The 141916-nt window shown below is 47.9% G+C and overlaps 4 protein-coding genes across 8 annotated transcripts; 2 read left to right on the top strand and 2 right to left on the bottom strand.

Annotated features, from left to right (window-relative positions):
* Window positions 1-28405: 28405 nt before the first annotated feature.
* MAP7D3 (MAP7 domain containing 3) lies at window positions 28406-74697 on the top strand. Of its 5 annotated transcripts, XM_031048242.2 has the most exons (21): window positions 28406-28522; window positions 40588-40689; window positions 41485-41565; window positions 42964-43127; window positions 48342-48456; window positions 49367-49399; window positions 53633-53734; window positions 55714-55812; window positions 56564-56662; window positions 57706-57831; window positions 59866-60011; window positions 61285-61412; window positions 61933-62177; window positions 66490-66625; window positions 67690-67870; window positions 69123-69227; window positions 69473-69526; window positions 70119-70212; window positions 70629-70827; window positions 71692-71987; window positions 73281-74697. In XM_031048242.2, the coding sequence occupies exons 1-21, from the start codon at window positions 28438-28440 to the stop codon at window positions 73286-73288; spliced, it is 2598 nt and encodes an 865-aa protein (XP_030904102.2). In that variant the 5' UTR covers window positions 28406-28437; the 3' UTR covers window positions 73289-74697. The 5 variants fall into 5 exon arrangements, with proteins under 5 accessions (XP_030904102.2, XP_030904103.2, XP_030904104.2 ...); XM_031048243.2 differs by having other exon boundaries at window positions 49367-49387; window positions 71692-74697; XM_031048244.2 differs by having other exon boundaries at window positions 59890-60011; window positions 71692-74697.
* A 1486-nt stretch (window positions 74698-76183) lies between these two features.
* FHL1 (four and a half LIM domains 1) lies at window positions 76184-101063 on the bottom strand. The gene is made up of 6 exons (XM_031048267.2): window positions 100980-101063; window positions 79146-79327; window positions 78405-78582; window positions 77790-77959; window positions 77120-77306; window positions 76184-76391 (listed from the first exon to the last, which is right to left on the bottom strand). The coding sequence occupies exons 2-6, from the start codon at window positions 79299-79301 to the stop codon at window positions 76237-76239; spliced, it is 846 nt and encodes a 281-aa protein (XP_030904127.1). The 5' UTR covers window positions 79302-79327; window positions 100980-101063; the 3' UTR covers window positions 76184-76236.
* A 13123-nt stretch (window positions 101064-114186) lies between these two features.
* SLC9A6 (solute carrier family 9 member A6) lies at window positions 114187-135669 on the bottom strand. Its single transcript, XM_034064197.1, has 16 exons — window positions 135381-135669; window positions 130064-130263; window positions 129641-129718; window positions 128950-129026; window positions 127951-128063; window positions 126411-126516; window positions 123303-123444; window positions 122987-123092; window positions 122688-122776; window positions 122376-122489; window positions 120766-120877; window positions 119898-120051; window positions 119696-119726; window positions 118463-118542; window positions 117751-117856; window positions 114187-117220 (listed from the first exon to the last, which is right to left on the bottom strand). The coding sequence occupies exons 1-16, from the start codon at window positions 135652-135654 to the stop codon at window positions 116945-116947; spliced, it is 2058 nt and encodes a 685-aa protein (XP_033920088.1). The 5' UTR covers window positions 135655-135669; the 3' UTR covers window positions 114187-116944.
* A 1189-nt stretch (window positions 135670-136858) lies between these two features.
* MMGT1 (membrane magnesium transporter 1) lies at window positions 136859-141525 on the top strand. The gene is made up of 4 exons (XM_034064334.1): window positions 136859-136976; window positions 137393-137445; window positions 138407-138510; window positions 139385-141525. Exons 1-4 carry the CDS (start codon window positions 136895-136897, stop codon window positions 139545-139547), a joined length of 402 nt encoding a protein of 133 aa, XP_033920225.1. The 5' UTR covers window positions 136859-136894; the 3' UTR covers window positions 139548-141525.
* The last annotated feature ends 391 nt before the right edge of the window (window positions 141526-141916 follow it).

Here is a 141916-nt window from a genome sequence, read left to right as displayed (position 1 = left end):
GATCATATCCTGCTTGAATTCAGGGACACAAGTGGGGAAAAAGCTCCTACAATAGGCAGTGCACGAAGAAGATTGCCTGGGTAAAGGCAATGGGGCAGGAAGCTAAGAAACACATGGGCAGGTTGTTGTTTAGAGCAATTGTCACAAGTGCCCATGTACTTTGGTGCAGAGCAAGCGAGTGTGCAATGAGGGAGTGGGGGAAAATCCCTCCCAGCACAGGATTCAGCAGCAGTCAGGGATTTCCTGATGCTTTTCTCATTGCCTTGGGTCCTGGTTCCATGAATCCTGGAGCAGGAGATGGGAAAGCATAGTGGGAACTGTGGTGAAGTCAGGGGGTGCTGCCCTCAATGGAGACATGCTGCTTGATGCGACAGGCCTTGAATTCTCACACTGCACACCAGAAACGAGCAACTATCTCATACTGTGCCTCCAATCGCCCTGAGAAGCCATCAGCTTACAGACAATTAATAAACATGCATTTCATTTCATTGTGAAACACTGAATATCATGGCATGTCAATAGTTTTACATAAATTAGTTAGTCAATTTGTCAATCTCAGGCCTGTTTTCATCCTTTGTAGTTTAAATACCATGTAGTACATACAGACATCAGGATTGAATGATGAGATAACCCAAACCAGTGTTCCCTCATCCACAATTTCTGTATCTGCTGTTTGGGGTGAGCAGGCAATGCTGTAAGCATGGCTACAACTGCCCACTCCTGGTCTCAATGACAGCAGCAGTGACTCAGAGGCTATTGTCCTTAGCAGTGGAGGATTCCCTACTCTCTGCATGTGATCCCCAGCAACATACAAGCCCCAGGAAGACAAAGCACTGCAGACACTCACCACAACGCAGGTGATGGTCCACGATGGGCAGGATGCTGCTGAAGTCCCAATACTCTTCCTTCCAGCTGACCGTGGTGCCCATGGAGCAGTCCAGCAGCTCTTCCTGACCCAGCACACGGTCCCACATTTGGAAGTAGTACAAGCTGCCAATGAAGCTGTTGCTCACCCGCACAATGAAGCCATCCTTTCTCTTGTGCAGATGACCCAGCACCAGGCTCCCATGGGGTTTCAAGCACCCAGCACTGCCAATGGTTTCAGTATGCACGAGCTCACCATTGCAGTAGACCTCCAGCAGTTGGGTCCTGGTGTCCCACGAGCAGCACACACTGTACCACACAGAAAGGGCCAGGTCAATCTCAATGTCCCGTCTGGTGCCAAAAAGATAGAGCCTCAGTTGCTTGTTTTCTCCAGAGAGTCCAAGCTCTAAATCATTGATGTCCAAGGAGGAGTTGTTGGCGTCATAGGAAAAGGCTGCCCAAGAGCTGACGTTGGCAGTCCGCTTTAGGTCAATGCATGCTGTGAATTGGCACAGCTGAGGGATGCTGAAGTTAACCAAAGACACAAACTTATCATTCCTTCCCAATAAGTCCAGTCTTTCTCCATGCAGGTAATGTGCTTCTGTAAGCAAACGGCATTAAGAAAGAGAGTAAAGAAGGGAAATGTCACGTCCAAAGGAAAAGCTGCAGTAGGACTTAATGCGGGTACTTCCTTGAGTTATGGGTAAAAAAAGTTAAAGTTTCTTCTATTTCTAGTTTCTGCTGCCTTTGAGACTGAATTCTGAGCCCACCCACACTACCAGGAAAGAGGAGTTTAATTCTGCAAAGGAACAGCTGAAGTGCTCAAGATAGGCCAAATAGGAGTCAATACAGAATCCATGTCCAGACTCCATATGGTCCAGTATGAGTGTCAAGTGCAAAGATCTGGGTTCAGCACACTCCTGATAAAGAGCTTTGCTCCCAGGTGAGGTGTGAAGCCAAGGTTTCTGCTAAAAGCCAGCCATAAGGACTGTTCTTTTCTCAAGCATTATTTTAAATAACCTCATTATAGTTTTACATCCTACTCAAAAGGCTTTGCTGACTCTGAGTAATACTAACCACAGACCTACACAGGCAGGGGAGTAACTTGCCCACAGGTAGCCCCCGCTCTGGCTGCAAAGTAGTAGCTGCAATGGCTCTAATTCAGTCACCCTCAGTCCCTGAGCAGCTTGGCAGAGGCACCAGCGAGCTGTGGAGTGTTTTCCACTCTATTTAGCTGGCTTGGCACTCCGTGTTCAGTGTCTGTTGTATATCTGGACAGGAGGCAGCACAGTGCAAAGATACGTGTATTTCTAGTCTGACTCCTGGATTTGCCATAGTCTCCTACTCAGTGAAACATAGGATAGTTCATGTTGGAAAGGACCTCAAGATCACCCAGTTCCAACTCCCTACGATGGGCAGGGACACCTCACACTAAACCATGTCACCCAAGGCTCTGTCCAGCCTGGCCTTAAACACTGCCAGGGATGGAGCATTCACAGCTTCCCTGGGCAACCCATTCCAGTGCCTCACCACCCTAACAGTAAAGAATTTCTTCCTTAGATCTTACCTGAACATCCCCTCTTTCAGTTTGAACCCATCACCCTTTGTCCTATTCCTACAATCCTTGATGAAGAGTCCCACTGAGGCCACCACCAGCCACAGCAAAGTCCCTTCCTCAGCCAGGAATCTCTGCACATGCACAGAGCAGCACCAGTCCATAGGTAACACACTGAGACAGGCACCAAAGGCAGGATCCAGCCTTTCCTCCACAGGGGGATGAAGCAGCTCCACATTCAACATCACAGCAGTCATTGATCAGACTTATATTGTAAGCCAGGCCCCTCCTATTCAGGTGATCTGCATCTTGTATCATTACACTCACATGTGCTTCACTAAGTCAGGGTATATTTCTCCTAGATAAGAATTGCCATTAGGTTGAGTCTTTTATAAGCATTTTAGGGGCTTTCTACTGTATGTTCCTCACATGAATGTAAGCTTTTGCAAACCTGCCTGCCAGCCATGCACATCAGGTATTCTAACCCCCCCCCCCCCCCCAATATAACCTAGCAATAAATCTCCACTTCTACTAAGGGTTATGCAGCTCCTGGACTGCAAAAATAGCTGGCACTTCTCCCCATCTGCTTCACACACTTCAAATTGGAGGCAAGAGGAAATGATCTACTCACAGTGCCTAATTCTCTGTAGGTGATCAGAAGTGGTGCTTTGCTGTCCTGATGTAACCTCATGGACTCAGAGTGTGAAGAGGACATTTCTATTGCACATAACACTCTGCTATCGTTCATGTCAGTCTCAGCTCTAAAATCAGCTCCACTGCTGTGGAACACGCATCCCCATCCTGGTCTGGCTTCCACCACTGCGACTCAGTGCTAAGATGATGGTTTGCACCTAAGAGAATGATTTTCCTCTCGAGTGGGAGTACGTAGGACTCAGAACATCCATTCTATGGAGGCCCATGGGTGGGATGGGTGTTTAGCACCTCTGCACTAACACACCAGCCTCTGCCTTAGTGGGAGTGCATGAAATTACAGGGCCAGTGCTGGGTACTGCAGGAGAAGATCCATGGTGGAGCTTTAGGGATGGAGGGAGGTGGGTGTACCTACACCAGTGAGTAATTCATTACAGCACAACAAAACTCAACGGCCGTCTTCATCTGTACTTTCCTGCAGGGCCCGAAAGGGTAAGAAGCCAGTTCCCGTGGGTTTCTCCAAGAGATGGGAATGCCTGTGGGGTTTACAACTGGCAAAACTGGTCCCCAGTTAATTCCATGAATGACCCCAGCAGAGACACACTGAGAGATCCCCATTGCAGGGGTCTGATAGGAGGCAGGTTAGAAGCTTTTGGCCAAAGCTGGAGAAAGTGGGAACATTTGGCAAGACCTGGACATGAAATCAGTCTTTTATTGTGGAGGTTGTGCTTGGAAAGAGCTCATCTTTACTCAGTTTGTGCTGGAAGTGGCTCCAGTGCTGCAGGGTGCATTTTAGAAGCAGGAATTATCTCTGTGCCCTGCATTGTTCTAGAGGAGAAGTCCAAGAATGAAATACAAAACCCAGCATAGAACTCATTAGTGTTTTGCTGGGGTTTATGGAGGAGTGAAAGGGTGGTGAGTGTGTTCATGGAGCCCAGTTTATTGTGCTTGTCCCAGGGCCTGCGTTGTGACTGGGGAACTTGGTTCTGACAGTAGCTCTGTGCTTTTCCCAGAACACCATGCAGTGGGTAAATGCACAGCTCTCATTCTACAGCCATCAAAGCCTAACTAGAAGAAACCAAACAGAAACACAGGAAGACACCCAGGAAGGAAAGAAGGGAATAATGACAAAGCCAAGAGGTTTCCACCTCCAAACATGGGACAACATCTGCAATGCAGCCAAAACCTGACATTTCACTTGTTGCCATGTTTTCTCATCTCTACTGACTCATCTGCAGCCCAGATGGAACCAGCATCTCAGGATGTGTATCGTGGTAGGTCTGCAGGCCAACATATGCCCAGGCATGGACAAGGACCCCAGTAGCAGTTGCAGTGAGAAGGGAGAGGTCCAGAACAAGACTAACTGTGACACTGGGGCAGAACAAGGGGGCAATGGGCTCATATATAGATACACATCCCTGTGATTGATCCTGAGGGGGATCACTGTACCTGCCAGGAGGAAAACGTGAGCAGCAGCCATCAAGATGCAAAGAGCCTTGGCAGAAGACTGTTGTCCGGAGCTACACGTGAACCTCTTCATTCTTCAGGCATGTTCTGAAAGAAGGATGTTGGTGAGCACTCCCTTAGTGCATGCTTGGCTGAGAAGTTCAACCTGCTCCTGCAGTCTGAAATACACAGGCCAGGAGGCAGCAGCCCTCCCTCCCTGTGCCTGAGCTGAGTCACTGAATGAGGAGCCTCTGTAAAGGTCAGACAGGGCTACACAAACCCTCTGCTCTCTGTTGCCTTCTGAAAGAGATGAGGTTCGTGCAGTTACACCATGCATGTACACTCTTCATCTGGCACAGCTTGGAAAAGCTGTTAGCAACTTTCCACCTGCCTTAAGGAAAGGAGTCCGTGTGTAAAGTGGTGAGGTTCCTACAAGTGTGGGGAAAACAAGGAAAGCCCTAGCAGTGAGGTTAAGCTGTGGTTGCCCCATTGCTGGCAGTGTTCAAAGCCAGGTTGGACGCAAGGGCATGGAGCAAGCTGCTGCAGTGGAAGGTGTCCCTGTCCGTGGCAGGGGTTGGAAGTGGATAAGCTTTAAGTTCCCTTCCATCCCAAATCAGTCTGGGATTGTGTGATTCTCCCAGCTGGGCTTTATCTACAAACTTCCATCAGTTTAATTGAGCCCTGGGGAAGGGCTGGTTCTAGGGTAAAGCATCCACTGAACACTTCAAGCAAAATGTAAACATGCCACTCTAAACTGGAATGAGTTTGTCCTGGTTTCTGCTTCAGTTTGACTGAAGGTGCTTTAAAGATGACTACCGTTAAACCAGAGCCACTGAGTGCACAGGCAGCCCCAAACTCACCCTTAGAGCCCTGCACGCTCCCCTGTGTGCTCTGCTTTCTCTACTGCCTTCAGCAGTCATCAAAGGCAAGGTCTTATTCTTGGTTTAGGACCACACTGGATTGACTCTTCAGCCTCTAATGAGGTACATAAAAGGGCTGTAAAGAATGAACCAGATCCTCAGATAGTCTGAGTTGGCCAAGCTCTGTTCAATGGATTCACTTGGCTTCACATCAGATGCAGCCCTCACCTGGGGCTCCCTTAAGTAGTAACAAAGGGTTAACCCACTAAGGATTACTATTCCCTGACCACTGCCAAAATAGACGTTGTCCCTTTGTGTCCAGACTATGAATGAGATAAACATTAGAAAGCTATAAAAGCACCTGAGCTAATAACAGCTTTCCCAAATTCCTTTTAAAACGGCTCCTTACAAAACTTACAACGTTAGGAAGCATCACACGGTTTTCCATTTAGTGCTGTGCCAACAAATCTCTTCTCATGACCTTCACCTTTCTTGCTCCAGCACTGATTTGCTGACTTTGGCACTAACACTTAAGGGATAAATCGTTATGCTCCCAAGCCTCTGGTACCTAAACAGGAATTCTTCCATAGTCCAGGTGATTCATACTTTAAAACCACCATTGGCATTAAAAGGTGCTGCTCAAAAACTCACCTCCCTGTGTAGCAAAATCAAGGTGGATTTCTGCCAAGTGCTTGTCCTGTTTCTTCTGTCAGATGCCAAAAGACCAGCAAAGAGGAATAGGAAGAGAAGATCAGGTGGGATGTTGGGATGTTTCCAGTGGATCAGGCGATGAAGAACAAGGGATTTCTGTTCTGAAATCACATTTCCTAGGTCCTGGAAAAGCTGTTGTGTCAACAAATCTCTTCTCCCAGCCTTCTCCTTTATTACTTCAGCAATGATTTGCTGACTTTGGAGTAACATTTAAGGAGCAAATCATCACGCTCCCAGCCTGCGGTACGTCACAGGGTTGTAATAAGTTTTGTATAGAGCAAAGTCCACAACGTGGGGCATTATAAAACACAAATTAGAAAGAAACAACAGAACTGAACAGTTCTTCTTGTTTCTGATTCAAAAAGTGACTGCACTAATGAATACTAATTGTAGTCTTCCCCCAAATAGCCTCTATTTGTAACACACAGCACTATAGCATCAACCGGGGTCTTTCTTCCCTCCTGCAAGATATTAATCTCATTGCCAAGATCAAAAAGAATGTAAGCTTGCATGTTTTGTCAGGGGCTCCCAGGAGTTCTGCTCCCTCCCTGGATCTGGTTAGGGACATAAGAGGAACTGGAAAGAGACTGGAAAAGCCCCCCCCCATGGCTGCTAAACACTGTGGTTCACCCTGCTCCTCCAGACCCCACTGCACCAGCACAGACCCTCTCCCAGCCAAGCACCCTCCTGCTCTGTACCAGCCTCAGCCAGCAGGTTTTGCTCTCTTATGGGGAGATCCTATTCATGGGATCCCTAGGTATGCACTCTCTCATCAAATCCATGCTGCATAGGTTCTGGTATTCACATAAACTCTTGCACGAAAAGCCTTTCTTCAAGCATGGGACTAATCAGGGCTTTTGTTCAAGGGTGGGTGCTTTAGAAGTCATCTTTTTGTTACCCGTTAAACCATGGCATCATGGTATGGAAAGAGCTTTTACTGAAACCCCAGAGCAGTTGAGAAGGTTTATAGCAATCCCCTTCCTCCATCTTCATCTCTCTGTTTCCCAGGTTTTCAGTTCAGTTTGGTGTTTGCAGATGTTCAGCACAAGTTGGTTGTGCTTCACTAGAGATGACTGCAAAGGGACTGGAACACCCTGTGAGGGCATCTCCTCTTTTAACACTAAGCCACAGGCAGATTGTGATCTAATAACCAGCATCCCACATCCATTTGTGGTCAAATCTTCCCTGAGAAGTTCGGGGGATGGGACGGGACATGGACACTTAGGATGCAGAGCAGAAAACCAGTGGTTAAAGTGTGCAATGAGAAGCAGCAGATGAAGGCAGAACACATTGAGACTCACCAGGGCCACTCACACTGCTTTACTTTGGATATGCAAAGCTTTTTGCCAGGAGGTTGCTATGGTGACTTTTCAGCTCTCCCAAACCTCCTCATGCTGTAATTACATCTCAAAGCCCATGAGCTGGGAATCTTGGATTCCTGGGAGGAAGCACGGGGGTGGCTGACTCTTCGGGATGTTTCTCAACCAGCCATTTCCCTTCTGAAACAAACCCCACAGATTCATCTCCTTGTGCCTTTCACAGCTGCTCACAGGTTCTACACAGCCTTCTTGTCACCCTCCCAAGACCTCCTTGAATGAGTGCCTTTCTCGGAACACCCTGAAGCATATTACATGTATTCTCAGAGACAGGCGGCAGCTAGCCCCTACAAACTCCTAGGTTACAAACAGGTTTTGGTGCAGAATTGAGTCTTTTCATTCCTTTCTCCTTTCAAAGCAAGGAGAAAATCTTTTTCTTGACCATGATTTAGTGAATCCTGCAGTAGGGATTTTAGAAAGCTTGGGGAAACCTTTATGATGTTGAGGGGTGTTCAAGAAATACAACTTAAGGAATACAACCACAGCATCAGATTTACTAGGGCCCTTTGCTGCAGGCTGATACTAGAATGAGACACGTTTCATTCTGTCACATTATCACACAGGAGGAATCCTGGCAGCATTCCCTGGGAACAGGCTTTTATTGTCTATCACTGGGGGAAAGATCATAGAATCATAGAACAGTTTGGGTTGGAAAGAACCTGAAGATCATCCAGTTCCAGCCCCCTGCCATGGGCAGGGACACCTCACACTAAACCATGGCATCCAAGGCTTCATCCAACCTGGCCTTGAACACTGCCAGGGATGGAGCATTCACAGCTTCCCTGGGCAACCCATTCCAGTACCTCACCACCCTAACAGCAAAGAATTTCTTCCTTATATCCAATCTAAACTTCCCCTGTTTAAGTTTCAACCCATTACCCCTTGCCCTGTCACTACAGTCCCTAATGAACAGTCCCTCACCAGCATCCTTATAGGCCCCCTTCAGACACTGGAAGCTGCTATGAGGTCTCCACTCAGCCTTCTCTTCTCCAGGCTGAACAGCCCCAACTTTCTCAGCCTGTCTCCATACAGGAGGTGCTCCAGTCCCTTGATCATCCTCGTGGCCTCCTCCGGACTTGTTCCAGCAGCTCCATGTCCTTTTTATGTTGAGGACATCAGAACTGCCCACAATACTCCAACATTACCCCAGCTGTTCCCTGCTTGCACCCAGCTCATCGCCATGCCCTTGCTGAGATGCTGCTACTGCTCTTTAGCAGCCCTTCAGTTTTCCTCCATGCCCACAAAGGACACAGCTGTAAAAGCTTTATCTGGACATCTGTTCTGCAGTGATCCTGATCCCACAGCCCGGAATTGCTGGGATGGAAAGTGCCACTTCCATGCAACACACCTACAATCCACTCCCTGGTTTAATAGCCCCAGAGTGACTGCAGCAGGGAGACGGCCACAGACTGCAATGTCAATCTCAGAACTGATTTTATTAGTGCTGTCGCCTCCTAATCCTCTGGAATTATGGATTGGGAAAATTGCCTTGAAAGTGATTTGGTGTTAGGAGACTTTGGAACAGGTTCTTTATGGCTTGAGTGGTTAATGTGGTGTTAGACTCACATTGTGGGATATTTAAGTAATGAAAGAGGAAATGGAAGGCAAGCTGGGGTAGGTATGAGCGGCTGTGGTGGGAGTTTAAATGATGGAGAAATAGGTTTGTAGCAAAACCTGTGTGAAATAAAAAGAGAGCTTCTCAAATGACCTGGTTAAACCTGGCTTGTCTCCACAACGTCGTGCTGTTAAAGACACCTGGTCTGCTCCAAAAGAGCTGCTCTGCACAAGCTGATTCACCATACTGGAGCACAGGATGGAGTAGAAGCCCCAAACATATCCAAAATGCTGATGTGAGACTCTGATAGGGATTCTGATCAAATCCCCCCACCTCTGTCACTGCAGTCGTCTCCATGTGAAGTGCTTGGGTGCATTTAGTTGCCCTTGATGAATCTATCTTTGCCTTTAATGCTTCCCCACCTCCCAGGAGAAGGGGATGCTCCTGGATACACACAGATTGGCCTGGGGAGTGGGATGGAGGGACTATGATCTTCTTTCCCTAGCTTCAGCTTTCCCCACTGGAATCTCCATCCCAGGCACGTACTTACTAGGAGATAAGAAGAAGGTGTGGTTCTTTTCTGCCACAAAACTTGGTTAAATACATCCCAAGATACTTTTTACCTGCAGAACTCAGTGACTTTAAGCTTTGGCTGGAGAAGCAGAAAGAGCCGGTCATCAGAGTAAGGGTTCAGTCTCCTACTAGGTGAGCACAGCAAAAACATACAGTAGCAGAAGGGCCTACAGCCACATCCCATACCAGTTGTGCAGATAAGCCACCCACAGAGCTTTTTGAAGGTATTTATGATACATAAGAGGAAATATCTCTCATGGAACTTCATTTATAGCTTATTCTGCACAGTTCTTATCCTTCCTTTGTCAAAGGTGTAACCATGTTCCAGCCAGGACAAAGTATGCAAGGGCTTAATTGCACTAAAGAACCGCATGTAACGACTCTATGAAAGGAGTGAAAAGCATCCTTTGGTATCAGTGGAGACCGTTTGCTCATCACACACAGCGTGAATCAGAGCGATGCTGCAGATGTTTGCAGACCGTGGGGACCACTGGATGTCACTGTTGCCTCACACAAGTTGTGAAGATGGCCCTGCAAGGAAAATGCTGTCATTAAAGCCAGAGTAAGAACAGCATGAAAAAAGGCAGAAAGCTGCTTATTTTGTTCAAAAGCAGCGTTAAAAAGAAAGAGCAGAATCACAAGGAGCAGGGAGGGAGTTTTGCTGAACCGAGGGTGATCCAAGCTCATCGTCTTGGCTTTGCAGCAGTGGGAGCTCTGAGCCCAGCCAGGCACTCACACACTGCCCTGGAGAAGGTACCGTGTGCCAGACTGGAATGAGGGCTGGATTGCATCCCTGTCAGGTACACATTACTGCTTAATGTCTGAGCCCCAGAGACTGGGGCCCGGCTCACAGTGCTCTGTAATCCATCTGCAGAACAGGATAGCTGATCTGCAGCATCACTCAGTCCTCCACCTCTTCAGCTCCTTCTGAAATATGGTCCTGACTAGGTTCTGGCCACATGTACAGTGCAGGAACAAAAACAGACAACCTGTCCAATGGTTGATCGTTTTCACTTGTTCCTCCACAAGGCAGGAACACCTTCTCAAAGAGAAGTAATAACCATAAACCGGGCTCAGGCATCTCTTAAAGTTACCTTTAAAATCATTTGTGCCAGGGAGGCAGAGCCTCTCTTGCACAAGAACACCAAAACCACAAACCAGACCCTGTGCTTTAATCTATACCAGGTTACACTGGAGATGCCCGATTCCTATCTTTGGGATATTCACATAAGTAGGATGGAGTAATGGTTCTCATCTGAGCTGAACACCCACATCCAGGCAGGAGGAGTTCAGAAAGATGGGGATATCCATAATAGGCTGTAGAAGGAGCTCTCTTCGAGTTACTGAGGTCTGAGTCTTCTCTGACTTTGCCCTGCCTGGTGGTTGTGCTTTCAGGGTAAAAGATCCCCTGCCCTGCATTAGACCATTTGCATTGGAAACAGGCCCTGGGGCCGCTTTCTGCCTGCTCCTCCCCACATGCCACAGGACTTGCCCTCCTGCCCTTCCTCTTCAGTCTGCTCCATCCACCCTGCAGAAGGGCATTAATCAGTGGTATTCCCAAACAGGGTTCCTGCTGGGATTCATAAAGTCTCCTGCATTTACAGCTTATCAAAGTATCCCAGAGTGATTTGGATTGGAAGGGACCTTAAAGCTCCTCCAGCTCCAACCCCTGCCACAGGCAGGGACACCTTCCACTGGAGCAGCTTGCTCCAAGCCCTGTCCAACCTGGCCATTGAGCTTCCCTCAATGCATGTGAGTGGAGGAAAACCCTGAACCTCATGTAGAAGTTACTTAAAGGCTGGAAACCTCCATAACTCAAGGATTTCTACAGGGTTTATGATGTGGTTACCCTGAGAGCCACTAAACCTGGGCAGTTCAGCAATCACAGCCCATTTCAGACTGTCAGCCTGAGCCAAAACCAGACAAAAGCAGTAGGAAGAAATCTTGTTCCATCACAACCCATGGCCATATGGCAGCAGATGTGGAAGAGAGCAGCCCATCAGTGTCAGGATTTTCTCCACTGCCACTGCATCCATCCAGCTGCCAGCGCTATGTGAACTATTCTGCTAGGGAAGTCCAGATGACACAGAAACTCCAACAGATAAGTGTCATAGCCAAGATGTTTTCCACAGCCTGAATTCAGTGTCACGTCATCCCTGCTTTTCTCATTCCCTGTGACTGGGGAATGTCTTAAAGAGATAATAACATTTTCACTCACCATGAACCAAAACCTGTAAAAGCTTTGCAGCTCATAATAGGATGTGATTCTTACCTGAGTGGATATAAGTTCCTCTCTCTGCTTACACCAGACCTGGTAGTGCAGTCAGGTACCCAAACCATAGCAGGAGAATGCACTGCCACATCAGCCTGAGCTGCTGAGAGGCAGCAGCCCTTCTCTGTAATATCTTACAGGCTGTGATTTGTTACTAGACTTTATTCTATTACTGAGCAACGTTATGAGTCTTTTTACTTAGTCTCCTCCTTACCAGAGAGAAAGGTATTTTGACCATGAATTGTGGGCAGGAGATGTGAGTGGGAGGAAGAACTTAAGTTTTTTCTCCATTCCAGCTAGTTGAGCCTGTGTACCTGGTGAGAAGGAGGAACAGCCATGCAGAGGTAGAGCCTGGCAGATTGGAACATCCTGCCTTGAAGGTGCTGGTAATGCTGGTGCACCTCTCATGCAGATGGTGTGCACCCCACTGCCAGCAGATCCCTGTCACTCCCCATTTCACAGGCTGGCATGAAGAACCATGCCTGTCACTTTCCAATAGAAGCTCCTCCAGGTTGTGGTTGCAAGTGGCCTACAAGGGGAGAAACGGAAGATTGTACCTTATTGGACTGAGCTTGCTTTATAGCACATCACCAGTGTTTGCTGAGGGTAGAAATGGGTTTGTCCTGTGGCTTCTGACTCCCATCAATGCCTGAAGCTGACTGTCTTATCTCTGCTAGCACAGGGCAAACCTCAGTGGTTTAATCCAGGCACATTTATTCTAAGTGCATCCCCATGCCACCTGCACTCTGCTCAGCATATTCCGACTGGGCATTTCGTAAGGCACCCCTTTAACTCTTGTAATTCCTCTGTAAATAGGCAACCGCCTTAACTTAGCAACCGCCTGACTCATTTCCTCTCTGCTCGGTCCTCTGGGTTCACTCTGCAGGACTTCCTCTTTGCGTTTTCTACATCTTCTGCTGTTCTTTCCTTTTCGAGCTGAGGCAGGCGGTCAAAACTAGCAGCAGGATTGCACGGGGTGGCTCTAAAACCGATGCTGGCACCCCAGAGGTCTCCTTTGGCTCTTCCTCAGAATCGTTCCATTCTCAGTTGTACGATTACTGAGAAGTCTTAAGGCAAGGGGAAGGATTTTAGCATTCGAGCAGTCCTAAAAAGAACCAAAAATCTTTGTGAACCTTCAATATAATTCAGACTTGCTTTGAAATACTCCTGGAAACATGTTGACCTTAACTAGATCAGGAAAAACAGACTGAAGGGATGACAGCTCTGTGCTGTCTTTGCATTTGCCCCAGAAGCCTGGAGGATAGACAAGGTTTTGATGCACTTTTCTACGCTAGTTTACAGTACCTATCACCTAGAACTGTCCTAATACAAAGTTGGGGGGGGGGTGCTGTAAAGAGATACCTAAATTGCACTATGTGAAAGCCCAGACTCTGGAACTACACAGAGGGACAAGATGTGCTGGGGCAATCAATCAAAATCTCTTTGTTGCAGGGGAAATAGCCCTGGAGTTTGGGATTTACCAGGTGACCCTGTTCCATTTCAGGGCAAGGGCCTTGCTCAGAGCATGGCCAAAAGTGTGTCTGAAACTGCTGCAGAGGCTTAAACCTAAGCGTTGAGCCGAGCTCTGCTGAAGGGATGTGCCTCTGCAGCCTCTCAGGGCACTGGATCTGAGCTGCTCAGGGCATTTGGGAGCTGGGGCTTTTAACTGGGCTCTCCCAGCTCACTTCTGTTTGAGTTTTGCCCAACATTGGTGCATGAGACGGAGTAGTGATGGAAAGGGAGCGGGCCCTGCTTGAGTCAGAGTGTGTGTGTTCAGCTGCTTTATAGCAGGCAGTATCCAGGGCCTCACTGGATTGTTCCCATTGCGAACAGAAGTCAGGTATTGACAATATTGAGCTTTGTCTCCTTGAACACAGAAGAAGAAAACTGAGCAGGGCTTCTAGTATTCACCATTTCCAAAGCAGGCTCATCAGCATGGCCTGAGCCCAAGACAGGCTCCTGTTATTTCAGGAGCCCATGAGACAACTCCTTCACTCAGCAACACAAAAACCATCGCCTCAGTTCCTCTTGCCTTTACCTTTGTAAGTACAAGCTTTGACTCGTAGCCCATTGCTTTGGCTGGGAAACCAAAGAGAAGCATCAATCCTTAGCTGCCATTACAGAAATAGGTGCTAATTGGTCTTCTTATTCAGTTTCCAAGAGCACAGTGGTAAGGGAACCACCAGCTGGAACCAAAGCTGCAGTTGATGCACCCTCCACCATATATGAAGTATTCATAAGTCATGATTTACCCTGTTCTCCCACAGCCTGCTGGGGGTAAATTCCAGCTCGGATGCTCCATAGCATCCTTTATCCTGCATTTAGTCTATATCCTACATATAGTCACTCCACAGGCTGGCACCTGATTTCATGTCTACTATTAAACTGAGGAATGTATTCAAGTGAATGGTTTCTCAAGGGCTCTACCGCATCAAAGGCTCTTAAGGAAAGCAGGAGGAACCCTGAATGCAGAAAGATGCTCTCTGTGCCATTCTACCAACCCTTCCCATGGGCTAAAATGGGCTGAAGTGGGCTAAACTGGGCTCAAGAGGGCTAAGGTGTGCTGGACTGGTCTGAATTGGGCTAAATCCTGCTGAACTGTGATAAATTGGTCTGGACAGGTCTGAATTGGGCTAAACTGGGCTGAACTGGGCTAGGCTGGGCTGGACTAAACTGGGCAGAACTGGGCTGGACAGGGCTAAACTGGGCTAAAATGCGCCAGACTAGGCTGGGCTAAACTGGAATGGATTATGCTAAAGTTGGTTGCACTGGGCTAAAGTGGGCTGGAATGGGCTGGACAGGGCAAAACGAGGCTGAACTGGGCTATACTGGGCTAAACTGGGGTGGAGAAGGCTAAATCGTGCTGAACTGGGCCTGAAGTGGGCCAAAGTGGGCTAAACTGGGCTGAAGTGGGCTGGAGTGGCTGAACTGGTCTGAACTGGGCCTCACTGGGTTGGAAAGGTCTGAGCTTGTCTAAATGGGGCTGGACCGAGCTGAATTGGACTAAATTTGGCTGGGCTGAGCTAAACTGGGCTGAGTTGTGCTAAACTAAGCCTAATTGGGCTCAATTTGTCTGCGCTGAGCTGGACTGGGCTGGGCTGTAAATTGGGCTGAACTGGGTTAAATTGGGCTGGGATAAGCTGGACTGGGCTAAAACTGGGCTGGCCTGAGCTGGCCTAAACTGTGCTACTTTGGGCTGGGAAGGGCTAAAGTGGGGTGACCTGTACTGGGCTGGGCTGCGTTGGGCTAAAGTGGGGTGGTCTGGGCTAAATTGGGCTTAACTGTGCTAAACTGGTATGGACAGATGTGAATTGGCTAAAGTAGGCTGAACTGGTCTAAACTGGGCTGAGCTGGGCTAACCTGGGCTGAAGTGGGCAAAACTGCTCTCAAGCGGGCTAAGGTGTGCTGGACTGGTCTGAATTGAGCTAAAACATGCTGAACTGTGCTAAATTGGTCTGGACAGGTTTGAATTGGGCTAAACTGGGCAGAACTGGGCTAGGTTGTGCTGGGCTAAACTGGTGTGGACAGGGATAAACTGGGCTGAATTGGGCTAAAGTGGGCTGGGCTAAACTGGACTGTGCCAAAGTTGGCTGCACTGGGCTAAACTGGGTTGGGGTGAGCTGGAATGGGCTGGACAGGGCTAAAGTGGGCTGGGCTGAACTGGGGTGAAGTGTCTGAAGTGAGGTAAACTGGGCTGGACTGGTGTGCACTGGACTAAACTGGGCTGGCCTGGGCAGGGGTAAAATGGCCTGGACTGTTCTGAGCTGGGCTGGACTGAGTTAAAGTGGGCTGGGCTCCATTGGGCTAAATGAAGCTGGACTGAATTAAAGTGGGCTGGACTGGAGTAAACTGGGCTGGACTGGGCTAAACTGGCCTGGGCTTGGCTCCACTGGGCTGGACCTGTCTGAGCCTGGCTGGACCAGTCTAAAATGAGCTGAACTGGGCTAAACTTGTCTGGACTGGGCTGAATGGAGTGGCCTTAAGTGAACAAAACTGAGCTGGACTGAGCTGGGCTGGACTAGGCTGAGCTGGGCTAATCTGTGATAAAGTGAGCTGGGCTGGACTGGGCCAAACTGGGCTAAACTGGCTAAACTGGGCTGAATTGTGCTTGGCTGGGTTTAGTTGGGCTGGACTGGGCTAAACTGGTCTGGAGAGGTCTGAATTGGGCTAAAATGCGCTGGACTGGGCTAAACTGTTCTTGGCTGGGCTTAATTGCACTGGACTGGGCTAACTGGGCTGGACTGGTCTGAATTGGGCCAAAGTAGGCTTAACTGTGCTGAGCAAGGCTGGGCTGGACTATACTGTACTGGACAAAGCTAAACTGTGCTGAACTGGGCTAAACTGGGCTGAAGTGGGTTGAAGTGGCTGAACTGGTCTGAAGTGGTTGAAGTGGCTGAACTGGGCTGAACTGGGCATCACTGGGCTGGACAGATCTGAGCTTGTCTAAATGGGGCTAATATATTCATCTCAATGTATGTACTAGAATGATGCATAGGCAAGGTAAGAGGGTATGTTGTGACCTTCCTCCCTAGATGCTGGTGACATTAGGTACATCTCACTGAGGTGATGCAACATGTTTTCCACCAGCTCTCTGCTCCATGCTGGTCCCACTCCTATCTGCAGGTTTCTCTTTGTACACCCTCATCAGCCCTGTTTTATTTATCAAAATCTGGATTTCCTCTTAGTTTCAGGCCCTCATTTTCCTGCTTTGCTCCCTGGGAGCTGATCTCCACAGGAAGCACTCCCTGACTGATGAACACCACAGCCAGGCATGGTTGGGATGTGTCAGTCGGATCATGGCAAGGTCTCATGGTGAGACCTGCTTTGTCCCAGCTTCTCCATGCAAAGTGGATGAGATCAAAACTTCCCTTTAGCTGAGGAGAGGAATGAAGGGCACAGAGGGAGGAATGTTGAAACAGTGCAGCCTTCCCTCTTGGATACATATCTGTGTAATGTAAGGCACACAGAGGTAGAGACACCAATATGGTAATTAGAGGCAATAATACTGTTGTGCTGCCCTGCACAGAGCCTCTTGCAGTGAAGTACCCTGTTCATCTTCACACCCCCAGGGGCTGCACAGCTCATGGGCTCTTCTCCAGCCCCAGGATCCCACATACCAGCCCCAGCTGGTCAGTGGTTCCCCATCAACCCCTGTTGTCTCCGGGACTGCGATGGGAACTGAGGTGTGAGGCATAGATAGCCCCTGCCAAGGGGAGGGCTGGATACAAGCCAGTGGCATGAGTGAGTATGGGATTACAGCTGAGGGAAGCCAACAGCTTGCTGCACCCAGGCAGGGGGATCATCACTAGTCCCTCATCCCCATACCTCACACCATCCATCTGTCCTGCTATGGGAAGCTGTGCCCTTCCCATAGGAGCTGTGGCTGCCCCATCCCTGGCAGTGTTCAAGACCAGGTTGGACACAGGGGCTTGAAGCAGCTGCTGCAGTGGAAGGTGTCCCTGCCCGTGGCAGGGGTTGGAGCTGGAGGAGCTTTGAGGTCACTTCCAACCCAAACCAGACTGGGGTTTTATGTACCACAGGGACAGTTTTCTGCTGATTTAATCCCTCAGGGACACTGGAGGGCTGGTACTGCATGGCCAGGGCATCCTTTGGGCAATGAGGTCTGCACAGATGCGTGCTTGGACCACACCAGAGTCCTAGTCCATGACAGCTCTGGCTCACCCCATACACATCTCCTTATCTGGTAAACCAGGGAAAGACTCAGGACTAAAAGTGGACCCCACTAAAAGTGGAAATATAAACTGAATACCCATATTCCCAACCATTTGCCATCACTATAATGCCTCAGTGCCACAGCCACAACTCTCATACTTGCACATCATAAGCTCCCCCCCCAGCTAGACCGGGTGCTTTGAGTTTTCAAGGCTCAGTTAGGGATTATCAGTCTTTGCCAGTTACCTTTTTGGGTGCTCCTTCTCACAGATGGCCTGACCGGCTGCATTGTGTCAGAACCAGATTGCATTTCACTGCAGCCTTTTGGAGCTGCTACCCTATCCCCGGGCTAACATATCTCCCATATTTGCGTGCAAAGCAGAGACAGCTTAGTGGCCCAAGCCCAAAAACCTTATGACTTATTAATTTAGCAATGCATTTTATTCACCATTGGCAGCATTAGCTGAAGAGCAAAATGAGGGAGTCACATTCACCCTTGTCTCCAATACATCAAAGTAAAAGAACAGCTATAGCTCTGCACAGTTACACTCCGAGCAGCCAGGAGCTCCTGGGCTGGACACTGAAGGAAGCAATTGGAAATCCATCATAGAAATCATAGAATCTCAGCCTGGTTTGTGTTGGAAGGGACCTTAAAGCTCATTCAGTTCCAATCCCCTGCCACGGGCAGGGACACCTTCCACTAGAGCAGGTTGATGATGCAGGTTGATGAGCTCTACAAGTACTCTGCTCTCTGACCAGGTTGTACTTAAGTTTTGCACTATACCATCACTGTTCTATTTCACAGTTATTTGTACCATGCATGGTTTTCTGGGATGGGCTTTCCACATTCTAAAGGTAAATTTAGAACTGAGGAAGATTTTCCTTGATTTCCTTGTGTCAAGGGGACACAGTGTCCTGGATTCTATTGCTTGGGAAGCATTTCAGGCTTGCAGCTGAGTGTGCTGCTGTGTACTGTTACAATATGGTATAGAACTGTTATAACACTAAAAGCTAGAGAGTGTAGTGTAGATTTCAAAGCACCATATAACCACTAACTAACTGAGGTTCATGACATCACCTTTAGGCAGATAAGGAACTACTGCTGAAAAGCAAGGAGCAGCCAACACTTATTACCCTGAGGTCTGAAATGCAGCAGTTAAATTCCAGGAGTGAAACACCAAAATAATTGGGTTTGCTCAGATGCAAACAGAACAGTAATAACTGACAAATGTCACTGTCTAAATGGAAACTTCAAATGGAAACCACCCAGCCCCATCCACTCTTCCCCCCACTTGCTAGCAGAGGCTGCACAGCTAAAGTGCTGCCTACTACTGCGGGACTTGTCACTTCCTTTCACACGAGTTATGCAGCTCCAATACCACCTTGTGTCAGTGGGGTGGTGGGAATCATGCCCTCAGGAACCCACTGAGGGCTATCGACCTGGTACAGTGAGCAGGTTCTTGTCCTAACAAGAACCAGCATCGATGGCAGAAAGCAAACACTGAATGCTCAGATCCATCAAGGCACTGGGTGCTTCTTTGCTGGGCACAGATTAGATGGAGCAGCCTTGAGGAGAAGGACTTGGGGGTGTTGGGTGTGGAGAAGCTCCCCATGGCCTGGCTTCATTGTGTGCTTGAGCCCAGAACCCCCCCCCCCCCCCCATGTGCTGGGCTGCACCCCCAGAGCAAACTTCTCTCCCTCTTTCTTCTTCACTGGACAAACTGCAACCTCAACAACATGCTTGCAGACAAGCTTATCCTCATAGGGGTATTATCATGCTGTGTTCACAGTGATTTATCCTAGGCCACTTACCACAGGATTTCAAACCACTTTAAGGCTCACCATTGTTGACTTGAGCCAGAAACCTTCCCACATGAAAGCAGAAGTCATGGCAAATAAACTAGTAGGAACTCCATTAGCACCTTTGCTAACAGCAGTCATACTGAAAGCCATTAACTCCCAGAAAACCAGAGCCACAGCTGGGCTGATGCTCTCAGCTCCAAGTCTAGCCATTTCCCACTCCTCTTGTTGGGCGGGTGTTTACCAAGAGATGCCTAATCTATCCAAAATGGACTTTGGGGCTAAATTCAGGGGGAAAAAATGGTGCAAAAAAGAGTTTTGTTTGTGTAAAATGAGCAGAAGTCTGATGAGAATCTGACCCTGCATCTCTCACTGTGTGTGCATGGATGTGTGGGTGCAGGGAGGCAGAGGAAATATGTGAGAGAAGTCAGAAAAGCTCCTAGATAATGCCTCTAAAGTATTTCTAAGCCATTGCTTAAGTAACAATCTACAGAGGCTCAAATTCAGACACAAGGGATCTATTTTACACAGACAGAAGAATACTCATGTGGAATACGCTTACAAAGAAGCTTCTTTAGGCAAAACAAACAAACAAACACTGGAGTCATTTATCTCCTTGCCCTCTTTCTGTGCTGGAATACAGGAGCTTCACAGTGTTACAGTCTAAAACGGTGGCAGGGGCCTCCCAGTGTCCCTGCTGAATCCCACTCCAGTTTGTTCAGCTGCTCAGGAGTAAGGGCCCATTTCACGGGAGGACAAGGTAGGGTCTATGGTGAAGCAGCCTGTGAGAGCAGGGTCTTTCCAAGCCATGGAAGAAGCCAGTGGGAATTGCCGAAGCAGCAATCTCCAAGCCAAAACAGGAAGGAACATGGCAGATTTCAGTCACAACCATACTCCTAAAGCCTCTTCTCTAAACACTTTTCTTACAGAAAGGAACTACTGTGTTGGCCCAAGTGTTATTTCAGTGTGAAATGGGTCTTTGAAAATGGATTAAGTAATCCAAGAGCTAAAATGCTTTCTTGATACTGCTGATACCCCAGCCTTTACCCCACATTGAACTTGGTAAAGTTGGATCAATTGAATGGGGAGAGGCAAAGTCAGCAGCAGAATTAACAGATTGAAACTCCCAGACAAGAAATAGAAGCACAGCTTCTCGATACCATGAACTCAGCCAGCAACCCATCTGTGCCAGACACACATATGGTCTCTTACTGTGCAGCCCTAACAGCATCCATCTCACACCAAGAGCATCTTTGGCTTCTGACAGAGAGGAAAGCAAACTAGATGTGGTCATCTTAAAACACAACTTGTTGGTGCCCACTCCCATGTTTAGGGGAAGATTCCCCTTACAAGACCCTTGGAACAGCAGCTCAATGGCATTGGGATAAGGGAAAGATTTCCAGGCAGGTAAATCCCCAGATACTGCAGGAAGTTGAAATTTTTATTAAATTAGCTCCAGCTATTAAGTGTGTTTGTAAAATCATTATTGGATTTGGGGATTTTGGAGCGGTTTTGTCATTGCTGCTCAAAAGCAGTTTCTTCCCTCCCTTCTCCTCTGTGAGTGGTGCAGCATAAGCATCACTGCCTGGGTTCTTGCCTTGGTTCTCCTTTGCCAGGCAAAGGCTGTTCCCAAAGGAAAGAGAACATTGCCTATAATGAAACTGCACAAGGGATCAATGTCATGAGGCTATTAAATGTAGCCCTGCCAAGAGATCGAGGAACAGCAGGAGGCAATATCAAGCAAAAGGTCTAAGTGGAGCTTGAGAAATGGGAGCTGCTCTCAGCAAATCTCCTTCTTACTACGGGCACTACTCAAACTCCAAGCAAACACCTTACATCAACTTAGGAAAGCAAAGAGCTCAGACAAGTCCTCCATCCTTGCGCTAAGAACCAACACTACAACCCGCTCTTTCTCTGGGCTGTTTCCAAAGGCAGTGAAGCAGCTCTCAGGGACTCTCCTCTGCTCTGCCAAGGAGTTTTGTACATAATACAGTCAGGCTGAGTGCTCTTCTTGTGTGCCCAAGGAGACTTCTTTGAAAACTGATCTTTCAACAGGAGCCAACTTTGAGCTGTTAGAAAGAGAAATACCTGCCCAGTGGTCAGTTGTGGAGAAGTATTTTCCTGCTCAGATAACTGGAAAACGATTCTGTATCCTCAAATTTCCCTGAAGTACTCACTTCTAGGCAAGGATCAATTAGAAGGAGTTTTAGATCATTACATAGACTTGAGGAGCCATCAAAGATGTCCTCTCAGTCAAATGTGCAGCACTGTTAGCGTGATAACTGCAGCTCTCCACAATGGTGGTGGTTTATCTCAACACCACTTGGAACAGCACAACATCCACAGAAAGGTACTGCTGGAATATATCATCTCATCAGCACGTGATGCTCAGATTAAACTGTTTCCCATTAGAAGTGATAAGGATTGCCATATCAGTGTTGAGCTTGTTGGAATTGTATTACTTAGCGCCATTGACGGTAATCACATCAAAATTTGGGATCATTTCAAGTGATTCAGTAATAATTACCAGATTGTGCTGGAGGCATTTGCGCAATGACTTAGTGTGATAGGATTTGTACCTTAAGAAAGTTGACTGAGCTGATTCACTTTAATCTTTACTTTGAGAAATGTATTGCTCCAAATCAGAGCAGGATAAGACAGAAACAAGCCATAAAACGACTTTAACAATTAGCCAGCTTTGTTATAGATCCCACATTCTGGAGCACATTTAGACCCTTTGGGGCAGGGAGTAGACTACTGCCTTGTTTAGCTGCTGTTATTGTAGGCTCCTAGACACTAAGGCAATACAATAAATAGCTAGTGATGACAGCAATAGGTGTTTACGCACGCAGAGAGCACCTGAGCACAGAGGAACTCAGTTTAGTTGCACAGATACAGCTTTTACACACACTCTCTAGGCAACGACCTTCGCAAAATTGGCCCAAGAGCTTAACTTCTGTTATTTACTGTTGTTTCGCTATCTTCAGGGTGCTCAACCTACCAGATATACACATACACACATAAATACAGTAACTGTCAATCTCAGAGAGAGCTTCTGCTTGGATGAAAAGCCATAGAATAAATAAGGAGATACATAAACACTGAAAAGAGATGAGAAGAGACTTTTATATCCCCATTTTGAGCCCAGTAATAGCTAAAATTTGGATGGGAATACATACGCTAAGGCAACACAGAGGTGTTATTCTATGAACTGAGAACTGGTGGGCATGCTCAGGATTACAGACAGGAAAGGAGTGGACCTGTTTCGACATGTATTACATGTGCATGTTCTTTCTCACTTTATTCCTTCCTGTACAAATTGGTCTCCTGTCCTTCCAATACTATTACACAACAAAGGGTGATCTAAGGTACAGAACTGGTGTCATGCACTGAAGAGTCAAACCTTTTCTGACAGCTATCCAAGGCAGCCCTCTATGATCATAGTGTCTTGCCTAGAGCTCATTTATCTCCTGTCACTGCTTAGGGTGCTCTGTCTAAATGTAGCAGGCAGTTCTGCAATCATTGCACTGAATAATGCTTGTTCTGGCCAATATTCCCTAACCCCACAAGCAGGAATGGTAGGATTGCAGAAACACAGAGCTGGAAGAGACCTCACAAGGTGATGCAGTCCTTTCTCCTGCCCTCTGGTCAGACCTGCCTGTCTGGGCTGATACACATCCAACCACAGGTTGACCATGTTGGACCTTTACCTCTTCCCTGGCAATCTATCCCACTGTGCTTCCCTATCCCTACCTGATAATGTTTTCCTTAAAGTGAAGCATTAATCTCCTCTGATTAAAATCAAGTCCAAAGCCTTTGCTGAGTGGAGGACTGCTGTGTGTCCAAGAGGCTACCCTTCCCACAGGCAGGGTGCTTCCCTTTTCCCAGCACCATGGCACTGTTGACTCATGCTCAGCTTGTGACATCCCAGATCATTTTCTGCTCAATCTGCTATTTCCCAGGCTGTTCTCTGGCTTGGCTTTCTGCAATTAATTATTCCTGTCTAAATGTTTTATCTTGCATCTGTCCCTATTTATCCTCATTTTCTCCTGCACTACATTTCTAACTTTCTAGGTCAGCTTGAATTCTAAGCTTGCCATCTAACACATAAGCAGTGCATGCAAATGTTGTAGGAATACTTTCCATCCATCACCCAGGTAACTAATGAATACACTGGACCAGGGACAAACTAAAGGCTTGATTCTGTATCTTTTATATTAAGCAGTATTCAGTCATAGAATCCCAGCCTGGTCTGGGTTGGAAGGGACCTCAAAGCACATCCAGCTCCAACCCCTGCCCTGGGCAGGGACCCCTTCCACTGCAGCAGCTGCTCCAAGCCCCTGTGTCTAACCTGGACTTGATCACTGTCAGGGATGGGGCAGCCACAGCTTCTCTGGGCACCCTGTGCCAGCGCCTCAGCACCCTCCCAGGGAAGAGCTTCCTCCTTATATCTAACCCAAACTTCCCCTGTTTCAGTTTAAAGCCATTCCCCCTTGTCCTATCACTCTATGCCCTTGTCAAAAGCCGCTTTTCAGGTATCCTGTAGCTCCCTTTAGGGAGTACATAATTTTCCATGTAAGGATTATTCACCCATATAAATACAAGTCAGCTTGAGCCAGGACAGAGAAATGAGGCCCTTTAGAGTATAAATGCATTAGTAACACAGACTGTTGCAGGTACTTGCCTCAGCAGGAGAGTCATAAACAAGAATGTGCGGTGAAATCCCATTTGGAAAGAATACTGGACAGCTACAGTCATTTTCACACCACTCATTTTCTTTCCAGCAGCCATGCCATAGCAGTTCCATTCACCACAGGGAGCCCACTATAATCTGTCACAATAAACACCTTAGCTTTTGGATTTAGCGCATTTTGAGATACTTTCCCACCATTTTTCAACCTCCTACAGGCAGATAGAAATACACAGGTCCATCTAATTTCCCTGCTGTCTTGGTTCAGCTCTTCCTCAGTCATACTCCGGCATCATTGAAGTTGAATACACATGAACATTTTGCTCTTAGACACTTCAGTGATCAAAGCAATCAGGATCTGTAGGCTCAGGCACTGATTTCAGACTAAGTCCAGTCAAGCACAACATCTAATTCTGTGAACACTGGACAGTTGGGAAACAGGATAAGCAATAGATTGCGGGGTGGGTGTTTCTTCCTCTAACACCCTCCCCAGATCTACCAATGGCTTAAGTGGTTTCTAAGCTTGACTTTTGTCATCTGGGTCATCACATGTGCAAGCTTCTGCTTGATTTATTTCAGCTACTGTTAATTCAGCTAATTTCGGTGTTTCTTAAACTGAAATGGCTGGTATAGAACTGCTGGAATCTCAGCGTGTACTCAGGGCCAGGGCTCTATTGATTCTCATCTCATAATGCCGATATGGGGTTGTGATAATGCCAGTCAGGGGTTTGGCCTGAAACATTGCTGAAGGATTTGTCACAAACTATGATATGAAAACTAAAAGGATGGAAGAAATGACTGTGAAATTAAATTCCTTGTTTTTCCACAGGGACAATGGAAAAAAAAAGGCAGTCTTTAAAGGATAAGAATAAATCACTCTTGTCATCAAATCTGCAAATGCTGCAGAACTGAAAGATGAATACAAGCACTGCAAGGTCAAAATTGTAATAAAAGTTCCACTAAAAAGGCATAGCAGTAATTGCATGACCAAAAATCTGCGAAATGAGGTTAAACATGAAAGAAGATGGAAGTTAGAGCTCCAACTGCTAAAACATTAGCTCAAACCTGCCCAAACTGCTCATCGGAGGCAGAGATAACACATGTTCCACACTGGGGCAGATTCTCCCAGCTCAGTTCCTATGTGCCTAAATATAAAAGCTGTGCATATCAAGCAATATGGATATGTATGGAGAGCAGGAAGGGACAGGGCCCCACTTCTACCCCCAGAGTGCTTTTATCTCTCATGAATTTGTATGTGCTTGGCCTTTATATTTTCAGTCTCTAGCCTCCGCTGTCCTACCACAAATATCCCGCGTGTGCAGCACCAGGTTTATTTCCCTTCCTGTAATTTATACCTTCTGCTCTGGAGCTTTCTATGTACAGAACAGCAGACGTGTTACATTGCAAGTGCTGAGGCCACTTGTATGTGTGTCTGCTGAAATAGAAAGAAGAGCAAATACCATTTCATTTGAAGACTGATTGTAGCTGCCCGTTCTATTTGTAAGCCTGCTCTTCAGCAGTGATTGCTCCCATGCCAATTGTCTTCATTCATAATCTGAGGAACCAAAATGGATAAATAGGCACTGGCACCTTTTATTGCACAGTGTGGTAAAGAAATACTGTGAGTTAATGGAAATAGATGGAATCTAATCAAAATTCAAAGGCACCCCAAAACATTCTTGAGCACTTTATTGTTAGAGATATGGAAAGGACAGTGTCATAGCTACGCATTACCTATGGAGCTTGCAAAAACCATCAGAATCACATTCTATTAGGTAGTTTGACCATTTATTTGTACCTCACCGACTGTACTTCATGCTGTACAGAATCGATATAAACCATTTTGGTGGTATTTTCTGATAGCTGAGGATAAAAGGAAGATGGGGAAAGATGTGGATACAGAGCAAGGAGTCAAGGAATCTGGGCTGGGGTGATTTTTTTGCTGTGCTGCTTTGCCCGTGACCTAACTGGAGACTTTGATTTCAGTGACTCAGTCCCCTCATCTGTAAAACGAGGATAACATCTGAATGCCTCTCCGTGGAATGGTGAAATGTGTATAAAGCCTATTGAGACTGCAAAGAGGGAAGGTATTATTCCTGCAGAGTGTAACAACAAACTTGGGAAACCTGGCACCAACTCTTTAGGGTTTTTTACTCTTTAGCTTTTGTTTTATATAATACTGCTAATAATTGGCATTCTATTAACACTGAGAGGAAACAACAGACAAAGGAGTCTCTGTACACACACGTTAAGAGGGGAAAGCCAATACAACAAACAAATCTGTAGTCTGAAGATTCAGGTTAAATGGAGCCCTGCTCTTGAGTTTTCCTAAGGTTCCTTTTTGCTCTCTCAAAGCACAAAGTGGCCTCAGTGCTCCTTTTTCCTGGATTCTTCTCATTTTAGAGGTATTCTTTTGGCTTGCTGACAGATGAAGCCTTGGGTGCCATGGTTTAGTGTGAGGTGTCCCTGCCCATGGCAGGGGGGTTGGAACTGGATGACCTTAAGGTCCTTTCCAACCCAAACCATTCTATGATTTCAAAGGGAGTTTTCCACACAAGGCCCAAAGAATCTACCCTTTACTATGGCCATACCATACTATTTTATCCTGATCCTTTGTGAAGCAGAAAACCAGAGACAAAAGGAGAGACATTCAGAATTCACTGATAACCAACGAGGAAGCACAATAACAATCTAGTAGCAAATTCAAGTTAACATAGAACAGAATCTGAGGATTCCACCAGTGGGGTTTCATTATGTTGTTTCCTGACCGGCTGGACCACTTCAGCTGTTGGGGTTTTTTAACTTCTTATGGAGACATTTACAAACCCAGGGGTATTTGAAACACAGGACACAGCTCCCAGCCAGTGAGCTATGGGGTGGGTACAGCTCACTGGAAGGGGATCCTGCTCCTCTGCTGTGCTCTGGGGGCACCCCCCCCCCCCCCCCTGCAGCTCTGATCCAGCTCTGGGGAAGCAGCACAAGAGGGACATGGAACTGCTGGAGCGAGTGCAGGGGAGGCCATGGAGCTGCTGCAAGGGCTGGAGCAGCTCTGATCTGGAGCCAGGCTGAGAGAGCTGGGCTGGGGCAGCCTGGAGAAGAGAAGGCTCCTGAAGGGGAGACCTGAGAGCAGCTCCAGTGCATAAAGGGGCTGCAGGAAAGCTGGAGAGGGGCTTGGGACAAGGGCCTGTAGGGACAGGCCAAGGGGAATGGCTTTAAGCTGCCAGAACAGGGGAGACTGAGATGAGCTCTTAGGCAGAAGCTCTTCCCTGGGAGGGTGCTGAGGCGCTGGCACAGGGTGCCCAGAGAAGCTGTGGCTGCCCCATCCCTGGCAGTGTTCAAGGCCAGCTTGGACACAGGGGCTTGGAGCAGCTGCTGCAGTGGAAGGTGTCCCTGCCTGTGGCAGGGGTTGGAGCTGGAGGAGCTTTGAGGTCCCTTCCAGCCCAAACCAGGCTGGGATTCTATGAACCCAACTCATAGATTTGCGATGCTTCTTCCTTCCAAATCCAGCAATCCTCAGTTTCCACAGCACCCATAAACACAGGATGCGCTTCACCTTTAGATCATGGGCCACTCAAGCCCAGACTGCAGCACCAATCAGCACTGACAGCTAGAACCAATGTGAGCTCATCCAACTGTGTGTGTTTTCATAGCTTCAGGCCAACACTGCATTAACTACAGCAAGGTAATTTGGCCAAACCATGCCCAACGCATCCAAGCTGGGACTAAACTGGGTTTAGTCTCATCTAGTCTCATCCAAGCTAAGAGCTGATGTAGCCTGCTTCCCCTCTGCTTGAGCCTCTGTTGGACAGGTGACTTGACCGTTTACTGTGTCTCATTGCCCCAGACAGCTGCCGGAGGCGATCAGAAGCCGATTCATCATCTTTAATGGCGGGATAACGTTTGCGGTTGTTGTGGGGCCATAAATCACCGCCATACACGGCCATGTGGGCCACTTGCAAGCTGGCATCCCCTGCCCTGTGCGGCTCTGAGGTGGCCTTGGGTGCTGGGTCCACCTCAGTGCCGCGACCACGACGGCTCCGACGCCTGTTCCAGCGGGGCTCTCCACTCGCCGTCGGAGGCGAACTCCCGGCAGATGGGGATGGAGATCGGGACGGGGATGGGGACAAGGATAGGGATGGGGATCAGGATCAGGACGGGGATGGGGACGGGGATGGGGACAGGGATGGGGACAGGGATGGGGATAGGGCTGGGGATCCCTCCCCACTGCCGCCGCTGGAGGCCCCGGTGGGCAGCACCCTCCCGAGCTCCCGGACCCCACCGCCCCGCCCGCCATCCCCCGCCCTGTCTCGGCCCTGCCCCGCGGCGGCGCTGCCGGGCGGCTCGGAGCCTGCGCACTGCGCTCCCGCGTCCCCCTTTGCCCGGCCGGCACTCGCGCGTCCCGGCGCTGAAGATGGCGGAGGGCGGCGGTGGCGGTGCGGCTCCCCCCTCATGCTCGTCCTCCTCTTCCTCCTTGAAGGGGCTGCGGGAGCAGATGGGTGAGAGCGGGCAGGGGAAGGGCGCTATGGGGGGGTCTGTCCCGGCGGGGCGGTCCCGGGCCCCGCCGTTGGGGCCGGGTGTCCGTTTCCCCCCCCCCTTCCTCAGTCGCCTTCCGCCGCGCGGTACGCCCGGCCCCCTTCTCGGGGCGGGGTGCACGGGCACCGGGATGTGGGGCCCGCGAGCCGCCGGTCTTTGTGTCCGGTGGGATGAGGGAGAGGCGCTGCCCGGCCCCGGCCCCTCGCCCGCCCGGCCGGGTCTGTGGGGCGGTGGAGCCTCCTCTCCTCCTCCGGGCGTTAAGAGCTGACTTGGGACCTCTGCAGCTTGTGGGCAGCAGCGAGCGGCTGCAGGGCGGCTTCGTTACCCCAGTAGCCCGGTTTTCACCGCTTCCTTCACCGAGCTAGCCGGTTTCCTTGAGGGGGGGGCTCTTGAATTCGCTGACCATCGGCGTTTGCAGCCGGTTTGTCCCTGCGGTGCGGCCGGTGGCAGCTCCGAGGCCAGGTGTACAAGGCAGGGGCAGTCTGCGGCATTGATTCCTAATCAAAGACTGGATAATACCTTTGTACCTTTCTGTTTAACTGTTGTCTTAAGAGAGCTAAAGAAACTTCGCTTTGGGTGTGTTTATGTGCCTGTTTATACTTTAAGCCCCTTAATACCATACATGAGTATTGTGCATCCTTGATACATGTTCCAAGCATAATTTCATGGCACATCTCCACGCGGTAGCTTTGTGGGTGAGCCATTAACAGAGATAAACGTTTTCTTATCCGAGACAAAAATCAGGCAAGAGAAGTGTGGTTTGATCTAAACTAATTTGGATTGTGTACAGAAGCTGCTCTGACAGCTTCTTGCTTGGTTCTTCTCGATGTACCTGTGTAATTATATAAAGAAGAGTTGTGAATGCACAACTCTTGTCTGGCAGCCTTTAGTCTTCAGTGTGTTGTCTGTCAGAAATAGCACTGAATTACTCTCTCTTTCAAAGCAAAGACAGTTTAGTGCTCCAGAAGGAGCACTGCCAAAAGATAGTGCTTCTCACCTGCACAGGCCGTGTCTGTTTGATCCTTATCCTGCCTGCTGGAACTGCTGAGCTTTCTTTTGTGCACTGGGTGCAATTACATCGTGGCTCCTGAGCTCTTCTAAAAGTGGGCACCCACATTTGCTGACAGCTGTCATGACCTTGATTTAGTCCCAAAACCAGAGGTGAAACGGTCCTTGAGCTCCATCTCCCTTTAGATACGCACATGTTCTACTATGCACATCATGTTAGAAACCAAACCCAAACCCCCTCACTGGATCCTGGCAAGGCTACACCTTGTTTTTTTTAACCCTGAGGGGGTAGAAGTCACTGAACCAGAATCTGAACTTCAGTTCACATAGAAAGCATTTCTAGCAGTTACATGCTAGAGGATGAACTCACTGCTGATATGAAGCAACACTGGCTGCGAGCGTACAGGCTGCTGCAGTTCTGCTCCTGACTGCTTGTCAGTAGCATTCCCTCACTCTCTGGGGAAAGCAAGCAATGTTTAGAAATGGTCCTTGCCATCCCGTGGTTAACAGTGGAATTTGCAAGATAATTGCCACTGTGTTTGCTGCTGTTTAGAGAAGTTGCAAGTAGCAACCAAGTCTGATATCGACTGTTTGAAGACATGAAAAGACAGCAGGAGGAACCCGGTTTGGGCCACGCAACCATTCAGCCTCCACTCTCTTGTTACCAGCCTCTTGATAGTGGATTGATGTGGTGCTTGTTAAAGATTTTGGGCCTTGAAAGTGTAGAATCCCATAGTGCCACTTGTTCCTAACTTCCATGCCAATGGGGTAAGTTTAAAGCGACTTTTTCTTGCCATTTAAAGCTACTATTGAAGTAAGAAAAAGGTGCTTCTCTGTCATGGGTATCAACTGTAATTAAGATTCTGCAGGTCAGGTCATGCCTGCTGTATCAGTTCTGTGATTTCCTTGCAGTAATTGTCTGCCCTTACACACTTGTCCAGTCTTATTTCCCTTCAGGTGGGTAACAAAAAGCAGAAATTCTACAAAGAGTACAATTCCTACTATAACTAGAAGCCAGTTAACATTTCTATCAGTGATGCATGAACATCACTTAACATTAGCAATGAGTTACAATTGTGTGTTGTGAAACAGCAGTTGCTTACTCCATTCTTGTGATCCATGCTTGCTGCTATCATCCTTCAGGGATGAAGAGGAATTTCTGCTCCTGTTCTAATACCATAAGCACTGCCAAGCTTGTTAAGATTTGAGAAGAGGGGAATAGGCGTTTACTTGTGGTTTACCCAGTGAGTGTTTTTTCTTGAACAATATGGGTAATCAGAATAAAACCTCTGGTTGAAGCTCTTGTAGCCTACATTTATTGGTTTATTTTCACTTTCACTGAAACACTAACATCTCTGATTATGTCATTTGTAGTATGAGCAGTAGGGAATGTGTACTTGCTTTTGCCGGAGCTTGGCTGCACTGTAGCTAGGATTTCCACTAGGATACTGCATCACTGTTGTGAAGGTTGTTCAAAAGAGTATGTTAAAATCCTGCATGTATGTTTTTCTTTCCAAGACCTAAATGATCTTTTGGGAAACCTGTCTCAGGACATGGGACAAAAATGAAGTGCTTTTTTCAACAAACCTAGCTGCAGGCATCATTCCCATGACCTGCATGGCCTAGCCTAGTTATGTTGGAAGCTATCTAATAAAATAATAGCTTCATTCCATCTAATCAGTTGTTTCTTCCTTTGTCAGTGAGACTGGCTCTGCCTGGAGTACAGTTCCTGGTAGCTTCTTTAGCAAACACATATATGCAGAATTGACAGGCATCTAGTTGTCATCTTGGTGGTGTTTGTGTGAAAGACTTGTACATGTTCCGGCTGGGGAGCAAAAGGGGCCCAGTTACTGGGGCATTCAACTGCCATTTGCTTGGTCTGGCTTCAGTTTCTTGTTCTGTCCAACTCCTAATAACTTTGTTGAATGTCTTTAAGGTTTTTCTGTGCTCTGTCTTTTTCCCCCATGTGGAAGTAGAAGTTAGAGTGCTTTGCAGAGTGCCAAGGTGATCAGTGCAGAGAGCAGCTCAGCAGTTGGGTTTCACATAGATCCCAGTGGCGAGAGAGAACATTCATTCCCAAGTCAGACTGAGAACTTAATGTAATTGTGATGGCTGCGAGCCTTAATTTCATTTTCTTCTTGTTCATGGAAATGCAGTAGTACAGAGTAGGGATAATTTCATGCTGATTCATAAAGATGTATGCTGCATATTAGGTGCTTAACATTTAGAAGTCTACTTCCAGTTGTAAATGGTTTATAAAAATGGTTTTATTCCAATTGAAAACTTTAAATTCTTGAGATTTCTCCAATTTCATCCGAGAAAGATAAGGATATCCTCCTTGCTGGAAAGAAAAATCAAAACCATGTGTATATGCAGCCTATTTTTTGGAAATGGCTTATACAGAACGTTCCATTCTCAACATAGTTCTTCGTGTGTTAAAATTGCAGAAGATAAATTTGGATTCCATGCTTCAATTCAGATGGAAGTAGTCAACAAATAAGGAGTTGTAAGGATCATAAGTCTAATGGCAAGAGCCAGAGATACTGTGGCTTGTACTATGCTTGTGTGTAGCCTTAAAATGTGACTAGAATTAAGGACTGTTGCTTCTTTATACACTGGTGTATAAAAGAAAAAGAAAACAGATAGGAGTATTTAAAGTACATATCAGTACTTCTGATAGTATTAATTCTAAGTGGTTCAAAGTGATAAGAGTTAAGAAGAAAAGCCCTGGGTTACTATGAGATAAATAGAAGAAATACTCTGGGTTAGTCATTAGGGGTATCAAATGCTGCTCTCTGTTTTTAAACTTCATTAAATACTTGGAGATACTTGCAGCCCTGTTGTGAAAGGATACCCTGACAAATACAATTCTGAGCACGCAGTTTTAATGATGTTTTAATATTTTCTGCATCTGACTGATGATATTTTAAAAACAAACCAGGGTCTTCAACTTCCGGGTCTGCCACAAATAACTTAGTGCCATGTAGCTTCCAGTTATGCATCTTACATCCAGGTAGTTCTTAACTGATGAGAGGCTTTTGATGTGTTCGCATATGCTTGGCCAGTAAATTCAGACTGTTCTGGTTGCTGGGGGTGAACTTGGACTATGGGATTCATGTAAGAAAGATCAAGTGTTGCTCCAAGTGTTCTTGTTTGGAAGAGAAGCCTCAGCTGCCGCGTAGTACCTCAGCACATCCATCCTATGCTCCTGTGGTGTTCATGGTGTACAGAACTGGCTACAAGCATTTGCTTTTCAAGAAGGCTGCTGCTTGACACTTGTTTTCTTCTAAATTGTTTTTATTTTCCACTCAGTAGGAAACTTCTGCTTTCTAGATGAAGGATCCACAGCAGAAGTTGGCTTTGAAGAACACAGTTACCATTAGCTGAGGGGTCTTTCCTCACAGTGTTTTATGCCTTCATAATTCACAGGGAACTCAAAATACTGCTTTGTGAGTACTTAACTGACTCTTAATTTACAGACAGCCTCTACTGTTTGAATGCACTGACCTGAATCTTGGGAGGGAGCAAAGATACCGTAGTGGCTTGTGAATTGCCTTCTCTGGGCAAGTGATTTAAAGCTTCCAAGTGTTCTCGCAAATCCAAGAGGCATTGGGTACAAAAATACAGAAATCCAACAGAAATCTTTATGCTTAAAGAACATATTTAATAGAACACATTTATTCATTTGGACGTTTATCCTCTGCTTAGTTTTGCCAAGAGAATTTCTTAAAGGACCGTGGTTCTGATGTGTGAAGAGACTGACGGTGCTGATCAGTGGTGTGTAGGTTGGGTTCTGGACATTCAAAACCAAGGACAGTCATCTCCAGATCAGCAAGTGTCCCCTTCCTTTCAGATTTCTCTGAAAAGCCCTTTATCCATTTTGCATCACTGTTCTGCTTCAGACAGTGCATTTGCTGCATTACGTGAGCTGTGGACCTATCGGTGTCTTATATCACTGTTCCGGTGCATTCAGTGATTTGATTTGAGTCTGGAGGTTGGCCTTGTGGGGGTTAATGCCAACAGGGTCCCTCTTCTTCTGAAGCAGACAGTGTTGAATTAGCTCTGAAGTTGCCATAAGAAATTCATGAAGTGTAAAAGGCAAAAGGAGTAGTTTTCTGTGCTGTCATGTGAAGAAGCTGTTATCCTTCCAGGCAAAGAAATCTCAAAATGGTATTTTCACAGAGTTTGTCTCAAGTTCCTTGTGACTTGTAGTGCTAGGCTGTGTTCTTTGCTGGCATTGTTTGGGCTGTGTGTATTAAACAATAGCCAGCCTGCAAACAAAGAGGACAAAAGCATTTAGAAGAACATGCTTGGAGCAAGCGAAAGCAATCAGGCTGCTCAGGAAAGGAGGAAGGAGTGGATAGAAGTCAGCTGAATTCCAGTGTTAGGGCTAGTGCAGTATAAGAGAGAGAAATACAATGGAGAAAACAGATGTGAAAGAGGAGATGGGAGCAGGAGTTTGTCTTGAAGTTGCTTTTTGCAGTGGCAGTGCAGAGAGGGTGAGTGGGAGTCAGTTGAAGGCAGCCTCCAGTGCTGGAGGAGTAAAGCAGAGATGCTGATTTCTGTCTGTCCAGCTTTTGCTGACCCTTGGGCTCTGATGGTAGTAGGAACTAAACTGCTCAGAGCAAGTAAGAAGTGAGGCTGCTCTGACGTGTCCAGTGTGAGGGACAAAACACATACTCATGTTGTTAAAGAAAGAAAATTACATGTACATCAGAGTGGGTACTAATAATCTTCCATTCTCTTTAAAGCTCCACCATTTTACCTGTTTGATCCTTCTGTAGCCGTTAAACCCATGTCTAATTCTGTCAGTTTGGGAGTGTTTAATCTATATACACCCATATATAAGAATTTAACTTATGTAACTACGAAGTTTCACAGTGAATCCATTTGAAATTAAGTAAGACCATATTTATTCTATAAACTGCTTTCATTTCAGTCCAGGGTATTAGGCTACTTTGGAATTTCCTCTGTGCAGAAGCAGGTAACTGCTGATTTATGTTACACTTGGGACTGTTCACAAGGGAGTTTTAGTCATTATATATTACATCAGCATTGCAGTTAGTGTCTAATACATCTTTCAAAGAAATCAGTCAAGGTGGATGAAAGCAAATCCTGTTTGTTTTTCACTTGGTGAGAAGAGTTTATAGTTGCCAACCCACAGAAACTGTGCAGAAATAATTCTCTTTACATCTAAAATGCAGCCGTAATTTATTCTGGTGGAGAATTTTACCCAGCCTCAGTGCCTTGCTCTTTCAGTGGGAAACATAATGAGTGCTCCAACCATTCCAAAGCTCCAGCTTCCCTGTGGCTGTGTCTTACTGAGACTGTGCTTACAGACAGCAAAGACAGGGCAGCAATGCATGGCTGCTAAAGAGCACACTTGGGACTGTGAGGCTTGGATGTCCTTCAAGCAGGAAACATCAGCTCTAAGCAGAGTTGCTGCAGATAAGCTTGGTAAGCACGATGCAATAAACAGATTAACTAATGCCAGGTAGAATAGGGGAAAGGTCCGAGTTAAAGCTCACTGAGAGTTGGCAATGTGTGAATTGGAGAAGTGGCTCCTTTGGAGGGCCCTTCTGTGCAAATGATGTGATCCCATCAAAACAGATGGTGAAAGATTAAAACCCCCAAACAGTGGATCCTGCAGGATGATGCAAAGCCTTTCCTTGTTTCTTTGGGACGGTGAGGAAGAACCCTGGGGAAGAAGAGTGTAGCAAAGGGGAAAGTGAGTGCAGCAGAAGGCCCAGTTGTTTTTCCATTAAGTAGAGAGACTAAAATTTGGACTGAGGATAGTGCTCACCTAATGTGGCTGTCGGACAGTGATACAGCATCTCTGACTGTACAGAGTGTTTGGAGATGACTGCCAATTCTTCCAAGGACAAATTGTGATTCTTTGGTCTGTGCTTGTGTTACATTCAAGCCTGGTTTAGATTATGTGTTTCCCCTAAGGAAAAGTGTACAGAGATCAACCCACAAAGTAGCAACCTTCCTGGTGCCTCTCTGATTGTGCCCTAGGCTGAATGAATATGGTAATGTGGCTTTGAGATTGCTTCAGCTCTATCTTTGTAGGCTTCCTTCTTGGAAATACAGTGTGTTTTGTTGATGATGTGGGGGTTTCTTAAATGTTTCCAGCTCTTAATCTGAGTGTGGATGTTTAAGTAAAAACTTACATTTGTGCAAATAGGTCTCAAATACTTATTTGTGGAGCTGCTCATTCACGTACTACAAAGGAATGCTTGTGTCAAGAGTTTTCCAATGGGATTGATACTTATGATGAACTGAAGAAATCATGCCAAACTGTCTTAGACATTGGGAAGAAAACCAGATTCTTGTACAGAAGAAGTTGCAATAATTGGCTTAAAGAGAGAAAAGCACATAAAGGTAACAAAACAGGTATGCCCTGCAGGGAATAAATACAGAATGGAAGTGTGTGAATGGGGCCTGGAGTAAGGATGAGACAACAGGAGGCTCTTTAGGCCTGCTGAAGCTGAGAGACAGCAGGCACTGCTTTCTGGAGATCCCTGTGCTTTCCATCTGGTGGCTGCCCAGACAAAACAGGAGAACCATCTGCCCTCCAGCTGGCCCGTCAGAGGGTGCCTACTGGGAGGCTCACGTGTTTGGGTATGGATCCTATCAGTCCTTGCAGCCCCAAGATGGGATGTGAGGATCAACCTGGAAAAAAGGGGGAGAGCAGGGAGGAGTGCATGCAGAGAGAGAGGGCTTTGCTGTTCATCATTAGGCAGTTGGTGTTGTCCACCTTACGTGAGGGTGCATCCTTCCTCTGGTGTCCTTTAAACAAGGCGTAATGGTGCAAAACCGGTACCCGATCTTGATAGCATCTGACATGATCTTGCATCCGTTTGTTTTAACTTGTGTTAATTAATGAGTAGAAATCAGCTTAAAAGACAGCACACAGAAGTCTCCGAGTTGGATGCTGACTTCCCTCATCGGGTCTGAAAGCATGGACAAAAATGATTGGAAGAAAAAGGATTTGAACAGTGTTACTGACAGGGATCGCCATCGGCTAGACAAGCATTAACTGCTGTAGTCGAACAAGATGAAAATGTTACCAGTTTGCTATAAAATCAAGAGACACTTTGCTTGGAAGCTTACTTTTGGTTTACGGGTTTCTTATTGGTTTTTTGTTACCTGCTTTCAACTTTTGTGAACACAGATTCACTACAACCTGTTACATTCGGGAGTTCTCCTACCTTTTGTTTCAAAGGCTTAGTCTGGGATTGTTTTGGTTGGTTGTTTTGCATAATGACTCATTAAATCAAAAGAACCAGAAGGATTGCTGTGAAAGTCAGTATGCTCTGCTCTCCCTTCTGCTTTTGCACAGGGAGCAGTGTCTGGGTATCAAGATGGAAGCCCTAAACCTCGCTAGATGAAGGGATGGAGCTGTTTCAGTCCTTAAGGAGGTTTAAGAACAGCAACTGTGTGGGTCCTTTGGCAGCCTTGGCAAGGGCCAGGGGTATTAACTCAGTACAAGGATTGAAATAGGAATAAAGTTTTATTTTTAGCACTGGTCTCTTAGGGCATATTGGAAACCTGATCAGCAAAGGGAAGTCCTGTCATGCTCAGTAAGGGACACACTGCTGTACCTGCATGGGACTTCCAGCCTGAGCGTGAGCTGGGAGATAGAATTGGGAGTCAGTTTTGCCTGGCACATTGCCTCCTGCAGCAGCCAGTTCCTGCTGCTTCCCTTGCTTTGATTTATCCATGATAAGCTTGGCCGCACATGTAGCGCTAAACAGTGATGAGGGTGCAGGAGAAAAGCTGCTTCCCAAATTACCTGACCATTTTATGTATCTGTTTTATTATGCATGAATACAGATATTACTATTGGCCACATGTGTGGCTTGTACTTTTATTAATATCAGTATTTAAAGATAGACCATGGTAAAACAAGCACACACATACAGATCACAAATTATAGCTCTGAAAGCCTTTAGTGACTGCTGTGGGAGGGGCAGCTCAGAATAGAGATGAGATTTATGTTTGCCTCTAAGAGACTTCTTCAGGAAGTTGGCTGAGTATGGCCATACAGGCACCCTTCAGTAATATAGGTTGTAGTGAAATGGCTGTTAACTGGTTTCCCATCCTGGGCTATCCTGTTTAATTACAGAAGTCTTAAGCTTATTTTACAGAGGTAAGAGTTTGTGGAGAATTCTTTGCAGGGAAGCTTTGCTCAGTTGAAGGCTGCTGCTTTCTTTATGGAAAATGCTACTTTCATTATGGAAAATGGTACGTTCATAATGGAAAGCTAGGCCAAAAAATGAGAGGCATCTGTGCCAAAGAATATTTAAATGTATTAAAAATGCAGCTTTCTTTTATCATATTAAGACAAAATCTCTCTTCTTTTTAAGGTTGCAGGGTACAACCGTGTGCAGTTCATTTTCTCATACTGTAGGCGAACGTGGAGTTTGGAAATCACAGTTTCATATTGTAAAGTTACCCTCAAGTTGACAAGGGCTGTAAAGCCTGTCTGCTGACCCAAGATGTGGTGAAACTGAGCTCTTTTATCTTGGGGGGACAGGCTGTTCCCCTTTTAATAATCTTCTTGTCCCCAGTTCAGTTTTCATACTAACTTTATGGATTGCTTCTGTGTGACACGAAGGTGCCTTTAAATCTCCTCCTTCCCAATTTGTAAGCACCTTGTGTCTATGCAAATAATGAAGCATTTAACATAAACTATTTTAACTGACGTACAAAAAACCCCTGACATACAAAATTATTTGGCTAAGTAGTTGCAGCCTCTTTTCACCTGTGTCCTTTGCGAGCTGTGCTGTTTCCGTAACCCACTTTCCTATTCTATAGTGCTTTTTTGTAACCTTAATTAATTAGGATGAACTGCCTAATTGCTTTGCAGATACGACACATTTTTAAATGAGTACCTTCTAATCATGACCATTAGTCACGTGTTTGTTTGGTTTTAAATGAATAAATAAAGGCGTAATCCCTGCATCCTTTACGACTGGTTTGTTCAGCAAGATTTCTCGTCCTAAACTACTTCTGCAAGTAAAATAAGGTGAATGTTGCATCTCTTTAAATTGCAGCTTGCTTCTTGCTGTCAGTTTGGATGCTTAAACTTGGAGAGCTGAGGCAAAATCCAAGTTTTGGTCTTAACTAAGCCTGGTGTAGGCGTAGGGTGAGTTTGTTCTGTTGGGCTCCTCTCCTGGTCAGGCTGGCTCCGTCTCCCTGTACACCCTCAGTCTCCTCCCTTCCTGCTGGACACTGAAGATGCAACTTAGTTCCTGGGATTGGCTTCACTTGAAATGGTATTTGAAGCAGCTCATGTTCTTGCATCCTTTCTTGATCTATAAAGGTGACATTGGATATAAGTGCCCTGGCTGTATAGTTTTGCTTTCAGAAAAGCCTGCAGTAGGCCAGTTTTTCTTAGGCTGTTTCTACATCTAATTGTGTTGAGAATACATAGTTTTGTTGGTAACTTTTTGGGGTTAGATGCCCATCTATGTAGCATGCAAAAGTGTGTAAATCAGCTTTTTGACTGATTACAGGGAGCCTTTTTAGCTGTTCTCTTTGCCAGTTGGTAATCTTAGTGTGTCGCAGTGTACCTGATCTCTCAACTTGTCTGAAAGAGCACCGAGATGTATGGGATGAAACTGAGGAAGACTTGTTTGGTGCTGCAATGAAAAATGAATTCAAGACATTGCAACAGCTGCGGGTGACAATTTAGAGTTGCTGAATAAGGATTGTAATCTGCATTTATCACTGACTCACATGGGATTAAACACTTTGAGGTGATTGTTCTTGGGCACAGCCTTAGGGAGGGTTATTACCATGACACATCTAGTTGTCATGGCAATGCAGGGGGAAGAGGGAGACTCTTCCTTCCTCCTTTGCATTCTGCTCTACTCTCTTAAAGGGAAGCCTGAGATCATTGGCAAAGCTGTCCTTGTCGAATTTGGTGTTACATTTAAAGTAACACCATTCCTCCTTCACGTTACGGTTGAAATCCTGGCGTGTTATAGGTAGGTTTTGTGGGTTGCCTTTTATGTTTAAGACAGGGATCAACTTCTGCTCTCTTGTGTTCGTTGATTGCATGGTGTGTTCTCTTGCTTCCTCTGTAAGAATCAAGTTGATCTCTCCGTATCTGCCAGACAAGATGAGTACAAGGTGTCACTGCTGTAAGGATACTCCTAGCCAAAGTTGTGCAGGAAAATGGGGTGATGCTGTCTTACCCTGCCTGCTTTCCTTGTCACACTTCACCTTCCCACCCTAAAAGGTGATCAATTAAAGTGAAAGCTGATGCCAAAATAAAGAAAATCTGAGGAAAGTGATGTATAAATCAGTCTCTCTGACTTCGTAACGGGTTTAATTATTTAGCAGAATTAATATTGCCAGCATTTAATTTCTCTGTGGTGAACTGTGAGCTGTATGTAGTTCAGTGTGCTCACCTTGGTGAAACTCCCCTAAGGTGAATGGGTCTCTGCACAAATGCTCCAATTACAGGTTTGGAGTCTTAATTTATAATTAGAATTTATTTTTGAAGATTCAGTGTAGAAGTCCATTGTAAGCATCCCTTGATGGTTTGCTTTCTGCAACTAAGCCACTTTCTGTTTCATGGCATGAAATAAAGAAAGGTCTTCATAAGAAGATGATTCTACCAGCGTTAATCGACTGTTACATCTGTGTTCAGTCTGCAAAATACATGTATGGTAGCAAAGAGTTTTTAGTAAGTGTAAGTCAGACTCATAACTGCTAAATACTGTTTCTTTCTTTATACAGGTTATTAAATAAGTTTGGGGGTTTGGAAACTCTAGTCCTTTGCTACACATCTTCAGACATAAGGGTTTGTCAGTAGAAATGTTGTTCCAGGTCTGAAGTCTCATTTAACATGTTTTTTCCCCTTACAAGTTGATTGGTCCCAGGATACTTATTTAATAAAAGTATTTGCAACCTCAGGTAGAAATTTATGTCTTTATTTTAGCTCTTTATTTAATCGGGTTTGGTTGTAGAGCTTTTCTTACTATGGAATTCTTCTTTCTCACAGTTGCTGCAGCCCAGGCCATAGCAGAAGAAAGAAGAAGCCAAAGTGGCATTAGCCCAATTGCAGTTCAGACCTCAATAAATATAAAGACAGCAACCAAACCAGGTATAATTATTGGTCATTGTTCTTTATGAAGTACTGAGCTCACAAGGAAACAAAACTTCTTTTAAGAAGTTTGATGCTCTTTCTTCAGGAGGCATCAGAGCATAAAGCACCTCATCAGTGGTTCAGGGATTCATGGAAGGTCTTTGCTTTTGACTTGCTCACAGTTCAGTTGGTGAAGTTGCCTGTCTTTTCAGCAGAGCATAACAACAAAGATAAATTGGATTGGTTTTGTGCTCTCATTAGGTTACCAGTTTGCTTCTTGCTGAAAACTTAGTCTTAATACCTACAAAGATGGCTCTGCTTAGCCTGCAAACTGGCTATCCCACAGCACTTTGAATTGGTTATTCTGGGTGAACTAGCTGTTCTCAGGTTGAGTTGTCCTGGATTCCTGTAATTCTTGATCACAGGAATTAATATGTACAAGAATGAGGATCAGAAGTGGCTTTGGAATGGGTGTGTTCTCACACACCTGACTTCTGCTCAGGCTTTCTTTTGGCTGTATGCATTGGGCCTTCTAATATTGTGGCTACTTTCTGCTGTACCTAGTAAGAATAGTGGATTGGTTGTTTTGAGGGAATGGTAAAGGGAAAAAGGAGGGTATTCAGCTTACTATGAACTTTCCAGATTACATCTTGACTCTCTCTCTGTATAGAGTGTGCAGTGCTTTGGGTGCTGTATGGCCCTCTTGGGAAGTTCCATTATTCTTTTGACAGCAAAGACTTTCATCTTTTCCTTTACTTAAATTTGAACATTTGAAATGACTGACAATTGTGTGTTCATTTTTCCTTTTGACAGTGATAGATGGTTCCATCTTAAGAACAGAAGAAAGACAAAGACTGGCCAGGGAGCGTAGAGAAGAGCGGGAAAAGCAACAAGGTATTTTCATGTTTCATTTCAAACACCATTTCCTTCAGTGTCTATGATAAAGGAATAACTTCCTTACTTGTTCAGTCACGTTTTCCAGCTTGCTGGGAACAAGAGGCAGGGTCTGCTCTTGGTCTTGCATCAATGACCATCTGTGAACCTGAATGAAGAGCTATTAAATTTGAGGGGAAAGCATTCTAGAGATTTCTGGCTTCTTGAGGCTGTATGTCACTTCTGAGCTTCCATTTCTGAGTGACCAGCAAATAGATTTAGCCAGTTTCTTACTGAAAGCCTTACCAAAAACACTCCTCAAAGTAAAACTTTTAGCTTTAAAACTCCTTCCTCTAGCCCTAAAGACTGAGGTTTGGGGAATGCTGATTCAGAGTTGATCAAAAAGGTTTAGCTAGCTGAATGCCCTGATTGCCTTGAACACTGTTTCCCTTGTTTCCTAGCACACTGCAGTGGCTCCTCGATTGAAGTGTCAGCAGTCTATACTTTATCTTAGCAAAGAATCAGAGACCCAGAGAAGAGCATAAACTTGCCCAGCTTTATGCTGTTTGTGATGTGAATCAGTGCATGTATGTGCAGCAAGAGATGAAAGGGTCACAGGATGCCCTCCAGTTCTGGTTCTTGGTCTCCCAGCTTGTTTCTCCCTGGCCAGTATGTTTATTTTTTAACACGAAAGCCAAGCAGTGAGAATGATGGAGTTATCCTAACATGGAGAGGGGATAGGACTAGGGCACAGATAAAATCACTATTTTGGGTGCCTTATATCTAGATACTGCATTGTTGGTGTAACTATCTGGTTTCCTGGGTTGTTTAATCTGCATAGCCATGGAAAATACTTCAACTGTGTGTATTGGACCACGAGGTTTTTGTCACAGGGCTTGCAGCTTCCTGTTGAACTGCACGCAGCTGCTCCTAGGTGGAGGCTGTGGAGAGTAGTGACACAACTCTTTTAACCTCGGATGCAGTAACTGTGGGGGGTTTCCCATCTATCTCAGTGCTCTAAAGCTTTCCACTGTATTTTGTTCTATAAAAAGAAAGGAAAAGCACAACATAGAAAATTCTGCCTTTTGGTACTCAATATACTGCTCAATGACAAAGACTTTGCTATTAGGATGGGAAGAAAAATACATGCTTAATACAGAGTATATGTGTATCCTGACATTCCTGTCTAGGCAGTAACATCTAATGGCAGGAAAGGTTCTAATTCCAGCCTAACCTGGGGACAGAATTAGACTCTTCTGTTGTCATGTGCATTGTCATCCAGCTCTGCAAGCTAATCTTGCTGTATGTTCTAGCTTTAAGTGGTGATAGTTTTCTGTGGTAGTCTCTTGCCTCTGAGTTGTGTTGTAATAATCAATAAATAGTCAAGTTTGATTCTAATTCTTTCTTTAAAACCTGCAGCTGCCAGAGAGACACAGATCCTGGAGAAGGAGAGAAAAGCAAAACTCCAGTATGAAAAGCAGCTAGAAGAAAGGCAGAGAAAGCTGAAAGAACAGAAGCAGAAAGAGGAGCAACGAAGGGCAGCAGTAGAAGAAAAGAGGAAACAAAAAATCGAGGAGGAAAAGGTACTACATGTCAAAGTTCTGTAGTTGGAAAGAAAATCCTCCATTGTTTTCTGACATTACTGTGCTCTGAAGTGATTTGGAATAGGAAGTTATGGAAACGGGGAATGTATTAAAACATAAAAATATGTCCACATCTGTGCAGTGGGCTGTATAGATGCATGTCCTCCTTCCCCATCCCAGGCCTAGCTTTAGCTGTACCTGAGGCACTCGGGCCTTCAGGAGCTGTGTTTGGCCACTGGTTATTTTTCACATGAGCAAGAATCTCACCCCATATTCCTAGATTTCTAGAATGCTTTCAGTGTATTTTGTAGATCCTGTTTGTAAATCAGCATGGCTGGCAGGTCTCAAGCTTTTGTTAGTTCTCTGTCTTGCTTCCTGGGAGCCCCACTGTGGTCCAGGAGCCTTATGTTCTTTCACTTCTCAATTACAATTTATTGGGTATGTTGAGCAGTTGACAGTATTATATGTGTAGTTACCATTTGCTGCTTTGATCTATGTATTGACTGTTCTTACTTGGCAATTTGCCTTTGCTTTGACCACATGTGGACCACCAGAGTGGTATTTGAGTTGCAGAGCTCATTGCAATTTGGTAGAAGCTGAAAGTAGAAAGAAATGTATTAAGTTATGCCATCGCTTTTGAAGAGTAGATTTGCTAGTGTGTGTTAAATGGGATGCAGGTGCTGAAAGGGTTCATTCCAGAGTGTCTGCAGTAAAGGCGTGACATGCACGTGTGCTTTTGTAGGCTGGTTGTAAGAAGCTGCTGTGGGTCATTGATGAAGGGGCCTGGCTGTGCCCTTGGAGTCCAGCCATTGTCACATTGTTCCACCAATACATCTGTTTTACCCTTTTTGACTGGCAGTGTTCTGCACTGGTGTTTGGTTATCTGTAATTGGCTTCTGGGTGTGTTCAGACTGATATTCCATTTGGACTTCATGGAATAGTTCACATTGCTGGGGAACAAGCAGAAATGTTTGGGTGGGCCTTGAGTTCAACATCCAGTCCAGTGCAGTCTCCTCCCTTTAAGCAATTGCTTTAAGGAAAAAGCATCCCTTTTGCTTCAAAACGTGTTACCCCTCAGGCTGTGTAGTACATTCATTCATGTAATTTGGAGGATGGTAGGTATGTTTTAAGTGGCCACTGGGATGAAGAAGACAAGGACTAGCTGATGAGTGTTTGATTGGTGTTAACCTTGCCTTTTACCTAGTCCCTGGAGGAATTTGACCTTGTCCATAGAGTTACACATGAAGAAGAATCCAGCAGGTGGGGAAAATAGTGTGCCCTTGACCTGTAAATCTTGCTTTCAACCAGAAAGCGGAAGCAGATCTTGGCTTTGGTACTCTGACATTAGAAAACTATCACTTTCAAAACAGCTAAGCTGTGCTCTAGGTGACCCTGCCTTGGCAACCTCCCTGGTTGGACTAGATAATCCTCAGAGGTCCCTTCCAACACCTAATGGTTCTGTGATCTTAGGGCAATACTTGCCAGGAAGATGCCATCTACAGTTGTACATTTAGTAGATACAAGTGTGTCAAAAATACATAAATCCCCAATATTCTTGCTTGGTACATCAACCAAGTCAAGTTAAACATCTTCAATAGCAAATCCTATGGAAAAAGAAGTGGCTCTCTGCCTAAGAGAGCCTTGACTAGGATTGCAATACCTGTCTTAACAGTTATTCTCTACAGCTGTGCAACTTACTATGTCTGTGTCTTGAGCTGATGGCTGATTTCTGTTGTTTGTAAAGTGAAGCCTACATCTCTAGCTATGACTTTGAAGATTACTGCACTGCAGGTACCTCCATGGAAATACCATCTGCAGATTACCTAATGTCTGGATACTTTGGCACTTAGGTTAGCTCCAGTTCAGGTTTCTGCCAGAGGGGAAGCTCAGCTTTGTATTTCAAACAGATTCATCTTTTGTCAGGGGACAGAATTGTTCCTCTCTTCCTTCCAAGTTTGCTTTGTAGTTTGTGTTGTGAAATGGTGTTGAAAGACGGCAAAAGTCCTATGTCCTCAAGAGGGAGAAAAGTTTGGATAACGAGTCCCTTGGCATCTTGCATTAGTCTATCAGCAGTAAATACTGCTTCAAAAGATCACTTGGGATGTGACTATTCCAGAAGAGAAATCTGTTGTTGACACGTGTGTGGAAACCTGGCTGAGAAGAATCAGTCTGGCATGGTTACAGCTCACCTTCAGAGCTCAAGCTGCCCCCATCAGCAGCTCCTAGTTCTGGAGACTAGGAACAAAAGCTTTTTTCCATCCTTATTGTCCTGCCAGCAGTGGTTGCTGAGGTCCGGAGTTGACTGGCCTTTTATACAGCTTTGCCTTCACGTCTTGCTGGTATTAATGCCAGTCAGTATCTGTTAAGACTTGGTCAGTGCTTATATAGTTGTGTCGTGGTTTAAACCCAGCCATGAAGCTCGTTAGCTCACACTCCCCCTTGCTCCCCTAACTCCCGGAGAGTTAGGAAGGAGAATGCAAAGAATGTAGCCCCCACGGGTTGAGATGAGAACAGTTTAATAACTAAGGTATAACACAAATCACTACTGCTACTACTACTACTAATAATAATGATAAAGCCAATAACAAGTGAAGAGAATACAACACCTCACCAGCCACCGACCCATAACTCACCCCCATCCTGCCCGACTGAGCACCAACCGGTACCTCCTCCATCCCCCCAGAGCTCCAGCCCTTCCGGGTCTCTCCCGGTTACATCCTGGGTATGACGTGCTATGGTATGGAATACCTCCTTGGCTAGCCTGGGTCAGGTGTCCTGTCTCTCCTTCCTCCCAGCCTCCCCTCCTTCCCTGGCAGAGCATGAGGCTCAGAAAGTCCTTGGACAAACCAAACATTTGAGCAGTAACTCACAACATACTTGCTATCAGCAGCCGTTCTCAGCCCGAATGTCAAAACACAGCACTGCACCAGCTACCAAGGAGAAAAATGACTGCTACTGCTGAACCCGGGACATTATCCACCCCTTATTCCATACCATTCACATCATGCTCAGATCCCACATTTTCAGTATACCATCACTTAAGTCCACCCCTCGATCATGAGTCAATCTCTATGTTGCATCTCTGCTCTGATGGCCTGAAGTATCTGGGCCCACCAGGCTCAAAATCATTCACTGTCCCCTTCAGCAGTTCTACAGCTTGCTGCTAGGGACTCCATACAGCTGCCTTCCACCTTCAATGCTTCCAAAGCACTGGAGGGGTCCAGTGGACCAGATACTCACCCATACTGTCCCACATGCCCTGCCACTCATGCCTGTCCAACCTTGGGGACAGTCTCCTGGTGCTTCTATATCCTTGTCTAACCCTAGACAAGACCCAGACCTGACTCTGCTTAACTTTTGGGATCAGACAAAATGGTTGTGGGTAGAACACACTCTGTGTGTGTGCCACCATGCTGATCACCATCACAATCATCAGGCAGGTCCCAAGGGCACCCAAAAGCCATTCTGAACAATCAGAACTCTCAGCTGCTGCTGCTGCACTTGTCACTGGGGCTGATGTAGCTGCTGTGCTTGCCAGCTCTCCCCCCACCAGCTTCTCTTCTCCTGAGTCCGGATCTTCCTTCTCTGCCTTGCTGGGAAGTGCTGCATGGTCTCCTGTATCCTGCTGGGGCTCGGCAGGCGACTTCCGGGGAATGCTCTTGGCCGCTGCAGGGTTGGGCACGGCCACGAGGCTCGGCTTCTCCTCTGCCTGGTCCTGCTGCTTGGCTGTCGCCTCTCTCCGCTCCTCCATCGCCTCCTCCCGCTGCTCTACTACTGCAGCTTGGTTCCCGGGGCCGCTCTCCCGCGCTGCTTCGGCTGCTGCCGGCTCCTGGAGCCGCTCCTTCTCAGCTCCCTGCAGCCTCACGCAGACGGAGGTGAGGACAAGGGCAAGGACGGTGAAGAGCAGCGGGACGGCCTGGTACAAGTCCATGGCCACGTCCATCCTGCCCTGCTACTGGAGCCCCCCTGTATTACAAGTCATTGCTGTAAAGTACAGTGAAACAAGAACCTTAGCCCAAGCCCCATACTTGATAAACACTAACACAGCAAATACATGGCCAAAGTAACTGACAAGATTCTGAAACTGTGAGATCAAGAGAAACAACTTTGAGAGCCAATAAATCAGCATTGTGATGAGTGACTCTAAATCTGGTCAGATCTGTTATTATCTCAACCCCTTGTGCCCCACGTGGGGCGCCAAAAAAGAACTGTCATGATTTAAAACCAAACTGCACAGCTCATGCACACACTCCCCCCCTCGCTCCCCCAACTCCCAGAGAGTTAGGAAGGAGAATCCAAAGAATGTAGCTCCCACGGATTGAGATAAGAACAGTTTAATAGCTAAGGCATAACACAAATCACTACTGCTACTACTACTAATAATGATAAAGGAAATAAGTGAAGAGAATACAACATCTCACCAGCCACTGACCCATAACTCACCCCCACCCTGGCCTGACCAAGCACCGACCGATACCTCCTCCAACCCTCAGAGCTCCAGCCCTTCCGGTTCTCTCCCAGTTACATCCTGGGTATGACGTGCTATGGTATGGAATACCTCTTTGGCTAGCCTGGGTCGGGTGTCCTGTCTCTCCTTCCTCCCGGCCTCCCCTCCTTCCCTGGCAGAACATGAGGCTCAAAAAGTCCTTGGACAAACCAAACATTTGAGCAGGAACTCAAAACATACTTGCTATCAGCAACTGTTCCCAGCCTGAAAGTCAAAATACAGCACTGCACCAGCTACCAAGAAGGAGAAAAATGACTGCTACTGCTGAACCCAGGACAAGTTGTTTGAAAAACAAATAACCTTGTACTTGTTATTTTATAATGGAGAATTCTTGCCACCTTTTAGAAATAACTCCACAGTATAAATAACTTAAAGGGTAAGCACTTATTTTTGCTCACTTTGGGGCTCATCCCTATTTAGAAAATCAGTCATGCTGTTTTCCAACTAGGAAATCTGTTGGGTGGCTATTTTAGGTCAAGAGTAGAATAGATTATCTGTGCTTTAGCTCAGCCTAATCATGCTTGCAGTGTTTTGAAACCATTAATTGCCCTTAACGCTCTTTGCATCATAATTTCTGTAACAAGAGCTTGTTACTAGGCAGTATAGATGAAACAGATTTCAACTTATACTAGGAGGGGGAGAATCTGTCTTCTGGCATAGCTGTACTTTATAGTCGTAAGCTTCATAGAGCTGTTGTTTGATGATAGGAGCGATATGAAGCAGTTCTGCATCGTACCTTGGAACGGAATCAGCGACTGGAAACACGACAGAAGAGATGGTCCTGGGGAGGATCTGTAACTCCAGACTCAGAGAGCAAAACGGGTAAGTGGCTAAAACCACACTGCCAGGTGCAGCATTGCTCACAGGGACCTGGGCATCCTTTCCTGTCTTGGATCTTACAACAGGCTGTATGCGTAGCTGTCAGGGAAAGGATCCTATCTGTGCTTGCCCTGAAATGCTGCTCTGACTTAGAGCTATTTTTAACTTTGGGAAGAGCTTGAGGGAAGCCACGTGGGAAAACACCTGGCAGCATTGTGTTGCCAGCCCTCAGTCATCAGATGAGGGGAATTGTAATGTGTAATGCTAAAATAGAGTCCTTCAAATGCAGCACATGTGGTGGTGTGATAGGACTGATGATAAACAGAACAAAAACACCCAGCTGTACTATTACCCAGTTGTAATATTACATCTAAAATGTTTTAAACACACCCTTAGAGTTGCAGAATGCTCACTGATGATGTGTATGACCAGTAATGGGTAAGGAGATGCAGTGGGGAGTGTCCAGACACTAGGTTCTATTCTAGATGAGGTGATGCATTTTAATACTCCTTTATTTGAGCTCAGATTGTTTCCTATTTCACACAATAACTGTTTCTGCTTGTAAGCATTCAGACCAGCAAACCAGGATTGCAGTGGAAAGGATCTTTTCCTGTTATTAGCTAACTAGAAGAGCCCACCAATAAGTAACTTCATATAAGTTTTTGTCCAGGAATAAAATGACACATAAAATGCTTTGGTTCAGTCTATCTTCTGACCTGGTGGATTGGTACTGTGTTTTAGTACTGTAGTCTTCTGTCTGCTTGCTTGACTTTGAGGTGTTTACTTAGAACCTGTTTGAAAGTGCTTTGATATAAGTTATAATTATGATACCCAGCTCCCCCAGTTTTTGGTTAACTTGTGTTGTTTCCTGTTTGACCTTGTGACTTTGCTTACAATCTGTCTTCTTCTGCAGAGCAACAGACGGCAGCTGAAGGTGGAACTGGTGGTATTGATTTCCAAACTGTTCTTTTTCTATTGCTTTACACTCACTACTAACCTTTTAAACTTGAGTTCTTGTATCTCAGAAACTAAGGAAAACCATCTCCTTATAGATCTTTTCCTGGACCCTGGCCAGCTGTGCAGCAACTGTGATCTCTAAGCAGAAAGCAGTCCCCTATGTTTTGAACTTCCCCTCCCAGCTAATTAAACTACAGCTTAAGTCATGGCATCCTGAGGGAATTTGCAGGGAAAGGATATGTGCATGTGGGTTTTCCAAGTGCCTGGATGCAGCATGGGGGAGGAGAAGTGAAATTCTTCATGGCATGTATTTGAATACATATTAGCTCAGTAGCCTTTGGCTTTTATTTATTTTCAGGACAATTTTGGACCCTTTCATTGTTACCTAATTTGCACAAAGTACATGGGAGAGTTTGGTTTGGTTTCCTTTTGCTTTGTTTCACCAGCAATTGAAGTAACATTTGCAAAATCAAATGGTGTTTTGCTGAAACCTCATGTAAGGAAACGGATCCTTTGTGCAGTTTGATACTCCTTCCGTGTCAAACCAGATCTGTCCATTATCTAAGCATCATTCTAGATATTAGATATATTAGACATAACTATGTTTTCATTGGATTTCTGCCACTTGCAGTGCATCATTCAGAGAAGCATTTTGGATCACTGATATATCTGTTAAGGCTCTATGTTTACTAAGCAAAACTGGTTCTTGCAGCTAGTTTTAAGATGATAGCTGAGAGACACAGCTAAATAGTGACAATGTGTGCATACTCACAGCATTACTAACTCAATCCAGCTGTTTCCTAATGCTGACAATATGGGACTTGAAAATGCAATAAAAGTCTGACTGAGTATGATTTAACTACTGTGGCTTATGCTGGCAACACAGCAGAAGCATGTGTATTTTATTTAACTTCTCTCTTCCCTTCCTCTGCACAGCATGACTCCCTAATTTTCCTCAAAATTAGCCAGTTTGACTGGGTTGATTTACCTGTTCAACATGGGTTGCTTGGATACATATATATAAATCCAATTACTTTATTTTATATTACCAGATGCCATTCAACCTTGAATCTAGGAAATCACATTTGCCTAACATATAGAAAACACTATTTTTTCTCCCCTCCTCCATTCTTTTCTACCTTATGTAATTTTAAAGCTAAACTTTATAACAAACATAATGTTCTTTGCTCTCTCAATTTACGTGAGGAAGTGAGTCTTGTCTGCCCTTTTGATTGTGGAAGGTGATCTTCAGTGCTGCTGAGGTTGGACAGAGCCTTGGGTGGCATAGTCTAGTGTGAGGTGTCCCTGCCCATGGCAGGGGGTTGGAATTGGATAATCTTAAGGTCCTTTCCAACCCAAACCATTCTATGAAGCACATTAAAGTGTCTTCCAACAAACATTCTCCTGATGTAACAGCAGACACCTAAGCTGTACCTTGTGCATCATAAAGTGGCAATAGGAGGAGCAGATACTTTCAGCTGTGGTGGATCAATGTGGATAACATGGCACCAGTTTGAAAAACATGGAGACAGTCAACCACCACAGTATCTGTTTAAGACTTGTGCCTCCACACAGTGTGAAGTTTGTGTTTGAATCCATGAACTGGCTGTGTTAACAGTAATATGTAGGAGCATGAACTGGTAAAGGAGCAGCTGTGGGTGATAAAGGCAGTGTGCTCTGGAAAGTGAACATTTCTCAAGGCATCAGCCATTCTTTGTTATGTACAGAGTGTGATTCACTGAGACTGCACCAGGTACTCCACTGATGGCCTGAAACTGATGGAATCCCCCAAGTCAAATATTACATTAATGGCATTGCTGTCAGTGCTGAAATGAAACGTGCAGGGTGTGGGTCTGCCAAGTGAAATAGCAAAGCTGGGGAATAAAGCATCTTTGATGACAGAGCCCTTGTAAATGAGGGAGGTTTAGTGATGACTGCTAAGCAAAACGAGATGTTCAGGTGCATCTGTAGTAGAGATGTGCCATTAGAATAGAAATTGGGCTGCCAGAGTCTCTCCTTTCTAAATAAAGAGCTTCCTTGTCCTAGTAGAAGTTTGGGAGGAAGTGAGAGGCTGGTAATCTTCCTCTATTTAGCCTCATTTTACCCAACCTCAGCCAGGCAGTGCTGCAGAACCCTCTGTCAGTGAAGCTCAGTGAGAAGCTAGGATTGAGAGCTCCTTGCTCTCATAATGATTTGCTTAAGGTACCACGTTTCCCAGCTCCTTTCCCCATGGCAAGCCTTGCAGCGAGGCAGTCCTGTGCTTGCTTTGGCTTTGCTGCTGTAGTTTGCTTCCCCCCTTCTATTTGGTATCACATGGGATTGGTGCTGTGTGCTGCTCACATCTCAGATCCCCTGATACAAGTATTCTTTCTCACCCAAAAAGATATTTGAGGCATTTGTGAATGTATTGAGCAAAAAAGCTATGACTTCTCAAGGTCTTGGGCAGTGAATGCAAACTGAAAAGCGTTCAAGGCCAGGTTGGACACAGGGGCTTGGAGCAAGCTGCTCCAGTGGAAGGTGTCCCTGCCCGTGGCAGGGCTTGGAGCTGGAGGAGCTATAACGTCCCTTCCAACACAAACCATCTGGGATTCTATGATACTTTGTTAGAAGTTTCATCCCTTGCCTCTGACACACAGCACAGCCCACCCCACAGCTTGCTGGAATAGAATTACTTTGTTCAGTGTAATTTTTCTGAACGCAGGATTTACTTTTGTGCTCTCTGGGTCTCATCAGGGCATAGATGAAATCTCAGATTTCAGGCAAGTGGAGAGGTCCTAATCTGAACCAGGTGAAACCTGTGTGAAGCATCTCCATGATGCTTGGAGGCCTCAGGCTCACATGCTTGAGTTGAGGCAGGAGCCAGGCTTGCTTTTCAGAGCAGACACTAGAGGGTAGTCTTAGCCTTCCAAAACACCCATATCTATGGACTGGGATCTTGCTGGCTTTTGTAGGTACAAAACCTCTCAAGGCTGTTTTAGTTATCCCAGTACTCAGGTTTCATTCTTAGAATGCCCTCTTTTGTTGTGTTGGGAAGGTAAGCTAAGCTCAGATCTTTGTTTCTTAATTAGGTTCAGTAGATCCCCCATTTCTCCATGGGAGAAGGCTCTTGTCCTCTGAACAAGAGCTTGCCACTTATGTAGCTTCAGCTCCAAAATCTGGTCTTCACTTGACATGGTTCTGCAGGAGGCCCCAAGCTCAGGAAGGTTTGGTATGGGTGTCAGTACTATACAGAGACAGGGCTGTAGATAGGAACTCTGTGTCCTTGTGCTTGCTGTAAGGATGCTCTAGCATGCTGGCCAAAGGGAAAAGGTGCTGCCTCTGTGGTGAGTAGTGCTGCTTTTCCTTTGGTACTTAATCACTAATGAGTTCACATTAATCTTCTTTGCTGTGCAGTGTGTCAGGAAAATCGATTAATTGCTTTTGATGTATGGAATTCCTTGTGGTTATCCTGCTAAGTCCTCCCTACTTTGTGTGCATTATTGTTTTCTGCTTTTTGAGTTCCCACAGCAACGGGTACATGCTTTTGCAAGGCTTTTACACTCTGGAGTAGTGTTCATCCTGAAAGTCCATTATTTGACATTAAAAAGCAGGTATTTATCTGGCTTGTAGTGCCATGTGAGAGATGATTTTTATGTGGATATATATGTCTGTGTGTAAGCACATACAAAGGAACAATTAATGCCTGGTGTGGCAGGGGTGTTTTTCCAAAAGAGTTGCAAAATTAACGGAAAACACAAACCTAAGGATCAGATAACAGGAAAAAATTGGAAATTTCTAAAATATTCACAGCAACCCTTGAGAAGGAATCAGAAATGGGAATGCTTTTTGCCTTTATCCCTCCAAAAGCAGTTGGTTTGGTTTTGTTAACTAGTGATAGGAAAACTGTTTTACCTTATCCATGTGGAAGGAATGAAGGTTTCGTTGTTACTTTCACTGGTAACATCACACAATCTCAGTAGCTTTTGCCTGTATATGTTAGGAGCACAGGGTTTAACATTCACGTGCACAAAACCCTGGTATGCCTCCACTGAGCTACATGTCTTTTCTGTGCCCGTTACAAGTAGCCCTAATTGGATCAAAACACATAATATGTGCTTCTCCTTAAGCAAAAGTGGAACTGGCTTTCAGGATGGGATACTTCCCCACTGAGCTCCCAGCAACATGTGAAAGGTTCTTCCTGAGCTATGAAGCTCCATTCTAAAGCAAGCACTTGTTCACACAGCCAGCAAGCGGTCTACCTCCACAGCAAACCTCAAACAGGCAGAAGCTGTCATGGATAAACGGTTGTCATCATCCGCAGCGCTTTTAAACGCTTCTCATCAAAGTAAGTGCTTCTCTGGCTCCTGGTGGCAGGGGAGCTGCTGTTGGGGAGATAGAGTGATGCTCCTCTTCCTCCCTTGCTGCGTAACTCACTTCATGTCTTGATCTCAAATGCGTTCCATGCAGTTTGTTAATCCAGCTTGAACTGTTGAGGGCTTTCACCCAGTTGATGTGAATCTCTGTTAAAGGAGAAGAGCAACGGTAAAAACTCCTGCCTTTTTATTTTTATATGTGGAATTGTTTTACTAGAGTCAAATTCGAGTGAAGTATTGATCCACGAATGATTTCACATCATCTTTAGGGGTTTGCATGCCTCAAATCACACCCTGAAATCTCAGCAAAAGAGAAATAGTACAAAAATTAAGTTTGCTGCCTTTTGTTAGATAGCTTCAGTCATTTGATTACCTGGGGGAAGTTAAAAATCAGCTTGGGTTTGCCATCTTTCTCTTGCGCCAGTCCTGTACTCTGTAGACACGCACTTTTATACTACAATTGTACCTTAACCAAACAGAGAATGCAGGAAAACCCCTGATCCCAGTGAAGGTGTTTTGGATGGGAGATTGTTTTGTTGTGACCTGCAGCTCTAGCATGACTGTAGCTGTAGCATGCAGATCTGACACCATTCCTTAGCCCAGTGAGTGTAATCTCATATTGATGCTCAAATTGTTAGTGCCCACCACTGCTTACAAACATTCTGTGTGGGTTACTGTGCACCAGTGACTACCAAGGAATAGCAATGGCCTGGAAGCCAGCTATTTCTTTACTTTTATTGGAGCTTTTGCACTCTAGAGATCAATTACCAATTTCTGTGATTTCCAGCCTCATTTTGAGTTGCAGCTTCAGGGTGGATGAAGCTCCTGATTGCAGCTTGTCATGTTTAAAACAGCACCAAACAACTAAACAGGGATGTAAAGAATGAGAGCTCTGGTTTACCCACCCTGTACGTGTGTGTGTCCTCTCTGCCTTCTCCCCTGTGCCCACCCCAGTGCATTCTATAAATCATGGTAATTTGCCTTCTCCAAATAAAACTCCAAAGAAATGAGGAAACACAAGGAATTGTCCTAATCTACTTATTAAGAAAGCTAAAGACTATTTGCACGAGCACGTACCCATTTAGCCTAAGATTTCCCTATGGGGATTCTTCCCAATGTTTCATCCATATCCCAGATGTTTTTGGTTTTGTTTCTCAAAAATGTTGCAGAGCATTAACAAGCTAAGTGGTGTTTAATACAAAACCAGATTCACCTAGGGCTGTGCTGCAGTGTTCTGCCCATCTGCAGCCTTGGACCCAATGAAGTGTGCTGGAAGAATCCCTGCCATGGCCCCAGCTCACAGTGATTTTGCTGGTTCATGCTGGAAGGTGATGCAGCATTAAAACTTGTCCTCCTACTCTGGGGGCCTGGCAGGGAAATCAGTGACTATATCTATACTGGCAAGGGCTGTGAATCACTGCTTTTGATTTCAAATGATGTTTATATATCATGTGTCTGCAGGGTTCAGATCTGAGTATGAGTCAGAAACAGGGCTGTAAAATCCAAATGAAGCTGCTAACAAAGTCACTAATTATGAACTAATGGGGATTGCCTTCAGATTTACTTGAAATCCTTTGAATCCTTATTTGCTTTGGAGGAAAAAGTCCCAGGTGGCCTGAAAGACAAGGTATTTGGACAGGATTTCAGCTGATCCACATGGTCAGGATATAGAGGTCATTTAGATCACCCCACAAGTTAGAGTGATTCTTGCTCTGGCACTGAAGAAAAAATGACTGGTTGGTAAAAGGTGGCTGAAATCAGATCACAGAAGATTCACTCTCAGAAGTAATGCTTTATATGGAATAATTCTTCCCCTGTCCAGTTTTCCTGCTTCTGAAGGATTCATGCTACAAAGTGATTTAATGACTCTGTTTCTTAGGGAAGTGGGGCAGATGCTGGAGGGGACTTCTGGGCTTTTCAACATGCTTAATAAATGCACTTTCACTTCCAGGTACCACAAAGAGAAGTGCCTCATTAAACAGACTGAATAACAAAGTTCCTCCACATTCCCAGCAGTCAGCACGCAAAGGTGCACAGGTGGAACAGAAAGGTGCTAGAAACCAGTTTGTTTTGAGAATTGGGAGGCAGTAAATGGGCTGTATGATATTTTTGATATTTGAGGTCTTCCAAAACCTAAAAGGGCTACAGGAAACCTGGAGAGGGGCCTGTAGGGACAAGGGCCTGTAGGGACAGGCCAAGGGGAATGGCTTTAAGCTGCCAGAACAGGGGAGACTGAGATGAGCTCTTAGGCAGAAGCTCTTCCCTGTGAGGGTGCTGAGGCGCTGGCACAGGGTGCCCAGAGAAGCTGTGGCTGCCCCATCCCTGGCAGTGTTCAAGGCCAGGTTGGACACAGGGGCTTGGAGCAGCTGCTGCAGTGGAAGGTGTCCCTGCCTGTGGCAGGGGTTGGAGCTGGAGGAGCTTTAAGGCACCTTCCAACACAAACCAGGCTGGGATTCTATGACTTTAAACTATGTCCCAGTCTCATTGTAAATGTTTTTACTCAGTTTTAAATTGCTGTGCATGTAGTCAGTGCACTGTGGCATAAACATTGTTATGCATGTTGCAGTGTCAGATATTGGGTAACTGTGTCTATAAAGCAGCATTATTCCTCTGGAAAGTGGAAGGGTGGGGGGAGAGTAGGCACATGCTAGGCAAACCATTTAACTCGTGAGAAAGTAGTGTTCCATAACGCTAGAGCAGTGGGTTTAGACTGGCAAAAGCAAAGGATGGGAATGGTAGTTTAGAGAATCATACATCTAAATGTCTTGTTACAAATAATCTTCCTTACGCTTGGTCTCTAGGAGGAGCAGACAAGAAGAGGAGCACATCTTTGAATAGAGTGAATAATAAACCCCAGTCCTCTCCAGAGCTAGAAAAAGTGAAAAAGGAAGAAAAACCAGGTGGTTGTTTCCTAAAGCTGACTGCTTCTTTTTAAAGGCATTCACAGTAAAGTCTGGATAGGTTACCTTTCACTGGCTTCCTTGATTCTTATGTTTTTAGGACTCTTTGATGGTGTTTTAGTTACTCAGTGGTGAAGATAGAATTGTAAATGGTAAAGGATAAATTTCTCCCTTTGGACCAAAGACTTTGTTAACTGGCACTGTTAAGCAGATAGCAAAATGTCTTCTGCTTGAGAGAGATGTATTTGAAAGCTGATAGGTTTAAATATAAGAGTAACAATGTCACTGCTGTGTACACTTCTTAGTTAAGTCTCACCTTTGCTTTTAAGCTCTCTTTCATTATTCAGTTTAACAGCAACTTTTCTGTCCCAGCTGATGGCCTAAACTTTGTGCATGCAAGTGGAGGAAGAAACCTTTTCTCACTTCAGTCTCCTTTGGTTTCTGTATTCCCCACTAGGTTACAGATAACCTCTCTCCTAGGAACTCTTCCTAAAGCAACTTTTCTAACTTGTTTTTCCCTTTGGGTTGACAATTCTCAAACCTTCCTTTCAGCAGGCCTTGCCAGCAGTGGAAATGATATTCTGCTGTAGAATCTTTCCCGTATGGGAGGGTGATGGGTGCTGTCTGTGTGACTCTGTGTGTGCAAACGATGCCTGACAATAACCATGCACTTTGATTTGCAAGTCTTCTGTTCATGATGCCAGAGCAGCCTTTCCTGCAATTCAGAGCATATAGCTCTGAAAAGCTAGGTCAGAAACTTCTTGTGCTTTGATTGACTTCAGCATTCACCTCTGTTGTACACATGCCAGTTTTTTGCACGTTGGCGTTAAGCAAGCCAAGGACAAGAACTGCAACATAAGATTGCAGTGTTTAACCCTGCTGTGCTTTCAGTTTGGATTTCCCTCTCCATGACTTCAGTATTTTCCTTCCAAACCTGTTATGATTTGCAGCGATGCTCACAGCCTTCCTATGCTTTGTACTGCTTGTCTTTTTCATTATATGATTTCATGTTGGATCCTTTTTGATTTGTTCCCATCATTCAGCTCGTCGCTCCCAGCTCAGTCCTCTGGACAGTAGCGTACTCAGTCGCCTCCTCGCCCCTACACAGGCCTCTTTAGCTAGGAGTAAAAGTGCTGCTACATTATCGGCTGATGGACAGGATCCCTCAGGTAACAGGAGGGCAGCAAAGCCTCAAAGTCCTATGCAGTTGAAAGAACTTGCATGATAGTTGCTAACCGTGCTACACCTCAGTGTGAATCAGACACTTAATACATGGTGATGTGTAATACAACTTACCCAAGTTTTTCTTTGATCAATATAATAACCAATTCATATGCTATGTCGCATGTTTAGGTCACAAAGCCACAGAATAATACTGGCTTTAAAACTCCAATGCCAGTTTAACTGATGTGCAGAGAACCAGATGCTGGTGTTGGGTTTGTGGTTTGGTTTTTTAGCTGACTTTAGCTGTAGTCTCAGGTGAATCTGAGACATCCTGGTCAGACATCAGTGCTAAGAAATGAAAGGGGGGGGAAAACCCAAGCAAGTGTATCATTTCAAAGGAGGCTCCAAGGAATAAGTGCAAAGCCTAAATTTATTTGGGTGGAGAAACTCTTGTAGGAGGATGGCAAAGGGTTTATCTTAACAGAGAGCCCTGAGCTGGCTTCACTCAGGCTGATTGTAGAAGTAGGGGTACACTAGCAGGAGAAGATACTGTAGGTATCATAGAGAAGCCCTTGTTGGCTCAAGCAATTTTATAGTGATCCGGACTGAGCTGATAAGTCCACCCTGTGGCTCAGCTTATACTAGCACAAGAATTTGCCTCGTGGGCAAGCCGTAGCTGCATCCCACATGTCTGATAATTGTTACTGGTTGCAGTAATGCCCCAGTAAATGCATATCTGGAACCAATGTGGAGTCCTTTCTCCTCTCTTACCTTACAACTTGCATTCCAGTTTTGCTTGTTTCCTCTGATGTTACTCCCTCTTGATTTTTGATCTTACGCCACTTGACTTGTCCCTGGTACCAACAAGGACCATTTCTGCACTGCTCCCCTTGTGTAATCATCAGTTTTTCATGTACTGGTTTGTGGTCAGTGGTCATGTGCACACATATCTCTGTGCCACTTTTATTTTACCATGAATAGTTCAGTTCATGTCATGTGGGGAAATCCCATCTTTGTTCACTGTTACTGACAGCATGTGACTTACTCACTTTTGCTGAATTAAAGATCACTTTCATGGTTTCATCAGTTTACTTAAAGGCACTTTCTTCACTTCAGTAGAAAGTACCTGTGCTTTAGCACAAGCTCTGCACACACAGAGTGCAGTTACTGCACAAATGCTGTACATATAAAAATAAAATGTATTTTCCAAGGTACAGAATTAAATGCTGCATCTGTCACAATTTATTCAGGCTGTAGAAAACTCCTGTCTCTAGTTTTACATCTATGTATGCTTATCTATGCCATGCTAGTGAGAAAGCAATTAAAAGGTCCAGTTGCTTTCAATGACTTATGTGTGAAGATACTTCAGGTAGGAAAGATAGTTTAGTTTAATGGTTGATATTCTTAGTAGGTTTCTTTTACACCACCTATTTTGATTTGTTAACTTGGATAAAGGGCACACACATAGTGATACAGGGATCAGAGAGAGAAAGGAGAACAGTGTTGCACAAATGCTTATTTCACAAGGAAAAGTTGTAAAGTAATACCCAGATTCCTAATGTAATGCTGCTTTATTGCAATAATCACAGTGATTTACTCAAGTATTTACTCATTAGAAAGAAAGATTTCCTCCTTGAGTGAGGGAAACATGCTTCACATTTGAACCTGTCATGAAGAACTCGTAAAGAAGGATGCTAAGCCATTAAAAATGAAGTATTTGTGATCAGATGCAGCCTAACTAAGATTAAATGCTGGTGTATACAAATTCCAGCAAGTTCTGGAAAAGCATTTTATTTTTATCTGCTCCAGACTGCTGCTTTCAGAATGGTTTGATTCTTGGTGCTGTTGCTTCCAAAGTACTAATTGTGTGGTGGTGGTGTCTGTGTCTGTGACCCATTGCAATGTGCGCTGCCTGTGGTGTTTCTCTGTATGGTTTCTAACACACACAATCTTTCTTTCTCTCTTTCTCCCTCTTCCTTTTCTCCTCATGCTGTGCACTTGGTTCTCGTTTTGTCTTGTCAAATTCCTAACTTTTATAGAATCTCACCTCTGTCCTCGTTCAGCTTCTGCCAGTTCCATCAGTTCCCCAGTCCCAGCTCCTAAAGTGCCCGTGCGCAGTCGTAGCATCGACAGATTGAAGTCCTCTGTATCTTCATCTGATGCAAGTTCACCGGATTCAACCCAGGTTTGTTGAAAATCCACAGGAATTAGGTTTGTATTAATCAGGAGGGGGGAAAACAGCTCAAGATTGGATCCTGCTTCAATGCTTTGTTTGCTTACTGAAATGTTCATAGCATTTGAGAGAGCTGGGCTGGTTCAGCCTGGAGAAGAGAAGGCTCCTTAAAGGAAGACCTGAGAGCAGCTCCAGTGCCTGAAGGGGCTACAGGAAACCTGGAGAGGGGCTTGGGACAAGGGGAATGGCTTTAACCTGCCAGTGGGGAGACTGAGCTGAGCTCTTAGGCAGAAGCTCTTCCCTGTGAGGGTGCTGAGGCGCTGGCACAGGGTGCCCAGAGAAGCTGTGGCTGCCCCATCCCTGGCAGTGTTCAAGGAGCAGCTGCTCCAGTGGATGGTGTCCCTGCCTGTGGCAGGGGTTGGAGCTGGAGGAGCTTTGAGGTCCCTTCCAGCCCAGACCAGTTTGGGCTTTGAAGAAGGTGATCCTGCCCCTCTACTCTGCTCTCGTGAGACCTCACTTGGAGTATTGTGTGCAGTTCTGGTGTCCTCAACATAGAAAGGACATGGGACTGTAGGAACAAGTCCAGAGGATGCCACGAGGATGATCAGGGGACTGGAGCACCTCCTGTATGAAGACAGGCTGAGAAAGTTGGAGGTGTTTAGCCTGGAGAAGAGAAGGCTGCGTGGAGATCTCATAGCAGCCTTCCAGTATCTGAAGGGGGCCTACAGGGATGCTGGGGAGGGACTGTTCATTAGGGACTGTAGTGATAGGACAAGGGGTAACAGGTTGAAACTTAAACAGCAGAGGTTTAGACTGGATATAAGGAAGAAATTCTTTACTGTTAGGGTGGTGAGGTACTGGAATGGGTTGCCCAGGGAGGTAGTGAATGCTCCATCCCTGGCAGTGTTCAAAGCCAGGTTGGATGAAGCCTTGGGTGATATGGTTTAGTGTGAGGTGTCCCTGCCCATGGCAGGGGGGTTGGAACTAGATGATCTTGAGGTCCTTTCCAATCCTAACTATTCTATGATTCTATGACTTACAAAGCCACAGTACTATAGTCAAGTTGGGATTTTATGGTCCTTGATCTCTTTGGTATCCTAAAACATATTGTTTGCTGCTTATGGCTTCCAGAGTTTAGGTAACATGTTGACTGGGTCTGTCTTTTGGGACATAAAGAAAATGTAACATAAATCTTGTTGAGAAGTTGTATGGGTTTGGGGATAGCAGCTCCTCTGTACTGTGCTCTAGAGAGTGAGCATTGTTTCGTTTTGATGTGTCACCTTAGAAATCAGAGACAGACAAACCATTGCCAGGTTCCGGTTTAAGACGCCCTCCCTCGCCATCTGTGTCTGCCCGAAGAAGATCCCCCTCTCCTAGTCTGGTGAAGCATCCTCCATCACCTTCTGCAGTTAGGTATGCATCCAGGTTAAATATCTCCTTTTATTCAGAACAAGAGACCTGTGCTGTTAGAATGTGGGTGACCAATGCCATGTTATACAACATAAGCACCTCATTTTTGGTCCAGTTTCTCTTTTCCACAGTAGGGTTGCAGCTCTTGAACCTTTGTTCTGTGCAGACACCATGCACCCCAGTTTTATGTCCAGTATGTGCACTAAAAGCAATGGGAAGCATGTGAGCTTCTGAATAGACTCTGCTGCCTCTATCAGTGTAGGAAGGTTCTTGGAGTGGAATCACAGGGTGATGTGGAGTTCAATGGACATCAGGGCTTGCAAATCTGATTTGACCTTGGCCCATGAATAGTGAGTCTGGGTGCCCAGGGTATTTTGGAATCCTGTATTTGAGTTTTAAGAAGGCACCAGTGGTTTATGGGTGGATTTACATTTACAAGTGAGGTAGGTGATGTGAACTAACCAAAGTACACTGCTGGCCTCTGTTGTGGGTTAGCCCTGAAAAGTACTGCTTATTTCAACAGGCAGAAGACCCGCCCACCTTCCCCTGGCGTGTCAAAACAGAGGCCACCCTCTCCTAGTCCAGTCTCTAAATCAGCACCCGTCCAACGTCCACCTCTCACACCTGGTGTCATGAGCATTACCAAAAAGAAAACTGAAGCAGAGAGCAAACCAAAGGATAAGAGCACAGAAGGAACAGGACAGGAGCAAGGTGTTTCACCAGCCGTGGACAGGGATGCGGTAGCAGCTAGCGCAAAGACCAAAGAAGGTGAGTGTTTCTCCATGACTGACACATTATTCAAGACATCTCCACTGTGGGCTAGGACTGGTGAAATCATTTGTTTGTGAGGCAGAGCACTGGAGGGAAAGATGCTTTAAGCAGAAGCTGTTCATTGCTAATTATACAATAATTTTGTGTGGTTGACATTTGGGTGTGGGTTTTAGTGCAGTAGGTGGAGCACTTGGAGATTTAAGGCAGGAGTTTTCAATGTTACTGCTTGCACTGTAATTTTAAGGAAAGCAGAAATCCTGTTTGCCTTTGGATCTCAGCCACACTGGCTGAGGGGTCTCCTAGCTTAGGTTTGCAAAGTCAATGGTTTAACTATGCAAAGGTCCAGTTGGTAGTTGTTAAAGTTGCTTGTGTAGAGGACCTGCTTGGAGCAGAAATCAGCCACTGGTGCAGGATGGGCTCAGAGCTGGTTCTCACAAAGATACAAGGCTGCCTCAGTCTTGGTTCCTATAATCATTGCTGCCTCAGGAAACAATGGCCAGTTCACAGGTCACACTGAGAGATTATCATGGTAGGGTAAGGAGAGACATAACACCAGATAAGCAATTAGTTTCCTAGTCCTCTTCATCATGACAAGTAAGCACAGCCTCTGTCCCTTTTACTGGAAGAATGCCATCTGCTATCTCCAGAACAGAATCTGGGAGAGCCTTCTGATGAGGTTTCTCTTTGGAGAACTTAGGGGAGACTTAACAGGAAAAGGAGGGATGCCTGGATTGTAAGTTACAGCCAGTGGGCAGTACTGGGGGTGGAAATCCTTCAGACAGCAGGTAAGTGGGAACACATGCTTGCTGCATGGTACTGCATGTACATTCCTGTTGTGCGTTCCTCTGCTGCTGCAGTTGTCTGTTACTTCTGAGGCTCTTCCTGACACTGCTCAGGATGTGAAGTGGTGTTATTCAGCTGAAGAACTCATTTATGGTACAGTTCTTTGAGCATGTGTTCCTCTAGAAGGAAGCCTGGATGTCATAGCCCTTGTGGATGTTTGTATGAAGTTGCACATCCGTCTTCAGTGTCACATCACTTATCTTTGTAGTCAGACTGTTCATCTTTCATTGTGCTCTGTGACTGTGATAAACGTCTTGCATGCCTCAGAGGGGGCAAAACCAGTTGTGATCTATGTCATTGGTTGGTTGAAACCTCCATAACAATATGTCCTATTTCTGTAACTTCCAGTTGTTCTGGAACAAGAACACCCATCCTTGTTCCTTGGATGCCCCACCTTGTCTCCTCTACACTGACTTCTGGAACTGTACTAACCCAGTTTATCTGTTTCTATTTTATTGCTAATTCTCAGGCTACTCATCTTGGTAGTGATTCGTACTGGGGCTGGCGAAGCTCTTTTTCTTTGACACACAGAAGATAAGCAAATAGTGGGCATGTTCTTCAGCAGAGAGATGATTTCATTATCTCTTTGAATGTTTTGGTACACTGCAATATTGCTAAGTGAGGCAAAAATCTTTGTTCTTTAAAAGTTCTTTCAATTTTCAAGCCAGTTCTCATTTTACACCTCTATGCAGGCAGTTTACCCTGTGGGTTGGTGCAATACCATATTCCAAGCAGCTTCTGAAGTCAGAGTACATCAGTGAATGGCATGTGGCAAATCAGTCTCTAGGTGCTGTAGGTTCGACCTGATTTCAGCTTTGTGCACTTGTACCTTCATACCATCTCTTCTTCAAACTGAACTTGATTGCTTGTTGCTGACAGATGGCAATCAAGTCTATGTCTTGGGTTTTGTGTCTTCCAACTGAAATATGCTGTTCTGCAGTAAAACACTTCTTATTTTTCAGTGACTTGGAGCAGTTGTCACTTCTGGCACAGCCTTTCGCAGCTTCTCTCAGAGTTAAAAGGCTTGTTTCAACTTAAAGCATAAGAAGTGCTCCTTCATGAGCTCTCACCTTATGCATGATGATAGGTAATAAACTATCATGGAGCCTCGCTTTTTTGTATTGGGGTAGTGAAGGTTTTGGAATATGATTCCTAGATTAATAGTGAATAAATGACTTGCCTTGAAATGTGTTGGAATCTTCTCTCCATCCAGTTAATAGGATATTTCACAATTGTGCTGAGACATTTCTCTTGCCTGCTTCCCTCTCTCTGCTTCCATCACTAAAAGGTCCTTTGAGAAAAAGACAGTTCTTATTGGGAATGACTGGGAGCCAAGGAAATAGAGCTGAGTATAAAACGCTTAAGGCATGATAGCAGTTACATTGGGAAGTCCCATGTCCTGCCCTGTAGAAACAGACTGTACAAGGGGTGCTTGGAAATGAAAGCATTGTTGAAATAACCATATGGAAAACATCAGTAAAGCTTCAAAAGTCAACATGCAATGAGAAGGTTCCCCATAGTCTTGAGGTCTCCTACCCTTTCTTTTGCTTTATGCCTCCTATTCTTTCCATATCTGAGCTGTTCTGAATAGTTGTGACTGATTTTCTTCTGTTGTTTTCAATACCAGATATTTCAAGCTATCTTTATCATGTTATAAGCCTGTAACTTAAAAAGCCTAAAACCTTTAGGCTTCTTGTTGAGCATTGAGTTGTCTTATATTCAATTTTGAGGAGGGGGAAAATAGATTAAACCTGACATTTAAAATGCCAGCCAGTTATGATACAGCTGAGATTGCAGCAGTGTTAAACCAGGACTGCTGTGTTGGTTCCTGTCTAAGTGCACTATAGAAGATGACCTCTGCTGTAAAAAGTGACTTGTCCAAACTGGCAAGACACTCAAGTGGTAGAGGAGGAGAGAGGCAGGTTGATTTCTTCATGGTTATACTGGCAACGCTAAATGAAACCTCTCTTCTTTAAATAACAGTGGAAGGTGCAGAACATGGGAAGAAAAGCACATGTAAGTCTTTGAGTAGGCAGATCCTGCTGATGGTTCTTATAACTGGCCTTTCCTACTCAGGGAGGAGGAACAGGACCCCATTTGGCTGAGCTCAGATTTGGAGCTCTTGTGGCTGATTCTTGTTTGCACCAGCATAACTGTATTTTTGTCCAAATCAGAATGTGTGTTCTGGGGAGGTGCTGATTTTTCAGCATTGGATAAATGGTAGAAAACAGCTCTGTGACTGTACCCCATTAGTGCTGGACTGCTTTTCCAAGGGCTGCAGGAGGGATGTTCAGGCACAAAACACTGCTGTGATTCAGCCACTGAAGGTTTACTCTGTAATAATGCCCTACAGCTGCAGGCAGTGATTACGTGTCTGTGGGGCTTAAGCAGCTTTTCAGGTATTAAAGTTCCTAATGATGGCATTGTGTTTTGAATGATTTGCCTTGAGGTCAGAAGCAAAATAACTGCTCAAACCCTGATGTCATTGTTCATTAAAATTACCTTAACTTGAAGGCTTTGGAAGTGTTAAGTAAGCACACATGTGCCGATATGTGAAATACTAAAAAGAAGCAAGGCAGGTCTTCACCAGCATTGTGATGCTTTTGCTCTGCTGACAGCAAAAGCTAATTCTCTGGGCATTCAGATGAGTTCTTAAGTCACATTACAAACAGTAATTGAGTTTGTACAGTAAACAGTTTCTGGAGAGTGGGAATAACTGATAAAAATTGGAGTTCTTTCAATATATATTGAGAGCAACTAATGGCAAGAGTATGTGTTTATTGTTTTCCTAATGTTCAGGCACCCTAACACCAGGCAGGACACCATGAAACAGAAACTGCAGGCCTGGGCAAATGGCTTCTAACCTGGTGGCTGGAGCTGTTTCAATCTCCATGTAAATTGGGAATTGATTTGTTGCTCAAATGTGTAGAACTATGGTATTACTGAAGTCATTAATGTGTGCCTTCAGGGCCAGATAAAATGGTGATTATTTGCACTCTAAGATACTCTATGAATATAAAGTCATGAATGATAATGTTATGGAACCAGAGAAGAAAATATTTGCTCGTGTGTGTTCATTTTTATTAGAAGGCAGTTAAGTGCATTTCCTAGTGCAGTATTTTCTTCAGTTTTCTTTAAAATGATTGTGTTACAGAACAAACCTGTCTCTTCAGAAACATGGTTTTAAGTACTGTAGTAATTGGAGAATAACTGTATGATCTGGAAAATGGCTGGATCAGGGTAGTTGAAATGAGTTGTTATGTGAGTGTCAGTGAGATATTGTGGTTCTGTATCTCTTTAGGACTCCCTTTGCCTCCTGGGGGCCTTTAGATAATGGGATATACTCGCTGAGGGATGAGCAGTGATTGAAAAGTGAAGTGGCCAAAAGAAAGATCTCACAGTGATAACGTCTTAATTGTATGTTTCTGGGGCATTTTTTAACATGAGTTTCTCTTCACCTTTGCAGAATCCAGTAGCAAAACAGTAGCAGGGACCACCACAGCTGAAGAAGCTGCTAAAATCTTGGCGGAGAAACGGCGTCTGGCACGGGAGCAAAGAGAACGTGAAGACCAAGAAAGAGTTCAGAGACAGGAAGAGGAAAGGTAATAATTCAGGAGAAGGAAGGGATGCTTTCAGTGCTGGGGTGTGGTTGGAATGGACACTTCAGCTGTGTTTTCTAAGCTTTAATTCAAGTTCCTGTTAGTCTTCAAGCAGTTCCTGAAGCAGACACAAGTGGTAGCACCTATGGCAGGTTGCTGTGCTTATAGTTAACCTGTATCTCAGTATATATGTAATGCATAGGCCCTGTGCAAATCACGGCTGCTTTTTCCTTCCAGGCACCAGTGGTGCCTTTATTTCAAAACTAGAATGTGCTTTTTACACCACTGGTGTTTGTTTGCATTTGTCTTGAAGTAGTCAACCTCTCTGCATTAAACTTCCCTTTGATGGACTTGGGCAGAGGTTTGATGTACCTTAAATCTCATATTAGTGATCCAAAACCTGAATCAGAAATGGTGCAGCCAGGTAATTCAGGGTGATAAATCAGTGGGTATTTGGCTCACTGCACTGAAGTTGTTAAAGAGCAGTTTTTAACTTTGTGCTGACTAACTTTATTCTAGATCAGGAGTCACCAATGAGTGCTTCTATGAACAGGGTGGAATGTCAGGTTTTCTCTGTGTTTCAGTCATGGGTATAAAGCTGTCATAAACTTGCATATAGTCTGCTATGGATGTTGTATCAGATATGTCTGTGATCACACCTCCAGTGTATCTCTGGCATTCAGACTATAAAAGAAACTGTCTTTCAGGAAATCCAATTAAATTTGTGTTTGACAGTGATTAAAAGCTTCATTCATGTCATGGATACTGGTGATATTTATTAAATAGTCATTGCTTAATCCAGTTCTCAGTCAGACTTCTGTTATGGAAGCAACCTTGACTTCATCAGCAAAGAAAATTTGTGTGTTCAGAGATAGTTTCTTCCAAGTTATTCTGCTTTCTCCTATGGTCTGGATGGTATCATTTGTAAATCCACACCAGCAAGTATCCTTGCGCAGGTATTTAATGATTAGAACTTAGAACTGTTTCGCTTTCCTATTCTCTCATGTGCATGCACACTTTCCAAGAGGTAAATACTCCCTTGGTAACCTGTCTCTTGGGAACACTAGAATCAGAGAAGAAGAAATGGCCAAGAGAGCAACTGAGGAAAAAGCACGACGGGAGGAGGAGCTCCGCAAGCAGGAGGAAGAGAAGAGACTGGCTAATGAGGAACAACAGAGACAAGCAGAAGAGGAGAGGATCCGCCAAGAGCAGGAAGAGCAGGAGAAACTTGCAGAGCTCCAGCACCAGGTCTGCTTATATGTAGGCTCCAGCTGTGCTCCTCGCACAAGCTGCTGATGCATTCTCGAGGGGATTGGCTTTGATTCTCTTTCACGGAACAGTTTTGACAAATCTCCTGTCAGGAATGATGTAAAGCAGAGTTCATCCTATCTGAGATGGATTTGAGAATGTCCTGAAGTTGTTTCCATGCTCTAGAGTATAGGATCTGATTTATATTTCTGTCAACATTTCATAAATTCAAGCATGGGGCAGAAGCAGGTATTATTTGGGAAAGTGTTATAGCCTTGTGGGACGCTGTTTGGTGCACACATACTGTTTGTACTGAGCCCACTTCACCAACTTACTGCTGTGGATTATAAGGAGGTTGTCTGTCTGAAAAGTCACCTGGCTTGCTCCATTCCTTTCAAAGAAAGATGGATAGTGTTTCCAAGTCTGCTTTACCTGTTGCTAAATGGTCTTCCACAACTAGTACCTTTACTAACTTCTAACTGAAGGAAGCTGGTTTACAGCAAGTGGACTTTCTTTAAATATGATGAACATTGAAAATTAAAGCAGTTTTATGATTAAATTCTGTGTGTTTCAAGAGCTGGGTGGCATTGACATGTGTCTAAACATTTCTTTAAAAGCTTATGTTTAAGTTTATAACAATTATCCAGGGTTAGCTATGCTTCTGTCTTTCTGACCATACTGGAACAGATTTTCCTGTGTAGAAGGAACAGAAGATGCTTAGCACCGAGTATCTTGGTAGCAATACCTAACTGCCAGGAATTTTAAGTTAGTTTTGCCACATTTAGGGTTTAATCACTGTCCTGTTACTTTATAAATTATCCTTCTTAGACAGATCGTAGGATGGTTTGAGTTGGAAAAGACCTTAAGATCGTCCAGTTCCAGCCTGCTGCCATGGGCAAGGACGAGACCATGTTGCCCAGGGCTCTGTCCTGCCTCACCTTGAACACTTGGACAGAAATCTTCCTCCTGCAGCATAGTTGGAACTCTGAGTAGCTCAACAGCATTCAGAACATTGCATACTCATAATACAGCCATGCCCATAATGGTTCTTTTCAGATGAGTTTCTGAATGTCATGGTAATACCACTATTTCAGGGCAGTGGTTGGGTAATTGGCATTTAGCTCCAGTGTATGGGAGTATTAAGTAGAGATTGTCTGATATTCCTGTCTCTGTTGGACCAGAATCTCTGGTTTTTGACTCTTGGGAGTGAGTTGTGCATTGGGTGCTCTCATCTTTTTTGCTTTATTTTCAGAGAGAAGAAGCTGAAGCAAAAGCTCAAGAAGAGGCTGAAAGACAAAGGCTGGAAAGAGAGAGAATTATGCAGCAAAATATGCAGGAAAGGCTTGAAAGGAAAAAGGTACAACTGCTTTGAAAGCACAGAGAGGTTCCTCAGCCTGAAATGGTGGCTGAGGTGTTAAAGTGAATTTAAATAGAAGTAGTGTGGGCTTGTTAAAAAAGCCAGCTCTGGCTTGTGAGCTTTACAAAGGGGGAATAAAGTAGTAAATGTATGAAATAGGAAAATGCGTGATTGAAAACTGAACCCTGAATGCTGAAATCTAAAGCTCTCTGTGTCATTGTGAATCTTTTCCCTCTTTTTAACAGAGAATTGAAGAAATAATGAAAAGAACACGAAAATCAGATCAAAACGAATCCAAGGTACTTCCCAGAGAAGGCTTTGCCTTGTACCCTCTCTTCCTTTCTTACCTTTACCCTAACTGGCTTCCATGTGAAGTGCAAAGTCCTGATGCATGCACCAAAATGACTTTTCAGTAGCTTCCCATTGCATACATTGTTTTGCTTGTTCTGACCAAGCATTTTTCTTTAAGGCTTATAAAACAATGTGATCTGACATTTGCAGCTACAGATTGGTTAAGCAAGTCTGGTTATTAATGGATATATTTTGGTTAATGTGGTGACCTAAGGTTTGTGTTGAACTGTGCATATTACACTGAGGAGTAGCTGGTTTTCTCTGGACATTCAAAGACCCAAGTCTTCATGTAGCTGAAAGGCAATTTAGCATACACCTTGGGGAAAGGAAGAGAAAGGAGCTTGGGAACAGCTGGTGGGTAGGAGGTGGCAGTGGGTCCCACACGTTCCTTTGCAGGCTCTATCTCAGCAGATCGTGTGTTGCTGGGTGACCTGAGTGCCTCTCAGCCTTTGGACTAGTCCTGCACTGGAGCTATGGTTGAATTGTCTGTGAAATACTAGAGGGTGGTGAGTTATTCCGAGTGACACTCTGGCAATTCAGTTGCAGAATGAAGGGAAGTCTGTCTCGGAGGCTATGGAGGGAGAGGATATTGAAGAGGAGGAAGAGCTGGGCCTGGAGAAGACTGATCAACCAGGTAAGGAAACTTGGGTTGAAACTTGAGCCAGTTACAAGTAGCTGTTAGTTTTTTAGTGATGTTTCAGAGGTCGCTTGTGTAATAGCAGTGTAACCATCTGAGACACACATCCCAGCAATGCCAGGGAGGCTCTGCTGGAACAGATCATTGCCTGTTCCCTACCACAAGACACAGGCAAAAGGATTAAATGCAACAATGATTTGGGAGTGAAATCCAGGCAGCATGCTTTCATTTTACAAGTGTATTTTTAAAGATGGAGAGTTCATTTCATGTTGTTAGAGGCTGCTTCTTGAAGCCAAGTGTCTCAAGTTTTGGCTGGAAAAGGTCATTTGGCACTTGGGGTTTATTCATTTAGAATAGCAGTGCTGTTACTGAAGCTCTTTTTTAACTCTTCTTTGTTTTCCCCCCACTTCCAGGAAAGCTGAATGGCATTGACCTGCTCCAGGAAGTCAAGGGGGAGGCAGAGGGTTGCTTAGAGACTGCACATAGCTTGATCTCTACAGAGTCTGAGGAGCAAGAGGTGTCCGAGGTGAAGGCCAGTGAAGTGTTTATGAATGGAAGTGATTTGAAAAGTGATGAGAGGTCTCTACTTGTTCCTGAACTGAAGGATTCCAGGTGAGTCCATGGAGGTGGCTGCTTTCCTGTCAGAGCAGTTATCCATCACACAAGAAACATCCCTCTGTTGAAGTTAAATGTGGTGTACATACCCTTGCCTCAAATTTTGCACCCCTCTATCATTAACAAAGCATTAAACAAGAGGGAGGGGACAAACCTGGAAAGGAAGAATAACCTACAGAAAGTTCTAAAACATCTTCAGTTGTGCTGAAACACCAGATACACTATAAAAGCCTCCCTTAATTGGAACTGGTTTTAGTATTCCAAATTTGATCTCTTTGAACATAAAGCATTTCCATTTACTCCTGGAAAAATCTGTCCTCTGATGCTTGTCCCAATTGCTTATCTAAATGCTAATGACTTAGAAATGACATTGTGAACTCTTTTGAGTGATGATAAAGGAATCTCATTCCTTCAGTGATGCAATATAAAGCCATTTTTCTGATTTTCTGAAGAACAAATGAAAATGGATCGCTCTGATTTGGGGTCAGATTTTGAATCTGTTGTAAATTTTTGTCTGAGGCTCAGTTTTGTTTTTAAAGTCTTAACTGGATCAGAAAGTCAAAAATCACACTATTATAATAGAGGTTTAATGGTGCAGGGCTTTCTTATAGGAAATTTCTGGAGCCAGACCTTACCTGCCAACCTATCAGCATAGTAAAACGTGGCTCTGTGTTGGTGAGTTGTTCTTCCCCATTGGATCTTGAATGGGAGATTCTGTGTGGCAACTTGTCTGGGACTGCCCTTCAGGATATTCAGGAATCTGCAAAGCATGCAGGCTGCTATTGGCCGGCCTGTAATCAATCTAAAGGTTAAACATGCAGAGATGGTAATCCAAGTATCCCTTCTCTTTCTTTTCCCTAGCCATCCTGCAAAAGAAATGGTTATTGATGCCTCGGTGGAGTTGGGTGTTATTGAAGCTGATCATACGGTTGGACTTATTCAGAACCTTAATGGCAAAGCCAGTTCATGGACTTTTGAGGAGTTCATTGACATTGGGGTACATTCCAAGTCACCCAAACTGAGCTCGGACAGCATCTCTGCTGGTAACTGTAATCAAAACTTGAATGATGCTGCTACAATACCTTCTAGTCCCAAATTGGCTTTTGAGGAAGATGGTGCAGTGAATTCATTGACCAAACCTATAGATGCTTCATCAGGTAATCCAAGCTGACTTCCCTGTCTCTCTCTTCCTCTGGCTAGGTAATTAACTTCCTTGCTTTTTACTCTCCTTGCCTTAACTACAGCTTCCTATTTTCAAGGCACTTTTTCCACTGTGTAGACTGGAGGGAAAGCTCTTTCTTTAGTGCTTGTAACTGGAACACTGTCAAAAGGAGTCACCAACTGATGCCTTTTAGGGACTTGGTCTAGACAGCAACTAAGGCCCATCGTTAAGGCTCTTCCAAAGACACAGCTGAGCCCCTGTGAAGCTCCTAATCTCCTACCAGCACTCAAGCCCCTCTGTTGTATTTTAGGCTGTTTCTAAGATACCTTAAATGGCACATGTTACTTTTGAAGATGCTAACAATTTGAAAGGTGTCTGATGTAACTCTACAGACAAGACCTGTCCCATCCTAGCCATGTTCTGTAACTTCATGATGCCGACCTGCATGGTCTTACAAAGGTCTCTGTCAAGGTGTTAGCTGTCCTCTACTTACAGTAGAATAGCCTTTCCCTTCATTGAGGAGGAGTAACACCAACCTTAAATTCCACAGATGGTTGTGTTACGTTTTGGGAGGAGCAATAACGCTGCACACACAATAGTCTGGATTTTCCAGAAAGAAGCAGGGCTGCATCTGAAGCCACATGTACTTGAAAAGCCAAACCCTGATGCAGTACAACATAGCATGTCAGAGAGGCTTCAGCGAGCTAGTTCATGTAGGACTAAACTTGTCTGGTGTTGGAGCAAAAGCCCAAATAGATATGCTCACAGCAGGAGGTCTTTTGCAGGAGAGAAATGACTGTGAACAGTGGAAATGAATGGTAGCTGAAGAAGCAAGACTTGCTCTCCACATTTTCTTTCAGTGATGTGTAGCACTGGCTCTGATTAAAGTGTAGCACTTTTCTAGCCTGAACTGTTTCCTGAGTCTCCTCTGTCACTCTGCGTCTTGTCATCCCATGGGCACAGCCTTAGTGAGACTTCCCTTGAGGCCATGACTAACTGGATTCAGTGTGATGCTGCTGATGGCATTTTGTTCTGATCAGTCATTAACTTCTTACTAAAGAAAGCGTTGCCTTTTAATGGTAAACTTGAAAATGGTCAGTCATGATATGGTTTAATACATAATGCATATATAGAAAAGGAAAAGCTTCTGCACTGGTTTTGGACTGTTAAGTAACCAAGGGGCTCAGTGCTCAATGCCTGGCTGTAGCCTCTAACAGCCCTGATAGACCATGTGGTGTGCACACAGTTATGATGGTTAAATGTTGTCTTCTCTTTGCTCTTTGGACAGAAATGTGAACACACACTAGAGACCTGGAACTAACCTGATTGCACTTCAGTAATCCAGTGTTTTACCAAGTACCGAAGGCCTTGTTTTGAAAAGCTGCTTCTTTACCTTTATCCAGCTTCAAGTTTGCAAAACCATACAAAAACCACCAGGGAGAGGGATGCCAAACCTCTGCTTTGCACCTTGAAACAGTTCAGGGAAACTCGTGCTGATGTTCCTTTTCCATTCATTTAGCTAAGTGTTAGAGATTTCCTGGTTCCAGTATCACTTGTTTGCCTTCACAGTAACCTGTCTCTGGTTTAGTTTTCCTGTCATGTACAACAATGTGCCACTGGAGGCTCTCTACTTAGATCCTGGCCACATTTTGCATCTTCCTAAACTGGCACTTGATGAAATAAGACTCATTGAGTGTGTGGTTAAAGCTGAACTTCCTTTGTAGCATCCTAGAACAATGCTGTTCCTCACTGGTTCAGGTGCTGTTTAAAACTGCAGAATTGAATGTCTTCAGTTTTGAATGGAGATGCTAAATTCCTTATTTCCTAGTGTGAAAATACTGTCAGTTTCCAAATGTATTGTTGGACCATCACTAATACATTTTACTCTATTGGCAAACATCAGAACATTTTACAGCATGTGCACTAATGTATTACATTGAGTACCTAGAGATGTCTGTCATCGTGCAGTTTAACATGTCCTGCTTTTAAAACTGTTTCCTTTTGAATTCCTTATTTATCTACACTTATGGAAGTATTATTTTATTGTGTACATAACAGTATTAGACCACTGAAGTCATGTTTTGTCCATGTTAGTTATTTCATGTGTTCCTGTTCTAGCTTTGTAACAGTGGCTGCAAGCTGCAAATGTATTTCCCTTCCCCTAAAGCCTGCATTGAGTAATGTTTAACCTCAACTGGGCTGCTTTTTTACAGCATGAAGAGATTGACTAAGCATCTCCTGACAAATTGCTACTAAAAGTAAGAATGCAGCCTTGTTCCTGTAAGAGAGATACTGGATGAGTACAGGATAGCTGTCTCAGAGCCTGCTCTAACCCGTGGGCTGATCCTTCTGTTCCCATGAAGCAGCCAAGAGGCAGCTGTGCTTGCAGTAGTGAAACACAAACGGTTTCACTGGAGCTAAACACATTTGACGTTGCAGTTGCAATGGGAAGCCCTCACTGAGCCTTCTTACTCTCTTCTTTGCTCCTCTGATTGCAGTAGAACTGTTTTAGCCTTTAGAGCAGTGCCTTAGGTAAAAGGACAGATGTATTTTTGTACAATAGCTGTTTCCTCTGGCAGAGACAATCATTCTAACAGCAAAGATGCTGGGATATTTCTCTGTGCTGATACTGTTTGTTGTCTGTTACAGCTCTGTGTAAATACATGCACACTGTTAAATAAACTTTGCAGTTGAATAATGCTTTATTTCTGTAATGCTGAATGTTACCTGACTAGGAGTCTCCAGTCCCTGCCTTGGGATGCACTCTGGTAAATACTCCGCACTAGCAGTAGCCTCTTTGGTCATTGTGTCTGTGTGGTTGGGAAGTTATTTGGCCTAACAAACACCTCTGGACCCTGCTGTGTTTGCACATGCTGAGAGCATGGTCATAACTTGAGCTCTTTAACTTGCTTTTCACTGTAAGGTCTTGCCTTTCATTTGCAGCATCAACACATAAGGCTCTTTGTCCAGCAGTGCCCATCAAGAATACAGCAAGGTGCTGCCTTGTGTTTTCTTGCAAGGACTCTTTGTTTCTGGGAGGTGCTTGTGAACAAAAGGGGATGAAGAACTGGAGCAGCATCCAGTTGATGAGTATTTCTGTATTTCATTACTGTGGAAAAAACCTCAACCTTATCCAGTGTTGAAGGGTAGTAAATCTGTGCATGGGCAGTCCCAGCACATATGTTCTCCAAAGGGCTTTTTCACACAGGCTGTTCCTGGCAGATGGTCCAGTGTCAGTTATATATTCAGAAGATAAGTATACGGTGCTTTGGTTCTCAGCTCTTTAAGGGTGCTATGGCACAACAGCTGACTCTTGACTTTGCCAGTATCAATGCATGAGACTTGATTTCAATAGCTCAGCCCCAAGAGGTGTCAGCTAAGTGAAAAACCCATTTTCCAGACTGCAGGACTCCAAGCAGGCACAAGTCTCATGTTTATTAAATCATAAACCATACACTGATAGGAGAGCTATCGTTGTCTGAGCCCTTTTAAAGGCATTTCTTAAATGTATGTGCATTTTGATGTAAAGATTTCCTTTGTGTTAATGGATTAATAATTGTAGCTGGACAGCCTCATTTAAACAAGGATATAAAAAAGCTGAGGAGTAAAACTTTGGGGCAAACCATGCAGAAAGCAAGACTAAACCAAGTTGATGGAAACTTAACCACAGCTAAATCATACTGCCAAAACATCATTATATGTAAGGTGAAGCCATTCCATACATGTGCTGCAGTTTGGTGCAGTAGGTAAGCTTAAGGGATTCATTATTTATCTGCTGTTAATGATGTGATGTATGTAATGTATTAACGCATGTATGTGATGTACTTGTAAAAGCATCATAATCATCATCTCTGAGCCAAGGTGCAACCTTCACATCTCTCTTTCAGACCTGCATGCCTTGTCAAACCCACTTCATTTCAGTGCCAAGCTTAAACATTCAGCGGGCAACTTCAAAACCAGCTTTGTTCTAGTTTAAGCCACACACAGGTTATGTAGTATGTGGATTGCTAAATCTATCAGCATTTCAAGTCTTTACACTACGAGTAACTCAGAAAGAAGGTTAGATCTTTGCAGCGCTTCATGCTTTTATACTGCAGGAGCATCAAAAGTCAAACCCAGTCTTACTGAGGCTATATTAGTTCTTATACTAAAATGGAAAAAGTGTAAATGCTTAACATGCAAAAACCTCCTTTTGCAGGCCTGATTTGGAAAGCAGGGCTCTAAACTCTGCTCTAGTCTGCTCCTTACAGTCGTTTGGGACACTCAGCACAGTAAATCTTTCCGTTATGGCGAACAAAGCGCTTGTTGGCCAGGCCACGGGCACACTTTGTGCATTTGAAACAGTAATCGTGCCAGGACTCATCTTCATAGTTAACCACACTGGTTCCTCTTCCAAATCCTGCTAGGAGAGAAAACAATTATAGGACGGCGATAGTAGCTGTTCCCATGGCTGGGATCACCCACCAAGCAGCAGCTCCCATTCTAACTGCATCCCATGCTCTTGCAGTCTCACAAGCTGTGTTTATGTGCCTAAAGTAGTAGCCAGAATTGCACTGGGGCTACACTGGTGTTTGCTCAGGAGCACTACTCTTAGTAGCTTAAGACTTGTGGGGTTCATTTCTACAATGAGCTTTTCCCCTTGGATCCTGTCTCCAGGGAATGGTCAAGCTGAAAGAAGGATTAAGATATAAAGCAAGGAGCAGTTGGGCTGAACATCCTGCTTAGTTGGTTTAGGCTCAGACTGGAATGTAAGTCTCATGGGGCTGGCAGGAGAGGCAGCCGCACATTTCAGGGCTGAGTTTTGCAATCCAGTAAAATACATGGGAAGTGAAGCAAATGTCACTTTGGGGCACTAAAACACTGCATTTGTAGACATGAGATTCCCAGGCTGACATAGGTGGAACAGTTCTAGGTGGGCAAGTTCTGAAGGGGATAAAGCTGAGGTGTGCAAAGGGTGAAGAGCTGTTACCAACTCAGGTTCCATCCAGCAAGAACACAGGGCTTAGCATTAGATCACATGGGAATTGCTGGGTTTGGGCTTGGGATACTGGACCTGCTCCTGGTGTGGGGATCCCTGTTCCAATCTCAAGCCCCCACTGCCCTTGAGCTGCATTTACTCCAACGTACCTGTGATAGGATTCTTGCAGCCAGCACACTTCTTGGCAACACATTCCTTGTAGCATTCAACACAGTAGAACTCATCCTCTACAGCCGTGAAGCGCTTCCCACCCAATTGCCTCTTGCAGTTGGAGCAAATGAAACACTCGGAATGCCAAGGCTGTTCCTGGTAAGTGAGGCCTCCAGAAGTGATGGGCTACGGAGCAAAGAGCAGGGAGAGGTTTAGAGGTGGCAGGGAGGAAGAGAGATGGTGCTGGAGGGGTTTCATGAAAGTTAAACAATGCAGCACAATGGAGTTTCTTCGGCCTGAAATCCTGCAGTACTCCAATACCTAAAGGGGCTACAGGAAACCTGGAGAAGGACTTTGGACAGGCCAAGGGGAATGGCTTTAAGCTTCCAGAACAGGGGAGACTGAGATGAGCTCTTAGGCAGAAGCTCTTCCCTGGGAGGGTGCTGAGGCGCTGGCACAGGGTGCCCAGAGAAGCTGTGGCTGCCCCATCCCTGCTCAGTTACTGCACTGCACAAGGACCATTAGCAGGATTATACCACCACCTGCATGGACCAGTAGCTCAAGGAAGGAACATCAGCATTGGTACATCTGCCTCCTGTTCTCTCCTAGCTTCCAAAAGACACGGGCCAGGGAGTTCTGGCATTGCCTTTGCAGAGGGGCAGGACTTACATTCTTGCACTTGGCACAGGTCTTGGCAAACTTGTTCTCATGGCAGGAGACACAGTAGAAGTCATCACCCTTGGGGAAGAAGCTCCCGGATCCAATCACTTTCTTGCACTGGCAGCAGGTGAAACAGTCCTTATGCCAGACCATCTTCTTGTACTCGACGTTTTGGTCTCCTACAGCAGACAGGAGTAACTCATTACGTGGGATTTCAGGCTTGTGGCAAACTCCCCACCACCACCCTGTGCAGTGGACCCATAGGCAAGACCCGGCCATATGGATCCAACTGTAATGTGAACAAGGACTTCTGTACCTTGTAGATTCACTTACTGTATTTATCAGACAGGAGCCTGAGAAGAGGCCCTGATTTACAGAGCAAAGCTTTTGGTACTACATGGTTTTAACTACTAAGGTGAGCTCTCTACATGAGAATTAACCTCAAAGCAGCCTTTCAGCACTGGAATAAAATGGACAAATGAGAGCAATGCTGAGAACTTGCCCCATGGGGTGGTGCTCCAGCCTTCCCCCTTGATGCCCATACCCCCAACTGCAGTCACTACAGCTTGACAGCCCCCCATGGTTCTGCCCTAGAGCTGTTACTCTCCACCCCAGCACCAGTACCTGCAATAATAGGCTTGAAGCAGCCCTTGCACTTGGGTGCATCCTCATTGGTGGTGCAGTCGCCACACCAAACCTTGTTGTTCTCCCTTAGCATGAAGGGCTCATCCACCAGGGACTTGTGGCACTTGACGCAGCAGAAACAAGTGTCGTGCCAGTACCGGTTCTTGAAGTGCAGCTCCTGGAAGGAGCAGACATGCAGGGAGCAATAAGCACTTCTCACTCACAGGGCAGCCTGAAAGACATCAGCCTCAGCACCTGAGCACATCTGCATTCAGTGCTTGGAGCTGCAAGCAGTCAAGGGGAGGACACTGAACCAAACTCACAACAATCACATCCACTGTGGGCTTTCAGGGTACCAAAAGATGCTTCAAACCAACAGCTTTGAGACTGCAGGTTCTGTAAGCATGGGCTCCCCTGGTTGTCATATTCCCTCTAGCTCAGGTGTACGTTGTTATTGCCATAAGCATGAAGCAATAAATGATGGGCAAACAGGCAGCAATCAGCCCCTTGCTTCCCAAGTGCTTTGCCCACAGATGGATTTCCTACACATCCTGTACAGGCTGGGATGCCTGCAGGGCTCTGCTCAGGATGTGGCTGAATTGAAATGAGCTTTGCTGTGAGCACCCCTATTACAGAGCTCCAGTTCATGGCCCATCAGGTGGGGGACTCGGCCGAGGACACAGAAGCTCACAACCAGGAGAACAAAGAGGAGGTTTTTCAGCATCCCCATCATCTGCTCACCTTGGAGTCAGCCCCAATGGGTTTCTTGCACTCGATGCAGGTGTTGGCACAGATCTTGTCGAAGCACTTGACGCAGCAGTGCCGACCCTCCTTCTGCACGTACTTCTTCCCTTGCAGTGAGTCGCGGCAGTAGAAGCAGTCGAAGCGCTCGGACATGGTGCCCACGGTGTAACTGCCAGGCCCTGCAGGAGGAACCAGCATGAACCCACAGCACTGAAACCCCAATAACTGCTCCGGCTTCCTGGCTCCATGCACGTAGGGAGAACCAGGAGGGTGGCTCAGCAATGAGCGGGTGATGCTGTCAGGCTCCACAAGGGCACTGATGGGACTATTGTTGTACCAGCTCGATGGCTTATAACACACAACAGAGGGGAAGCACCTTGTCCCCTCCTCCTGCACCAGCACAGGGGGCTACAGGCTGCACCCCTCATCTCACTCCTCTCTGCTGCAGTTGCTCTTGTGCAGGTGTTTCCCTTCCCTTAACTACATTATCACAGGTGCTGTCACCATCACCAGTGGTGGGGCCAACTCCAAGCCTGGCACTGGCTCCACTGGACAAGGGAGTTCTGGCAGCTTCAAGCAGGAGCCACCGCTGTAGCCCCCCCACCGTTACCAAAGCCTTGCCACACAAACCCCATACAACAAGGCATCAGTAACACAAACCCTGTCAGTTCCCTTAGCAGCCATCCAAGATATAAAATACCTGCCTACAGCAGCAGGGTGGGCTCTGTGGCCAAGGAGAGCAAAGTCCCACATGAGCCCTTCCCCATCACCTTCTGCAGAGGAAGGATACCAGATGGGTTTGTTGTCCTATGCGACATCAAGCAGGGATGATGATACCCAGCCACTCCATACCAACAGCCACTCAGTTCATCACAGCCGGACCCACTGTAACCTTGGCTGCACAGTTTGTGTACAGAAATCCCCCCTGGCCATGAGCACAGCAGAATAGAGCCCATGTTCCCAGCTGCAGCCATCCAAGGCCTCTGGTGCTGGAAGATGGTGCAGCTTCCAGCTGGCTCCTTCCACAGGGCTTTCACATAAAGTCAAAACAAGCAAATAAGAGCAGGCCTCCCGCTCCATTGAATCAACCAGGTTGGAAAAGACCTTTAAGATCAACCATTTCCCAGCACTGCCAAGGTCACCACTGACCCATGGCACTGAGCCATCAGGTGCCCCCTGAGCCTTCTCTTCTCCATCTGAACCCCCCAGGTCCCTCAGCCCTTCCCCATCTCTCTTGTGTTCCAGGCCCTGCACCAGCTCCATTCCCTTCTCTGGCCCCACTCCAGCACCTCCATGTCTCTGTTGCAGTGAGGGCCCCAGAGCTGAACACAGCACTCAAGGTGCAGCCTCACCAGTGCTCAGTGCAGGGGCACAATCCCTGCCCTGGCCCTGCTGCTGCACTGGTGCTGATACAGGCCAGGATGCTGGGGGCTTCCTGTCTGCCTGGGCACAAGCTGCTCATGTTCAGCCCCCTCAGTCAGCACCCCCAGCTCCTTTTACACTGGGAAAAAGCCTCGCTCAGACCAAAGCCTGGCTCAGGCCATCCCCACCAAGCCCTAGGGCTGCTTTGCTGTTTAAGGCAGAGCTCAGCAGCACAACAGGCAGGCTGCTCCAAGTCTCAGCCCATCACCCTTATTAATGGGAACAGGACATGGGGATCTTGGGGTGCACTGCTCCTGCCTGTGCCCCACAGCACAAGAAGGTCAGTGGGACCCCATTGGGCTCCCCCTTAGCCACAGAGGATGCTGTGCTGTTACAGCATGAGGACCTGTTCACACTGCTTTCTCCTACTGCCCACACCAGCAACCCTGGATCCAGCACCAACCACACAGCCCAGCCTGGCCGCAGGAATCCCCATGCTGGAATGAGGACCACTGCTGCTGCCCCTGAGGAGCAGTGCACATCAAACCCCACAGGTCCCCAGCAGCAGGACCTGAGGGTGGCTGCTGCCTTCATCTCCTTTACCAACCCAATTCTTCTTCCCTTTGAGCTGGCAGCACCACGAGCAGCCCTGACACAGCCACAGGCAAAGCCCAGGGTGACGCCTGCCTACAAGTGGATGCTTTGCTGTTATTTTGGCACCATTCTGCCCCATGTCAGGGCTCAGGAAGCTGCTGATGGGCAGTGGAAGATGCTGGAGCAGGAGATGTGCCTCACACTGTTACTTTGCACATAAAACCCAGGAGGCATCTCCCTTCCTTGTCACCCTTCCAATAGCATCAGGCCAGAACAAGTTGGAGCATTCCTCTTCCAGAAGGCAGGACAGACTTGGAGCATTGCATCGCACAGGGCGGCCGCAGCAGAGGCGAGGACCAGGATCGCATCCTGAACCTCCCGGGAGCAGGCTGGAGGCTGAGGAATTGCATTGCATGGGGACCGAGGTCAGGAGATGGCCACGTCTGCTGCCAGTGAGGGCTGCATTTGTACCGGTTCCAGCCACAAACAAACAGCTGGGAAGCATGGAAACTATGCAGGGCCCCCCTGAGCAGGGGGGCTTTATTTAGCAGCAATGCGGTTACACAGAGCCCGGGGCACATGGCATCGAAACACTCCTGCTCTCAGGTTTAGGGTTGCTCTCAACCAGAACACATAATCGAGAACATATGGCTCGGGGGGGGTAACATAACCCCTGTGTCCCTATGGGATACCTCCTGCGCTAACGTGAGACACGCGTTTGTCACAGCAGCTCCATAGACAAGTTAGCACTGGGGCTGGCAGCCATGCACACAGAGCTGCTGCTGCCTCCTGCCATCTCCTGCACTAAAATGCCCCTTTCATCACACACAGGCCATGGAATTCATTTGCTCCCAGTTTCCCCAGGAGCTTTCTGCCCTCAGCAGTAGCATTCCTGAGCTAGACCCAGGAAAGGCATCCCTATGCCCTTGCCTGCAATCCAGATGCACTGATCAGTGCCCATTCAATGCTCTGAGCGCTCAATCTCTGCTCACCCAATTCCATGCCCAGACCATCTCCTACAACCCTCCCATGGGAACAGCCCACCCAGAGACTGGGGCACGGGGGCCACAAAAGCTGATGGCCTGGCCCCTTCACCCCCATAGCACAGCAACAGAGCTTGGAGCTCAGGTGAGCACTGACCAAAGCAAGCACCAAAGCCCAGAGCCCCTCACTGCTGTGCTTCTCTCCACTGCGGTGCCCTTGAAACAAGCCCAATGCTCTCAGCTGGGGCAGCCTGGAAGCAGTTTGGCTGCAGCATCACACCCAGCCCACAGTGCCTCTGTGCTGACAGCCTGGCCAAGAGGCTCCTGTGCAACCCCAGAAGAGTCACGCACCCTGTGGACAGGCACTGACCCAAACCCCGCTTCAGCTTCGCTCCGGAGCCATGGAATGGGATTTAGAACAGAGGGAAAAGTAAGGGCAGACTGGAACTGCTCCACAGCCCCCTGGCAGTGTTCAAGGCCAGGTTGGACACAGGGGCTTGGAGCAGCTGCTGCAGTGGAAGGTGTCCCTGCCTGTGGCAGGGGTTGGAGCTGGAGGAGTTTTAAGGTCCCTTCCAACCCAAACCATTCTATGATCCATGCCCAGAGGACCTGTGGAGAGGGGTAAGTGCAGTATATTCCCATCCTTACATAGCCTAAAGGACCCTAAAGCAATGCTTCCACAAGAGAATCTCCCTTCAGCAAGGTGTCCCTGTGCCACCAGCCCTGGCAGGGTGCTCTCTGACTGCAGCTCCCTGATGGCTCTGGCTACAGCTGGATGGTGGGCAGCCAGACCTGTGGCCTTCTCGAGTGTCAGGGTATTTGGCACAAAGACCCATTGGAACCCAAACCCGAGCATTTACCTGACCACAGAGGGGCCCGTTTGCCACTTGTCCCCAGGGATCATCTGCTGCTTCCCACATGCAGATCCTCACAACCCCATTCCCTTCCATCTTCCAAACACTTGGGCTCCATTGGTTTCCATGCACCCCAGGTTATCCTGACACTGTGCTGTGGAGCAGTCATAGGGCTGCACTGCCTCTACACAGCAGCGTGTCAGGCTTTGGGATGTAGTGTGAGATATCCCTGCCCATGGCAGGGGGGTTGGAGCTGGATGATCTTAAGGTCCTTAAAACCCAAACCATTCCATGATTCTATGTATAGGGTACAGACCTGAGGAGTGCCTCCCCACTGAAGCTATTGCATTAACACAGCCCTGCCTCTCCCATCAGCTCTGCTCTGGTTCCTCCCAGTTCAGCTGCATGCCACAAGGCAGGATCGCAGGGGTTTGCCTATCAACTCTGCTTCAGCTCCCTTTGAGCGCTTCGGTTTCACTTCTTATGCAAAGCACTTAGCACGGCTATGTGTTAATGGCCCTGGGGAATACGGCTAACTGGGATAAACCACCAAGGAAGAACGTGAAGCAGGGATCTAAAAACAACCAAGGAAACTGGAGCTTAACCTTGACTGATGATTTCTGCCGCTTCAGAAGCCGAAGCTGCTCCCTCTGCCCCACACACAGCTGCATCCTCCGGCAATGTGGGAGGAAAAGAGGGATTGCTCTTTGACTCTCCATCAGTTTTCCTTTCCTCAGCAGACCGAGCACACTCATCCCATGCTGATCCAGACAGGTACTTCAGCTCAGGACCTGGCACCCCCTGCTCTGTCACCCCAGTTACTGTTCCTAGCATTCCTCTGTGTGTGCTTTGCTATAAATACCAGGGAATGCCCTTAAAAGAAGGGTTTCCTTAATTCAAATAGGAGGTGCCACCCCTGCCTGCTCCTCAAGGTCATTGGCACAGTGCTTGCAATGCCAAAGGAAAGGAAGCAATGATGTGCCAGGAGGGCTGTCAGTGCTGCTCTGCCATTGCCAGGCTGGGGCACGTGTGGGTCTCACTCTATAATGAGGCTGTTGATAACATGGTGGTTATAGAGAGCAAGAAGAGCTCCATGTTCCTCAGACAGGTGCCAAAGCCATTCCCGATGGTCCCATTGCCACTGTCTGAGAGCTTTCTCCTGCTGAGGAGGACTCACCCCCAGCACAGCGCCGTGCTCTGCTTGGTGACAGCAGCACTTCAACTGCAGCATCTGCTCTGGAGACAAAGGGTCCCAGTGCAAGAGGGACATGGAGCTGTTGGAGCGAGTGCAGAGGAGGCCATGGAGCTGCTGCGAGGGCTGGAGCAGCTCTGCTCTGGAGACAGGCTGAGAGAGCTGGGCTGGGGCAGCCTGGAGAAGAGAAGGCTCCTGAAGGGGAGACCTGAGAGCAGCTCCAGTGCCTAAAGGGGCTGCAGGAAAGCTGGAGAGGGGCTTGGGACAAGGGCTTGTAGGGACAGGCCAAGGGGAATGGCTTTAAGCTGCCAGAACAGGGGAGACTGAGATGAGCTCTTAGGCAGAAGCTCTTCCCTGGGAGGGTGCTGAGGCGCTGGCACAGGGTGCCCAGAGAAGCTGTGGCTGCCCCATCCCTGGCAGTGTTCAAGGCCAGGTTGGACCCAGGGGCTTGGAGCAGCTGCTGCAGTGGAAGGTGTCCCTGCCTGTGGGAGGGGTTAGAGCTAGAGGAGTCTTGAGGTCCCTTCCAGCCCAAACCAGTCTGGGGTTCTATGGGGACCCTTACTCTGTATTACAGCACAACACCAAACCCCCAGATCCTTGCCCAGAGAATGCTCCACTAAGGAAGATGAGAAGGAAATCAAAGATAGAGCTGGGACATTGTACTCAGAAGCGTGTCTTGCATGATGCCTATCTGTGTCACACAAAGCCCATCTCCACACCCCCATTGTGCTCTCGCCTTGGCCTGGGAGGCTGAGTGTGAAGTTAAACACCACATTGTGACTTTCCTCCCTAGTTCTAAAGAGCCTCTATGTTCCCAACTAGGTCTCAGGAGCATCACTGTCCCCTGGCTCCTGCTGTGCCCCAGCTTGGTTGGATGCCCACAGGAGCTGTGCCCCAGACTCAACACCCTCTCTCCTGGAGCATCCACTCCTTGGGCTACATCTCACCAAGAGATGTGATAGCCCTGTACAAGGTACCTTGTGCCATAGGACTGTAAATGCATGCTGGGCACCCACACACACAGGGTTAGCTTCTAAGGATCAGATCAGCTGCTATAAACTCCCCAAGAGCTTTCCATTGTCTGCAATTGGAGGGCTAGAGGAGATTAGGCAGCGTTGGAAGACACAACACACCCTGTGCCATGGGGATGCTCTCCAGATTCCAATCAGTGTTAATGGGAAGGAAAAGGGAACGCTTTCCTATCCGTGGGGAAGGTCAGACTGGTTTATCTACAACACAGAGGGGGAGCAAGCAGGACAAAGCACCCGGGTTCACATCCTGGACTTCTGCATGGCCCCCTTTGCTATGGGTCTCGCCTCCTCACTACAACCACTGCTGTAGCAAGCTTGCTGCAAGGAGCAGCATCACCTCCATTTTCACCTGTAGCCTTCCTCAAAGACCAGCTGAGCCCCAGCCTAACCTCAGCAGCAAATACAAAATCACTTAATACCTAATGCACTTTGCAGAAGAGATGGGGCCACCACCGCGCTCCCAGCACCAGTCCCCACACTGGTTAGAAACCCATTTACCATCATTTGGTAAAGCTGAAATTGCTGGGGCTGGAGCCTGGATTCAAGTTCTTCCTCTGTTAGCAAAACCTTCCTGCCCATGCAACAGGGGTCCAGGTAGTTCCCCCACATCCCCTTTACCTGCGTGCCTGTGGAAAGCCATGATGAGGAACCCAAAGTCACCAGCAGCCCCTTAGGTAACAGAGTTCCCAGTCTCTTGGGCTGATGAGGAGCTGCCCCCTTTGATAACATACATGTAAAGGGAGGCTATTAATACGGACAGGACTCCTAGCAGATGTCCACTCCCCTCCACAGAGATCACAACCTTAATCCCCCTTGAAAATTCTTACCATTTTAGGTGATCCAAGGGAGAAGAATAGGACCCAGAGACCTCTAGGTCTCTGTAGGCCACATGTAAATACCTGCCCAGCTACTCAGCACCCAAATTAGTCCCAAAGGCAGAGTGCGCCTGAGGAACCTGACCCCACGCTAGTACTATTTGGCCTTGGCTTTAGAGCTAGATTGTGTCTCAAAACAGTCCTGAGCTGAATTACAGACCCACTGTTAGTTCTGCACTGCTGAAGGGAAGAGGTGGATCACAGCCCCATGGGAGCTGGAAGGGCTGCAGTCCAGGAAGCAGAGTATGGGTTGTACCCCTGGGGATGCAGCTGGCAGCCCATAGGGGTACCGCCAGAAGACAACGTGCATGGATGGGTTCAATGTGCTCTCAACACGAGGGTCACAGGGAAGTTTTATTGCCACTGAAACCACTATCCCCACTCCTCCTCCAGCTTTTCCCCTAAGGAAGCACAAGGCATCAGTGATACAAAGTGAGCAATTGGAAAGCAGGGTTTCATGGTTAAGGATGCTCTCCAATATCTAACATTAGGAAAGGGCTCATTCCCCAGCACGTGGCTTATAGAGGACACTGGTTGGTGTCTCCCAAGTGCCCACAGACCTCCCCAGCTCCAACCAACCCATCTATCTCTATGAGGTTCAGGTCAGGAGCTCTGGTTGAGGGCTCCCCTGGGGATGCAGCAGCTCCGGGTTATGCAATTGGAAGCTAGGCGTGCTCAGGGCTGGGGGCCAGGGACACCCAGCTGCTAATCCCGCCTCAACACTGACTCACTGCACGGCCGTGGGAAAGTCACTCACCTCCCTCACAGCCACTGGGAAGAGCCAATGTTTATCATTCCTCCCAGTGAGCCCATTGCGGTGGGGTCCGGCCTCCAAGCAGCAACCAGCATCTCCATCCCCGCGACAGCCAGGAACAGGGAGCATCGCCCCTTTCCATCACTGGGCCTGGGAGCTCCAGCCCCAGCACTGGGCTTGGTGATGCCCGGAGCCTCCACACTCAGCATAGGGCCCCCAGGTATCACACACACAACATCAGCATCTCCACCATGGCCTGGAGAAAGCCACACTTGACAGCATGGATCCACTTAGAGAGCGGATTGAGGCTGGGAAACATGCTAAGGTACTGGCACACCGGAACACTTAGGCTAGGAAAAACCCAGTGCTGCTCTGTTGCAGCTCATCTGTAGACTCAGGCAAATCGTTTGCATAATTCAGTTGGTAACAGGAACCCTCACAACTGGTGTTTTCCTGTGCTAATCTCAGTGTAGCACTTAGGCATGAGTTCATTTTTGGCAACGCACGCGGCGTTTGCACCACCAACCATTCTCATTCCTTTCCAGTTCCCTACACAAAGCTCTGGCACCCTTCCCACCCTCAGTCACTTCCTACTTCCTCCAGAACACCCTCATATTTCCAGTAGAAACACTCACCTTTGCTCCCCATCCCAAAAGGTGGAATAGCGCTGCTGTGCCGTGGTGACAGCAGCCACATCCCACCAATCCCAGTGGTTTGGTAGCACTGCAGAGGCATGTGGAGAGGAGGGATGGGCACTTGGCCACCAAAGCCTTTCACGTGCACATAAATGCACATGGGTTTGCAGCACGGGATGGAGAAAGCATGGCCAAAAAGAGGAGGGAGACTCAGCCCTGCTGATGCCCATGAAACCTCACCATGGATCAACACAGAAAGCACTGCATGGTGCCCACTGGTGATTTCCCAGTGTAGTCTGTAATAAAAAGGCCATTTGGTTTGAATCTGTGGCCTCCTGGGCCAGCACAGCAAGGATGGGCTGAGGAATGACTGAGAGGATAAGGCTGCTTTGGGTTCCTGGCTCGTTTTAGCTGCATGAGCTTGGGCAGTTCCCATCTCCTTCCCAAGCCCCTCTTTGTCCACACACAAAGTGTGGATTCAACACACCAGTGGTGCAAGGTAGAGCACACGTGCCAAGGAGGGACATCACTGCCCTGTGAGCAGCCTGCTCCAGTGGAAGGTGTCCCTGCCTGTGGCAGGGGCTGGAGCTGGAGGAGCTTTGAGGTCCCTTCCAACCCAAACCATCCTGAGTCCATGAAACAAAGGGTGCCAGCCCTGGCTGAGCCCTTCTCTGCTACACAGGCACCACGCACCCACAGCTCCCATAAGAATGAGTGCACAGCAGTAACGCAGGCTCAGGGTTTCACGTCTTTGAACCTGCCCTGTAGGTTCTGAGGACTCCAGGGAGCAGGTCTGGACATATTGAACCCACCACAGGGGTCTGACTGCAGAGCAGCATGGCTGGGCCATAGTGTCATCCGCTCGGATAGACAAATGATTCACATTGTGGTTTCCAGAGTATTTTCTTGCCCCAACAATCCTGCCAGAAAAGGCCTGGGAGTCTCAGCTTGCTCACACATCCTGCTGTCACTCAAGGGGCAGAAAGTCCTAAATAGAGCCGATATAACCCAGGCATTGATGCACTATTAGTCACTGTCATCAGAGAAAGCAGCAGTAAACAGGAGCAGGAGAGGAGCACCTGCCCAGCTCTTGGGGTAATGCTGCGCCTCCTGCTCCCATGCACCCTGCACAGCAAAGCCCAGTAACCCTGCACAATGGCCATTCCCTCGAATGGGGAATGGTTCATGGGCTGCCCATTACACAAAGTCCTGTATTGCTGCTCCCCACCTTGCCACGCTCTTATTCTGGCTGGAGGTTGCTGCTCCAGTAGCACAGGGCTGTGATTTGCAGCATGGATGTGGTTAGACCTCCACATACAGATGCCCACCGCTTCTTTCTTCTCAAGTAACAGCACAGATGTATTTAGTATTATTGGTATATTAGTATTATTGTATTTTATTATGTATTTAGTTTTAGTTTGACATCTACCTTGGGTTGCACGCAACGTTCTCCCTTAGAGAGCAATGGAATGCAGACCCCAGTTACATCTCTCTTGGCTCTTCTGAGACAGAAACTAAACAAAATGAACTTTTCTCCTTCTTATAACATAAAGACAGAGTTTGCAGGAAGCCAACCAAGAAGGAGATGGGGTAAGAGGAGAGAGAACACCTGGGCCTTTCAAACAGGGTTCGGTTCAAAACTGGATGGTTTCTGTTTGAAGTATAACAAAACTGCTTCACAAGACTCAACCCTGGCTCTGTTCTGTTTTGCACACAGGGATGAGCCTCCACACCCCTGAAGCATCCTGCAGGCACTCACATGAAGCCAAGGCAGAGATCCCCTGCTTCACGTTGCACTCGATGACCTTAAAGGTCTTTTCCACGCAGGATGTACCCACATCCAGAGCAAAACCAGCAAGGACATCACTGCAGTGACAGAAGGGACAAACAGCAGACATCAGGCAGCACAATGGTCACAGAGGGATGGTGGGGAAGGAAATGGGCAGCACATGGCAAAGGCACACAAGGTGCTTTCCTTTCTTCCCTGTTTCCACAGCTGGTCACATCTGTGTGCTGAGGGAAGAAGGGGAAACTTTAGGATCAGCTCTGGAGGCAGGGATAGAGGAACTGGGAATGAATTTATAAAGGAGCAGACACAGGTTGTGCAGCCCTTCATGAACTCAGGTATAGTGGGAATAGACACAAAAGGGGGAAAATAAAGCAGAATAAGAAGAGGCAAGGATGAGGGTATGGAAACAGACAGGAAAGGATGGTCAAGAGGGATCCGAGCTGGAAATAAAGACATCTGGGAAGCAGCAAACCGGGAAGAGATCTGAGCAGGGTTGTTCCCATCTGCCTCCATCCCCAGCCTGGCGCGTTCCCAACACTACTCCCACTGCAGCTCCCGGTTTATTCCCCTGCTGCCATCTGCTCTGCCCTGCACACACGCTCCTGACCAGCGCCTCTTCCCATCACCTGTGCTGACAGCAGCGACACAAAGGCCTCGGGGACCAGAGGTGCATAAATCAAGAGCTGCTTTCTAGACCCAAGGCTTTGCTGAGGGCCTGGTCCCGCTCCTGCCTGTGTCAGGATGGCGAACAGGAGGTGCACAGGCACCGTATGGATATAGACAGGGCTGGCATTGAATCGACAGCACAAGGAAGTCCGTTTGCTCCTGCTCCCTCCTCCCTGTGGCTCTTTGCTGTACTACAGATAAGATGCCAAGACCGTATCTTCCATCAGGAAGGATGCTGAGTGCCTGCTGCGGTCCCTGCCATCACATCTGGACCTTCAGTACAAGCTCAGAAAGGGACAGACCCAAAAGGCTGAAGATTTCTTCTAAAATCTCTTAGAAATACAAATGTATTCATTCGGAATGCACTGGGTTAAACCTGGGCCCTGCTTCCAGCTCAGTCTCACACATCCTTGTGCCTTGGCTCACTGTGAAGACAGTGGATTGGGAGGCTCTGCAGCCTGCCCACAGCATCCCGACATGAAGTGCACAGGTCTGAACGTACCTGAACATCACCCAACCCCAAGGGGACGCTCAGGCTTCCTTTGCTCCTCTAGGGAGAAGGATCCACATTGCACTGCCAAGACTAGTCCGATTCAGATGCTTTGTAAGAGCATCAAGCCCATAACTGGGTTAAAAAGCCTCCAAGCACAGACTTCACCTCTTCCTTCCCTGCAGCCTTAGGGATGCATCACACACAGATCCAGCCAGCAGAGCAAAGCAGGCTCAGTGCACCATAGCCAGATGTGAAGTCCTTCTCAGAGGTCATCTGCCATGAGAAGAGCAGAAATGAGCTGGTTCTTGCCTGCTCAAGGGTTTGCCAGTCACAGCTCAGTCCTGGCTTCAGAGGTGAGAAAAGCAGCTTGAGTCCCTGCCAAAGAAATACCACACTGATCCCAGGCAGGCAGCATGGCAGCCTTTCCCAAGACACATGAGGTCTGAACACTCACAGCACTGTAATCCCACTATGCCCACACAATAGAAGCTCCTGTCAGGGCTTCACCAAGTTGTGAGGGAGCCAGCACTGGAATGATGTGTGTCCCGACCTCCACTACACTCCTCACTGCTTTCAATTGCTTCCCATTGCTTCCCATAGAGCAGCTGGCTGAGTGACGCTCTCAGTGATGTTAAACAGCTCACTGAGGAGAGCACATAAAGAGGTTCAGCTGTTAGCTCGCATCTGTGTCATTCACCTTCCCTGGAGATCTACTCACTACAAGTCCTAAACTAGCAGCTACCCAGGCATCAGCTACAACACTTGCTCTCCAGCATCCCCACATGGGTTTCCTGCAGCCCTGCCATCCTCCTGCCTTCATTCAGCAAGACCATTCAGCAAGGCTCCCAAGGGGGCTGCGATGGGCTATGCCTAAGACCTTCCTCCAAATGCTGGGAACACTTTTGGACTGATGTTTCCTAGCAAAACACCCTGTTCCTGGGAAGCTACAGGGCAGACGGTGCTGCAGACCTCTTTCCTTTGCTCACATAGTGCAGTGGGTCAAGCCAAAACCCTACACAAGAAATACTCTGGAAGCCCAAGGAGGTGCTCTCCTTAAAGAGTTTTATTGCCATGGGAGGAGCAGAAGGGGCTGTTTGTGGATGGACTGGGATTCAGGCAAAGCATCGTCCAGAAACTCATCATGTGGGACACACTGAGGATAGGAAACCAGCTCGGCTGATCAGAGAAGGGTAAAGCAAAAGCTTCACAGCTAAGGGATGGGAAGAAGCACCTGCCTGGCTACGGGCAAAGAGAGGCAACAGCTCCAATGAGAAGGACATGCTCTTCCGAGCACTGGCATGCTGGTTGGGAAGACTCCCTGCCATCCAGCACAGCATCAAAGCACTGCCTGCACTTGGCACAGGTTGCAGGGCAGTGTTCTGAGCAGTGATTTATTGCTGACAGGAGCCAGCCCTGGCACATGGGTCTAGCAGGTCAAAGAGCCCATTCCCTGGCCATGGGACGGTCATCTCAAGCAACATTAGCTCTTGGCTGTGTGCACCTCCACTTGTTAGACAGTGCTGGTGGCTGCGAGGACCAGATCACCCTTGTTATGTGGCCACATTAAAAATAACCCATCCCAAAGCCCCCCGGTGCATACCCTTGTGTCTGTCTCAGCTCCAAGAGCAGAGGGAGATCAGCTTGCAGGGCTGACGGGTATTTTTGGGTGCTCTGACTAATTGTCAGCACATATGTTGGGCATTCTTTACAAGGAAAACCAAAGCTGCAAAGTCCCCTGCAGTGAGGCCTGGAGGGCTGGATTAGTCACTAAAGTTATACTCAGAAACCTCTGCTTTAGGAGGGTTTGATTTTAACTCCAGTTTAAGTGTGTTTAAAGATGAAAGAAGGGGGCAACTTCCTCACAATGAAGGTTCAGCCAGGCTGGACCACATGGTACCAACAGCAAGGGCAGAAGTGAAAGCCCTTCACCTCAGAATGGCTTCAAACTCACAACTGCTCTGTTGGCACCACATCCCATGGGCATTGACTGGCCATGCTCCAGGACAGGCTGCAGGGCAAGGCAAGAAGACACGAACCAGAACGGAGTAAGGAGGCCCACAGGACCCACTCCCTTGTGAGATGGAGCTGGGTTTGTTCTGCTCAGAGTGATGCCATTTAACTTCCCCTTTGCCCAGGCTTCACAGAATCATGGAATAGTTAGGGTTGGAAAGGACCTTAAGATCACCCAGTTCCAAACCCCCCTGCCATGGGCAGGGACACCTCACACTAAACCATGGCACCCAAGGCTCTGTCCAACCTGGCCGTGAACACTGCCAGGGATGGAGCATTCACAACCTCCCTGGGCAACCCATTCCAGCACCTCACCACCCTAACAGTAAAGAATTTCTTCCTTACAACCAATCTGAGCTTCCCCTGTTTCAGTCTGAACCCATAACCCTTTGTCCTGTCACTACAGTCCCTGATAAAGAGCCCCTCTCCAGCATCCTTGTAGTCCCCCACATCCCAGCTGATTGTCCTCCTCTCCATAGATGAAACCTATGGGCAGGTTTTAAAGAGGGAGGCAGAGGAATTCTCCTCCCACCCTGGTTTTTGGGTAGCCAGGCAAATCCCAAGTTGTTCTGGTGTCTTGGAAATGCTGGGATCAGCAAACTTGGCCAGAGAGAGCCTGGAGTGAGGCACGATGGGGAGTGGAGGTTATTTAAGCTGCCAAATTGAATCTGCCTTTCATTTGCTGAAACAGTGAACACCTTCATCCCCCACCTCCATAGGGCCAGGCCAGGGTGTGGGGAGGCAGGAGAAGGTCCCTCTCATGTCCCATGCTCCCACTGAGGTCTCCCAGCAGCACACCACAGCATCAGTATCAGTGAGCAATGGGCACAGGCTATGGGCTGTTACATTTGGTACCCACAGGCTTTAGAGTGAGAAAAACCACTTCGAAGAGTGCTTGGTTTTAAAGACAGAAATAAACCAGCCAGGGCTGGTATGGGCACAGATGGGTCTCATAAATGCATCCTCTGCAATGGGGCTCCAGGCCCAAGAAATGATTCTGGTCTCTTTTTCAAGACAATAAATGCAGGGACAAGATGTCACTGTGTGCAAAGAGAAACAGCCCTTCCCAATACAATACAACTGCTCCTTGTTGTTAAGCTGCTGTCCAAAGCAAACTGTCAGAGGCTCAGCCCCATGTAGCAGAAAAGCAGTGCTAATTGCACACAAGGGCCAGAGAAAGCTGTCAGAAAGTTAAAGCAGATGTGAAACAGTGGCTTTCAACCCAGCTTGTACAGCCTGGAGCCCACAATCACCCACGTTCCTCTGGGAATGCTGCAGGACAATGGGGAAAGGGTGAGGTTTCTAAATCATTGAGGACTTTTCCTGCCCCTTGGATAACATTGCACCCCTTGAGCCAAATTCTCTTCTCAACTGTGCTAAAGCAGGCCTTACAGCAAAGGCCTTGCCTGCTTTGTGCCAGTGTTGGGCAAGGAGAGGCTTGGTCCTGGCCAAGTCCGAGATGTGGAAATCACAGCAGTGCTTTTAGTTACCCAGAGACAACCAAAAAGCAAACACACCTCAATACCAAGTAGGTGGAGCACTGGGGTGGGGATAGGCTGCTAGGGAGGACGGGGGGAACAGATGGAATCAGTGGTCTTAAAGGTCCTAGTTAATTCTATGGGGAGAAGAGACATTGCAGACCTGCAGGGAAGTCTGTCCCATCCCCAGACACCAACATCCACTGCTCCACCACACAGGAAAGGAGCTGGAAGAAACCCATCCCTAGGCCTGGCAGGACTTGCAAGAACAGCCACAAATCACCCCATGCTTGTAAAGCCATAATAAAAGACTTCCAAAATACCCCTGCTGAAACCAGTGCCTTTTATACAGACGCAGCCTCCATCCCTTGCTCCAGAAAGCCATGAGTCAAGCACCTCAGTATTCCCCACAGTCCCAGCCCAGGGAGAGGTTTCTAAGCTAAGGGAACCTCTGCAGTACTTTCACCCACCCCTAGGGCTCTCCAGCCCATGACCCCATCAGGAATGTCATCACCACTTCCAGGAATTATAAAAGCCCATGCTCAGCAACCAGCCTCACACAGCATCCGCTGCATGATCTCGTTTACAAGGCAAAACATCTCCCACAGCATCCAGATGTCATTGGAGCAGACACTGCCGGCCCTGGCTCCCTTTCCATCCGGCTGCTCCAGCTCAGGCACCACCACTGCTCAAAGGATGAGCTCATCCCTATTTCAGGTTGAACTTGCCCTTGGCAATCTCCCTGGTAACCAAAACAAATTCCTCGTTAGTTTAGAAGAGATTTATTGGTTGTTTGCTTCAGGGTCTGGTGAAGTACACTGAGAGCATCCCAGCACCCACAGAGCCTGGGGGCGAGAGAGGGGGACCGCATTTACAGGCAGTGCTGTGGAGATGGGCTGAGCTAGGTCAGAGGGAAAGCCGGCTTCAGGCCTGACCTCAGCAATGTGGAAGTGGCAAAAGGAAGCTGAAGGCACAGTCTTTGCTCACACACAGCACAGGAGACCCTGCATGGCAGCCCCCTGCATCCCAAACACCAGTATAGGCTCCTCCAACACATCACAATAACCAGGGAGATGCTGTTTGCAATCCTCTCCAGCCAGAATGAGGTACTGGGAGGGTCTGACACTACCATATCCACTGACACCAGCCTTCATCAGCTTCATCTCACACACCAGGACTATGAGGACAGTTACAGGACTTGCTGCCTGCTTATGCTCTTGGGCAGGAATTTCCTCCCATTCATCATCACACATATCATCATGTGGGGCACTGAGAAGCCAGGGAAGCAGGACCAACCCCAGGGTCTTTGTCTGCTCTGATCTGCAACATGCAGAATCCTTGAAAGAGCTCATTTTTCTGTCCCACCTAGACCTGAGGCAAGGTACAGCTCAGAATTGCCCAAATCACCTCTGACATTGAGAAAAGGGGTTCAGGTTTTGGGTTTTGGGGTGGGTTTTTTATTGAATGTGGTTTTGCAAGACAGAACAACTCCAAAAATCATTGATGATAACGGTGTAAGAGAGAAGGGGAGATGATGGCAGGAGGTGGATGACACCCAGATACACAAATCCAGACAGAACCCACCAGATTGGAATCCTCCCCCCCCCCCCCCCCCCCCCCAGTGCCTTTGTGCTGTGCAGGGCAAGGATGGGCTGCTCTGATGTTGTCACCCCTACTCCAATGCTGACACCCAAGTCATTTCCACAGGCAGCACTGAAATACATTCTACATCAAGTAGCATTTACCTGGCAGGCTGTCCTAGAGCGTGCCTGGCTTTCAATGGGCAGAGAGGAAATGGTATTTGCATGTGCTGAGTGAAATATATAGCTCTGTGGGTGAGAGGAGCCCAGAGGGAGAAATTCTTGCACCCTGCACTGCCCATTGCTGCTCTCCTGCAGTACTGACAGTGGCAAGATCGTGTCAAGGCAACGCTTAGAGATCACCAGGGAATTCTGAGGTAGGAGCAAACCAGGAGGAATGTCTCAGAGCAGGATAAAGACCACACAAACCTGTGCTTCTGGAGGTGCTTCTGGGTCTGCATCCCTCAAACCAGCTGCCCTGCGGTTAATGCTGTGCTAAAGAGCAGGATGCGGTGCCAAGCCCGGAGGATGCTGCCAGGATCCTAACATTGCCTCCAGTGCTGTCATCTGAGCAGCTCTCTGCCAGAACAGCTCATCCAGCCCATCTGATGGATTAGGTAAGTCAGACTGGAAAATGCCTGTAGTACCCAGCAGCTGTCCCAGGGCAGCGCGTCTTCTGGGATGCAGGCAGTGCTGGGAACGACATACCTATGGGATAGACCCAAGACCTCTTTGCTGTGTCAGTGTAACGAGAAGAAGGGCAAACCAAGAGGCGCAGAACAAAGTGGAAAAGGCTCAAGAGAACAAAACCGAGACGATAAGACAGAAGCTGGAGACAGGCAGTGCCTCAGAAGTGACTAATTCCAAACCTCTGCTCCAGTGTTTATTATAGGAAAGAGCAGATAAGAAATGCAGCTGATGGTAACAACTGCCAGGGGCAGCCAGTCCCAAGCTAAACAAATAGCAAATGCCTTGCAAGTAGCCTGCCAAGTCAGAATGGTTCCCACAACCTGGGGCACTCCTTGAAGAGAAAGGGTCTGGTTTTCTCCCACCCCAGCATCCTGTCACCAGTGAGGAAGCTATATTTAGAGTGGCTTCATACTTACTCCTAAGGGGATCTCTGATCAGGGACCACTGGATGCACTTGGAAACTGAACAACCCTGAATGAAGGCACTGGGGAAGAGCTCAGAACCAATTCCCTGCAGGAAAGCCAACTGGCAACCGCTGTGGGCTGGTCCAGCCATGGGTTTAGAGTGACAAACCACTTCTGTTCTCCTTAGCAAAGGAAGAAGGGCACTTGCAGCACCCTGCTTCATAAGGCAGAGCTTTGGAGCACTGAGTGGGTTGCTTTGCTATCTCTGGCCAGCTGAAGCAGTGAAGAGCAATTTTTGCTCTGCCAGAAGCTCTGAAGTCCTCTGCTGCTTAGATGCTGGTGGAACACCACAACCCTCATGCACTGGGCAGCTGGTGCAGGGTTATAGGTCTCTGTACCAGCCAAGACTCCAACAGGAGGTCCTCAGCAAACCTAGTATATGCAATTGCTGGTTAACAGTGGTTTCAAACCTATTTTAGTAGGCAGCCACTGATGGAACCAGCCATCATCTGGTTTGAAGCTCCACCAGCAGAAATCATGAAGTGCTCGGATGTCTTCAAGACAAGTGGGAGGTTTCCCAGGAAGAAAGGCCTTTGGTTATCATTATTAGCTATTTCTCCTGTTCTTCCTCCCCATCTACACCTCTGTACCACAGTAGATGCATCAGAACAGACTCATTTCACGGTAGCTCTGCAGTTCAACAAGTGAAATGGCTCTGAAACATATTGGTCAAATCATTTAACCTCTGTGGCTGTCTTCTGTGACACAGGTTTTAGTCTCCTCTTTCCACTCTGCTCCAGTTTCCCCTTCCCAGGGTGGAAAGATGCTAGAAACAAGGAAGCCTAAAAGCCACCCTTCCGTGCTTGTTCCCAGCTGGAATAGCTTTTCCTGCTCTTCATTAGAGGAGCACATCCCTCCCAGTTAACAGCTGTTGGCTGCCTACTTACGTGCCAAACAGCCAGCTCTGCCGAGCAGGAGGAAGAGGGATGCCTCCCATTGTACGGGTCACCTTAGGGGACATGTGTGGCAGGAGTGGGAGCATCACTCTGAAGATAGGAGGCTTTGAATTTCCCATTTACAGGAATAAGGTGGCTCTAGAGCAGCTGCCAAACCAGAACTGAAACCCTGCTTTCATGTTTCCAGTCAGGAGCACAGGAAGATGCCAGCCCTTCCACCCCAGTGCAAGCTCTGTCAGTGCCAGCAGCCCCATCCATCTTATCCAACCTCTTTGAGTCAGGCTTTTTAAAAGTGTGCTTCCTCAGGACCCTGTTTATCCCATTCCAACAGGGCTGTAATACAAACCATGTGCTGCTTTCAAATAGATTCAAAGCCCCAAATGTCATTTTAGCCCTGTCCTACCATAGGGCACAAACCCTATTTTCTATCTCATCAAAGGGGATGAAAAGGCTGGAGAAGCTCAGTAATACATACCCATCCATCCCTGGGACCACAGTGCCCTCCACCCTGGTAGTGCCCTTGGTAGCGCACACACACACCTGAAACACTCAGACCATCAAGGACCAAATCTTACTTCTGAATACACTGCAGGGATGCACAGGGAAGGTGAACACTGCCCCACCAAGAAAGCTTTATTGTGCTTTCCACAAACCAGCTTGGACAGAGCAAAGCTGCTGCGGGAAACAGCTCAAGCAGCAACTCTCTGATAGGAGACTTCAGGCTACAGGGCTTGGAGAGGGTGAGCACATGGTACAGACCTCATTTCAGCCCAACTTTGTGACTGCCTCTAGACACAGGACTAATTCCCTGCACTGAGCGACTCAATCCTTCCTTAAGGGACTTTATAGGGGGGAAATGGCTTTAAGCTGCCAGAACAGGGGAGACTGAGATGAGCTCTTAGGCAGAAGCTCTTCCCTGTGAGGGTGCTGAGGCGCTGGCACAGGGTGCCCAGAGAAGCTGTGGCTGCCCCATCCCTGGCAGTGTTCAAGGCCAGGTTGGACACAGGGGCTTGGAGCAGCTGCTGCAGTGGAAGGTGTCCCTGCCTGTGGCAGGGGTTGGAGCTGGGCGAGCTGTGAGGTCCCTTCCAACACAAACCGTTCTGTGAGTCTATGTTTCCCTGGATTGTCTCATCTGCCAAGATCAGAGGAATTTTCCCAGGTTCTTTAAGGAATTGACACCTAAATCCCCAGTACTTCCCCCGGACAGAGAGTAAATTTAAAGGGATGCTATTCCCACAGGCTACTACTGAGGGAACAAGTGTTCTTCCTGGCTTACATCACTAGTCATCTCCACTGTAGCACTGGAGGTTTCAGCCATGTCCCAGCTCCTTCCCAGTGCTAGGACATTATTTACTGATGGTGATTGTAAGATGAAACTGGGGAAGATAATTCGCAGCTATGGCACCAAAACCCACACCAAAGGGGCATAGATTTCCATCAGCACAGAAAGGGCTGTGGGATATCCTGTAACATGGAGCAAGGGCCTTGTCACATAGGTATTACATAAGGGGGAATAAGTTGCTTCTTCAGGGCAATGAGGGCAGTTACTTAAAGCATTTATCACATCCTAATGCAATGGGTGTGGGCTGTAAATCCATATTCATAGAATCAACTAGGTTAGAAAAGACCTTTAGGATCATTAAGATATTCACCTGATATAGGTTTAAATCAGAGATAAAGTACATCCTACAGCATCAATACCTATTCATGGACACAGAGAGGCACCTGACAGGACTCCCAACAACTGCTTCAGACCATACCTGGATTTGCCATTCGCAGATCCACAGAAAGGGTGTTTCCAAACTAAAGGCCAGCATAGATGGGCTGGAGAGTGTTTGTTTTCCAGTGTCTGAGTACCCAAAACCCTGCTTCCTTTTGAACTGCTGCTGTTCTTTACATCAGCGAGAGATCTACACATGGAGCAAGCCATCATTCACAGCAGGTAGAAACACTTTAAGGACCCAGTCCTACAAACCTCTCCCATTCCAAACTGCGTAAGAGCAGTGCAGGTCCTAAACCAGCTGTAAAAATGCAGCCTTGAGCTTGTTCCTCAGAGCCAGAGCCAAAATCTGAGCCATGAACTCACTGGGCTCTTGAGGGGGTTTTGGTACTTGTGGTGTTTGCTCCATCACCCAAGGAGGTTAAAACACGAGTAGGTATTAGAAACTCATTCAGGTCTATCTCATGAGCTCTCTAAGGAGAAAGCAAGAACTGGTTTCTATTCAAGAATGCTGAACCTGGGGGAACTGAAATGAAAGAGGAAGAGGGGAGGATGCTGTCAGTGAAGTGATGAGAATGCTTTCATCATTAGAAAAGAGAAGTTGTAATCTTCAAGCCATGTTTGGTGGCTTGGGCAGCTCCTTGCTTTGTACATCCTGGCTGAAGAATTTAATCAGTTTCCTTTCGGAAGGGTTTTTGTTGTTATAAAAATGCTCTTCCTCTCAAAACAAGGTACAGGACTGTTCAGTAGGTGGATTATTTTGATCATTTCCTCCCCCCTTATCACAAGCTGGATTTCAGTGATTTGAAAAGCAGCCACATCCATTTCTAAGCCACAGCCTAGCTCCTGCTTACACAATGCAAACTGGACCGGTCACAGGCATTAGCTTACCTTTTGACCACTTAGAGATTAGTAACAGAAACACCCATCTTGCAAACACATGGGAGAATAGTTTCACTTATGCAAGTGATTCCACACATCCAGATAGACACAAAGGTGCAGGGATTTATAAAGATAAAGGTGTTTGCAGTCACACAGGGACAGCTTGTCACAAACTGCCTAATATTCCATAATACAGAAAGAAACAGGAAGATGTGATAATTATTAGGGAAAAGCATTTCCACATTCCCAGTTCTGTCACTGCCAGCTCCCCCGATTGAGAGGGAATCGTTCTCCACTCTCCAAGCATCACATCACCTGAGAGCCCACGAACAGCCACTTCTTCAGCTATTTCCTCCCCAGCTGCCATTAAAAGCTTCCAACAGGCAGATCTGATCACCTGCCTGGGAAAGCTGCTGGCTCTCACACAGCTCGTACCCCTGCAAACACTCCTAAAGCACCCACTCAGCTGGGAAGCAGAGAGAAAAGCTCCATTTATACCCTAATGTACTTTCAAAAGCACCACCTGCACGTATCGGGAAAAGAGGATGCAAGTGGAATCAAGCAAGACTATAGATAAATCCCACCCCAAAGCACCCATAAAACAGAGACGGTTCCTGAGGTTAACTCAGTGATCCACAACAGAACTGCTTGCCAGAAAGAGCATCTCAGAAGCACGTTATATGTACACATATACACCATATATACATACATATAATACACCAACAGACTTCCCATTTCTCCCCACCCTGCTCTCCCAAACCCTTCCCCAGCAGAGCAAAGACAGAAGCACAAGCCCCAAAACCCACAGCGTGGGATGCTGAAGTGCTCCCTGCACTCAGCAAGGGGATGCTCAAGAGGGAGAGAGGCAGAGCCATGTGCTTACGGGGCTGCCGGAGGGAGAGCTGCTGCCCGGGAGGGAAGGGATGGACCTCAGTGCCGGGAGGTGGGAGCGCTGTGGTCCAGGGCTGTGCTTCCAGCCTGGCAGAGGCGATGCTGTCCGGCTGCTCGGCCCCTTATAGCAGGGAGGCGGGATGGAAAAAAAAGCACATAAAAGTGAGTGCAGCCAATGGCACCGTTCCTGCCCTGGGAGCTGCTGGAAGGGAACAGCCTGCTCCTCCCAGGGCCTCTGCATTGGGCCATGGGGGGAAAACCCAACCAGCATCGGCACTGGGCCGGCAGAGCTGATCCCCTGCTTCCCCGCTGCAGTGGGACTGGGGCACACGGGACCCACCAGGCTGGGTATAGCGCTGCTATCCCCAGAGTCGTGCTCCCAGACTGTTCCACATTCCACACAAGGAAATCGTGGCACAAAAGCTTTGTTTGTGGGTGGATTTGTCTCCAGCTCCCCCCTTCCACCCTATCTCAAAGCTTTTCCTGGCAGCTCTGTTACAATATGGGTCAGCTTCAGGTTCACAGAGGCAGTTTCCAGGATGGAAAACAGAAGGGGTGCATTTCAAGTCAGCAAGCTGCGAGGATGGAAGGAACCCAGCGAAGAGAGAACAGCAAGAGTGATGCCAAAAGGAGTATTTCATCCAAGTAGACAGGAGAAAAAGCACTATCAGGTAGCAAGTCTTGCCTATTTGCAAACAAACCTGCCTGCTTGCGCTGCACCACACCAGACAAACCTGACAACATTTACATCTGTTTTATTTTCCCCTCTCTCCATCCTTTATCCCATTTTGGGGAGGATTTTTGTTCTTTCCTGCTATAATGATTCCAAGTTTGCCCTACTTTTGCCATCAGATACATGGCCCAGTGATTAAGTTTGGGGGTTTTTATAGCTTGGTTGGAGCCCTTGTACTACACAAATAGGCTTTTGTGGTGCCTTGGAGAGCAACAGAGCTGGTGGCAGGAGAGGCTGGGTGTCCTGGTGGGTATATGCTGGATACACCACTGGTGTCCCTGGAAAGCAGAGCATTACACTTGGGCCAAGGAATCTGTGCTTGTTCAGTAGAAGCAAACAAACCCTGTCCGAGAGCAAACATCCCCTCTTCTCAAAAGCATTTGTATTGCTTCAGGTCTCTACTCTTCCAACAGGTAAACGCCACAGATCCTTCTAACACTGCATCATCCCTATTAACAACATCCCTAGCAGGAACCAGAACACTGGGTTGCCCTGACGTTCAAGGCTCAGGCCATCACCACTTGCCAAGAGCAACTTCCAGCATGCATGAAATACAGATGTGAAACACCACTGGTATTTATCATTGTGGACTCAAGTTTACGTTTGACTTGCAAAGGAATCCAAACACCCACTTCCAGCATTTCCCAACAGCTCTTCCAACAAGCATAAAACTTCTTTACCATCAGCAAGAGCTGTTCCCTAGGGGCTGTCTGTAACCAGCCATCAGACCAACAAGAACAGCTAAAGCCCCTGTCCCTTCTATGATTGCAGCTGCAGAGCTTTGTGGCTCCTCAAGGAAGGGGCATTCAGACAGAACATCCCCAATAGATAAACCAAGCCAAGAGCTCCAGGAGAAACAAGTTCTAGACTAGAGACAAACTAAGTGTTGCACAGGGATAGGAAAACATCCCCAGGGACAAGTTACTGTGCAACAACCTCATGCAGGGTTTCTGCCTTCAAATGAAGGAGGAGCCTTCCTGCTTCTGGCCATAAGCAGAAGTAGGAAGACATAAGATCAGCATGAACCCAGAAGCACCTGTACCAGAAGAGCTTAGTTAATGCCTCTTCACCAGCCACTGCCCCTGCCACCATAGGAGCATTTGGGAACTGGCCTTGCACCTTTGCAGATGCATCTTGGAAGATCACAGCCACAGCAAGCTGCTCCAGTGGAAGGTGTCCCTGCCCATGGCAGGGGGTTGGAGCTGGGTGAGCTTTGAGGTCCCTCCCAACCCAAACCGTCCTATGACTGTGCACCTTGGGGTAGCACAAGTGTGCTTGTCAGCAAGCAAGCCTAAAACAGGTACCAACAGCATGACAAGCATCCCATATCTTCAGAGAACATCATCACACTGCTATCAGGATCCTCTGCCTCTCATTTAAAACATTAGATACCTTCCACATACAATCGCGAACTCGAGGTTACACTGTCAAATCCCAAACAGCAGCTCCCATGAAAGCCCTACTGTAAGGCAGTTGTGTCTATCAGCTTAATGGAGTAGCTGGTAAATAACAGATTGATCTTATTAAGATGCCTCTCCCCAGTTACAGCACAACAAGTTGTCATTTGAGTACCTCATTGCTCTTGCTGGATTACAGCTCAAGGCTTGATCCTACACTTGCTGCATCCTCCAGATTCCCTTTGGCTTCCCCAGCCAGCCCCATGGGCACAAGGCCCCATCCGGAGCACAGCAACAGAATGAAGGTCTGCAAAGGCATGGGGCACAGAGAAATGACTCTCCCCCACCTTGAATCCTGGTGCTCCTGACAACAAGGGTGATGGCTGGATCAGACCTTAAAGCTACAGACCTAAAATAAGCACTACATCCAACTGAGAAGAGTTAAGAGCTCTTAACCTGACACATATCACAACTGCAGCTTTATCCTGTCTTGAAACGATGATTTAGAGATCAGGAACAGCACGTAACTAATCAAGGAAAGAGGCTGCACTACAGACACAATATGGTACTACAGAAATCTCTGCCAAAGCACTGGATTAAACAAGAATAAACTGCAAGAATGAAACAACTCATTTCAAAGGCTTGAGGCAACACTGAGTCAACCCTGTGCTATCTCTGCTGCTCGCTAAGGAAGATAACACTTAGCCTGCGCATTGATTTTTGGCAAACATGGTAAATTACAACAAAAAAAAAGAGGATTCCAATGCTCCAATGTATTCCTGCCCAGTTATCCAAACAAAGCAAGCCATGAGCAAAGCACTCAGCTGGATTACTCACTCCCATTTAACTGCTAGGCAGCTTTATTTGGAAATGGTGGAGCTCACAGTCATGCAGGGAGGCTGCCCTGCAAGAAACCCCATGGAGCAGGACACTACCCCACAGCAAAGGGCTCACCTCAGAGCATGGGCTTGTCCATACAGCAGAGACAGAGACGTTTCCATCCTTCCTTGCTCCATGAATTCACTCTGCAGCCACTGAGGGGGAAAAGTCTTCCATATGGAGAGGTCCATTTTGGCAAGTTGATGCCCTACAGAAGGAAGCTACATGCATTCTAGAGTGAATCCATGCAGAACAACATCCACATGTCCCTTGTGTTGGGGGGGGGGGTGGATGTTGGCTGTCCTGGTTTCCATAGGCCAGGCTGGGGGTAACATGCTCACCCATGATGTCCCCATACCAGGGCTGCCCCACTTACCTGTCCTTGGTGGGACATCAGGGCTGCACAAGCCACAGCAGCTCCATGCAGCAACAAGGATGGTGATGATTATGATGGGTAATCAAGACCACACAAGCCCTTTAGATCCCTCCTGCTTCTCCACTCAGCACACAAAGCCAATATCTCAGCCCTTCTTCTCTCATCCCTTCCCCTCAGCTGCCTCCAATTCCTCATCAGCCCCAGATGAAGGTATTTACCACTCCCCTCATTAACCAATCCAGACAGAACTCAAGCAAGACTGGGAAGGGACCTTCTACCCTTCTGAAGCACAGCCTAAGGGATGTGGCCATGTCAGGGCAAAGTGCCACTACAAACCTTCTGGTCTCCCAACCCACACTGGTTCCCTGGGATCACTGCCCTGTTATTTGCCTAATAAATGGGCAGGCTTCATTGGTGGGAGCACAAGCACCTGCTTTCACCAGCCTCTGAGGGTCAGGAGCCTGCCTGGCAGAGCTGGACTCACACATGGGCTGCTCCCATGCGTGTGGAAGTCAGAGTTGTGCCCTGTTCTGGATGGGTTGTTATATATATATATGTATGTATGTGTATATATATACATAAACTACATATGTATATAAAGTACATGTATGTATGTATCTATCTACATATACATATATGTATATTAAGCCCTGATGGTCCACACAAGCCCTCCCTCCCAGCTGAAGAGTCACATTGGAAAGCGGATCCCTCAAGGCTCTGGTGATGGCTCCCTCTTCAAGCTGCCCTCTGACTTCCCCAAAGGCTGTTTTTAGCCCCAGATGCACGGAGGAAGACTTAAACAGGGGAAATTCAGGTTGGGTATAAGGAAGAAGTTCTTTACTGTGAGGGTGCTGAGGTGCTGGAACAGGGTGCCCAGAGAAGCTGTGGCTGCCCCATCCCTGTCAGTGTTCAAGGCCAGGTTGGACGGAATCTCAGGTGATATGGTCTGGTGTGAAGGTGTCCCTGCCCATGGAACTGCACGATCTTAAGGTCCTTTCTGACCTTAACCATTCTATGATTCTATCTCAAGATATCTGAGCAAAGAAGAAGGGGAAAGTAGAACAAGAAACAGGGAAAGAGATCCAGCATCCTCCACCCCCTTAAACCATCCCATTTTGTTGATACAGAGGATAACTTGTGGCCAGATTGAGATCCCACCCTGCAGGGACTCACCTGCAAGGGGTGAATGACCCACAGGCCCTTAGCAAACAGCCTCCATGCAGGCGAAGTAATGGAAAAGCTGAGAGGTCTCAGAGTCATTCCTCTGGGGGAGCGAGGGTGGGGTTGTGGGAGGTTTATAACAGCGTGGTTAAAGCATCAGCCATGGAAACCCTTTTTCCATGGGGTTTAAACACATCAGGCGCTGCTTTCCAAGCAGATGTAAATCAGAGCATTGCAACCTGTCAGCTATGGAGCACAGGAGTGCTGCAATGCCCAGTGGGGAGCCCAAAAGCAGGCATCAGTCAGCTTCGAATCTGCTGTAATTCTTCCTATCAGTGGGGTTTGGAAACCATATACATGCATGGAGTGAAGGGTTAAATTGCTGCTGAGAGGCATCAGTGGATTCACCTTTGTCGGCCGTCATGCAAACCAGCTAAGGATAAAATAGGATGTTCTCCTGTATTTAGTGGGTGAGCAGTAAGGCACAAACAAAGGATTGTGGTTGTGTTGGGTGACATGCATGGAACTACTCAGCTTTCCACCGTGTAGTGTCAAAATACATGTGTAGCATAGCCCTGCAAGGCCATCAGCAAACCTGGCTCAACAGATCAAAAGAGATTGTGAAGAAGTGGACAGTCACCTGCTGAGACCACGATCAAATAGACCTGGGAGCAATCACAGTGACTCACCCCCCGAGGCATCACCACGACTCACATTTTCCGGAGTGACACCGGGATCTGCACATTGAGAAGGGATCGAGCTAGAGACTGTTCCCACCTCTCGAAAGCAGCTGCAGGGATGGCTCAGCTATCAGATGAAGGGGAGCAGCCGTGTCAGCCCCCTCGGCAGCCTTTGGCAGAGGCCAAATTGCTTTTCCCAGTACAAGTTGCTCCTTCTGTGCATGGAAAATTACAAAGGTGACTCCCATTTATAAAAGATGATGCACCAGGGCCCTGCAAAACTGGCTCCATCTCTTGACCCTCAGGCCCCACAAGGCTGCCTTTTGAAAAGGCAACGGAAGCAACGGGTTCCAACCATCTTTCCAGCAACAAAATGTGTTCAAGGAATGTTGGCAGCAGTCAGAGCTATTTATCTGCAGCCTGCAGGGGTCTATTCAAACAGCAGGTTTCTGCCAAGGAGAGAGCTGGAGGTTTTCTGCTCTACAGTCATTTGAACCTCAGCGTTTCCATCCATATTCATGCCCTGGGTCCTGGTTGCTCCTGCTGCCTGCTGGATCACAGTCAGGGATGTGGAAGCAACAGGCAGCCTGTGGCCACAGGCATTGCTTCACCTGGGCACGTACCTATAGGGACATGGGTAGAGAAACTGTGGAACCATAGAATCATGGAATAGTTTGGGTTGGAAGGGACCTCAAAGCTCCTCCAGCTCCAACCCCTGCCACAGGCAGGGACACCTTCCACTGCAGCAGCTGCTCCAAGCCCCTGTGTCCAACCTGGCCTTGAACACTGCCAGGGATGGGGCAGCCACAGCTTCTCTGGGCACCCTGTGCCAGCGCCTCAGCACCCTCACAGGGAAGAGCTTCTGCCTAAGAGCTCAGCTCAGTCTCCCCTGTTCTGGCAGCTTAAAGCCATTCCCCTTGGCCTGTCCCTACAGGCCCTTGTCCCAAGCCCCTCTCCAGGTTTCCTGCAGCCCCTTTAGGCACTGGAGCTGCTCTCAGGTCTCCCCTTCAGGAGCCTTCTCTTTTCCAGGCTGCCCCAGCCCAGCTCTCTCAGCAGAGCAGGGCTGATCCAGCCCTCTGCTCAGCAGCCTTGCCTGCCTCATGGGTTGTGTAAACCCTGCCTAATCCTGACCATATCCCACAGACTGAAGCATGGGGAATAAGCTGAGCAAATAAATAACTTTGCTCCTGCAGAATTATTGCTATGACTAAAAGGTTTCAGCCACCATCTGCTGAAGTCAAGAAAGTTTCCATTGACTTCAACAAGTGCTGGATCACAATTTGCTTAAGTGTTTCCAGACTGGCCCTTTCAGCAAACACCATGGACAGCCATTCAGTATGAGAGGAATACATCAAATATTTGGGTATTTGCATAAGGAAAACAGATAGAAATTGAGGCAGGGTTTGGTTCTTGGTTCTGTCATTTGGTCAGCTTGGTCTTTAGCAGTTGCTGGGTGCGTCCGTACCCAGGGAGATTTAACAAACAAAGGATTGTAATAGGAATACGGTAAAGTGATAGCATTATAACACAAGGTTTCACTTAACAGAACAAAAGGATTTGTGATGGTACGTGTCAGAGACACCTAAACCGTGTTTATCATTATCTTACTATGCATAATTAGCCTAACAATGGCCTTTGGTGTGAGGTTCAGCTGGAGGTTCATGTGCCTTGTTTCAAAAGGTGGCTTCCAGGCATCACACTGAAATTAGGTTCCTTTATTAATCTCAGCTTTAGATTTCAATCTCAGAAAGAAAGGAATTCAAGGTGCCCAGAGGCTGACACCACTGAAACCAGGGGTCTCATTGCAGAGGTTTTCGAAGCGTGACAGATTTCATCTTGCTTGAGTCTGCAGCTAAAATCAAATCAATTAGAAAGCTGAGGACCATGAAGAAACACACACAACTGGATTAAATCCTGCAATGAACATGAAGAGCAATAGGCAAAGCATGTGCTTGGACTTAACAGCAGCTGCCTGCTGCTCAGGGGACCAAATTCCTCATCCTGGTACAACCTTCTTGCTTGGCTTTGGCTGAGTCACATAACACCAGTCCCTTGGGTGCTACCTGCCTGGCCCCAGTGCTGCTGGCTCTGCTATGGACATGGTCCAGACAGGAGCAATTGTGCTCAGTGCATGCAGCCCCTTGCTGAGCTGGTTTGTGGCTGTCTTCACCCTATGCATCAGCAGGGTGGAGAGGGTCAACTTGTCCCACTGTGCCTCGGCTTACCCTGTGTGCAGAAAGACAGAAGAGCATCTTTCACCTCCCTTATGTTTCCTAGGGATGAATGCTGTCAGACACGTGAGCACCTTGGCTTCTGTTTCAAACGCAGGCTTTGCAGCAGCAGGTTGAAAGAGGACAAGCTTCCAGATGCAAAGGCATCCCATGGAGAAGATTCAGGCTCAAAAAGTGAAGCTGCAGACATGGCAGCACTGCAGGGGACCCACACAAACCTCTGCTGCCACAGTTGCTTCCAATCTGCTCTGCTCAGACATGGAACAGGACGCAAGACTCACGCACACCTTGTCCAAGCCTCTGTGCACGTTTCTTGTAGCCTGTTTAGATACATACTGCTCAGGTCTACACTGATGATAATGCACACAAACCAGGGCACACCTCTCTGTCTCTTCTGCTTGTTCCTTGTGTCCAGCAGCGCTTTTGCTTTCTCTGTCAGATCCATTTTCCCTTTGCTAGAAAAGATTGGGTTAAGTGGATAATGCTCTTCCTGGTAGCCTTTATCACTTGGTATCAAACAAACTGAGTGAGCAGCATCCCCTTGAGCTGTATGCTTGTGTTAGCTTCATAGGCAAAAAGTAAACCTGTGTGTGCTTAAAAAGGCTTTGTTTCACAAGCAGCAAAAGAAAGGAATCATCATGGGAAAATTACAACCATTTTGGCACCAAGGAAATTATGAATGCAATTTCCTGAGCTGAGTCAGTGTGCTGGAGGGGCTGCAGTAAAGAGCTGTCAGGCAGCTTTCAATGCTAAAAGAGTTTGGACACAATACCCAGCTACGGAGGAGATTTGTCTCTGCTCAACTTTTGCTCTCCGTCCATTGCAGATGGGATTCTCAATGGATTCAGCTCATCTAGCACGAAGGGAGCACGGATGTGTTTCCTTTGGGTTAAACCGAGCTTTCTGGGAATATTCCTTGGGTGAAAATGAGAGCGCTCACTGCTCAATTCTGCCAGAGAAAAGGGATTCAGAGATGGTCTGAAAGCAAAGCTGAAAGAGACCCAAAAGAAACTCTCTTCTCTGTATCTCTGGCTATGGAGAATCTTTGTTCCTGCCACTTCCAAACTGAAAGGTATTTATTTCCCTTTGGCAGCTCAGACGAGGGCTGGGAACAGAAGAAACTGAACCAACAGCAGGGAAAAATATTTGGCATTAGAGACGTTGGATGTGAGGAAGAACACGAGAGTTAGGAAGAGATTTAGGTACAGATGAAGGAGCCTCTCGGGAGAGCAGCACTGAGCAGCGAGGGGGCCCAGAGCCATTACCCAGAGCACAGGGCACAGGCAGGACCAGCTCTGGCTGCTGAAACACCCAACCCAGTGCCCTGGGTGCTGCCAGCGATGCCCCTGCCTCCCTTCAGAGAGGTCCTGCCCCTCGAGCAATGCCGGGAGTGTCCTTGGCAACTGGGAGCCACAAACATCAATGGTAGGAGCCAAACACGAACCCTGGTAACTGGGCTGTAAATATTTACACGCTGTGCCTCGGCTTTCCTCCTGCCGCTGCACCAGGAGCACGGCCAGCCCCACGAGTCCAGGTATTAACTGTCCTGCTTGCGGTGGTCCAGGACTTCCATAATCGCCACCATCTCAGTGTCCTGGATCAGATCCACTCCCAGGGGGCAACAGATGATGCTTATCCCAGCCAACGGTGCCAACACATCCTGCTCTGGTCTGGGTGTATCCGCAGGGTTAGATTTGCCCTCCGCTCCCCCATCAGCAGGGCTCTGTAGCCCAGCCAGCTCTGTGCTGATGCAAACACAACTGCTCCAATGTCATCCTGGTGGGAGTGCCAGGCCCCCAGCTGGGCTCTCCTCCTTAGGGCCATGAAATCCAGGCTCGCAAGCAAGGCTGAGGCCTGGTGTTGGCAATGGGATCTCAAATCAAGTATCTGTCAAGCCAGGCTGATCCATTTTTTCCAGGGGATATTTACTCAACCCCTCCATCCTGTCACGAGTGCCATCCGTCTGTTGTCAGCTCTGTCATCGGAGCACAGACAGATTTCAGCTGAAGCATCAAGTCACTGATGGGAGCTGAGTTTAGGCATGTAACTGTGCCAAGCAGCTCTGGCTTCTCTCGAGCAGGACAATAGCATTGAGCTCTTTAAGGCATCTGGCCCAGAGCAAAGGCATTTTATCGACAGCAGATCTCCCAGGCTGGAAAACCAGCCCATGAAAAGCAGAAACAGAGTCACAAGGGAAACCCATTTGCCTTTAGTGAGGATTTGGACACTCTCATGTGAGCAGCGGGCACAGCTCTGAAGCTCCAGGGTGGAAACCAGGATCCAGACATACCTGGTGCATTTGCAGCACTGTATCACTTGATCCGCCTCATCAGAACGTTTTGCACTTTGAGCAATGGACACCAATGCAAACAGTGACCTCAGACCTTGCAATGATTAAGCTAAACAGCTTTAGGATGTTTGTGTCTCTTCCAAAGCTCAAACCCATGCCAGACTCTCTGGAGAAGGGAAGAAGTCTGTATTAAATCCAGCCCTTCTGTCCCTGAGATCCAGAGGCATTCCCAATTCCCTCTTAATACACATCTCCAAAACCTCAAAGGCTGGGAGAATTCACACACTATATCCAAAAGCACCAATGATTAATATTAACTGCCTGGGAGAAGGGAAAAGCAAGTGATGCTGCATCTGTTGTTCTCCTTCCTCTTGTGCCCCTGGGAGTTTCAGGAACCGTACCACAGGAGAACAGATTTAGCCATCCATGGGCTGACTATGGCCTGTGGACATCAGGACACAGAGAGAGACAGGAAGGAAAAGATGTCCCAGGCAGAAGGATCAGGCAGAGCTCAGACTGCAGAGGGACAAGAAGGGCTGCGGGTACCTGCAGCTCTTGGACGTAGTTTAGCACGTGCTTATAGGGCAAGGGAAAACACATCTGCTGCTGCCACAGCCTGAGCACATCGTCATTGCAAAATGCTTTGATGCTCGGCCGGGTGGTGTTTTCCCATTCCCAAAGCATCCTTGGCACTGTGGTGCCTTCCCAGTTCAGCGCAGTGCCCGTGTGGGTAGCTGCAATAACTAACCTTGCTGCTGCTGCAGGTGAAAGAGCTGAGAGGAGGCATAAAGCTGAGGGCTTTAACTTCTAACTCTTTATCTTTGTCTGCATTCCTGGGAGCTGATGCATGCAGGAAAAGGAGCGACATTCACACATTCAGAGTAGCTGTGACCACACTACGCTGTGAACCACACAGCCATAGGAGATTGCAACCATAAATGGGCTCCTGGGGCTGAAGCATGGCTGGCAGGAGGAAAGCCGCTGGAATTCGCTATGAAAAGCCAATTAATGGAGACCAAATCCTTTTGTATATGTGCATGTCTCAATATTGGACAGCAAATTCCAGGCTCTGCTACCCAACCCTGACAGAGTCTCCTGCAATCATTAAGAGATCTTGTAGCCTCTGACCCAGGCTCTAAGTGCACATCATGGAGTGAGGAAGTGCACCAAGATGGAGCTGTACAAGGGCTGTGTGTCCCAAATAACATGCTCCAGAGCCCCTGGTTCCCAAACCAAGGGCAGACCTTGGCACACCTTTGGTGCAGATGTTGTCATGATTGTCAGTAAGAGCAGTATCTCTTCCTTGATACTGATGCTGTGAGGGTTGAAGCAGCTCTGATACCCATCAGCACCTCCAGCAAGGGCTGCAGCTCACCTGTGAGGGGCTAAAACTGATCCTGCAAGGAGCTTGTGACCATTAACCTTAAAATCCTGACTCTGAAAGCCTAATAACGGGGAAAGAATAGCAACAAGCAGCTGGCCTTCAAGGGGAATGCAGGACTGCAGGGGGGACCTCCTTTGTTTTCTTGTTGCTCAGTCCTCATTTTGGTTGCCTGGATGGGACCTTTGCTTCATTAGTTTGCATCTAGATGCTGCAAATGGCAAAAGAATATAAAATACAGGCCCAATTCCTCTTCAAATATGCTGCATGTCTCCTATTTTCCACTCTCTCCTCTTGAGCTGCAGCACCACAGCTATGGTCATCCATATGCACCTTGATTAGATGATCTTTTGAAGGCTCCTTCGAGCCCAAACTCTTCTATGATCCCTATGTAGTCTTTGACACAGTATCACCTCAACTGCCTCCAGACTGTGGCTGCAAAGGGGCTCGGGGTGGAAGAGCAGTCAGTGGGGCAGCAGGGTCTCTTCTCCTCTCTGCAGGTAAAGCCTTGAGATGGATGGGGCATAAGGCACAGCGACCATGGAGGGGATGGAGAAGGCCTCTGGATGGTGGACACAGGGCCTGCAGGGACACGGTGGTGATGGACAGCTACAGTCCTCTCCAATATTGCCACCTAGAGGAGCTAGCAAGGACAAGAGCTCATTGCATGAGGTAAGGAAGAGGAATCAAAAGCTTGCTTCTTCTTTAGTTTCCCTCCCATAAATGCATCCCCAGCATGGCACAGAGAACAGCCAAATGCTGTCCATGGCATTGGGTGTGAGGATACAGCATCGCTTTAGAAACAGCCCTGTGCTTCTGGGGGGCTGAAGATACCCAGCACTCTCCCATTTCCCAGCACTTCAGTGATCCCCACACCAACCATGTGGTGTGATGACTGGAAGCTGTCCTTCATCAGCTCAACCTCAACTGAACTGATGTAATGGGGACAAGTCAACGAGTGGTGGCTCTGCCCACCAACCTGCAGTGCATCCCCTCTCCAGGGTATGCAGGGGTCTGCCTCATTCCTTCTGCCAGTGCCTTTGGACAGCACCTATCCAGAATTCTTTTACCATGGCTGAAATGATACAGGTACAGCAAGCCCATCCCAGAGAATACCTGCCTGCATCCTCTTGGTCCCGATTACCTTTTGGATGCTGGAGAAAGCACCTCAGCAATGGTGGGCCCAAGGGCCAGAATCATGCCTTATTTCAAGACAAAAACTCATTTGCCAAGGCTGTGCTGCACTTCTTTTGAGGGCTTGTGAGGTTAAAAGGTATTGCTAAACTACACTTGGGTTAGTTACATGCCCAAGTACAACACACAGTGTGTGTGCAGCAGGATCAATGGTATTTACTCTGATTGCCAGAACTTTGAGGTGTGTGATTAGCATCATTTAACAGTACAAGATAACACCGTTGTCTCTTGTCCCAGTCCTGTGACTTCAGTAGCACAGAGCACCCATGAGCAGCAGGATGCTGGACGAGCCCTTCTCATTCGCAGACTCATGGTACCTTTGTGAGCTGCGGTAGAGGCTTTGGCAAAGCCCAGGCTGAGAGCTCAGGACTCAGCTTCCCACATGAGGACCACAGTCCCTTTGGAAAGCAGAACCGAATCCCCTCACTGTCTGCTGCTATGGATGGGAGACAAGTGTTTAAGGAGGTTTCAGGGGCTATCCTGCTGCAGTGATACAGAGCCATGAACAATGTACTTTTACACCATCCAAAAGCCAAAGATTGTCATTTTTGAATCACAGGCCTCAAAACCAGGTTTAGGCACCTTCTGGGTTGTAGAGGATTGTAAGGCATTTGAACAACTAACCTCTTCAGCTGCTCTGACAGCACATAGCATCAAAAGTATGGTTCAGATGAGGCTGGCATCACCTGCAGATTCAACAAGAACATAGGACATGAAAGCCCATGAGAGCTCAGCAGCCTCGAGCTTGCGAACACCCTATGTTCTGCCTTACCCATTGGCCAAAGGCCATGGAGAAACAGCTGAGAAGGCCAAGCAGCAGGTCATGACTTTGCTACAGATTTATTTCTGTGGGAATTAATGAAACTGTACACACAACTCCAGAAAAAATAATCATCATCATCATCTTTTATAGCCTATAATCCTTCTTTCACAGTACAACGCAACAGGAAAGGATTTAGTCAGTGTAAACAGAAGGTCCAACAGTGATCATCAGCTATCACACATCAGCTGCACAAACACCACAACTACGGAATTAATGCCATTAGCACACACATCGACAGTACCAGGACATATTAGAACTTTACCTACAATGCTTTTTCGTGTGCAAAAAGCCATGAAGACTCAATTTACAGAAGGGCACCTTCTTTGTGGGTGCTGTGACTGCCTCCTCGGGGCTGTCTTAACCATTTGGCAAAAGGTCTTCAAGGTACCCTTAACTTCACCTGCAGCACAACCCATCAGTGCCTCTGGAAACCAGGCACTCAAGTGTTCTCTGCTGCAGCAGGATAAAGAAAAAACCCAGCTGAGGAGGAATCCAAGTCATTTATTAAATCATTCCTGAATTTCAGCTTAGATCCATTCCTGCACCAGGAACTATTCACAACAGTCCTGCTTCTATGGATCTTAAGTTCACAGAACCCGAGCAGAACCATCCTGCACCAGCACCAGCTTTGTAAATGGAATTCACAGCCAGATGCCACAGGAAAACCCAAGAGGTAGTTCTTTATCATACCTCTGTGAAAAGGCAAACTGAACAAAGGAACAGGATGTCGAAGTGATGCAGTGAACCTAAAGGCAACAGGTACCTACTATGGGGGTTTTCTACTTTTTGGGTTTTTTTTTTTACTTTTTGGGTTGTTTTTTTTTAAACACATGAAGTTAAGTTACAGACATCGTAGAAAATGCACACTTTATGGAATTCCTGCATAGTAGGAAACAAAGAGGCTAGCACTAATCCAACAGCTATGTTAACAGTGAAGACTGCCGCTTACCGGTGCAAGGAAGATGCGCTATGTATATATTAACAGAGCCTCCCCCCTTCTTAGAGGAGTCCTATGGCAACACTGAGATGTTTTGTTCAGAAGGAAAAAGAAAGCATTTTCTTGGGGTTAAACTGCCAAAATCATTCAGTTTTACATCCATCAATTTAAGGCAATGTTACTGAGACCTGAGAAAATGAAAAAGCAAACAGAAAGTGTAAGTTTCTTTTCTCAACTATATATATATAGTGTGTGTATATATACATATATATACATTTCAAGTGTATATCTGTATATGTATATATATACACACACACTTGGAATTTCCTGTCTCCTCCAGCTCTCAGGTGGTGCTGGGGAAAACAGCGATGGAGACACTGCTGTGAGGTCTCAAGGTCGCATCCTGAGAGATGCAGTTTGCTCCCAGGAAACCTAATGGGAGTGCTTGGACTCACCCGGCTCTTTTCCATCTATTCTCTTTTTAAACAGCTCTGTTGAAGCCCTCTGAAGAGGGTTAACTCCAGAACAGGCCTGTAGTGCACCAGTAACCCTAACTGGTTTGTATAGCCAAACTGGAGCTAAACCAGACAACATTACATACAGGAAATTGCTGTGATTCCCCCTTGTCAGGAGAAAAAGAAGGATGTCAGGGTTAATTTCACTGCACCTTTAGCCACTTCCCATAGCGACAGAGTAAATCCTTTAACACAAGTGTGGAATCGGCAATTGTTCTGTGCTCTTCCTTGGAAAAGGAGAATTAAAATGAAAACTCAAACCCCAAAACCATCAACTTGCAAACATTTCTCATTCAATGGCAAGAGACACGAGCGAGATGGGTGGGCACTGCGGACACGCAGCATGCTAAGGAGTTATGACACAAAGTGCACTGGTTTTTGACTCTACAATAGGACGGATGGGCAGCTCCCCTTCAAGTACCACCTCGATGCTCAGTGAATGGCTCTGGAGAGGGCCGGAGGTACCGTGTCAATCTGTAGCTGTAAAGCTTCTGTTTGAGGCTGGCCAAGCTCCACGGCCAATGGGGCGCAGCCCTGCACATGTCAGCTACATCCATCACTGCAGGAGGAGAGATGGGCGCACACAAAGACACAGTCACTTCCCAAAACGTGGAATGGCGTTGCCAGTTGAGGATTTGATGGTGGGCTGAGCCCCAGCTGAAAGATGGACTCAGCCCTAAAACCGGTGGGGTCAGCTCATTCTCCTCTACACGACCACAGGCACAAACCATCCCTCCCTCCTGCTCCCATCCGAGCAGCCAGGCACCCACAGCCCTTTGGCCAAGGCGTGCCATTAGCCTGCTAAATAAAGCAGGGCACCAAAAAGCAGGAGGTTTCCACATCTCAGCTCAGGTTCCCACAAAGTGAACAAGTTTATAACAAGTTTATCACGGTGAGAGGGTGCGTGGCTTATTTCTGGCTCAAACATCAAACGTGACTACCCAAAGATCTGAGACCAAAATAAAAGGTAACAATCCTCATGTGAACAGAAAGCGATTTCCAGCGCTCACCTCTCCCCTACCCTCCTCTCCCTGCCACAAAGGATGAACAGGGAGTCAGCTCCTTTACTCACCCCAATGGGAACTAAATCCTTTGTCAAATCACACATTAAAGAAGCTCACTGTGTGCAAAAGACTCTTACGCTAAAACAGTTCCACCCTACACAGTGCAGTCAACACAGTTTTAACTTAAATTTGCAGCTTGTTCTTTACAAGTGCTTGGCAGAGAATATTTATATTCTTCTGACACCATATAAATAATATTTATACAGCTTAGACATTTCAGACATGCATTAGACTTTAGGTAGTACATATTTCTGGATCATATATGCAACTATTACTGTCAATCAAACCAAGCAACCTTATGCTGGACCGTGCCTTGCGTTATCCAGGATGTTTGATGGGGGCTCTGAATCGTCCATGGGGAGGACCAGGCGCGTTCCTCGGATTACAAGTTCATGATCCCCAAAAGCAAGCTCCCGATCCAGCGCATCCTCAGTGCTGTTTCCCACGAAGCGCCGGGATGTGCCGCTGGATGCCACGGAGTCGGTGTTGACAGTGGAGTCCCCGTAGGTCAGACTGATGTCCCCGTCGTTCAAAATGAGATCAGAGTCATCGTCCTTCAGCTGCTCCTGATTCTGGGCAACAAACAGTGCTGGTTAACTCTTCCCAAGTACTCATGTTAACAGCAGCCTTCCAGTTACCTAAAGGGAACCTACTGGGGAGGGGCTTTTATATAAGAGTAAGTAGGGACAGGCCAAGGGGAATGGCTTTAAGCTGCCAGAACAGGGGAGACTGAGATGAGCTCTTAGGCAGAAGCTCTTCCCTGGGAGGGTGCTGAGGCGCTGGCACAGGGTGCCCAGAGAAGCTGTGGCTGCCTCATCCCTGGCAGTGTTCAAGGCCAGGTTGGACACAGGGGCTTGGAGTAAGCTGCTCTAGTGGAAGGTGTCCCTGCCTGTGGCAGGGGTTGGAGCTGGAGGAGCTTTGAGGTCCCTTCCAACCCAACCCATTCCATGATTCTATGTATTAGCTCATCCCTCAGCACCAGGCTCTGATCTCCCTACCAAGGCTCTAAGCTCGAGGCTGCAGAGCAGCATCCAAAAGCTACGCTGAAATATGAACATGCCGAAGTCCACCCATCCATGATGGAAAGGACACCAAGACTCACTTCGTACGCCTGTGGACTCGTCAGGCACCGGGCAATGGGCCCACAGCACCCTGGCAGTGTGGTGGTCAGGGGGGGCCCGCTGTGTGTCAGCAGAGGTTTCAGATAGCTACAGAGGGGGTTAAGGAAGAAAGAGGAATAGGGCGATGTTGGTGAGTTGAGGGGTGGGATGCAGGGGCAGCAGTGAGGGGCTCTGTGTCTCCAGGAAATCACAGGAAGGAAAGAAAGCCAAGTCCCTGGAAGCACAAAAATCATAGGAATGAGCAATGTGAATATAACCACAGTGGGACATGAGCAGACCAGACACAGCCCTGGTAAGAAAAGGCCTCACAGCATCCCCTGTGCCATGCCTCTCATCGTGGCAAGCTGCTCCTCCACTAATGGATGGCAAAGCATTTGAAAGGGAAGAGGGGACTGATCTAACAAGAGGACTCCTGCCCTTCCTGCCCTCCTGCCACCAGGATCCCTGGGCTTCCAGCCTTGGAGACATGAGCTTTGACCTGAGCTGCTGCTGCATCCCCACTAAAGGTGGATGGAAATGGCCATTTCTCACAGCCACAGTCACGAGGAGGTGCGAACGAAAACCCAGCAGTGTCACAGGAAAGCAAACACTGGTTTCTCTGCTAAGCAGGGAGCAAGCCATGCTCCAGGCCAGCAGAGCTGCTGGGGCAGACAGGATGTGACCCAGCACACACTGACCACCACTGAAGGATACTTGTGATCGAAGTTGTACCACATGCGGAAGAGCCAGGCGCTTTCTGCCTTCGTACTCCTCCTCTCACTCTCTGGGACACCCTGCAGGAGAGTCAAACATTAAACAGCAGCAGGGAAATGTGCCACAGCCTCTATCAGGGCCAGGAGGCTCCAGGTTATCCCAGGGGATGGAAGACACACACCTTCCATCACCCCTTCAGAAGAAACCCATGGGTTGCAGAGAGCACAAGGATGCTTACACCACAACAGGCTGTGGTGCTTCCAGCACACACTGCATTTAGCAGCACAGAGCAGCCTTAGGGAGGTGGTATTAAAGCATTCTTTCTGCTAGAGCCTTCCAGTTCCTGGCCCTGAGGTTTAAAGTGCTTCGGAGCCACAGGCTGCATTCAGGCTTCACATTCCATAGTGACTGACGGGTCCAATCTCCATCAAACCTCGCCTGAGATTTCTGTATGCAAATCACTGCTTGTGGTGGGGACCTCTGGCTTCCTTTTAGACAGAGTAAAGAATGCAGAACTGTTTGGAGGGCACTGTGAACACAATTACACATTCCATGGAAATCTGGCTTTCAGATTCATGGCTCTGGGCTGCCTTCAGCATCTGATGCTTTCTGCCCAGGAGGTGAAAAGCCCAATAAATGGCTCTGCATAAAAGGCACCTCCAAGGTGCAGAACCCACGCTGGCATCAAGCAGAGCCACAGCATGACCAGGCTGCAGGGAAACTCCTGATGCTCCAGCATTTATCTCAGCATGGCTGGTGGTTCCTGAACTGCCACATAGTTACCCACAGGAAACAGGGGGGGGGAAACTTACAAGTGGGGCAGAAGATGCTACATGAAATGAGGCAGTAAATGGTGTTTCTGTACTGCTCTGGGTACTGGGATGAGGCAGAGAGCCTCCATGTCATGCATATTTGGGTGTTTATTTCAAACCCAGCCAGAGCGGGACTGAATCTATTGCAGTCTCTCCCTGCAATGTGGGAGCATTGCTCTCAGCACTAACGTGGACTTAAAAAGTCCAGGGTTGCTTCTCTGCCCTCCCTTCCAAGTGATTAAAAGAAAGGCTCATTATAACCAGAGAGAGCACAGAAACGTCCTCACTCCCACTAACTGCAACCTCTTTCCCCAGAGGACCTAAAAGGTCTCCTAGAGCTGGAAGAGAGCATAGCAGGGACAGGCTTCATGTAACCCCTGCCAACTCCTGCCCAGAGGCTGCCCAGCAGCATCACACTCACCACATTCTCCTGATCCGCATCCACACCAACTCTGTGGAGGAGACAACAAGCACAGGGTTAGCACAGGCAATGCCAGGTGGGTCCGTGCTGAGGTCCCAAGAGGAGGATCGTGTCCTGCCTCCCGTCTCTTCGAACTGAGCACCTTAATGTGAGAGTGGGACAAGGGAGAGGATGCTCTGCAGCAAGAGGGCCCCAGACTCACCGGATATTCAGGCAGGACAGCATGGCTGTGGTGCCCCCGCCGAAAACCCACACAGTGAAGAAGACGATGAGGAGCGTTGTGCTGAACATCATCTGCCGGGCGTACGTGGCTGTGTCGCGGATGGCCAAGGCGAATGCCATGGCTCCTCGCAGCCCTGGCCAGGGAAGGGATGGTGGAGGAGCTGTGTGAGCCCACAGCACTGACAGCAGCCCCTGTCGCAGGCTTCCCCACCCAGGGTTTCCATCAATGCTGCCCCACAAGTGATCCTGTCCCTCTGATGGGGCAAGGGGAATGGCTTTAAGCTGCCAGAACAGGGGAGACTGAGATGAGCTCTTAGGCACAAGCTCTTCCCTGGGAGGGTGCTGAGGCGCTGGCACAGGGTGCCCAGAGAAGCTGTGGCTGCCCCATCCCTAAGGCCAGGTTGGACACAGGGGCTTGGAGCAGCTGCTCCAGTGGAAGGTGTCCCTGCCTGTGGCAGGGGTTGGAGCTGGAGGAGCTTTAAGGTCCCTTCCTACACAAACCATTCCATGATTCAGTGATATCCACCACTGGAGGAGACCACAGCACTTCCACAGTGATGATTTAAGCTTAAGCATTCACTGTGAAGCTGGGGTTACCACCAGCCCAGAAAGGCAACCCCTCCTCCTGCCCAATGCTGTGCACTGAAGCCAAGGCAGGAAGAGCTCATTCCTACACCTCAAAACAAGGTATTCACACCACCCAACCAAAGGGAGCCCTTTCCTGCTCAGCCTCTTCTCCAGCACTGCCTGTAAGAGACTAAGAGTTGAATAAGAACTATTTCCAGGGGTTCAGGGACAAGGAAGTGCAGATGGACCACGCAGTCAGAGGCAGGGATGCGATAACGTACCAGCAAACATCATCATGTGCTGTAAATTTGTTCCAATCTTATTTCTTCTCCCCAGATTCAATAAAAATGACAGTGGGTAAATATTGGCAGCTCTTCCTAGGAAGATAGCAAGCTGTATTTGCACACATTAAGGAAATTGCTCTTCCTATGCCTCCCATCACAACCCACCTCTGCACACAGAGCAGGCGGAAATGCTGAGGAGCCTCAGAAACACTGGTGCTCTGGCTGCAAAGATAACCACCCTGCTCTGAGTGCTACAGCAGAGTGGGCAGAGCCTGCTACTGCCTCCCCAAAGCAAAGCACACACTGCAAGTCAGGAATATCACATAGAGACAAGCACAAATAAACAAGTGAACAATGAGAGGATAGGCTAGAGGAGGGAGAGGAGATTGAAAACACCATTCCCCATCGTCTGCTCCCCCTGCCAGCTCCTTTTTCCACCCCAAGAATTATTTGTCCTCTGTGAAGCTCAAGTCATCACTGCTGCCACAACCCCTCTGACAGTCCCTGGCACCCCACACTGCACAGCTGGGTTTGAAGCTTGAAGCCAAGTCTCATTCCCAAAGATTATTCAGCAAAATGAAAGCAGCAGCAGTTGAGAAGGATAAAAAAGAGAATCTAAGACTCAATTCTGTTTTCATAGCCCGTGAGATACGAGAAGCACCAGCCCCTTCATATTGCTTTTCATCTCTGAAGCTGTGTCTTTTAATACCAGCACCCAGATGGCAAAAATAATCTTGGAGCCAGTATTCAGAGCAGCCCTGAATAATATGGAAAATGCTTCCAGCTTTCATGTGCTGTCCTGAGCATCATTAATTTGCATAAGAGATGCATTTCATGATCCCTCTCATGAATGAGCTATTTCAGCAGTGAGTCAGTTCCTGCTGAAGAGGACACAATTTCAGCCTAACCACCCAAATGGCATTCCCCATGTTCTTCACTCCCTCCATCCCCCAGGATCCTGGGGGAATCCAGCAGACCCTGCTGCAAGCCTACACTCCAGCACTGGCAAAGATAGCAACATCACAGGCAGCAGCATAAACCTCAGCACGGGCAAAGGGTGCAAGGAACTCTGCACACCTGAACTGGTTTCCCTGGGATATGGAAAACATTCCTTCAAAATCCTTGGTTTTCTGAGACAGACCAGGGCTGAGAGTTTGTTTCTGTTAGCATCAGCTTGTAGAAGGGAAAATCCTTCCTTCTAACATCACTATTGTAGCCTTAACTGTGCTACTTGACCACAAAAAAGGTGTTTTTAGGGTTAACCAAGCCGTTCACAGGAAATAAATGGCTACAATGGGCAGTCCCCATTCTCAAAGCCACTCCTGGTGCATGACAAAGCCTGGAGCTTCGGTACCTTGTTCACATGGAACAGGAGTCCCTGCAGCAGCTGATCTGAATGCCCATGAAGAGAGAGAAGACAGGGGGATGAAAAGTAAAGCTGCGAGAAGAATCTCCATCTCTTTCAAATAAGCACCAAAGGAGAAATCCCCTTCTAGACGTAAAGCCAGGCTGATTGAGGAAAACCCCACACACTGGAGAGAAAAACACAACCTGGGAATGAGGAACCTCTCCTATTTATATCTTATACAATGGGCTCCAAAGGATACAAAAGCCCCCACCACAAAGGTAGGGTTAAAGACGTGGTTCTGGAAGGTGAACAACGCGAGTCCCATGTAGGAGAAGATGAAGTTTTCTGCCAAGAAATTCAGCAGCTCAAACAACTGAAAGAGAAAACCAAATTAAAAGTGAGTGAGACAACTGAGGTTTAACACACAGGAGCCCATCCATCACGCAGTAAATAGTTCTTCAGATGCAACCCTCAGAAAACCCATCTGTAGCAAGACGGATGCACCTCATTGTGGCTAGAGGGGAGGAAAAGATATTGGACTGGAAACTCAGAGAGGCTGAAGAGCTCTCACCTGCTTAGTTCTGTGCTGGGACTCTGTAGATAAGTTGTTATAGGTATAATGGGCCTGTGTGATCCCACAGAAGAGGACAGCCACCACACCTGGGGAGCAGAGCATCATGTTAGACTCCTGATCATTAAAAGGGAGCTGAGCTGCACCCCAATGGCACAGGGGATTTAATGCAATAACCCCAGGATAAATAAGGCAGAGGGAGAGCTCCGCCTGCCATCAGTGCTGGGAGAAGCAGAACTCAACAGCCCCATCATCCCTGCAGATCTCCAACCCGGACACAGGGCTGTGCTGGAGCTTGCCTGTAAAGCCACATGCTTCAGCCAGCAGGAACGTGCTCCAGGACATCAAGAAGAACAAGCCTGTCTCCAGCAACGGGAACTCCCGAAGTTTGGTGAACTTGGTGACGTTGCAGATGGTTAAGGACAATTTGGAGAGAAACTGGAGGCTAAAAACACAGCAAATCCACTTGTGCATCACAGCAGCACTACACAGCCTGCCCCTAAGGAAGCTATGGCACTGCCTTTGATGAACTAAGGCAAAGAACATGCAACACTGCATCTGGGTGAGATGAAGCACAGCAACAGAAGCTGCTTTGCAAACACAGCAAAAGGATATTAAAGCTGTCACGACTCCGGTAGCTGCTCCCATTGCAAAAGAGCCACTGAATATCCCCAGGAAGATCCCGATGGACTTGAACATTGCTGTGACATCGAATGTGTGGCTGTTGTCACCTGCCGGCTGGTACGCAACAATTGAGCTACAAGAGGGAGGTAAAGCACACACAAGAACGAAACAGTCCTTAGTCTGGATGGAGAGGCACCTCCACAAAGCTACATAAGCCAACACTGAGCCTGAGAAACCAGGAAGACAAAACCCAAGTCCCACACTGCAATTCCTCTAGGATCACAGCATGCAGCAGCAGCATTCCCACCCTATCCCAGGGAATGTGGGATCCCCTTCACTCCTGACCAGCTTTCTGCTGTTCAGCCACCCTTCCTAAGCACAGCTCTGCATTTGCTCACTCTAGACATTAGAGAGCATCAAACCAAAGCCCATCTCTTGCACGATCTCCTGCAAATGCATTTGCTTAAGTGATAGTCCATCATCTATGATGGGATTTGGGGGGTTTGGCACCAGCTCTATAAAGGCAGGCACTCTGCAACCACAAAGCATTCAAGTGGGAAGCCTCCATGATGTGAATATCCCCTGGAGAGCTATAACTTACTCTGCTTTACACATTTAACGTGCACTGCATTTATCTGGCACCGTTCTGAGTTCTGAAGGGAAACATTGCAGGGCAGGAAGTCAAAGGGCACAGGGCTGGCTCACAACAGCAGCACGCTCAACTTCACCCACCAAACTTCAAAAGACCTTCATGATGAGATGGTAAATGGGTTTGCTCCCTCCTAGCTAAGGTGAGCTGAGCCCTCCCACTTGGAAGGGCTGAGATACAGGGGGACCTTTATCCATCTCCTAAATGGGGTTGGAACTGGACCATCTTCAGGTCCTTTCCATCCCAAACCATTCTGTGTTTCTAAATGCCATTTATGGGCTCTGCACATCACTTTCTTGGATGTAAGCTTACAGAAAACATTAACTTCCAGTCCACAATCCCTCAGCCAGCTCCATTCAAACTCTTGGATGTGAACTTTAAACCTTTGCTGTTTAACCTCCTGAGTTCTGCTGGAACGGAACGTTGCTGCCTCATGCACACATCCTGCAGCTTTCTACCTTAACTACACACCAACGTCAGGGGTCACTTCCCTTGCTCAACTTCCCTGCTTTCAACACCTTTCCTTCTTCTGCATTGTCTTTTACACTGCAAGATGTACACTGTTATTTAACTGCATTTGTCAATCCCATCCGACACTTCCCATTCACCAACATGCTCTTCTGCTGGGGCTTGGGGTTTTGGTCTTATAAACCCAGACTGGTTTCATTTCCCCTCCGTAACCAACCGTTTGGATGTTGGGCTTGTGTTTTTACCTCTTTGCAGTTTTCCTTCTGGTTCTGCTTTCTGCATCACTAATAAGACACCATTGCCAGCTTTATGCCCATGGGGGTCTCTGTGGCATTCAGCCCCTGTGAGACCTCCCTTGGGAAGAAGCAGGTAGAGACCCTGCTGCTGCATTCACCTCCCTGCTCCCAAACCGCATCCCCGGCACCTCACTGCCCACTGGTTTTCGGTTCTGTGTTCAATTCCTCTTCATCTTGCAACCACCTCCCAGCCACCAAACCAACAAGAGGCAGGACCAGAAAGGCAGGAACCAGCAGCAGATCCTGCTCCCCAAATACAGGAACATTTGTCCAGGACTGGAAGCAGGGAGGAGAGGAGCCCTGTGGGCACCCAGCTCCTGGCACAAGCAATGGAGGAGTCCCAGCTCCTTGTCCTCCCCTGGCACAGGGGCTGCTCATGGAGGAGTTCTCCTCCTTGCACCTAAGATGTGCTTGTGCCCAAGTGACTTGAGGCTGCCCTTGACACACCTGCACTGACCAATACCCACCGTGCTGATAGGGCTGCCCTATGCTGCTTACAATGACCCTGAAGACAAAGCCCACTGGTGAGGAGCCCTGGAGGGATCAGCATGCTGCTGGGCTAGGCTGCACTAAAGCCTTGCAGCAAAATAACTGCTGCCTGCAGCTCAGAGCTGCTGTTCTGGTGCAAGTCACCTTATTTCAGACAGGGGTGGATGGAACTCAGCTTGTGGGAAGGCAGGAAATCAGAGCAACAGCTACAAAGCTGGTATTGAAACAGGGCGAGAGGTGATGCGGTCACCTCCATGTGTGGAGATGCACTACACTGATGCTAAACCCACCCAGAACCTTCCAGCACAGGCTGGAAGACCCCATCCTTTCCTCACTTGGGATCCCTTCTTCAACACAACCTGGCTGTGCAGCATTTACCCTCACACCAGTGGGGACACATCCAGCATAAAGCCCAGAGTGAGCAATGCAAGCAGTTCCAGAAACCTCAACAGAAGCACTCAGTTCCATGCCTACAACTCATGCGGGTGGGGATACACAGCTCACAAGATGCTATTTGCTGCCTCCACCTTAGGAAAACCCACACAAGCAGCACACTGGAGTGACAAGTATTCCAGAACTATTTCCTGCATTAGTCTGAGCTGTACGTGAACCTGTCACCACTGCAGATATCATACAGTGCCGAACAAATGGCCATGATGACTACATGGTGAAAATGCAGATCAAATACGTCCTGCATGCAGAGGACAGAAGATGTTAAAGAATAGCAAATACTCTTCAGAAAGGCAGCATGTGTCCAGTGCAGAGTATTCACTCAGTAAGAAATACCATCTGCTTGATGCACAGAAAGAGGGAGAGAAAGGAAACTATTCCTACCTCACCCAATGCATGTACTTGTGAATGGGAAGGCAGGTGGGAAGGAGCAAAGCCATCAGCAAGGAGTTCCAGTGGGGCTTAAAAGCAGATCTGGTGCTTATCCCATTTCAGAGGGACAGAAAAACTTCCTCTTGACTGGGCCAACCAGGCATAAAAGCAAAACAAAACTATCCATCATGCAGGGGGAAGCTATAAGGACAGCCCGTAATCCCAAGCTGCAGTCTCCTATGTGGTCAAGAGGTCCCTACAGCTTTTGGGCACACTCCAAATGGAAAGCTGCTCTTGCAGACCTGTTCAGGAGGTCTCCCAGCACCTGACATGTACCATGGATAACAACTAAAAGTAAAAGCAGAGCACACTTACGAAGACAGCACTATGGCAACGGCATCATTGAGGACGCTCTCGCCAAAGAGCAGGGCATACAGCTCAACATCAACCTGGAGTTCATGGAATATGGCAAGAACAGTCACTGACAAATAGAAAAACAAGAGAGACATTCAAAAAGGTGCCGTTATTTTGGTGCAATCAAAGACAAAACGTACTGGTTTAGAAAGCTGCCTTCCTGCACATCTGTGCCACTGCTGCAGTGGTGCCAGCCACCCCTCCTGCTCCCTCCAACAGTCTTCCTTCCGCCCTTTCAGATGAGGATTTGCTTTATCATTTCCCTCCTGCTCCTTTTAAACACATCCTGGGCATTGGGTCCATTGAGTCTTTAGCAGGCAGACATGAGCAAACTCTGCTTTGAGCTCTGTGATGCATGAGCAAACTCTGCTCTGTGCATGGGCCACAGTACCACGCTAACACCAGCCACTCAGCTTTCATGATGCCTTTGGCATGGTGCATCAGGGAGAGCCTTCCTCCACCTACAGAAGGCCAGGTGGATGCAGGCTTGTCCAGGACGATGCCTGTCTTCTCCTTCCATCTCTGATACTCCAAGGGAAATCCTTGGATTCACCACAGGTTGACAGAGTGGAAATGCCAGCACAGAGGTGTGAACATCACAGACCTAACTGGAGGAAGCCAGGCATTAGAGGGTGTCTTGTGATTTACAACCACATGGCAGAGACCACAGAACCCTCAAGCCCTTCCATGATCCAGCAGCTCCAAGAAGGGAATGAAAATGCAGCAGGTTTTGTGTCTCAGCCTTGCAAAAGCATCACAACATCTAGAGCAAGCGAGATGTAACACGTGGTGCATCGCGCACAGCTCAGGCTGCTGCAGAGGGCTGAGCTAATTCCAATCAAAGTCCTTCAAAATAGCATCCAGGCACTCAGCTGTGCACACTGAAGGGGGTTTAACACTTTTATGCACAGGGAAACATTCCATTTTTACCTGTGGAATCTTCACGTTCCTATTGTGAAGCTTGAAGAAGGGATACCATGCCAACATCTCATCTGAAGCATTTCTAAGCATCACTTCTACCTGCAGTCCTTGCCTGGCCTCTGCCCATCTGCCATCAGGTCTACCACACCACCATCACACCCAAGAGGTGCTCCCCACTTTGCAACACAAAACCAGTCTGTGATTACCACTAAACTAACTAAAACTGCCAACTGAACACGACACATGTGCTTATGAAGCATCTGCTGCTGGCACAGGATGGCAGGGACACGGTGGACCTGGCCCAACATCCAGTGAATTCAAGAGAGAGACTGGCCAGGACTTGACTGCAAACAAAGATTCGGGAAAGCAGAGGTTTGGAAGGTCTATTCCATGTAATTGGAAGGAAATCAAAAGTCATGGAGACAAACGTGACCTCTAAGAATGTCACACATCAATTGAACCCCAAAGTTCAGAAGGAGGACACTTGTGGGTGTTTAAGACTTTCTTCCCACCTTCACCACAACTCAAACCAGATCAAAATGTAGGTAAAATGAGGGGAAAAAAAACCCATCTAACATACCTGGGTCAGTAGCTGATACAATGGCACCGAAGAGGAGGCAGTCAGTGAAATAGAAGTCTCCCCCAAGCTGCCCAGTGACTTTCATCAGCGCCACGCAGCCATACACGACAGAGCTGGTGATTAGAAGAGGCAATTACTCATCCCTGCAGTGCATTAAAATGACACCCCAACAGACTCAATTCCCCTGAATTTGCCAGATTAACCCCTAAGGTTATCCAAGTGCCAGGGCACCGAAGAACTGAGCTGAGCATGGCGAAACCCCAGGGCCATGGTCTGGGAGGTGAGTGCTGGATCGCACACTGGACCGCATACATGGCCCACCCGAGGAACCAGGGTGGAAAGTCATCCATGAGCATAACATGGCTTGGGAAAAGGAGCATCCAGGTTCATGGGGTATCCCAATCTCTTTGCAGTGTCTTGCGTGAACACATTTCAATGGGGTGACCTTGGCCTGACTTTAGAATAACCAAAACTCTCAGCAAGGAACAGCTAATGCAGATGCTGAGTCTGCTTGAATCCATTGGACTCCCCAGTGGAAAACTCCCTCTGCCTGCCTGCATGCTGCTGTTCAGAGCAGGAAACCTCCAGCTCCCTCTGCACACAGGGATGAATAACCTGACACACCATCTGTGCTCACCAGGCACCTGCTTCCAGCAAGTAAGGACAGGACGTGAGTTTACGATCCTGCCCGCTACTCCCTGTTAGGGCTCTGCTCTCAACAGTTTGAAGTTCCTGATTCAAGACAGTCTTCCAGAGATGTGTGAAACCTTCCTTGCCAGGTGTGTAACTGCTCCAGATGGGATGCTGAGAAAGCACTATGCAATTAGACAGCAATCACCCTGTCCACCCAGCAGACGTTTGGCCACTGAATAGTACTATTGGCTGCTGCTGAGCAGCAGAGACAGTGCCTGTGTGATCCTTCAGGGCTGGGATTCGCAGCCAGAGCTCTCGGAGCCTCCAAAGCCCTCCACAAGAACCAGACCAGCTGCAGTTACTCACCCGATCACCAGGCAGGAAATTGCAGTGCCAAGGAAGGCGTAAGCCAGGATGGATCCCAGGTTTCTGAAGAAGTGCCTCTAGAAGGAGGATTAAAATGAAGAGTTACATTTGCTATCAGCTTCCTTCAAGCCTGCACAGGCACCACACAGGCTCTGTAGCTATTGGGACCTTGCTCAGACACCACAAGCTGGACCAACACGGCTGAATGGTGCCCATCAGTGTACACTGCCAGACCAGCAGATGTTGATGCAGCGTTCATAAACATGAATGCATCATCTTCTTGACCTGTGTATTTAATATGGTGCTGTTCTAAGTCCTGGGAACTGATTTCCTAACCCAGCAGCATTCCTCCTTCCTTCCCCCGCAAGCTAAACAGGATCATTCTCCTCTGTTTCCAAATCAGCATTCCAGAGAGCTGCTGAATTCCCACCCTCTGATCTGTTTCAGAGGCTGAAATGGGCCAGAGCCGACCTCCAAACCCATGCTGGGAGAGGTTCAAGTCACTGACCCTTCCCAGGGATGGACAAGATGGACTGGGGCACTCTCAGCCCTGCTTCCTGCAATCCCACATGTACCGAGGAAAACTATACCCATCTCCAGAGCCTGCTGAGCAAGCAGTAAAGCATGTTCAAGTATGAGGAATGCTCTGGAGGCAGAGGAACTGAAAACACAAAGCTGCAAAGGCACGTACCCTTTTCAAGCTGTAGCCTGCATAAAATATAATTGGAGGAAGCAAAATGTTGAAGAACACTTCAGGATCAAAAGTCACCTGTTAAGAGAGGAAAAAACCCAACAGTCAAATGCTTTGCAAGAGCACACAGATAAGGATGTCACATAAAACACGTGGAGGAAAGCCTGTGCCCCCACCGGAGGTGATGCTGTCAGAGCAGCTCTGAGGATGCCTCTGGCATCTTTTGGAGACAGAGTGCAGAACTGAACCAGCTTAATTTAAGATCAGCTGCAACTGGAGTTTCATTACATTGTGTTCTAATTATAAGCTATAGCTGATCATAATCTGATTGAAGTGAAATACACATAGAGAGAAAACAACCACTTAACGCAGCAGCTACAGGAGGTGCCCATCGCTCGCCTCTGCAGTCACCGGCTCCCTCACCTTTCTCAGCATCTCGTTGTCCTGGACGTTATTGAGCTCCTGGGCACTGATCTCCCCTTTCAGGGTGTACTCGTAGTACTTCCCGCTGACGTTCACCAGCAGTGTGGCAGGACTGGTCTGCACTTGGCAGCTCAGCGTCACGTTGTTGACATCGCTGGGTACATGGATGCCATAGCGCAGGACCACGCCGACCAGGACCCCTGCAGAGGAACACGTGTCAGTGAGACAAGCCATCGTCTCTTTGAGGACCAGACTCTGATAGGACAAGAGGAAACGGCCTCAAGCTGCACCAGGGCAGGTTTAGATGGAGCTGAGGAACAATTCCTTGCCCAGAGAGTGCTCAGACATTGGAACAGGCTGCCCAGGGCAGGGCTGCAGTCACCGTCCCTGCAAGTGTTCACACAGCGTGGAGATGAGGCCTCAGTGCCATGGGGTAGGGGTGGCCTTGGCAGGGATGGGAATGGTTGGGCTGGATGAGCTTAAAGGGCTTTTCCAGCCTGGTTCATTCCATGACTCTATAAAAACCTGGGTGTCCTCCCAGGAGAACTACAAACGCTCATGCAGACTCTTTAACACTGGCCATGGACTGGTCCTGATGGGTTTTGGTTCCCCAGCAATGAGTCAGACCCCCTTGCTCTAGAGCAGCAAGCTGCAGACATAGAGGGCACGCTGGTTTTCTTAGGGCATTGCTGGCACACAGGTGGGGAACCAGGCATGGCACTGCTTACATGAGCCTAAGCTATGGATATTGCACCTAGAACCTGCCAGCATCACGGTTTGCCACTACAGAAACACATTAAACCCTTCATTTTGGTAGGGGATTAAAAATGATAACACAGGAACAACACGAACACTTTGAGGACAGCGTGCATCCTTCAGAAGATGCTGCAGCACCATCCCTCTTCCTCCCGCACTGAGGAGCTTCCCCAGCACACAGCAGCGATCCCTGCTCTATAAAACCCATGGAAGCTCCCAGTCCAGGCCAAGCACCCGGGTCTCCTCCTCTCCCCCTTGGAGCCTCAGCTCTGCACCATGAGCAGCAGCCCCAGGGCAGCTCCAGCAGCCAGCTCTGCTGCTGGGCAGAGTATCCTGGGGTTAATGCGCAAGCCAGCAATCCAGAGAGCACTTTCCCAGCAGGCTGATGAGCTGGGAGCTCTCCCATCCACACTAATGGCATTCACACGGTGCAGAGTGCACTTCTGACAGAGCTTCCTGATATCCGCAGGCTGGGCAGCAGGGATGTCCCACAAGGCACCTTTCCCTGTAGCCTTCAGCACAGAAGGGTTTGGAAACGCCTTGATGAAGGCAGCGCTGAGGCACCACGGAAGTCCTGGGTCTCAACCCCATCTCTGAACCATGCGTTTCTGAGAAGCCTTCAGACACATGGGGACTAAACAGAGACTGCAGTACTGAGAAGGCTTCTCCGTTTGCCTCTCAAGACACTCCTGCTTCTTCACTCTGAGTTCAAATCATGCTCTGTGCTGAAGGGAACATCAAACTCTTCCTCTGCCACCATCCCCTGGGAGCAGAGCCTGGGCAGGAGCCATTCAGCATCTCCTGCAGCCAGTTCCCAACCACCCACCCAGATTTTGCCTTCTGCCCTTAGAACTGCTCCTCCACTCCTAAGGAGCAGGCAGCACCAGGCACACCCTGCTCTGCCCCTCCAGCACTGCCTGGGGTGGTTGGGAATCCCAGCATCCCAGCCTGGTTTGGGCTGGAAGGTGCCTCAAAGCTCCTCCAGCTCCAACCCCTGCCACAGGCAGGGACACCTTCCACTGCAGCAGCTGCTCCAAGCCCCTGTGTCCAACCTGGCCTTGAACACTGCCAGGGATGGGGCAGCCACAGCTTCTCTGGGCACCCTGTGCCAGCGCCTCAGCACCCTCACAGGGAAGAGCTTCCTCCTTATATCTAACCTGAACTTCCCCTGTTTCAGTTTGTACCCATCACCCTTTGCCTTCTAAAGTCTTTTTAAGGAGTTGATATTGCGTTCCTTTCACACAGGAAGCTGCTGGCGCCTGTTCCCAGATGGAAACCCATCCAGTGACACCTTTACTGCCCAGGCTCAGCGCTCTGAGATGAGAGGCTCTGTAGAAGGAAGGAGGGATGATGGACATGGATGTTGCTGCTGGGAATTCAGAAGAGATCCTGACTCACCCTCCGCTGCTCTTAGTCCCCATCCCAAAGCAGAGCTACATCTGACAGCACCCCTGCTTGTCCTCACTGTCTCACTCACCCAGGCAGCTGCTCCCAGCCACGCTCTGAATTCCCACTCTAGCTCGGAGTGGGATAAGAGATAAGGGACTGATAGGTCCAGTATCTGCCAAGAGCTCTGTGCTTGGAGCTCCCCACATCAGACATGTTCCCTTGCCCTGTAACATGCAGGTCCTTCTGTCACCATGCAGATGCCTCTGCCATGGCAGATTAGAGACCTGCCCCACAGCATCTCCCTAACCAACCCTCCCCATCTAATGATGCTCGCTGGAGGCACTTGAAACAAACCCGACTCGGATGCCAAGGTTTTCCAGACACCAACCCCAGTGCTGGGCTCAGGCTGCCTGGCCCAAGCCCAGGGAACCAGGTAAGGAACCGTTGGGAAACAGTTCCAGCTCTCCAGGTGCTGGCAGGGCCACCCCAGCAGCAAGCCCTGACCCTCCCTGCCAGTATGGACATGCTCCTGCAACCAAAAGTGGCATGAAGCTGAGCCCTGGGAGGGAGCTGAGCGCAGGGAACCTGACACAGAGGAAGCTGCCAGCCAAAAGTTGCAGGGAGCAGGGAAGCTGAAGGCAAAGCTGTTCAATTAATTGAGCTCTTTCATGCAAAGGGTGCGTTTCCATCGTGCTCCTCCCAACTCCATTAGAAACAACAAGAGCCCATGGGCCTTCTTTTTGAGTTTTTAGGTGCTGCTGGACGTTTCCGAGGGAAGGTTTTAAATGAACACTAATGTATTGCCACGCCAGCACTTAACAGCAGTGGAAGCACACAGCATCCCCAGGCGAGCATTAATATGGACACCGAGAGGAAAGGAAAACGTAGTGAGCAGCTGAACTCATCCTGACAAGGAGCAATGGAGACATGTGCGAGCCAGGGGCCCAGTGGGAACAAGGAAACAGCTTCTAGAGAAGCTCCTGCCACATCCACCACCAGAGGCCAACGAGAACTGAAACACAATGGTTCAATTAATCATCTTCAATGGTGAGGGCCTCGTTTTAAACACCCAGATGAAGCTCTGGGGCTGCTAAACACCTACTGTCTGTCACTGTGTAATGACTCTGGCTTCCATACAGCTCTTGAGCATCAACCCTGAGCTGACAGGGTGATTTATAAGCTATAAATCCACCTGGAGCAAGAGCTTTTCACTTAGAGTAAAAGCACAGCCACCAAGGGAACTCTGACGTGTTTTGGCAGGAAGATGTGTGCAGAAGTTCTATTTGAGTTAGTTTTGTTGGTTTGGTTTGTTGTTGTTCAGGCAGGGGGTAATCAGAAAAAGCCAAGCTTTTACATTGCTTCTCTTGCCCAGAATTCAGGGTCTGTTTCACGGCTTCCCTGCTGCAGCACTGCCCTGGGGCTGAGAGCAGGGGAACCAGAGCATCACAGAGGGATCAGAGCATCACAGGGGGACCAGAGCATCATAGCAGAGACCAGAGCATTGCCAAGGGGACCAGAGCATCACCGGGGATGAAGGAATGCAAAGCAGCAACAGCACCTGCTTTGCTCCCTGCAGCCTAAGTTGTCACTCTAACACAACAGCATCTCAGCCCTGCTTGGGAAATGACACATCCCTTTTCCTATGGCAGCTGTTACAACCTGAGAAGCAGATGCCAAAAGCGGCGACAGGAGGGGGAAAGCTGGGGATTTTCTGCATGACCAGCTGGGTGACGTTACATTTCCCCAGCAATTCCCCGAGCACAGGCTGCAAAAGAGCAGGCAGAAAAGATGCATTTTATGGATCAGCAGGAGACCTGAGCAGCCTGAGAGCAAGGGGAGCACTCAGGTGGGTCAGGGAGAACAGAGAACCAAGAGGAAGAAAATGCCAGGAGAAGAACAAGTTTGGAAGCATGAAAGGAATAGAAAGGCCATGCATTGATGAGCTCCAGGGCGGAAGGAGAAGGAAGACCTTCCATCCTGGAAGCACGTGCTCCCATCCTGGGGAGGTGACAGCCCTTGCCCTGGGCTGGAGGCCAGCAGTGCCTCAACAGTGGCTTGCAGGAGTCCATGAGGGCAGAGCACTGCGCTGTGCCTCTGGGCTGACACAGGCATCTCCTCCCCTTCATTGGGAAGGACTCCTCCAATAAACTGGAACTGAGGATCATAAAAGCCAACAGCCCAGCAGGTCAATGCCTTCGGAGCAAAGCTTCCTGCTGGGCAAGGGACTCGGTCACATCACTGCTCTGAGTCTGGTCACCATCACCGAGCCAGGGCACAGAGAACAGGCACTGACCACAGCGCTCAGCAAAGACACCTTTTCAACCCCAAACTCAACACATCTTGTCCGAACGAGGATCCATGGCTGTGTTAAGCACTGCCCCGGCACAACTCCCAGCCCTGCTCTCCTTGAACTCCAAGCCATGTAAAATAACCTGGACAGAGCCATGGATGGCATCTCCATACAGTTAACTTGAGGCCACTCCACAAGCCCACATCACTTCAGCAAGTCACAGCTCGTCCTCAGAACCCAACCAGCTACAGACCCGCTCCCCTTCTTGTGGGAGCACCTCACTGAGAGCAGGGACCCCAAAAGCAGGAGCTCATGCACACAGGTCCCTCCCTGAGCAGCAGGACATAGGGCCTGCGGGTCCCTGAGCACAGCATCTCCCCAAACGGCCTCTCCACTCTTCATGGACAGCTTGTGGGAACGTAGGCACTCCCAGCACAGGATGGAAACACAACCCCCAGCCCCAGCGTGCAGACACACGGCTCCCAAGCAGGGCAAAGCCTGTTCTGTGCTGCCCCAAATCCTCGCCCTCAGCCCCGGAGCAGTGCTCAGTAGTGCCACGGCTGCGGGGCCACTTGGCACACGGTAGCCCCGGATGCCACCACCTTCCCCAGCGCTGCAGCCCCCGTAACGCTCAGCACGGGGTGAGCGGGACCGGGATGCAGCCGGGAGGGAATACGGGTGTCCCCCTGCACCCACACGGGAAGGTGTCCCCAGAACGAGCCCCCGCGGCAAGAGGCCACGGCAGAAGGGACCCGCAGCGGTGCCACGGAGGCGGCGGGTGGGGACCAGCCCCGATGCAGAGTGGGACCGGCTCCGAACAAGCGATACCCAGGGAAAGGCGGGGGGGGGTGTCATGGGATTGGGGTGCCCGGCGCCCCTCACCGTAGATCATGGCGAGTCCGGTCTCGTGCAGGAAGCGGGCGCGGCGGTGCTTGAAGAGCCATATGGTGAGGATGGTGAGGGTGAGCAGCAGGATGAAGACGAGCAGGTTGGCGCTGTCCTGCCGGTGGCTCTCCTCCGCCGCCTTCTCCGACACGATCTCCTCCTCCAGCGCCCCGGGACGCGCGGCCGCGGCCGACACCTCCCCGCCCGCCGCTCCCCGAGCCCACAGCCCCGCCGCAGCCACGGCCGCCAGCACCGGCCCCGGCCCCGCCATCGCCCCGGTACCGGCCCCGGCCCCGGCCCCGCCGCCACCACCAGGAAGCGGCGCTGGGCGCAGGCGCTGCGGGGCGGGGACAGCGCTGCCGGGAGCCCGGATAGGGACGGGGTTGGGGCGGGAGAGCGGAGCCGACGGGACGGGAGCAGGGGAAAGGATGGGGAGAGGGTGCGAAGGGGCAGGGGCTGCGCGGGGGGCAGAGCGCAGGGGAAGGGAATGCAAAGGGGAAGGGGGCCGGAGCGCAGGGAGTTTTGCGTCTGCCTGCCCCGAGGTGGGTCCGGGTGAACAAGGGGGGGTCGTGCCGCTAGGGGAGGGGGTGAGACCTGCGCCTAGCGCCACAGGGATCAGCTGGAAGGAGATTTGTAGGAGATACCCTCAAGGAATTGCATCTGTGGCCCGAATCTGTGCACCTCGGGGCATGGAAGGCCTGGGGTGGCTGGCGCTGGTCCGGGGTCAGGCTCCTGACCTGTGTGTCCCTTGTTCTTGCATGCAGAGGGATGGAATTGTCCCTGGGATCCTGTGCTCTGTTTTCAGCTGGGAAGGACCAGCCCGGCCCAGCGCTGCTGGTCTGCTTCCCCCTGGGATAATCCTGGCTCCAGAGGTCATCCCAACCCCTTGGGTTTGATGGAGCAAGTCCAGAAGAGGCCACGAGGATGCTCAGGGGCTGGAGCAGCTCCCGTATGGAGACGGGCTGAGGAAGTTGGGGCTGTTCAGCCTGAAGAAGAGAAGCTCGTGGAGACCTCAGAGCAGCTCCAGTGTCTGAAGAGGGCTACAAGGATGCTGGAGAGGGACTGTTCATTAGGGACTGTAGTGATAGGACAAGGGATAACAGGTTCAAATTGAAAACAGGGGAAGTTCAGGTTGGAGATAAGGCAGAAGCTCTTCCCTGTGAGGGTGCTGAGGCGCTGGCACAGGGTGCCCAGAGAAGCTGTGGCTGCCCCATCCCTGGCAGTGTTCAAGGCCAGGCTGGACACAGGGGCTTGGAGCAGCTGCTGCAGTGGAAGGTGTCCCTGCCCATGGCAGGGGTTGGAGCTGGAGGAGCTTTAAGGTCCCTTCCAACCCAAACCATTCCCGGATTTTCTCAATTACCTCGGTCCCATCTGGGAACACGGTGGGGCGGTCACGCCCCCTGCCGCGCAAGCCACGCCCCTCGGGCGCGGTCTGTCCCCACCCCCTTGTGACGCCATCAGCGTGCGCCGGCGGGGCGCCCCTGTCGGCGGCGGCGGGGCGGGCGGCGGCTATGGCGGCTGGCTCGGTGTGGAAGGGGCTGGTGGGGCTCGGCCTCTTCGCGCTCGCACACGCGGCCTTCTCGGCGGCGCAGCGTGAGTGACCGGCGGGCACGGGCCGGGCCGGGCCGGGAGCTGCCGGGGCCGGGCCGCGGAGGCACCATCATCGCGCCTGCGGTGCGGAGAGCGGAGCTGGGCCCCGCCGGGAGCGCACCGGCACAGCGCGGGGGTCGGCCCGGGCAGGCCCGCAGCGGCCGGAACGGGAACGGAAAGGGAAGGAGAAAGGGAAAGGGAAGGGAAGTGCAGCCTGAAGGCCGATCGCGGCTTCACCACTTCCATGTGTCACCCCCGGTGCTGTTCCCCTCCTGATAGCGGGGCCGGGGCCGTTCGGGGTTGGGCATCGGAGCATTGCCCCGGTGTCGGAGCCCCGCAGCGGGTCCCTGCGCGCTCCGTGTTGCTGCTGTGTGTTCTCTACACAGAGCGCTTGACGTGTGCGTGTTTCTGTTTTGTAGATCGCTCCTACATGAGGCTAACAGAAAAGGAAGACGAAACGTTGCCCATAGATGTAAGTGTCCGTTGTGACAACGTTGGTAAGGCGCCTGGTGGATTGTTCAGTCTCCCTCAGTTGCTTTGTGATAAGCATGAATACAAGGCAAAGCAGGTTTTAAACTGCACTTTCATTTGAGCTCCCTCTGTCAAAAAGAACCCTGTTTTCCATCCCTACCTCCAGCAGTGTGTTCTGCCTGTCAGAACAAACCCCAGCTACAGACCTCGCTCTCCTTTTTAGCATTCCCCTGAAGCAGCTTGTCCAGGAATTCCCTGAACTTAGCCCAGAGAGCTTTCACCTCCATCTCCTGCTTTGCAGCATAAACATCCTCCTTCCTCTGGCGTCTGCTGGCTGACATTCATCCAGCATGGCTGTGTGCCTGCACAACCTGCTTCAGGAAGGGGGGGGAGTGTTGTGTTTTCATTTCCTCTCATTTCTTGGGGGTTTAAACCCCATTTCAGTTATTGCCTGTTCATTTTGCTTAATCAGAAGGGGAAGGGGATCTAACACCCACAACTGGGCATGGCATTAGGATGGAGCAGCAGCTGCCAGCACCACACAGCATATGCTGGCAGCCAGCTCACTTCTCAGAGAGAGCATTTAGATCCTTAAGTACACAGGACCAGGGGATTGTTCTACGGAGTTCACTGAGGAGCCCTGTGCATCCATTCAGCTCGTGCAATGCAAAGCAGTTGTCAGGCAGCTGAAGCTCTTCTTGGCTCCATCACCCTTTTGCCACACTAAATAGGTGGGGGTATCTCACCTTCCTGTGCCTCAGTTTCCCTGCTGAGATTCTACTCAGGTATTCCTACTGCTTTCCCTAATACATGATTCCTGCTTGGATTTCCACCTCTGTAAAGCATGAGATGAAAACCACAAGACTGAAAGATGAGCTATTTGGGGGGTAAATAGTTAATAATAGAAAGTAATGTAGGAAAAGAGACTAAAGTATGTTGTGTTGTGCTTCCCTCTGTTACAGATAGTTCTTCAGACCCTGTTAGCCTTTGCAGTTACGTGCTATGGGATAGCACACATCGCAGGAGAGTTTAAAGACATGGATGCCACTTCAGAGCTAAAAAATAAGTATGTTTTCATCTCTTCTCTTCATGAACCACATGTAGCTGCTGCTCTCCATGCACACTGAGCACTCAAAGAGCTTTGCTTCTTAAATGCATGTTGTGAAGTCACACCTGGGAAAGCCAGCTGTGTCTTTTAATATCAGAGTTAGATAACCAGGAAAGCTTCAATCAGCTCCTTGCTTTCCCTCATCCATACTTTTGCTGTGCAGAGTTGGAAGAGGAATGCAATGTCTGCATGGGAAGTCAAAGATCAGCAGCCACAAGCGGCTGTCCTGAGGTGGTCTCAACCTGTGGGCAATATGCCTGGTTCCCTCTGCCTTTGCTTCTTTACAAGAGTTGGAGTTATTTGTATCTCACACTGAATTCAAGGTAGAATCTGAAAGACTTCAGGAAAAGAAGGGGTTTTGAATTGAGATTTTGGAATTGGATGGGCAGACATGACCTGTCTGGCTGTTTCCAAGAACACAGGGGAGGATGCGAAGCCAACAGGTTACCAGTGTTGTATTTCATAGCGTTTACCTGAACCCCATAGCTTCAGGCCCAGAAAGGGAAGGAGAGAGAGCTGCCAGTAAGAGCATCAAGGTGTTAACACAAGGGGCAGCTGAACTTGAAGCTGGCACGTTCAGTGCTGCAGGCAGCAATCCACGGGCCTGCCCCAGAACTCAAGGAAGGTGAAGCTTGTCCAACCTCTGCAGTCAGTATTTAGAATAGAATAGGAAGGGTTGGAAAGGACCTTAAGATCATCTAGCTTCATTGTAGAACTAGTTCTTCATGCTTGCCTTTGTAGTTCCCTCTGTGCTTTTGTTTAGGAAACATAAAAAGAGAGCAAGAGTCTGAAAGAGTATTATTAACATTGCCTTTCTACCTTTATTTTGCAGGACGTTTGACACATTAAGGAACCATCCATCTTTTTATGTATTTAATCATCGTGGTAGAGTATTGTTCCAGTCCCCAGACACAGTGAATTCCTCTTCAAACCAAGATGCTTTGTCATCCAGCTCAGCACTGAAATTCCGGAAGCTGGAAGCTCTGCGTCGCTGAGGTTTTCCCAGCTGCTGATGGTGAACCCAGGACACTGAGATGTAATATTCAAGTCGGGGATGTAAACACTTTTTTTTTAATTTCTGGAGCAGTATTTATATTGATCTTCCAGACTTTATAAAGTATATATATATAAACTAATGACCTTTGTACACTGATTAATGAGAACGACTCCATTGTGAATTGGCCACGCGGTGTAAATCACTCGACAGTTATGCTGTGAAACCCACCTTCCCATTGCCCTCTATTAAATCAAGTTGCAGCTGATTTAACTCCAGTTAAAACAAACAAAACCAGCACGCTGGTTTGCACTGCATTTAATGCTCTTTGACAAGAGGGAATGGTGGAGTGCTGGCTGTTTTCTCTGCTTGCCCTGCAGTTTGTGGAAGGCCTTCAGAAATGCTGTGTGAACAGCAGGAAAAGGGGCAGCAGCGCCTGCTCTGCGAGCCCTGCACGCTGTGGGCAGGGGAAGGCAAAGAGATTGCTTCATCTTTATCTTTCTACGATGCTGAGAAAGTTGTGTGAAGGTCTGGGGGCTTTCTATCCATTATCACATTATTTCCTTATTGCCTTCCTTCAGTTAAGTGTAAACTGGCCTGTGTTGCCCAAGCTGCTCAGAATGGGGCTGTTGATTTGGGGGAGGCAGCTCACATCTGATCACGCAGATAATCTACCATATATCATAATATATACAGATATATAGACACACAAGATAATCTCGGCTTGATTGCCCACTGTAGTGCTCTTCTCTCTGGTGAATACAAGGGTGTTTATCAGACAGCTGAATGCTTTGTTGGCACCAGATACAAATCCCAAGTCATCTTCTATGAGCTGTATTTAAGTATGAATAAGAAATTCCCATTCTGGTTGTGGTCCAGGGGTAGGGACCAGCAGCCAGGTCTGGTTGTTGGCACTGGTACAGGTAATCAAGTTGTGGTTCAGCCACCCCCTTCTCTGCCAACAGAGCCTTTCAGTCTGATTTCTTTATCCAGCTGAGCCCTTTTGTTGTTTCCTGTCTTGACTTCATGTAGTAGGACAGATAACACAGCCCTTAACTCTGACTGACGCCTCAATTCTCACCTCCCCTTAGGGCTGAATCGATGCTACAGTCTCTCTTGGTCTGGCATTCCACGTACCTGGCATGGCAAAGGGACGGTAGCTCAAGATACTGATGGGGAAGTGAGAATTGTGCCTGGTCTGAGGCTGTCTCCCTGCTGCTTTTTGTCTAACATCTGGTTTTGCTTTTTAACCTGGTAAGAACTGTCAATGGCAAAAGGCTTAACAAAAACACTGTGTAAACTGAAGCCTCTTGTTCTGACTCTGCCTGTCCTATGGAGTGGGTGCCCCAGTGCTAGAGCAACATTGCAGCTGCTGCTCCACAGTCACTCGAGCATCTAGCTTTGGTTAGAAAGGGTTACTCTGCCACCTGAAAGTGGCTGAGCTGCCTGGTTACTGCCTAAGGTGTTCTGGTTGTCACAAACCAGCTGCTGTCACCAAAGGCCTCAAAAACAGCAAGTATCAGGTGAGCTCTGCTGCAGACAGCTCTCTCCTTGGGGAAGAGGGCTGCTTGCTGCTGCCACTGCATGGAGGAAGTGGCTGAGCCTTGGCCAGGTGACCTTGGGAGGCACAGAGGAAGGAATCAGCTGAAGGAGAAGCAAGCAGAAGGTCAGGTACCACCATACCAGGCTGATGCTGAGGTTGGCAGGAGCTGTTGGCAAAGGGTCTCTTGGGGCAGGGCTCACCCTTCATGTCTAAGAAGCCCCATTTGTGGTACTGTAAGGCTGGGTGGACCTGTTGCTGTGGGACAGGGCGAGTGGAGAACATCCCCTGCACCTCAGCACAGGTCCTGTTAGCTGCATTAAGTCTCTTCTCATGCCACGTACCTGACACTCCAGCAGCAATGGTTCTATCACAGAGCTGTACAAGCTATTTTTTCTTATGGATCTCACAATGCCCAATAAAAATGGATACCCTTGAAGTGGTTGGGAGTTGTTGTGTTTATTTCTGAGCAGCCTGGAGCCTGCTGCAGCAAACCCCTGGTGACTCAGTGCTTGATACCCCCAAGGACTTTCATGAAGCGATTGTGTTCCTTATTGGGAGGTAAAGATCAGGGAGAGGAACCAAATTCCTACAAGTAGGGAAGCAAAACGTTTAGGAGGGAAGTGTTACTGGGGATCTGCATGTCTTTAAGATTCTTAGTCAATGAATCTGACGTATTTTGCCTTCCATTTAAGCATAGTAAAAGCTTTTCTAGCACATGCTCATCCCCTGCCAACGCAGGGGACAGGCTCCTGCAAGGTGTGGTATTGCAGCAGGTAATGGGGGAAGCTCTCAGCCTACCCATAAGGCTGAAAATGGTTAAAGTCTGT

The sequence above is a fragment of the Melopsittacus undulatus genome, chromosome 6, assembly GCF_012275295.1.
Source record: "Melopsittacus undulatus isolate bMelUnd1 chromosome 6, bMelUnd1.mat.Z, whole genome shotgun sequence".
Lineage (NCBI taxonomy): Eukaryota > Metazoa > Chordata > Aves > Psittaciformes > Psittaculidae > Melopsittacus > Melopsittacus undulatus.
Note: the sequence above shows the minus strand (reverse complement) of the source record. Positions and strands in the feature narration are given on the sequence as shown.

Coding starts and splice junctions, on each gene's coding strand:
- MAP7D3 (XM_031048241.2), top strand. CDS start 28,438: ATGGCGGAGGGCGGCGGTGGCGGTGCGGCTCCCCCCTCATGCTCGTCC. Junction 43,128..48,341: donor AAAAAATCGAGGAGGAAAAG/GTACTACATGTC, acceptor GTTTGATGATAG/GAGCGATATGAAGCAGTTCT. Junction 53,735..55,713: donor TTTAAACGCTTCTCATCAAA/GTAAGTGCTTCT, acceptor TTTCACTTCCAG/GTACCACAAAGAGAAGTGCC.
- FHL1 (XM_031048267.2), bottom strand. CDS start 79,301: ATGTCCGAGCGCTTCGACTGCTTCTACTGCCGCGACTCACTGCAAGGG. Junction 77,960..78,404: donor CTTCAAGCCTATTATTGCAG/GTACTGGTGCTG, acceptor TGTCTGCTGTAG/GAGACCAAAACGTCGAGTAC. Junction 76,392..77,119: donor CTGCAAGAATCCTATCACAG/GTACGTTGGAGT, acceptor CTCTCCTAGCAG/GATTTGGAAGAGGAACCAGT.
- SLC9A6 (XM_034064197.1), bottom strand. CDS start 135,654: ATGGCGGGGCCGGGGCCGGTGCTGGCGGCCGTGGCTGCGGCGGGGCTG. Junction 123,093..123,302: donor CCGGAGTCGTGACAGCTTTA/ATATCCTTTTGC, acceptor ACCATCTGCAAC/GTCACCAAGTTCACCAAACT. Junction 122,777..122,986: donor TGAAGCATGTGGCTTTACAG/GCAAGCTCCAGC, acceptor TCTGCTCCCCAG/GTGTGGTGGCTGTCCTCTTC.
- MMGT1 (XM_034064334.1), top strand. CDS start 136,895: ATGGCGGCTGGCTCGGTGTGGAAGGGGCTGGTGGGGCTCGGCCTCTTC. Junction 137,446..138,406: donor ACGAAACGTTGCCCATAGAT/GTAAGTGTCCGT, acceptor CCTCTGTTACAG/ATAGTTCTTCAGACCCTGTT. Junction 138,511..139,384: donor ACTTCAGAGCTAAAAAATAA/GTATGTTTTCAT, acceptor TTTATTTTGCAG/GACGTTTGACACATTAAGGA.